This window comes from Podarcis liolepis (assembly GCF_965112155.1).
Source record: "Podarcis liolepis genome assembly, chromosome: 8".
In the NCBI taxonomy this organism is placed as follows: domain Eukaryota; kingdom Metazoa; phylum Chordata; class Lepidosauria; order Squamata; family Lacertidae; genus Podarcis; species Podarcis liolepis.
This window is the reverse complement of record NC_139560.1, coordinates 17,209,762-17,353,940: the sequence shown is the minus strand read 5'-3', so window position 1 is coordinate 17,353,940 and position 144,179 is coordinate 17,209,762. Positions and strand designations below refer to the sequence as shown.

Genomic DNA, 144,179 nt, shown 5'->3' with positions numbered 1-144,179 from the left:
CTAGCCCCAGCTGGGCCGTCTCCTTCCAGCTGTCCCGCTGCATAGACCTATCGGCCTCTGCTCCAACGTAAATCAGCGACCCGGACTTCAAAGCCAGGGCACACTATCAGCAGATCGAACTGTGCACACAGAATAGGCGTGAGGCTTGTGAAAGCATACTACAACTACAGATTTATCAATCATAAATCAGGACAAAGAAACATGTCGTCTTTCTCTCTTCGTCTTCTCAGAGAGACAGGGAAAAGCAAAAGCAATACACACAACGGAAGTTCCCAGCAAGCTGTGCTGGAATGTAAACAGACATGTGACACGCAACAGTTCCACACGTCTGCTCCTTAAGATGGAATGGAAATCAACAGTGTCTAACTTAGGTTCATTAATTAAAATGGGTCTGCTCTGAGGAAGACTTAGCTGAATACAACCCAATGAGTCAAGGTCCAGGGAAGCTTGGGTATATATATGTGTGTGTGTTTTTGAGAGATGTTTAAAGGTTATTACCACCTTGGTCTCATGAACTGTCCAAGGAAGGACATTCAAGAGATTGGGTGCTCTCACTGAGAAGGCCTTCTTCCATGATGTCACTAAATGACAATCCACTGGCTGTAAACTGACCAGCAGAGTCTCCTTGGAAGATTTTAAAGACCAGCTTGGTCTGTACCTGCTAGGTATCCTGGACGCAAGTTGCTTTGGGCTTTAAACTCTGACTTGCCATCCTATTCCACAGTTGTTTTAATTGGGGCCTGAGGGCTTACGATTGCATTTTAAGAATCACGGCCCTAGAGAAATCAAAGCCAAACCTAGATCTCGTTATGGCAATGCAAAGAGTTCAGAATGACATGAAGAATAAGTAAGAGGAAGCAGGGTTCACTTAGAACATCAGTCAGAGAAGGTCCAGGAAAGTTCATAATTGGCATAAAATGAAATAGTTAATGAGCATATTAGATTTAAACGTTGGACCGAGGTTAGCCATGGATGATGGCTTAGCTGATTATAATGGCTTCATTGATGCTAATACCTGAGCCTCTAACAAAGACCTATTGCCTTTTTGATTTACCCAATTTTATTGACTGAGGTTAAGAAAGCATTACTTCAAATGAGAATTAAATAAAAGCATAGTAGCAGGCAACCTTGACCTCCAACTATTTAAAATAATTGCTTTGTCCATAGAAAAATTAGTTGCTGATTAATGTTACCTATCTTTCTGGGCTGGTGGATTTTATTAATCACTTTGCCATAAAAATCAGATCGTTCGACTAGGGCTGGGTGTTGAGAAAAAGTCTGTTTTCTGATTCCCACCAGAGAAGAGATTCTTCCACAGGCCAGATTCCCATGGCTGTAACCTGGCACAACAGCAGAAAGATGCTTTTAAGCTTATTGTACTTCCCACTGAACGCTGGAGATAGTGTATCTACAGGATATGCATCTGTTATTTTCCCAGTCATGGAACCTAATTCTAAAGAAGCGCTAGAAATAAAAAGAACTCAGAATGCACATTACCCAGAATGAGGTGATGGGCTGCAATGTAGGATGTTGGTAGAGCATAAGACTCTTAATCTTAGGTCATGGGTTCGAACCCCACGTTGGGTAAAAGACTCCTGTATTGCAGGGGGTTAGAATAGATGACTCTTGTGGTCCCTTCTAACTCAGTGTTCCCCAACCTTGGGCCTCCAGCTGTTTTTGGACTACAACTCCCATAATCCCTAGCTAGCAAGACCAGTGGTCAGGGATGATGGGAACTGTAGTCCAAAAACAGCTGGAGGCCCAAGGTTGGGGAACACTGTTCTAACTCTATGATTCCATGTATGAGAAAAGGGCCGGCCGCCATGTTGAAGGAGAAACTGAAGTGCCTTTCCCTGAGGAAATGGGCCTTCCTTTATTGCAGTCCCCCCTCTGCTTTCTGTTCTGTCTTTAGGTCCTAACGGGCCACGTTGTCTCTTCAGCGCTGTCTGAAGTCCTTCCTCTTTCAACAAGCCATTTTAAAATGTGTGTCTATCTCAGTCTGCACTTGTATTAAAATAGCTATTTATGGGGTTTTTTGGGAATTATTTTTAAATGTTTGCATTGTTTTATAGGCAGAAACGTTTTTCATTGTGTTTGCACTTTCCTGGTCTTATGTTGTAACCGTTGTATTTATATTATAACAACAACAACAACAATTTATTATTTATACCCCACCCATCTGGCTGGGTTTCCCCAGCCACTCTGGGCAGCTTCCAACCAAAGATTAAAAATACATGAAAACATCAGTCATTAAAAACTTCCCTAAACAGGACTGCCTTCAGATATCGTCAGATAAACATCAGATAGTTGTTTATTTCTTTGACATCTGATGGGAGGGCACCGCTACTGAGAAGGCCCTCTGCCTGGTTCCTTGTAACCTCACTTCTTGCAGTGAGGGAACTGCCAGAAGGCCCTCGGAGCTGGACCTCCATGTCCGGGTTGAACAATGGGGGTGAAGACGCTCCTTCAGGTATACTGGGCCTAGGCTGTTTATAATTGCAGAGTTTATTGTTATAACCCAGCCTGAAGAAATCTAAAATATAATAATAATAATAATAATAATAATAATAATAATAATAATAACAACAACAACAACAACAACAACAACAACAACAACAACATCATACCACGTCTTCCTTTCTTTGCTACATTAACATAGTTACAAGTTATTGCTTTAAATCATTTTATTCACGTTGTATAATTAATACATGGTTACAACATAGTTGTAGCATAATGTTAACTCCCGCTTAAGCAGCTATGACTGAAATAAGGACCCTTTCTTGCCAAATTATTAACCAAGTTAATTTTAAAGGTCAACTCTCACCACCTGAACAAACTACAGTTCCCAGGATTCTTTGGGGGAAGTCATGGCTGTTTAAAGTGGCATGATACTACTTCATTGTGTGGATGTGGCCTACAGCTCCCATCACACCTTACCACTGGCCATGTTGGCAGGGGCTGAGAGAAGCAGCAGTTCAACAATTTCTGGAGGGCACCATGTTGACAATCCCTGTGGCAATCTACACATAACAGAAAACAATTGCCGTACACTCCTAACAACCAATAAATTGTGTTGTCCAGAATGGTCTTGGCTTCCTTCTTTTAATGATATGAGTGCATATATTGTCCCATATATCCTAATTCCCAGAATGCTAATATGACTGCCATCTGTGCTCCCTTCAGTAAGCTATTTCCCATAAAGAGACAGGGATTATCAGAAGTAAACACATGAATCTGCTAGGTAGCATGGAAGACCCTTCATAAAAGCTACAAGTGCCTATTCCTTTGGAAAAGCTTCTTTCCGGAAGGTGGGATGACTCTCACAAGACAACTTTGTAGGCCAGGAATGGCTCATGGGGGCCATCTTGTGCCTTTGAAGCATAGCATTCAGAACCAGCCTCAAGTCTTGTTTGCTTTAAAGACCACTGAAGAGCTACCCATGAATAAAAATTAATGATGTGAAGCTAGGAAAGCAGACATTGTCCCTCTGTCACCAGAAAGATAGGAATGGGATTGGAGAGATATCAGCTTCCCTCCCTCCCTCTCCCACTTTTTATCTCCCTCAAATAAGTGCTGGTACCATAGACCACACTAAAAGTACTTGATAGTTTATGGGAAATAATAAAAAGGGTGGGCATCTACATAATTCTTCCAGGGATGTTTTCAAAAGCGAGTGTGGGAATCATTCTCCGAGGCTATTTTTGCATTATACTGCACAGCTAAGGATGAGGCATTTAACGTCATCGCTTAATGTGCATTCCTGTGGACCTTCAGAACCTTGTGCATGAGATAGCGACTCTTCTAAACTCCCCCAAACAAAACAGATCATCCCATATCACTCGGCGCAACAGTATGAAAAGCAGCACGTGCTGATAGTGTGTTTTCATAACTACTCGGTTTCCCTTGGGAAGAAGCTCTGAAGGAATCTCATTCCATTGAACGGAACTACAAGCATGCTAGAAACTAATCTCCATTGATAGTGCAATATTTTGTGTGTAAGGGGGCAGGAAGGGACATCTTTTCCTCAGGACTGTTTTGAAGAATGCTTCCCTGCTCTCTGCAAGGAGAGAGAGAGAGAGAGAGAAGGAAGGAAGGAAGGAAGGAAGGAAGGAAGGAAGGAAGGAAGGAAGGAAGGAAGGAATACCCTGCAGTGTTTCTTCCAACTATAATAAAGTCTCCAGCTATAATAAAGTCTTCTACTCTACCAGAATGGAAATAAAAAAGAATCAGGTATCAAAAAGACATGTTGGTAATAAGAGAAATGCTGATTGCTTACGTTTGACCGTAAGCCCAGAAGCGCACTTTGACTTGTGTTTGAAGGCATGAGACCAACCACTGTGTTTATGGGGCTGGGGTGGAATACAGACACACACAATTAGGGATGGATGGATCAGCCTCCTTCCAGTCTGTGTCAGTTTTGCACATGTTTCTTCACATCTCTGTTCCATCCCCTTTCTGCGTCCATCTGTGGTTTCTTCTAATCCATAATAAAATCCCTAATTAAATACTTTTGTTTTGTTTTTACTTTATTATTATTGCATTTCCACCCCACCTTTCCTTCAAGGTTGTGCAGATTCTTCTCCCCCTTCTGCAGGCTCTGGAACATCAGAAGATCTTCAGAAGAATCCTGCTGGTTCAGGCCAGTCATCCAGCTGTCACTTTGCCTAACTAGATGCCCATGGGAACCCAGCAAGCAGAACATGAACACAAGGGTACTCTCCCTACTTGCGATTCAAACACATACTGCCTCTGACAATGAAGGTGGAGCATAGCCATTGAGGCTAGTGGCACTGGAGAACCTCTACGATGGCCTTGGCAAGTGTTCAGTGGTACCCAGATGCTCATCATTGCAGATTCAGTATCCTGCATAGCTCCCTTTCCCAGACCAGCAAACCAGTCCTGGGATTTATTTGTTCATTTATTTCAGCCTTTCTCAACCTGTGGGTCCACAGATGTTGTTGAACTACAACTCCCATCACCCCTAGCTAGCAAGGCCAGAGCTCAGGGATGATGGGAGTTGTAGTCCAACAACATCTGGGGACCCACAGGTTGAGAACCGCTGATTTATTCTGAGCATCCCCCCCCCCCCACTCTTCAGCCAAAATATCTCCCAGAGTGGCATGCGTACAAGCAATGAAAGTAAGACTGTCCCTGTCTGCAGGGGACAGGGAGGGAAGAGGACAGGAATTAAAATCAGGCACCAGTACTTAAGTCAGGCATGTCCAAAGTCCATTCCGGGGGGCCTAATCTGGCCCACTGGTTGATTTAATCTGGCCCCCGTGGCAGTAAAAATCCTTAAGCCAGTGTGGTGTAGTGGTTAAGAGCGGTAGTCACGTAATCTGGGGAACCGGGTTTGCGTCTCCGCTCCTCCACATGCAGCTGCTGGGTGACCTTGGGCCAGTCACACTTCTTTGAAGTCTCTCAGCCCCACTCACCTCACAGAGTGTTTGTTGTGGGGGAGGAAGGGAAAGGAGAATGTTAGCCGCTTTGAGACTCCTTAAAGGGAGTGAAAGGCGGGATATCAAATCCAAACTCTTCTTCTTCTTCTTCTTAAAAAAGCTCAGCAACTCCAATCATTAAAAAGGTCAACTTTGGGGTAAAATTGTAAAAAAAAAAAGGTCAACAACTTTGGTCGGCCCTCATCTTCATCTAATCTGGCCCTCTTTGAAAAAAGTTTGGGCACCCCTGACTTAAGTAAACGCTCTGCTTCTTTCTCTCCATCCCTGGTGGAACTGTTACTGCCTGGTGACAGTTGAATGAGAGGCACATCTCAGTTACATCGTGCAAAAGAAGAATAAAAAGCAGCATATGATATGATAAAGTAACATTGTGCAAATTTTCCAAACGCACATAATTTATGCAGGTTGCAGGATTTTGCTTTCCTTGGTGCAGAATCTGGATTGCCTAATTAAAGGGCGTTAATTTTGATTTCCCTTTGCAGGGAAGACATAGTTGTCATGCATATCCCCCATCAGTGTCTCTCATATACTCTTTTTTTTTTACTGGAATGCTGTTTTATACCACTTTACATAGGCTGGCGTTTGAAAAAAGGATTTTCAGCTTCCACAAAGGAGAGCGCATGCTTCTACGTGCTCACTTAGCTTCTCGTCACATCTTACATAAGCTGTTGGGAAGAATTTGCAAGAGAATCTGCTTCAAAATGATTTCTCAGCTGCCCCGAGTTCAAAGCTTTCGTTATCTCTTGTAGTAAAAAAATGTCTGGCTTGTCCCTTAGGATGATTTCTCTCCCCCCCCCCCCCCACCGCCAACTCCTGATAGGCTTCTTGTCAAATAGGAATTGCCTCTAAAGAGTAGCCTTTGAAAGATGATATGTTTTATGCATTCCTTATTTTCCACGTAGCGTTTCCAAAGGAAATCAAAGGGAAGAATAGCTTAGTTATAAGGAAAGTGTGAGGTGGCTGCTGTACATTCAAAGTTTTATTTTTAATAATAATAATAACCAATACAGTACATTTTGTTTGCTTTAACAACCCGATTTTAATGAGGAGAGAATGGCTTTAAATAGTATGCTGTAATAGCCTGGCCCATGGGACGCGGGTGGCGCTGTGGGTTAAACGACAGGGCCTAGGACTTGCTGATCAGAAGGTCGGCGGTTCGAATGCCCACGAGGGGGTGAGCTCCTGTTGCTCGGTCCCTGCTCCTGCCAACCTAGCAGTTCGAAAGCACGTCAAAGTGCAAGTAGATAAATAGGTACCGCTCCGGCGGAAAGGTAAACTGCCTTTTCTGTGACCTGCTCTGGTTCGCCAGAAGCGGCTTAGTCATGCTGGCCACATGACCCGGAAGCTGTACGCCAGATCCCTCGGCCAATAAAGCGAGATGAGCGCCGCAACCCCAGAGTCGGCCACGACTGGACCTAATGGTGAGGGGTCCCTTTACCCTTTACTAATAGCCTGGTCCAGATCTCTTGGTATCTCCTCACCATGAATGGCAGTAATACTGAACTATATGGCTCAGGATCACAGTGAGACACAAACATACACACATTTTTTACATATGTACGTTTCAAAAGACGTTCCACCTCCTGCCTGCCTCTGAGGATGCTCCACAGCTGCCAACTCAGTAGACTGAAAGCAAAGGCACCCCAAGGCAAGGAATGTTTATTCACTGTACAAATATCTACAGATATACTGCTTCCCATAGGAAAATACCATTGCAGGGAACAACGTTTCTAAAAAGCAAAATAAGAGCTAAAGCAAAATGAAAGGTCCAAGTCACATTGATCAATGGTAGACGTAGCTGGGGTCAGACTTCAGAAAAAAGGCTTGCGAGAACAAACAGGTACTGAGCAAGTGGCTAAAGAGGACGATGGTTGGCACTTGCCTGGTGTAAACAAGGAGGGAATTCCTCAAGGCAGGTGCTTCAACACTTAATACCTTGTTCCCGATGATCAGAGAGAGATGTCAGGAACACTGGAAGTAACTTTATACTGAGTCAGACACATTGGGGCATCCAGCTTAGTATTGTCTCCGTCAGGTGGGGTGGGTGGCAGTTTCTGGAAGTTGATGAATTACAGCTCCTGTCAGGCCCAGTAAGCATGGCCAATGGCCAGGGAAGTTGGCAGTTGCAGTTCAGCAACTTCTGAAGGGCCAAAGATTCTCCAAGCTTGGTATCTACATTGATTGGGAGTGGCTCTCCAGGATTTCAGTCAGGTTTCTGTCCCAGCCTTATCTGGTGATTATATAATTATAAAAATAATTAATAATAATAATTTATTATTTGTACCCCGCTAATCTGGCTGAGTTTCCCCAGCCACTCTGGGTGGCTCCCAATCAAATGTTAAAAACAGTACAGCGTTAAATATTAAAAACTTCCCTGAACAGGGCTGCCTTCAGATGTCTTTTAAAGATAGGATAGCTGCTTATTTCCTTCACATTTGAAGGGAGGGTGTTCCACAGGGTGGGAGCTGTTAGGATATTTCCGTTCCACCTTAAAAGGGAGCAGGCTTTGTGAGTCACAGAGTCTGTGCATGTCCTGTTCACAGGATGTTTATGTTTCCTATTGCTTTCGTTTTCTCTCTCTGTCGGAGACACTGACGCAGGCAGTCATGTCTTTCTTTGTTCTGATCAACGCTGAATAAAGCTTGTAAATAATGCTCTCCTGTGTGCGACTTCTGCTGTAAATTATCTGCTGATAGAGTGTGCATGAGCTCTAGAAACTCATGTCGCTAATTGCTGATACTGCGTGCCTACGGGAGATCGATGGATCGTCCCGCAGACGGCTTGGGGCCATGATGGACTTTATCTCCCTAGCAGTATCCCAACAGGAGCCACCACTGAGAAGGCCCTCTGTCTGGTTCCCTGCAACCTCACTTCTCGCAATGAGGGAACCGCCAGAAGGCCCTCGGTGCTGGATCTCAGTGTCCGGGCTGAACGATGGGGGTGGAGACGCTCCTTCAGATATATAGGACTGAGGCCGTTTAAGGCTTTAAAGGTCAGCACCAACACTTTGAATTGTGCTCGGAAACGTACTGGGAGCCAATGCAGATCTATCAGGACTGGTGTTATGTGGTCCCAGCGGCCAGTCACAGTCACCAATCTAGCTGCCGCATTCTGGATTAATTGCAGTTTCCGGGTCACCTTCAAAGGTAGCCCCACGTAGAGCGCATTGCAGTAGTCCAAGTGGGAGATAACTAGAGCATGCACCACTCTGGCGAGACAGTCCGCAGGCAGGTAGGGTCTTAGCCTGCATACCAGATGGAGCTGGTAGACAGCCGCCCTGCACCTCCATGAACAGCTGTGAGTCCAAAATGACTCCCAGGCTGCGCACCTGGTCCTTCAGGGGCACAGTTACCCCATTCAGGACCAGGGAATCCCCCACACCCGCCCGCCCCGTCCCCCAAAAACAGTACTTCTGTCTTGTCAGGATTCAGCCTCAATCTGTTAGCCGCCATCCATACTCCAACTGCCTCCAGGCACTCACACAGGACCTTCACCACCTTCGCTGGTTCTGATTTAAAGGAGAGGTAGAGCTGGGTGTCATCTGTATACTGATGAACACCCAGCCCTGATGATCTCTCCCAGCAGCTTCATATAGATATTAAACAGCATGGGGGAGAGGACGGAACCCTGAGGCACCCCACAAGTGAGAGCCCAGGGGTCTGAACACTCATCCCCCTTTCTGGGAAAAGGATTCTGGGAATGGTATGCAAAGCTGATGCTCTACTATTGAGCATCTCACAATGACTGCAGTGTCTGAGGGGGATGCATAAACTGTGGTCTCTAAGGTGACCTGGCCACAAGTTTTTAAGGGCTTTGTATATTAACAAGGAAACCTGAAACTGAACTGTGTAGCATACTGGCATGTTTCGTTTATTGTGCAATGAAGACTAACGTGTTTCCTCATATTTTGAACTTGTCTTGTGGCACGCTTACTAAAGAGGGGTTGGCCGGCAAAGCTACACAATCTGAAGCAGAATAGCATTTTAAACCTACAGCTCCTAGGTGCATGGGCAGCTTGCTATGTTTCCCAGAAGGCCTCACTCTTGTGATATTGACAACCTAGTGGCAAAGTATACCTACCACAGAACCAGCTGTCTAGCTGCTGAGCTCATCTGTTTGTCGTACACCTGATAAGACCCACAGCTTAGATAATTTCAGTATTCAAGTGCTAAATTATAAAAACTCACTCAGTATTTTGAACATAAGCTGGCCGCTTTTATTTATTTACTTGTCTGTTTGTTTTAAAACATTTCTATGCCACTCTTCAATTAATAAAAAAACAACCTCAGATCAGCAAACGATAAAATAATCAAAAGGGTGCTTTTTGTAATTTACAAAAATAAAAGAGCAGAGGCATCAATCCCTACAATTCAGTAGAATGGATAAATCCATAATCAAGGCTATGAAGAACAGCAAAGAACTTCTTTGTGATCTCCCTGGCTTTGAAGCTCAAGGCAGCTCAGAGCTATGGGGTTTCTTGAGAGCAGGGAAGGAATGCTTTGGAAGCCCATCTGTCACCAGCCAAACAGACTCTGTTTTGTTATTTCCTAACAAAATCTATGGCATTGACCCAAACAAGTTAGACAAATCCTAAGCTAACACCAAATCAATCAGCCTCAGGCTTTTTTTATTTCAAGATACTTAATGGGGAAATGGGTGAGGGGAAACCAGAGGTTGTGTAAAAATAAAACTCAGTTTAGCATTAAAACCAAATCAGGGGTGGCCTTCTAGATGTTGTTGGACTCCACCTCCCATCAGCCCCATTCAGCAAGGCCAACAGTCAGGGAAGATGGGAGTTGTAGTCTTGCAACATCAGGAGGGCTACAGCTTCCCCATCTCTGACGTAGACTATTGCAACATAAATTGTTCCACTTACCTTTATAATTTATATAATCCAGTCATGGCTATATTTCAGTCCTTTCAAATAAGAGAGTATGAGTATTCCATTTCTACAGCTCAAGCAAATGTTTAAAAAAAGAGACTATTTTGTCCAAGGGTACCTACACATCTATGAGGTAAGATACCAGGACTTCCCAGGGACGTGGGTGGTGCTGTGGTCTAAACCACTGAGCCTAGGGCTTGCCAATCGGAAGGTCGGCGGTTCGAATCCCCGCGATGGGGTGAGCTCCCGTTGCTTGGTCCCTGCTCCTGCCAACTTAGCAGTTCAAAAGCACATCAAAGTGCAAGTAGATAAATAGGTACCACTCCAGCGGGAAGATAAACGGCGTTTCTGTGTGCTGCTCTGATTCGCTAGAAATGGCTTAGTCATGCTGGCCACATGACCCGGAAGCTGTATGCCGGCTCCCTCGGCCAGTAAAGCAAGATGAGTGCTGCAACCCAGAGTCGTCCACGACTGGACCTAATGGTCAGGGGTCCCCTTTACCTTTTACCAGGACTTTTTACCAGCTCATAAGAACATAAGGAGAGCCTGCTGGATCAAACCAGCATCCCATCTGATCCCTGTTCTCACAGTGGCCAGCCAGAGACTCAGGGGAAAGCAAACAAGCAGGACTTGACCACCAGAACAATCTCTTCCCTGTAGTTTCCAGGAACTGGTATTCAGAGGGATCGCTGCCTCCAACTGTGGAGCCAGAGCATAGCCATCATGACTAGTAACTATTGATAGCCTTCACCTCTATGAATCTGTCTAACAGACTTTTAAAGCCATCCAAGTTGGCGAGTATTGCTGCATCCTGTGGAGTTCCATAGTTAGGCCTGTCCTGAATCTTCCAACATTCCACTTCTTTGGATGTTCATGAACTCTAATATTAAGAGACAGGGAGAAAAAAACTTTCTCTATCCACTTTCTCCAACCTATGTGTCATATTGCCTCTTATTCACCTTTCCTCATTGCGGAGTTCCTGCATCTCCTTAATCATGTTGGTTGCCCTTTCCTGAACCTTTTCCGATTGCACAATATCCTTTTTGAAGTGAGGTGATCAGAACTGCACACAGCATTCCAAATTCAGTTGCACCATAGATTTGTATAACAGCATTATGATACTGGCAGTTTTATTTTCAATCCTTTGCATGGGATTTGCTTCTTTCGCAGCCACCTCACACTGAGTCAACATCTTCATAAAGCTATCCACTACAATGCCAAAGTGTCACTCCTGGTCAAGTCACCATTGCCATTTCAGACCCCATGAACATATATGTGAAATTAAGATTTCTTGACCTGACATGCATCACTTTGCACTCATTTACATTGAATTACATTTGCCATTTTAGGGTCCATTCAGGCAGTTTGGAGAGGTCCTTTTAGAGCTCTTCACAATCCATTTTTTATTTTAGCAAACCTGAACAACTTAGTTTCATCAGCAAACTTGGCCACTTCTGCTCACTCCTAACTCTATATCTTTTATAAACAAGTTATAAAGCAAAGGTATCAATACTGATCTTTGGAGAAGTCTGCTTTCTGCCTCCCTCCATTGGAAGAATTGTCCATTTATTCTCATGCTCTTTGCCTCTGTGCTAAACTAGCTCACATTTCCCTAAAAACCTCTCTTTGGGTATCTGTGTATCTTCATTGAAGTGTGTCATGAATCTCTGTCTGTGTAGTGATACGTTCCCCAGAATTCCCCTCACAAGCAACTTAAACATCATTTGTCATTTACATATGTTTTCACTTGATTGAAAAGTTTTTAAAGTCCCCACATTTCATTTCATTTCATTCCAGAAATAAACAATAAACAGAGTCACATATATCTCCCGGGTCTGGTTGAAGAAAAAGAAAAAAAGCCTTTGCCGCAAGATCTCTGGGCCTCAAGAAAGTGATATGTTTTTAATGTTGAAGGGTTAAAAGAGGACACTCTGGGATCATCTGGAAATCATTAACGTTACAAAGCCCCAAGAAGATAAAAGTTTCCATTTTCTAAAATGTAAATCAAAAACATATTCATTAGTATTGCAAAACAAACATGCAAATCTTTGCCACTTCAAGAGCCTGGCTAAATATGTACAAGGGCAAAACCCAAAAATACATCTGCTCCTCGGTTAGGAAACTTGCCTATTCGGTTTTATCTAAAGAGCTTGTCTGCCTTCCACGGTCGGCTTCTTGGAATATAACAGTTCGTAATAAGCATTTGAACTAAAGGATGGAATAAACAAAGATAAAGCCTGTGTCCTGGTGGTGTGGGTGTCTGTGTGTCTATGTGCGTGTGTGTTTATGAACAGTCCTGATGAGATTATTCTTCCATAAGCCTTCATGCATACCAAATGTTTAGGAATCATTTATTACAGGGCTTAGCGGAGATTAGAAGAGCTGTATAATGGTGTCCAAGGACTAAGACGTATGGTTTGTATATAATTGCCGCACACCTTTTTAATCTCCCATTATTCCAGTCTTCTTCTCATTCACTTGCGTCCGTGTGTTATAAGACAGAGGAGTTCCATTCAGCAAGCTGATCAAGGCAAAGGGCTTGTTGTGCCCAAATTTGGATACAGCGTTGGGCACAGGCAGTGCCTGACATCATAGCAATGACAATGAGGGGAATGGTTGGCAACGCTTGACTCATTCCCCTTTATGATGATTTACTTACTGTCTGGCAATCTTCTCCTCACATGATGTTTGTTTCCCGTAAACAGTTTCAACATGAGGGAGCGCGGCGTCAAGATAACAAGGGGATCATCCATCATGGCAGAATACCAACCAGGGCTGGCAAGAGAACAGGACTATTGGTGGCTTCTCAGAGAGTGTCTGTGAGAGCAACCGTTCCTCAACGTCTCACACTGTTTTGCTTGAAGTCCGACAGTCACTTTCTGAGCTGTAGCCCTAATTGACACAAATTAATTGAAAGCAGGCTAAGGTTGAAGACACACATGGAAAAGTGTCTGCTTCCATGTGGGGAAATGTTCCTCTGAGCACAACAGGAGTACTTGTGGGACGTCACCAGGGTTAAGGCTCCCAATTGTATAAAAACAACCATGCTGTTCTCTGTCACAAAGTAGAAAGATAGTCACCTCTTTAGGCTTCATAGCTCAAGATTCTTGCTAGACAGGCACTGGTGGTTAGCTGATAGTTCCTAGAACAGAGGACAGGAGGGTGACCACCAGTACTTTTTTTCTAGAAAAATAAGTGCCAGTACTCACCAGTAAGTGCCACACTTTTTAACAACAAAAAAGAGGTGCTGGTACTGTGTATCCTTGAGTACCTCCTGGGGGAGAAAACCCACCACTGTTGATCTATATTATAAACTACAGCCACTGTCTAAAATAGAGGTGGAGAACCTTTGGCTTATAGACCACTCCTCTGCATTTGACCCACCAGGCCATTTTGGGGAAGCCATACCACTTGCTTAACATGACATGAGGTTTCAAGGGGGTAAGAATAGGACTTCAGTGGAATAATCAGGAACTTAAAGTGGACTCTCAGTTGTTCCATTGCTGTAGCAAGGCATGCTCAAAAGGAAACAGAACGCACCAAAGAGTTCACTGGAAACAGGCAGCATGAAATAGTATGTTAGGCACGTAGCAGCCACCCTTCCCCATCCTGCTTGCTTCTTTAAGACTGGCTCCTTTTGTAAGTTTTTCCAGTCTCCCTTGCCAACTGTTCCATTGCCACCTGACTCTTCCCCTCAACTCATTGTCAATTGATGAAATCTTCCCCATCATCTATGGAAGACTGCAAGCCCTAAAATGCAAGAAACAGATTGTTTCTGTATTCTGAACCATGTCTGGCACACACATGTTCTGAGATAAGCATTAGATAGGAATACTAGTTGTGGGACCTCCAAAGAAAATCAGCTATCAAGAGCTGGAAGGAGCCACCAAGAGTCCCCTGTGGAGGCGATGTTCTCGCTGTTCATATCTGACACTTAGAGAGGACTATGAGAGATCAACTCTGCGTCAAGGCTAACCTGGGGCTGAGGGCATAAGAAGGTGAGAATAGCCTGCTGGTTTAGGCCAATGGTCCATCTAGTCCAGCCGACTGGTCACTGTGGGAAACCTGCAAGAAGTATTCAAGTACAAGAACACTCTCCCCTCCTGTGGTTTCCAGGAACTGGTATTCATAAGCATTGCTGCCTCCAACTGTGGTGGCAGAGTATAGCCATCATGGTTAATAACCATTAATAGACCTCTCTGCAATGAATTTGTCAAATCCTCTTTTAAAGCCATCCAAATTGGTGGCCATCACTGCCTCCTGGGGGACTGAGTTCCATAGTTTGTCTATGCTCAGTGTCAAGAACTACTTTATATTATCTGTCGTAAATCTTCCAACATTCAGCTTCATTGGATGTTTATGAGTTCCATTGTTATGAGAGAGGGATAAAAGCGTTTCTCTCTCCAATTTCCCCATGTCGTGCATACTTTTCTAAATTATGATGCTTTCCCATACACATCTAGGTTGTATCCAGGGCTGGTCCTACTCAGAGGAGACCCATTGAAACTAATGAACCTAATGTAGTCCTGTTCATTAACACTGATGGTTCCGTTCGTAGTAGAGATAGCATGTTCTCCAACCAGAATCCCTGTGGTGGGTTCCTTGATGCTTGAAATATAGGCTGCGGAAATTACAGCTCTGTTGGCCACACACACAGATGTAGGCATTTCTATACTAGCCCTGCCAATTGGGAGGTTTCATACTGCCAACCAATCAGAGACGCTGATGTTGCACACTACTATCCCCTTCTGTGCCTGAGCATCTACTGTCCATGGGAGATTAGCAATTTTAAGCCCAGACTCAGAGCATGACAATCTGTTTTAGTCAATACCCCACTATTGTCTACTGTGACTTGCTTTGGCTCTCCAGAGTGTTTGGCAGAAGTATTTGCCATCGCCTGCTACCTCAGGGGTAGGGGCCTGAGATCCTCTGGGTGTTGCTGTATTCTCCCATTGGGCCAGACCACCATGGTCAATGGTCGGGGTGATGGGAGTTGTCATTCAGGCCTGTATGGTGGGCCACATGTTCCCTACCCCTATGCTGACCCTATCATTTCAGCTGGGGATTGGAAATGTCCTCTGGCAGTGGCAGCGGGTGCCATTGGGATTTCTAGGACAGAAGGCTGGGAACCCAACAGTAGGTAGCACCAGAACCAATGAGAAGCAGAGCCAACTAATCCTAGTTTTGCTGGCAACACGCTCTCTGTTGAGTCCTATAATGGCAACACTGAGACTAAAGAATAGAAAGCAAGGCTGGTAGAACCCTAATGGACCAGTCTCTACTGCATACCCTCCAACACCTTGAAGGCAAAAACCAGGAGGCCAAGGAGTGTGGTGGAGTCTCCTTCTTTGGAGGTCTTTAAGCAGAGGCTTGACAACCATATGTCAGGAGTGCTCTGATGGTGTTTCCTGCTTGGCAGGGGGTTGGACTCGATGGCCCTTGTGGTCTCTTCCAACTCTATGATTCTATGATTCTATGATCTTCTTTGGCGGCATCTTCCTGCTTTTTTTCTCACAAGAGAACGGGACTATTTTGGTGCCACAATGTTGTGTGATTTTGCACTGCGACACACACACACACACCAGGAAAAAAACACTTTTTCTGGCACGGCACCCAAAAATGCACGTTGTGGGAAGCCGCACAAGATTGTAACCCTGTAAAAAAAGCACTTTTTTCATCTGGGAATCGCAGAGTGAAATCACACAAGAGCACAGTGCCCAAACTGGCCGCCGTTCTCTTATAAGAAGAAAGCAGGATATCTCCGTTTTCACTTGCAGGGTATGCTACTGGGCTACAGCCTCTCTTCAGAAGTGTGACCTCTCCCAGCAATTCCAAGTGACCTGAAGCAAGAGACACACACAGAACTAAAGAACAGAAAGGTCCTACCCCATATCCCCCCAGATGATGATGATGCCCAGGCGTCACTCCAGAGACAACCTAAGGAAAAAGGCAGAAACAAAGGTATACATGAGGATTAACATACAACTTTTAAGCAAGAGCCATGGGAAATTTGCGGCTTAAAAACTGAGTTATCTGTGTGAGTCCTGGGTGGTCCCGCTACACTCGAGTGCCCTGCTCAGCCCTGAAGAGAACTGTTGATGTTCCCTGCTGGTTGAGGCTTTGGAAGGGAAAAGATGTGGAATGGATTCGTTCACGTATATACCATGCAAAGAGTCTCGGCCATGACTTACGACAAAGCACCCACAGAGGACCATATGTGCACGCAGTTTTAATTTAATTTAATCTAATCAAGAAAATGCAAAAAAAAAAAAGTTTTTAAAGGAACAGGCTGCCCAATCATTTGGGGACTTTTGACATTTCTCCTAAAGATTCCTTGGCAACAGCATGCCATCGCAATTATTTGTTAAGTCCTCATAATCTTTCCCAGAGACTCAATAATATCCAAGCTCCCTGCAGCACATGGGAAGGCTATAAGTAGAGCAGCCAAGCAGTCCTTTCTGGAAAGGGGTGGGAGGGAAATGGGGTCTCTCACACCTGGGTCGGAAGGAGAAGGTGGGCCACTAGCTTAAAACATTTACCGGCATATCCCACCCTTCTTCATTAAACCAGAACAGCCACTGCAGTGACGGTTAGAAATCACGGCATTTTAGAAAGCACTTCCATAAAATGCACAGAAGCCCCATTGGGGCTGTGCTGAAGTTTCAGAGATCGAGAAAAAGCAGTTCCTGTGTTCGGTGCCATGTAAGCAGGAACTAAAGTGATTTGGAAATGGTTGCATGGAGGGAATCAGTTCTGGGTGACACCGTCGGGTAAAGGAAGCTAAGAAGACCTGACTAGTTTCGATTTTGTATGAAGTTTGATAGCAGCACACTGCTAAACTAGTTCCCAGGATTCTCCATGTCTGTTAAAGTGGTATAAGGGTGCTTTTAATGTGCAGCGTGGATTTGGCCACAGATTGTGAGAATCTCCTTGTAGGAGAATACATGCTAGCCAACAGAGAGCTATGGGAGGACCAATGTTTACTTCTTCATCATCAATTGCCAAATCAATGCATGCAGCTGATGCATGCTATTTCATTTACCTCCCCTTTACTGGGACATACATACATATACAGTGGTACCTCGGGTTACATATGCTTCAGGTTACAGACTCCGCTAACCCAGAAATAGTACCTCGGGTTAAGAATTTTGCTTCAGGATGAGAACAGAAATCGTGCTCCGGCAGTGCAGCCCCATTAGCTAAAGTGGTGCTTCAGGTTAAGAACAGTTTCAGGTTAAGAACGGACCTCCGGAACGAATTAAATACTTAACCTGAGGTACCACTGTATATTGCCCCTATGTAGGGAAATTGCAACAGGCAAAACAGGTCTCGGGCAACATGGGTGAGATAATTCATCGTCAAAGCTGTAGAGAGATTTCACTGTGGATTTGTTTTCTAGATCTATTCCTTGCACGTAAGGCACCCAGTAGAATATGGCCAGTCATTCATCAATGCATTCAGTAGGAATGGTGCAGATCCCAACCTTGAGAAGCTTTTGATCTAAAAATTGACACAAGGGAAGCAACAGATAAAGAGGAAGGAAAGGGGAGGCAGGAATAAACAGTTGAGCAGTATGTGCACAGATGTGCTCTTCAACCCCTTCAAGGAACAGGAACCTCAGGCACTTTCCGTAATCTCATTTCTGCAGTTTTGCATGATGTTACTTAATCTGCACGTGTACTAGATGAGACTGTGAATGTGCTGCAGAATGTTACGTTCTGGTCCCCCACCCCAGTTAGAGGCCAGGAACAAGGCATTGGCTACTCATAGGAAAATGCAGAGCATGGGGGGGGGCACATATCTTCATAAATGTCTGCTCCTTTTTTTGTTTGCAATTGTTTTAGGTCTTTTTTATGCATTTTCAAGTATTTTTATTGTTGGTTTTTGGCAGATTTCATGCTGTTTGATAGTCACCATGGGAACTTCAAATCCGGGAAAAGAAAAGGCAGCATAAGAGGACAGTTTAGGATGCAGCAGAACTCCAGCTCAGCTGGCTTTAAGTCCACAATTCAATCTCCAGATACACTGGTGTACAGGGGATTCCCCTTTTACGCGGGGGTTACGTTCCAGCACCCCATGGGCATAAGTGAAAATCACGTAAGTGGGGAGCACCCTCTAAACGCCCCCTAAATGCCCTCTCTGCCACTCTCTCTCCAATCCATATCAAAGACACTGTATCAAAAATATCCACAACTGGAATTAAAGTTCTGAAGCTGGCAGGAGGCTGGAAGAAGCGCGGAAAAGGGATGTGGCTGCTGCTGCTGCTGTACTACCCCACATATCACCAGTTAGGTGGGGAGGCTGGGCAGTATAAACAAAGTCCTGCTGCACCTTCGGTTTCTTCTCTGCCCTCACTGAAGTCCTCTTTAGGCTCTGGGCATGCCACGAGGACTTTCCAGCTCTCTCCCTCCATTTCCCAGTATGAATTAATGGGCATTTCAGGGGTGTGGCAGGACTAGGGAGGGGGAACTTAGGTTGGATCCTAAGCCCATTCAGCTCAGTCATGTGACCTGGCGACCTGGCATAAAACACTACTTTGAGGCTTGTATTCACTTTGCGGGCCTTAGGCAGAGCAGCAGCAGCAACCCTGCTGCTGAACAGAGATGGGATCTGCTGTAACTTTATGCCGGCGTAACTTACATCGGCTTGCTTTCCAACAGTTTGTTGTGCAAAGGATTGTGTGAATGAATAAATAACAGCAGACTGGCAGGGACTGAGGAATGGTTTATTTTATAGCTGTTGCTCATGTGTCTTTTTCTCTAGGTTTTCAGCAGAAAAAAAAACATATTTTCTGCATCATCTCTCTCTCTCTCCCTCTCTCTCTCTGGAAAGCTGATATTCCCAGGATTCCAGTTATAGGTCATGTGGAACCTAATTTCCAGGTCCTTCTGCAACCAGTACAAATCATGGGAACTCGCATTCTAACTTGCAATCTGAAAATCTGAAATTTAGCACCAGCCCTGTGATGCTTTCCTTTAGGCATGAGTGCCTTTTATCTTTTATTTTAATGCATCTTGCCTTGTTCATCCTTTCCTGCCAATAAGATCTCTAATTTAAAAGTGCATATTTGATTGCTATCAGGCGTTATTATCTGTTTGGCTCCTTGAAAAGAAATCTGGACTCGCACCACAGCGTCTAAGAAACAGCAGGGTCCCTCTGGGCATCCTGAGATTGGCAATTAGCTGAAGAGGTACGATCTTTTCTCAGATGGAGAATCCAGCAATCTGATAAAGCTTCCTTGGAGGTCACGTGTCTCCCCCATCCTTGCTCTTTCCCAGATGCAGACTCTGCAGGTCATGACACTGACTGAGGACGTAGCTCGAGGCTCTAGGAGCAAATCCCATCAAACTTTCTCTTAAGCAACATACATGGGGTTTAGCTGCACATTTGACCCATCATTCCTTCTCCCCAGGAAACTCAGAACCAGGGCCAGTCCTATCATTAGGCAGTGTGAGGCAGCTGTTAGGGATGCAAAGGTGTGGCAAGGTATTGGAGGACCCAGCTATGGGTACCTGCATTCCATAAGGTTGTCTGCTGTCCTGAGGTGCAGTGGAGGTTTCTGTCTTGTCCCCAGTGTTAAAAGAAGGTGTGGTCTGGTCTGTTTTTGTGCATAGAATCGGAAGGGAGGAGCTCAATCTCTTCCTTTGCCTCAGGCAGCAAAATGTCTTGGACCAGAGGCAATTAATACTACATCCAGCAGAGCTTTACTGCTACTGAAGGCAAATGAGCATAATGGTCACAAATCCAATACCTTCAGGATTGGCACTGTCCATAAGAAATCCAGTTGCAGCAGACTTAACGTAAACTTACAATAACTTATAATACTACTTCTTCTTTGGCAATCACTCGTAGCCAAGTAAGATGGTCTTCCATAAACACAGTTTTAACAATGAGTCCGTAAGTGACTGTGGAGGCCAATTCTGGATCCACACGTCCTTCCACAGTGGGGACATTGGTTTCCAGATGAGAGTTGATCACGGTGTGGATTTGCCAAGCGTGCCTTCCTCTTAGCACGTTTCTCCCTTGCATCCTGTGTTTGAGTGTCTTCAAAGCCCATGACACCTTTCGTAAAGGAACCTTAACACTATATACAGAACACCACACCAGATGAAAAAAGAGACAGAAAAAGGAAGTGTGAAACTCAATCTCCTTCTGGCCTATTATTATAGTGTGCATGACCTTGACTGAAAGAGATAACAGAACCAGTTTAAACCAGCTGTACTCAGCTTCTCTGAAGGAATAACCCAAACATCATAAACCTTCTGCTTGCTTCTTTCATACGGAGAAGCTTCCAGAACCCTCCTGAATTAAGTAGAATAGGAAAGATCTCTACATATCAATACTTTCTATACTAAGAAATGCAAACTGAAAGGAAGAACTCTCATAACTTTGTTGGAGTCAAAGCAAGTGGTCAGTGTCTGAATGGGATATTACCAGGGGAACCCTTGGTATAGTGCTCAGAGCTCTGTTAAGGAAAGCCAATATCAAAATGAAATAAATGAAATGTTGAGAAAACCTGGGGCCGCTGCAGAGATTTTAAGAGGATGAGGGCACTACACAGCACTTGTCTGTATCTTCTGAAGCATTCTGTCTGCTTTTTCTTCCCAGAAGTAGACTACATACTATAAGGATCTCATAGCTGTATATAGGAATGGAAGCCTACCTCCTAGGCAGTGGTTTTCCACCCCCACCCCCCATGGCCTCTCCTTCCATAGCCTTCTGGAATTTGTCCTGCCATCAATGGTCTTATGCAATCTGGGTTTAATCCTTGGCTAAATGAATGAAGCACGTGAGTTATAGTATTGCTAGTTAGGTGCTGCATGCACTTTAATTAATTTTTAAGGGGGAAATAGCTGGATTAGCTCATATAAACAAATATTAACACGATCATTGATTGGGACCTGTGAGGTTTGTGTAAAATGGCCTTTGGCAAGCCGGCAGCTATCTGAACTTTCACGACTGTGTATATTTTATGGAATATATGATCCACATGCATAAAATATGCAGGTAAAATGTAAAATTTGAGTCTAGACTCATTATGGACATTATAGAACCCCTGGAACTTCACACTTATTATAGGCTTTGCACAGGTCTCTGACTCTTGGCCTGAATCCATGCAATGCACCTGAATTCCATTTCACTTTAAGGAGGCAGGCTAAGGTTTACTTGAATTGTTCTTTAGCTTTAGCATCTAGGCTTGGATCCTTCAGGCTAAAGGCAGGCTGTGCCCTCAGATTTAATGGGGAACCATAGGAGGAACAAGCCTTCCACTCATCCTCTCCCATCTCTCTTACCCACTTCATGCATGAGGGAAGATTAGAAGCCTCGGGTGCTGGTTTGTGGCAAGCCAGAGTTTGCCCTTCTGTCTGAAGCCACTAAGTGATGGTTTGCACAAACCATAGTTTGCTGGGTTTGGACTCAACAGAAAAAATATGGTTTGAAGGAAACCAGCCTCAGAGGCTTATCTTTCCTCATCTTCTTGTGTGCAGGGAAAGGGAGGAAGGAGCAAAAGCAAATTACCATAGATCTATCTCAAAGCTCTTGGAGAAAACTTGTTCATCATCATGCACTTAAGAAACAAGGAGAATGGAAATAGAATTTGGGGTTCACACCACTATGAGTACGACCACCATGGAAGAATGAGCTGCACTGTGTGGCAATATTAGAAGCAGAAGTAACAAGTGTTTTAGAATGCAGTCCCTTAGGAACACCTGTTTCCAGGAAGGAACAGTTGAGCTTCTGTCCAACTCTTGACCATGGACCTTGTGCAGGAGATGTTCCTGATGGACTGAGCCCATATATTCACAACCCGATCAAGTCCTTATGTGGGCAAAAGCAAATTTTCATATGCATGTATCTGTTGTATGGAGCAAGAGGAAGAAAGAACTACACCCAAATAGGAAATAGGTAAAAAATGACTACAACTTTGACCGGTGGTATTTGACTCCTAGTAAGTTAACAAAAATGTATAGAACAAGTACAAATACCTGCTGGAAATGTAAAGAGGAAAGAAAGTACCTTTTATCATATGCAGTGGTCGTGTAAGGTAACAAAATCTTTCTGGGAGATGATATATAATGAACTGAAAAAATGTTAAAAAAAACCTTTTGTTTAAAAACCAGAAGCGTTTTTATTAGGAATTATAGGTACCGACATTCCAAAGGAGCAGAAAGGACTTTTTATGTATTCAACAACAGCCACACAGATGCTTCTAGCCCAGAGACAGAAAGAAGAAAGAGTCCCTACCAGAAAGGAATGGTAAACTAAGCTGATGGACTACACCGAAATGGCAAAGCTGACCGGAAAGCTGAAGAACCAAGAAGACAAAAACTTCAAGAAAGAATGGGGAAAAAATAGAATTTATTTAGGAGACCACTGTAAGCAAATGAGAACATTAGCAGGATTATTGTAACACTTGTAGTGTAACAAATACGATGGATAATATGGATAGATATAAAATAGATTACAATACAATACGCAGTTGAAAAAGTTGACATTAGGACCCACTGAGGGGATGGGGGGGGGGGGAGTCATGAGATTCAGAGAAATCTCTCTACATGGAAATGTATTTGGTTTTGTTATAAGTTTACATTTGAAAAATCAAATGAAAAATATTACAAAAAATATATGCCTACAACTTTTTATTGGTTGCATCTTATGCAGACTCCCCATTTGAGCATTCAGCCTGCACAACTCTAATCACATGAGGCAGGAGAGATGGGCCACACATCTGCCCATAGCTGTCAACATTTCCCTTTTTTTAAGGGAAACTTCCCTTAAAACCGAATAGGATTCCTCGCAAGAAAAGGGGAAAGTTGACAGCTATGTAACTGCCCTGAACACACCCTGCCCTGGCTTCTACTCAATGTTACCCACACATTGGGGGCATGACTGCAGGGGGCAGGCCATGCAAGTTCCCCCAATGCCTTTGCAGGGTGCAGGAGCATGCATCATCCTGCTCTCTTTACACAATTAGCCGTGTGTGGCTGAATGCCCAAATAGGGCAGGCGTTTGGCGTGGCATAGGGCAAAGATAAACAGTTCTGATGGTCTGGCTTCTGAGCAAGACCATCACCCAGCCTGTATGTTGGATGGAAGGCAACCAATTCTGCAGGTTGTCACTGCTGAATCAGGCATGCGGCAAGTATACTAGGCCCCCAAGCTAAGCCAGGTCTTGAATCAGCACCCCAAGAAACTAGCCATCACAGCAAGATAGTAGCAAGGTTCCGGCTATGTTCTACCTCCACTGTCAGAGGCAATATGAACAACACTTGCTGGGAATCACAAGTAGGGAGAGTGCTCAGGTGCTTTTTGCAGGCTTCCCATAGGCATCTTGCTGGCCACTGTGAGAGCAGGATGTGGGACTCTGGTGGGCCTTTGATCTGGTGCTGCTGGGCCATCATCCTGCAAGAAGGTCTCTCAGGGGAAGCCCGCTGTGCATCGTGCCCAGTAAGAACCATTGTAATGAAATCATAGAGCAAATTACAGTGGTACCTCGGGTGAAGAACTTAATTCGTTCTGGAGGTCCGTTCTTAACCTGAAACTGTTCTTAACCTGAGGTGCCACTTTAGCTAATGGGGCCTCCCACTGCCGCCACACAATTTTTGTTCTCATCCTGAGGTAAAGTTCTTAACCCGAGGTACTATTTCTGGGTTAGCAGAGTCTGTAACCTGAAGTGTCTATAACCTGAAAGGTCTGTAACCTGAGGTACCACTGTATTAGAACCCCTTGACTAGGGCTACTCCCAAAATGTCAAACAGATAAGACCCTCCGGCCTTAGAATTTGCCTGCTTAGGAGCTCATTGCTTGCTGGGTGAGGGTTATACGCTGCTGCCTTCCTCTCATATACACAGGTGTAAATCGTATGAAAGGCAACAGGGAACTGGGTACGATATCATACCGCTGTAAAAGGATTTTAGGTTCCCTAGTGTCGAGGGGCTGGGTGAGGACAGAATAGAGGTCGGGACAAATAACATTGACTCTGATGCAGACCATATGATCTGCCTGTGGAAAAAGGGGTTTCCTTCAAGGAGGTACAGCAATAATGCAAAACATCTTGCTCCCTATTCTGACGTTTCATGAACTAACCACAAAAATACTGGGATTTTCCCCTCCTTCCACCACCCCTTCATTAATATTCTATTAGTTAAATGTACACCAGAGACAGGCTGCTCCGGAACATTCCTCTCCCTGCCCTCCCACAACCGCTCCCCACTGCCTCTTGAGAAAACACAGCCAAACAGATACCACAGCTCAGGGGCAGAGCACATGTGTAAAGCGTGTATAAAGGCCTCAAGGTTTACTGTCTCCAGTTAAAGGATCTCAGGTGGCAGCAGAGCTGGGCCCTTCAAAGGCTTCAGCCACATTCACACCACACATTTAAAGCACTTGTTGCTGGCATCCCTCTGTCTCGAGAGACAACGGAGTACGACTCTGGGGGTGAAGCCAAACCTCTGTATTAGCAGCAACAAAATAACCTCCCCAGGGCACAAGCCTGGGCAATGTGTACGGAGGTCCTGGGCTTCCCAGAGGACAAGACCTCACTGATGTGGTCCAAAGGAAAGTGGAGCAATACATTTGGCACCAGCTTGGCTGCAGGAGACGTAGAAGGCACCATCCAACTACCCTAGGGACCCCACTATATTTGTGTAGGGTTTTACTCTTGCGGAGGTTTAGGATCAGCGTTTTCCTTTTTCTAGATGGGTTACCTTCCCAGCTTGACAAGCCACATCTGACCCTTACTTCCCTCCTCAGCAGAAACCACCTACTTAACCATTGAACCCACGATTGGTCTCATCCACTCAATTTGCCGGAGCCTGCCTCCACATGCAGCGGAAGTCCCTAACTCACTGAGGGTTTGAGACCCATCGGCTACCCTCACCTGGTTTAGCTGGCCACTCAAAGCCGTTTCCTAGAGTCTGACTGCTATTGAATGCTAGCAGCTTCTAGGAGCTACAGGTGAGAACTGAAAGCACTATTGTTGTTGTTACCATTATTACAAATAAATTTATACCCCACTTTTTTTCTGCTGGCAGGACTCAAAGTGGCACTTTAAAGAGCCATGGCTCAGCCTCAGAACTTATGCCAGGCTGAGAAGACAAGACTGGGCTCTCGCATGCACTACTGCAATGCGCTCTATGTGGGGCTACCTCTGAAGGTGTCCCGGAAACTACAACTAATCCAGAATGCGGCAGCTAGACTGGTGACTGGGAGCGGCCGCCGAGACCACACAACACCAGTCTTGAAAGAAGAAGAAGAAGAAGAAGAAGAAGAAGAAGAAGAAGAAGAAGAAGAGGAGGAGGAGGAGGAGGAGGAGGAGGAGGAGGAGTTGTTTGGATTTGATATCCCGCCTTTCACTCACCTTCAGGAGTCTCAAAGCGGCTAACATTCTCCTTTCCCTTCCTCCCCCACAACAAACACTCTGTGAGTTGAGTGGGGCTGAGAGACTTCAAAGAAGTGTGACTAGCCCAAGGTCACCCAGCAGCTACATGTGGAGGAGCGGAGACGCGAACCTGGTTCTCCAGATTACGAGTCCACCGCTCTTAACCACTACACCACACTGGCTCTCCTACACCTACATTGCCTCCCAGTATGTTTCTGAGCACAATTCAAAGTGGTGGTGCTGACCTTTAAAGCCCTAAACGGCATCGGTCCAGTATATCTGAAGGAGCGTCTCCACCCCCATCATTCTACCCAGATACTGAGGTTCTGCGCTGAGGGCCTTCTAGCGGTTGCCTCACTGCGAAGCCAAGTTACAGGGGACCAGGCAGAGGGCCTTCTTGGTAGTAGCGCCAGCCCTGTGGAACGCCCTCCCACCAGATGTCAAAGAGAACAACAACTACCAGACTTTTAGAAGACATCTGAAGGCAGCCCTGTTTAGGGAAGTTTTTAATGTTTGATGCATTACTGTATTTTAATATTTTGTTGGAAGCTGCCCAGAGTGGCTGGGGAAGCCCAGCCAGATGGACAAGGTATAAATAAATTATTATTATTATTATTATTATTATTATTATTATTATTATTATTATTATTATTATTTGGACCTTTGGGCCAATGCTATGTGGCAGCTTTGTAGGTTCAGACAGTAAGAATTCAGTGTTGCTATTTACTTAATGCAGCACGTTGTTGACCCTGGGTGAGGTTTGCACACCTGAACCTCATCATGCTGGATTGGCTTCTGTGCCATGTGTTCAGGAATCACACAAAAGCACTTAACAAGATAGCCTGCCCCCTTTACCAACCAGCTGTTTTGGACTACTGGTCTAGACCATGGACAGCTCCAAGTGAGCCTTGTCGTCCAACAAAGGTTGGAACCAGGCTGAGGCCTTGTAAATCTCTGTCCCCAGATTATATCCTCTAGGCTCCGCCCACTTGCAGAGAACTTCAGAGCCTTAAAGGGCAAACACCTTGGCCTGAAACTGGGCACCCTTCCTGTGTTCCATAGCTTCCCTCCCAGCACACTCCTTGCACTCTCAGACTAATTATGTATGGCAGGAAGCATTTGGTTCCTCAGGGGAAGGCGCTCGTGAAGGTCCAGGCTTTAACCCCACAAAGTCTTGTGGACAGTAGCATGTCCAACAGCCTCAGGCGCAATGGTCTCCACATCTTCAGCAATCAGCTGTGAACCCTGAACCTGACTTGGCTCCCCTTCTGGTGTCCCTGCAGCCTCCAACTCTGTGTCCAGATCGCTACTAGATTCAGGGGTCATGACACTACTCCTTTCCAGTGTTGCTTTTAGTTATTAAAGATTTTCTTGTGTAACAAACAAACAAGTTAACAAAGAAGAGTACATATAGTATATCCACTTTCAATTCGTAGAGTCTTTTTAACAGTTTGTTTATATTTGGCATGAGGCACTGGGAAAAGAGAGGGGGAGAGATGGGGGATAATGATCTTTTGTTTCATTGAGTAGTGTTTGTGCAGGGGTTTTGTGTCAGCACCATGCGGGTAGGTTCTTTCTTTCTTTCTTTCTTTCTTTCTTTCTTTCTTTCTTTCTTTCTTTCTTTCTTTCTTTCTTTCTTTCTTTCTTTCTTTGTGCTGGCATTGCAAGAGATTGGGAGGCCCATTCCAGCGTTGAGGTAAGATATAGCTGTCAATCTGGTTGACTTCTGTATGTGGAATTGTGCAAGGGGAGGGACGCCATCTTGTTTTTCCTCTCAGCCAGCAAAATGTCTTGGGCTGGCCTTGCCAGGTGGCATGGAAAGAGCCGTGGTTGGTTTTCCTTTATTTCTTTTGTTCCATCATCTTCTTCTCCAGTCAAACAGCTTCTGCATGTTGTTATTGATGTTTTCTAAACCTGAACTGAGCAGGTCTCTCTGAACATGATTTATTGAGCCTTAGGAACATAGCAGCAAAGGAAGCTGCCTTATAACATGCCAGACCATTGGTCCATCTAGCTCAATATTATCCACACTGATTGGCCACAGCTCCCCAGGGTTTCAAGCAATGAGTTTTGCCCAGACCTAGCAAGAGATGCCAGGAATTGTACCTGGGACATTTTGCATGCAAAGCTCCACCTTTTCCTCAGACTCATTGTAGTGGCAGAACATATTCTTTTTTGAACTTTTTGAAGTGAGGGAATAAAATGTGCTTTGAGCAATTGCACTGACAATGTGGGGCGGGGGGGTACTACATCTAATCTCATCATAAAAACTGGATGGTGGATATTTCCATTTGAAATGGATCCATTTTTATGAGAAGAATACATTTCAACACGCTCCTCTACGGTTCTCATGCTGGCACCAAAAGCACAGATCGTATTTTAGCAAATCATTGTGAAATATTTTTTAATGAAACCTGCATGCAGTTCCTCCCTCTAAGGAAGCCCGATGTACCAGACTAATATATCAACAGGAGAGGAAAATGAAATGTAGAAACAAATACTTGGTTAGGACAGTGGTGGGAAATGTCAGCCAGCCGACGGGGGGGGAGGCAGATTTTTAGAACGCAACTCTCAATTTTAGCGTTAATACAACTCTTGATCATTATTTGAGCTCTCCAAAGGCAGCCACTCAGGATGAAGTGACACGCATTAATTACCTCTTAGCACATTTTAACCAGCACAAAGCCACACTGTCAATCACATGGCCTACATTGCTACAGGTGATGATTCACCAAACACACAAACGGCCATAGAATTGTAGAGCTGGAAGGGACCGGAAGGATCATCCAGCCCAACCCCCTGCAGGAATCACAGAAAAGTCAAGTAGGTGGCGATGGGAGCCTTGGTGTCTATTTGACCCCACTAATCTGCTAAGGGACGCGGGTGGCACTGTGGGTTAAACCACAGAGCCTAGGGCTTGCCAATCAGAAGGTTGGCGGTTTGAATCCCCACGACAGGGTGAGCTCCCGTTGCTCGGTCCCTGCTCCTGCCAACCTAGCAGTTCGAAAGCACGCCAAAGTGCAAGTAGATAAATAGGTACCTCTCCGACGGGAAGGTAAACGGCGTTTCCGTGCGCTGCTCTGGTTTGCCAGAAGTGGCTTAGTCATGCTGGCCACATGACCCGGAAGCTGTACGCCGGCTCCCTCGGCCAATAAAGCGAGATGAGCGCTGCAATCCCAGAGTCAGCCACGACTGGACCTAATGGTCAGGGGTCCCTTTACCTTTTAATCTGCTACTGGGGTGAGAAGAAAGGCAACATCAGGAATGCAGTAATCTAAGCTGGATGTTGCCAGGTCAAGAATTACCATTCTTCAGCTACAGATAGGTAGCCGTGTTGGTCTGCCATAGTCAAAATAAAAAAATTCCTTCCAGTAGCACCTTAAAGACCAACTAAGTGTGCATGCACACGAAAGCTCATACCAAGAACTAACTTAGTTGGTCTTTAAGGTGCTACTGGAAGGAATTTTTTTATTCATTCTTCAGCTATTGTTGTTGTTGTTCATTGAATTTATACACCACCCTATACCCAGGGGTCTCAGAGCAGTTCACAGAATAAAATCAAGATATAAAACCACAAAATACCTAATAAAAATTAAAACAACAACCCAATAGCCCCCCCCAAAAAAAAACACATTTTAAAAGAGCATAGGATGCAAATCGGATCAACCAAAGGCCTGGTTAAAGAGGAACGTTTTTGCCTGGTGCCTAAAGGTGTATAATGAAGGTGCCAGGCAAACTTCCCTTGGGAGAGCATTCCACAGACGGGGAGCCACTGCAGAGAAGGCCCGTTCTCATGTTGCCACCCTCCGAACCTTTCAAGGAGGGGGCACATGAAGGCCTGGAAGGGTCACAGCTGCCACACAAACATTTCTGGTAATGATTGCTTTGCTGCAGCTTAATCACATAGATTTAAAAAACATATTTGTTATCAGTGCTCCTAACCCGAGATCTGTGCGAGTGCCACTGTAACGCAGAGCCTCCTGGCTGAGCAAGGTAACTCGTTCACTTCAATAGAGGGAAAAGGCTCACCTGCTTGTTCTGTTATGTGTATGAAATTTATTGTGTATGTTATGTGTATGAAGTTTACTGAAGTTAGAGGGATGCATGGTCTTTATGGACAAGGACAGCCCATGCAGGTACCACTTGTTAATGTCTTTGTTCAAAGGGAGCCTGTAGCGCTGCAGACGATAGACACTTGTCTCTGACTATTGGCTATGCTGCTGGGAATTGGAGTCCAACAACAGCCACAGAGCCACAGGCTCCCCATCCCGCTTCTGTGGGTAGAGGTTGCAGTGTAGACCAAATAGCCACAATGCACAAGAATCCTCTGATAAGGGCCTCCATGGAACTACCCCAGTCAATAGGACTGGGGTGGGGGGAATTCAATTCAGTTTGCCTTTAATTTATTTATAAAAAAATATTTATAAACCACTAAGTCATAAATATATATAATGGGACGCAGGTGGTGCTGGTCTAAACCACTGAGCCTCTTGGGCTTGCTGATCAGAAGGTTGGCGGTTCGAATCCCCACGATGGGGTGAGCTCCCGTTGCTCTGTCCCAGCTCCTGCCAACCTAGCAGTTCAAAAGCACACCAGTGCAAGTAGATAAATAGGTACCGCTGTGGCAGGAAGGTAAAGCATGTTTCAATGCACTCTGGTTTCCATCACGGTGTTCCGCTGCGCCAGAAGCGGTTTAGTCATGCTGGCCACATGACCTGGAAAGCTATCTGTGGACAAATGCTGGCTCCCTCGGCCTGAAAAGCAAGACGAGCGCCGCAACCCCAAAGTCACCTTTGACTGGACTTAACTGTCCAGGGGTCCTTTACCTTTACAAACATACATACATACGTGTGTGTGTGTGTGTGTGTGTGTGTGTGGTTTACAGCAATAATATTTTTATTATTTGTTAAATTTATATTAAATTTCAAGAGCGGTAGTCTTGTAATCTGGGGAACCGGATTCGCGTCTCTGCTTCTCCACATGCAGCTGCTGGGTGACCTTGGGCCAGTCACACTTCTTTAAAGTCTCTCAGCCCCACTCACCTCACAGAGTGTTTGTTGTGGGGGAGGAAGGGAAAGAAGAATGTTAGCCGCTTTGAGACTCCTGAAGGGGAGTGAAAGGCGGGATATCAAATCCAAACTCTTCTTCTTCTTCCTCTATATACTGCCCTTCACTCGAAGATGTCAGAGCAGGTAAAACATAAAAGGGACGAGGCACATCTGCCTCTTGAAAAGAAGGTGTTAAATGCGTAAAGACCTGCTAACATTGGATTGTTAGCAATGAAACAGGAGAAAGCCCTTTGTGTATGAGTGCACATCAGGATTGAAACTGACAAATATACCTACAACACGCACACAAATATGAATATTTGCAAATGTCATGCAAATTTGCACCATGGCCCTGTGCCTTAAGTCCTTTAAGTACTTAGCCACATCCCTGGCTGCTGGGGTCACTCAATTTGACCTTGGTCCGACCTGCAAGCCAGCCAAGGGCAGGGCAGGCTTCCTTGGACTTGCAACAGATGCAACTTCTAGATGCAGCTGAACAGATGCTCGCCCCAGGAGGACCATAGCTAGAAGGCTCTTCCTTGGAAGAAAACATGCAGCAAGTTAGAAGGATGGTTGTGATCAAATGCTGCGGAGAACCTGGAGGCTATTTATGCCAAATAGAAAAACAAAGGCGATTGCCCCTGAAGAATACTCAAGCAGTATCTCTTACATCCTCCCCACCAGGCTGCAACTGATGGTAATTATTCGCTGTTTTCTATTACAACGGTTTCAGTACTCTCTCTCCTGTTTTCTTCTTCTCACCACCCCATGCCTCTTCCTAGGAGAGGGAAAGAAAGTTAGCAGGCAGCAATTTTCCATCCCTGGCTAACACATCTCTGCATGTCGAGAACGCTATGAATATATCAAGGCTGATGGAGCCTTTGATGGATGGAAAGAGAAGATCATTCTGTACACGCGGCCACTGAAACATTAGCTTCTGAGAGCAAAGGTTATTTTATCAGGAAATAAATCAAAGCTCCCTTTCACGGCGAGGGTTGTTGTGTTTCTTTCCAGCTCATCTCAGTGATGATGAGTAGGGTGTGTGTTTAGACCACAGGAATTTGAAAAGCCACCAGCTTCTTGCCCATGCTCAAGTACTCGTGGACTCTTCTGAAAGGCCCTTTTTTCCTTTTCCTTTTCTGTTTTTGCCCATCTTACTTATTTGGTCTCTTGGCAGTGTGCTTGTTTGGATGTTCTCTCATTTTTATAACCTGGGTGATTACAGCTTGCTTTGAAGACTCGGAGCCAAGGAATCCCTGGTTTTCTTCATGCCACTCGCTGGTGCTAAACTGGGCACAGTCAGCAAGCAATGTAAGGTGCTCCTCGTTCCTTTCTGGATTGTTTACTGGAGCCCAGCACTGAGCTAACACCCTTTTCTCTCACTTTTAAAAACGACTTGCCATTGTCGTTGTACTACTTTAATGGTAATGGTAAAGGACACCTGGAGGGTTAAGTCCAGTCAAATTCGACTATGGGGTGTGGTGCTCATCTCCGCTTTCAGGCCAAAGGAGTCAGTGTTTGTCTGCAGACAGCTTTTCTGGGTCATGTGGTGAGCATGACTAACCCGATTCTGGGACACTGGGACAAGTGCCAGGGAGCACAGAAATGCTGTTTACCTTCCCACCGCACTGGCATGTTTTCAAAATGCTAGGTTGGCAGGAGCTGGGACAGAGCAATGGGAGATCACCCCGTCATGGGGATTCAAACTTCCAATCTTCCGATTGGCAAGCCCAAGAGGTTTAGTGGTTTAGACCACAGCGCCACCCGCGTCCTTATTCTACTACGTCTTCACTGCAAGACAACTATGCATAACATAGTTTCAAGTGCAATAGGCACTAAGGGACGCAGGTGGCACTGTGGGTTAAACCACAGAGCCTAGGGCTTGCCGATCAGAAGGTCGGCAGTTTGAATCCCCGAGATGGGGTGAGCTTCCATTGTTCGGTCCCAGCTCCTGCCCACCTAGCAATTCAAAAGCACGTCAAAGTGCAAGTAGATAAATAGGTACTGCTCCGGTGGGAAGGTAAACGGCGTTTCCGTGCGCTGCTCTGGTTTCTCCAGAAGCGGCTTAGTGGCTTGGCCAGTAAAGCAAGATGAGCACCGCAACCCCAGAGTTGTCCACGACTGGACTTAACAGTCAGGGGTCTCTTTACGTTTACCTTTACAATAGGCACTAGGCATCAGTACATTCCATGAACATGATGCCTTTGAAACACTTGCTCTTTCCAGATGTCCAGCCTGCACACATGAGGGCCAGAGTGGGTGGGCGCCCATGTGCCACCTCTATCACCAGTGTCTCCATGCATTTCAGACATGTCCACCTGATCTTCCCACACTAAGCAGGAAGACCTTCTAAGAATATCCAGTTGGACATGCACAGAAGTGTCCTTGTCCTATCAAGTTTCTTTATTTCAGGGAGACTTCAGACTTTCATACTAAACATGCAAAGGTCAGGAGTTGAGATAATAGGATGGGGAAGTGCACATGGAGAAATTGGTCTAGGGATGGTGCACACATACACGCTCATTTTCCCTGCACATGTTAAGAATATAAGTAGAGCCTTGCTGGGTCAGACCAAAGGTCCACCCAGTCCAGCATTCTGCTCTCTCAGTGGCCAGCCAGGTGTCTGCAGGCAGGACCAGATCCCCTCACAGCACTCTGCCCACTTTTGAGTCCCAACAACTGGTATTCAGAAGCATACGGCCTCTGACAATGGAGATGGAACAACTTCAGCTGGACTGCCTGAAGATGCGCCCTGTGCAGCTATTATTTGTGTTCCTAGCGTTCGTGTTTCTTCAATAAATAGCTAAAAAGAAAAGAGGCAGAAGAGCCAAAGAAGCCGGAGGAAATGGGGATTTTGAAGAATGTTTGGGAATTGCAAAGGGGCTGGGAAATCAGGAAAAGGACTGCAGGGCTTGGCCCTTGGAGCTTCCACAGCGCTGTGGCCAGAAGCACCACACTCCTTCGAAACCTGAAATAAACATGGACACCACACCTTCAAGAGAAGATACAGTTATTTAGGGACATTCCAGCATTTGCTTTGATGCTATTTCAAACCTGTAAGATATCATTTAGCTTTTGGGGGATGAAATGGGAAAACATGGCCTAAAAAACAAATCTAAGGACATATTATTATGTTTGGTTCCTGTAGCAGAGGCCTGTAGCCAGACCTATTAAATGCTTTTCTGTCTTTATTAAGTTACCTTTTCCATGTTCTGTTTTCTAATGAAGGTTTCAGATGCTAAGAGTTATTGTTTTGTTTTGTTTTGTTTTGTTTTGTTTTGTTTTGTTTTGTTTTGTTTTGTTTTTAATTTAAAGAGAATGTCCTTGATTTTTAAAAACAAACAAGCAAGGAGCTTGGACTTTATTAAGCACTGAACGATGGAACAATAGCCTTGTGTGATTAGCAGGCTGTTCAACAGTGGAACAGTCTCCCTCAGAAGGTGGTGGACTCTGCTTCCTTTATTCACATTAGCCAATGGCCATAGCAACAGTAAAACATTACAGTATACGCAGAAAAGGAAGTTTGATATAAGAGCACAATTTAAAGTCCTGAATCAGCCGTCAGTTAGTGGCCCTTATTCTGATTATCCCTGCTATGAACCTAGCCACCTTTGCTGTTATCTGCTCATTTTGATCTGATAGAAGAAAGGACATTGTGGCAGTGGTTGACCACCCTGGGATGGTTAGTACAAGTGGGATGATGATCTCGTTCCTCAGGTCTTTGTAGAGAGTATAAGACAGGAGGACGTGGGCCGCTGTTTCGGTGCTACCATCTCCACAGGGGCAAAGACATTTCTCAGGTGGGATCTTTTGGAATCAACCCTCAAGTACCACAGATGGCAAAACATCCAGTCTTGCAAGTGTAAAAGCACGTCTGTATTTTGGGATAATAAGTTTATGCAGATATCGGGCCAGAGAATCAAAATAGAGAGGTGGAAAATGAACATACCAAGGGCAGAATTTCCTTATAGTGGCCAGGTTGTTCTGATGCTCAATATCTTTTAGGTGTTGACCAATTAGACTGTTTGTTTTAGTAGGGCCCATAGTGAGTAGGTGTTGTGGGGATAGGCCACAAGAGTGAAGTTTTTGATAGACAGTTTTAAGCCAGGCACTTTTATGGGAGTCTTGAAGTACTAGGGAAAGTAAACCGGGAGGATTTGAGTTTAGGCAGAACCAGAAGTTAAGAGTTCTTTCTGCTTCCTTGAGGGTTTTTAAGAAGAGGTTGGGTGGCCATCTGTCTTGGATGCTTTAGTTGAGATTCCTGCATTGCAGAGGGTTGGACTAGATAGCCATTGGGGTCCTTTCCAACTCTACAATTCTATGATTCTATCTCTATACATACATACATATCAATTAGTATACAGGTGATGCGTAAGTATACAGATGATGCATTAGTATACAGGTGATGCGTAAATGATCACTCCACGTAAGGCAGTTTCATCTGTTCACAATAAGTGGATTTTAGCAACAGTCTTATCAGTGTGTAGAAATTGTCTTGACCAGAAATACAGCTGCTGTCTGTGATGGAGAACTTGCGATTCTCCAGATGTTTTGGACTCCAACCCCCATCATCCCTGATCATTGGCCATGCTGGCTGGGTTTGATTTAAGAAGGATGTTGACAAACTGGAACTCTGCAAAGAAGGGCAGTCAAGATGATTGAGGGTCTGGAAACCAAGCCGTATAAGGAAAGGTTGAAGGAACTGGGTATGTTTAACCTGCAAAAGAGGAGACTGAGAGGAGATATGTTAGCCATCTTCAAATATCTCAAGGGCTGTCACATGGAAGAGGGAATAACCTTGTTTTCTCCTGCTTCAGAGTTTTTTAAGCAGAGGTTGGGTGACCATCTGTCGTGGATGCTTTAGCTGAGATTCCTGCATTGCAGGAGGTTGGATTAGATAACCCTTGGGGTCCCTTCCAACTATAAAAGGTAAAGGTAAAAGGTAAAGGTACCCGTGACCATTAGGTCCAGTCACAGACGACTCTGGGATTGCGCACTCATCTTGCTCTATAGGCCAAGGGAGCCGGCGTTTGTCCACAGACAGCTTCTGGGTCATGTGGTCAGCATATCTAAGCCACTTCTGGTGAACCACAGCAGCACACGGAAATCTGTTTACCTTCCCGCCGGAGCGGTACCTATTTATCTACTTGCACTTGACGTGCTTTCGAACTGCTAGGTTGGCAGAAGCTGGGACCGAACAAGAGGAGCTCACCCCGTCACGGGGATATGAACCGCCAACCTTCTAATCGGCAAGCCCTAGGCTCTGTGGTTTAGACCACAGCACATTTCTATTATTCTGTGACTGTATGGTGCGAGTTGAAATCCAATAACTTCTGGGGACCACAGTGCAGACGTAGATTTAGGGGAGTGTGACTGGTTCACCCACACTGGGTGCCGAGCCAAGAGGGCTCCACTGTTAGGATTTTCAAGCCTTCAGGAGAAACTGGCCACTCTCCAGGCACCCGGCTTGATCTCCTGTTGACCTCCCTGTCTGCATTCTCCGGCAGAATCCAGGCTAGGTCACGATCGGCGATCCTCCCCAGCGTGAGAAGAACACACCACTCTTTCCTGCCCCCCCCCCCAGGGAGGGGAAAGAGATAGGCAGAAATGTATTTACATGCCTTTATTTCTGTCTTTGCAGTGTTACAGAAAAACACGTCTGCTCTCTTCAAACTCCAACAGCAGAGAGACACAAACTCCTCCTCCTGTACATCCTGTACAGCTCATATTACACTCTGAGCTAATTCCGGTGCTTTGCACTGTGAATAGACTGTCCCTCTGTTTCCCACGGAACAGTCCCAACATCCCCATTATGTTTTGCTTTCAAGCTAGCAGCTCGCGGCTGCATTGCTTCTATATCGTAACATCCACAAAGGGTGCCACAACATTGACTCAGAATGCAAGGCAAGAGTGGGGCACCAAATGTTGGTGTCACACAGGGCACTGCTGAAGTTCGAAAGCCCCAAGTCCACCACTGCTCACTGGGAACATAAGAATATGGGTAGAGCCTGCTGGATCAGGCCAATGGCCCCTCTAGTCCAGCATCCGGTTCTTACAGTGGCCAACCAGATGCCAGTGGCAAGCCTGCAAGGAGGACCCAACCGCAAGAACACTCCTGTGACTTCCAGCAACTGGTATTCAAAAGCCTACTTCCTCTGACAGCGAAAGTAGAACATAGCCATTGTAAAAATAAAAAAAAATCCTTCCAGTAGCACCTTAAAGACCAACTAAGTTAGTTCTTGGTATGAGCTTTCGTGTGCATGCACACTTCTTCAGATACCACTTCTTCAGATTCTTCGTATCTGAAGAAGTGTGCATGCACACGAAAGCTCATACCAAGAACTAACTTAGTTGGTCTTTAAGGTGCTACTGGAAGGAATTTTTTTATTTTGACTATGGCAGACCAACACGGCTACCTATCTGTAACCATAGCCATTGTAGCTATTGATACATGGCATTCCTCACATACGGCGTATAGAAATATTTATTAATACTTTTCCCCCAAGAAGTCATCACTCTGTGGTTCGAGCTTCAGTTTTATAGTTCGCAAAAGGTGAGCAGAGGAACTGCTGGGCACTTTTAAAAAGAGAGAGATGAAAACATGCATTCTGTACGGCAATAAATGCAGTCAAGGTATTTAACCACAGAGCCACCACACCTTATACTTTACAGGGGGGGAAACACATTTAGCTAAACTTCCAAATATGACACATTAAGAAAAGCTGAGATGGTGTCTCTGCTCTCTAATCTTTAATAATGTCTTTCTTCCCTATGGCTGGCAGAGCTATTAGGCGAATTCCAGCCTTAACTTGAATTCTGTGTCAAGAGCTGCATTTAGAGAATAATTTGTGGGTGGGTGAGCACATTATATTTTCATTCAAAAGACTTCTGAGGACTTGTAGATCATACAGTGTTTGGGGTAGTAAGCACCCATTTGTCTAAACATTGTTTTGGGTGGGACAGGACAACAGAAGCGATATCTTTCCAGGACCAGGTAATGATAAAACCTATGAACAGCAATTTATAAGTAATGGCAAAATTCATTAGCAGTGCGGGAGGTAAACATCAATAAAAACATCTTTGAAAATGTAGTATAAACACCAACAACTGGGAATCACTGGCCTGCAAGTGCTCAAATTGGAGAACAGCCTTTACCAAAGGTGTCATGGGCTTTGAAAACGCTCGAACTCAGGACGAAAGGGAAAAATGTGCCAAGAGGAAGGCACACTTGGCAAACCCTCACTGTGATCAACTCCAGCCCAGAAACCTATGTCCCCACTGTGGAAGGACGTGTGGATCCAGAATTGGCCTCCACAGTCACTTGTGGACTCACTGTTCAAACAGTGTTAATGGAAGCCAGTCTTACTCGGCTACGAGTGATTGCCAAAGAAGAAGAAGAAACATCAATATCTTACTAACGATTTCTCCTGTAGTCCAGAAAGGCAGCTTCCACTCAAAACATTTTAGACCTTATATGCATTACAAACTTATATAGAAGCTTTGTAGCACTCACTCTAGAATGACTTTCCCAATTCCCAAATAATCTTGGGGACTGCAGATAAGGTTCATTCGCTTTTACAGGACTGCGGTTTCCAGAGATCTCTGGGCTAAAGGGGTGCCTGGTAAACTGGTGTGAAGCCTGCAGTACAGATATAGCATTTGAACTGCAGTGAATCCCACAATCTAGGAATTACTGGGATCAATACAAAGCTTCGGCCTCCAGAACAGAGTGAGATTTCCGTTTTCTTAGTGCAGTTTAGGGTGGCCCAGGGTATCTAACTAATGCATCTCATCAGGGCAAGATTTACCTGTACACAGAGAAACTTTCCTCCCTCAGAACCAAGTGTCTCCTAGATCTGTTCTAGGGGTTCCCCCAACCTTCGGGAATGGATTTTGGGAGATTGCAAGGTGTGCACATGGAGAGGAGGAAGAAAGTTCCACTGCAGGAGCATAAATCCCTGCAAGGACAGGATATGTTAGTGCCAATGTGATATAGTGCCTAGAGAGTTGGACTGAGACCAGGGAGAGCAGGATTCTAGTTCGCACTCACCCATGAAGTTCAATGGGTGACCTTGGTCCAGCCACTGTCTCTCAGCCTATCCTACCTCAAAGGGTTGTTGTGAGATTAGAACAGAGAGGACTGTGAGTGCCACCTTGAGTTCATTGGAGGAAAGGTGGGACATCAATGTGATAAATATTAAATAAATAAAATTAGATACTGCTCCGTAGGTCATATTGTCCTTGGTGGGCTGTCAGAGGACAGTGAAGAGCCACAAACATATTTCGGAGGTTCATGGTGAGCGTGAGGACTAGTAACTTGGCCATTTTATAAAAGAAACCTCAGATCCAAAAGCAATGCCGTATTCTTTCTGCACAGAGCTGCCAATATTTAAGAACGCTAAATGCCACATTTCACTTCCGTTGTCCAGAAGCGGAGAATGCGAGCATGTATGTCACTTCGAAAGTCATTGATGTGTAGACTAAATGATCTCTATTGCATAGTACACGTTGGCTGGTGAGCAAGAGGATTAAAATGCTACATGCTGAGAGGAATTAGGAAGTGCAAGTTTTCATAACTCCTATAATTTGTAAAGACCAAAGGGGGTGGGGGGGACCCTGGTGGAATTAATCTATTTCTTATGCTCATTCCAGCTGTGTTTAATTTACCCTTGGCTATTCCTCTCCTCTGATCAAGGAATGCTGTGCCTTACATTGATTCCCCCCACCCCGTAATACTCACACTGAGCTTAGGTTTTTGTTTTTTTTAAAAAAATAATTGTTTAAATATGCAATGTTCCAGAGCTGGAGTAACTACGACAGCATGACAGCTATATTCTCCCATCCTCTTTGTTGTCTTAGGGGCCCAGTTGGTACATATTATAACCTCTCTAGGGAAGAAATGGATCTTATTTTGTTTCATTCTGTGGAAGGGGCATAGCTCAGTGGTAGAACATCTGCTTCGCATGCAGAAGGTTCCAGGTTCAATCACTGGCATCTCTAGGTAGGGCTGGAAGAGACTCCCGGCCTAAAACCCTGGAGAGCGGTTGTGAGTCTGTGTCAACAATGCCGAGTTTGATGAGCCAGCGAATTGACTCAGTAGAAGGCAGCTTCCTATGATCTGATTTGTGTTCGAAGGAGGACTGGTGGGCAGTTGATGTTTCAAGAATCAGCTGGTGACCCATGCTTGGTGGCTTTTGATGACCAGGAGATGTATCATTTTATTCATATACAGTGGTACCTCAGGTTACATACGCTTCAGGTTACATATGCTTCAGGTTACAGACTCTGCTAACCCAGAAATATTACCTCAGGTTAAGAACTTTGCTTCAGGATGAGAAGCAGTGGTGTGGCGGCAGCGGGAGGCCCCATTAGCTAAAGTGGTCTTCAGGTTAATAACAGTTTCAGGTTAAGAACGGACCTCCGGAATGAATTAAGTACTTAACCTGAGGTACCACTGTACCGCCTTTCCATTGTTTAAACCAGGCACCCCCAAACTCGGCCCTCCAGATGTTTTGGGACTACAGTTCCCACCATCCCTGATCACTGGTCCTGTTAGCTAGGGATGATGGGAGTTGTAGTCCCAAAACATCTGGAGAAGGGCTGAATTTGGGGATGCCTGGTTTAAACCATGCTCTCCCGATAATAAATGTTGGAAATGTAAAGAAACTGAAGGTACATTCTTTCACCTTTGGTGGACGTGCCCAAGGATTAAGGCTTTCTGGGAGACGATATATAATGAATTGAAAAAGGTATTTAAATATACCTTCTTGAAGAAACCAGAGGCCTTTCTCCTGGGCATAGTCGGCCAATTGGTGCCAAAGAAGGACAGGACAGAACTTTTTTATGTATGCCACAACAGCAGCAAGAATACTCATTGCAAAGTATTGGAAGACACAAGATCTACCCACCCTGGAAGAATGGCAGATGAAGGTGATGGACTACATGGAACTGGCAGAAATAACTGGCAGAATCCAAGACCAGGGAGAAGAGTCGGTGGACGAAGATTGGAAAAAGTTCAAAGATTATCTACAGAAATACTGTAAAATTAATGAATGTTAGAATGATGTTGGATAGAAACTAAGTGGTCTTTTGCTGTAATGCTATAAGGGAATATGAGAAAATGGTTATTAACAGGTAAAAATTTAATGATATAATATTTAAAAATTGAAGATTAAGATGAATGAAGAGGGGAGGGATTTGCTGAATTAACAATTTGAACTGGAATACAGAAAAGGAAGGCGTGAGGAGGTCCGGGAAATAAGCAAATGAAAAATATGTGATGGAAAGACTGAATTGTTTTTTAACTGTTTTTATTTTGTATTTTGTATTTTTTTGTTTTTCCTTTTGTAATTTCTTGAAAATTTTAATAAATATCTTATAAAAAAATAAACCATGGTCAAGGCGGCTTGCAACATGAAAAGATTTACATAACTGCAAACGTAATAAAACTAGTCATAAATAAAACACATCAAAAAGTACGCATTCCAACCTGAACCATTTCCACATGGAGGAGTTTCACAGGAAAGAGGCAAAGACTTATGAGTCTGCTGCCTCAGAAGGGAGGAATAAAGCCAAAAGGACTTACCTCAGAGGAGAGGTGGTTTTGGTTCAAGGTTAGGTTCAACACCCTGATGGTAAGAGTGATTTGGCGATGGCTTTGGAAGAGATACTTAGGTGTTCAAACGCTCCATCAAAGAAGAGAGGCAGGATATAAAAATATTTTAAGGATCCAGGGCAGGTCAGCAAACTTTTTCAGCAGGGGGCCGGTCCACTGTCCCTCAGACCTTGCGGGGGGCCAGACTATATTTTGGAGAGAAAAAAATGAACGAATTCCTATGCCCCACAAATAACCCAGAGATGCATTTTAAATAAAAGCACACATTCTACTCATGTAAAACACGCTGATTCCCGGACCATACGCGCGCCGGATTTAGAAGGCGATTGGGCCGGATCCAGCCCCCGGGTCTTAGTTTGCCTACCTATGATCCAGGGGGTTGAAGGGGCTCAGCATACAGCCTACTTCCTCCCTCCCTCCCACAAACGCATCACAATACTTTAGAAAAACCCACACCATCTCAATAACAAAAGTGATAAAAGTCACAGTAGCTTCAGTTTAAAGAAAGAGCACCCTTAGGTGTGAGAGTGAGGAGGGGCATTGAAATTTTAACCATTAATGTCTGGAGAGCAGACTGAGTGGCACATAGCTCACCTGGTCACAGTCTTCTCCACCCAGGTGAGCCCATCTCATGGAGAATAAGGCCATCACTAGCCACTATCTATGATGGCTATGTTCTACCACCACTGTCAGAGGGAGTGTGACTCTGAATGCCAGCTGTTGGCATTCACAGGTATGTGTGTCCCATAGGCATCTGGTTGGCCACCTTGAGAACATGATGGGCTGATCTTAGTGTCTTTGTTGTTGTTTAGCTGTTTAGTCGTGTCCGACTCTTCGTGACCCCATGGACCAGAGCACGCCAGGCACTCCTGTCTTCCACTGCCTCCCGCAGTTTGGTCAAACTAATGCTGGTAGCTTTGAGAACACTATCCAACCATCTTGTCCTCTGTCGTCCCCTTCTCCTTGTGCCCTCCATCTTTCCCAACATCAGGGTCTTTTCCAGGGAGTCTTCTCTTCTCATGAGGTGGCCAAAGTATTGGAGCCTCAGCTTCAGGATCTGTCCTTCCAGTGAGCACTCAGGGCTGATTTCCTTAAGAATGGATAGGCTGGATCTTCTTGCAGTCCATGGGACTCTCAAGAGTCTCCTCCAGCACCAGAATTCAAAAGCGATTCTTTGGTGATCAGCCTTCTTTATGGTCCAGTTCTCACTTCCATACATCACTACTGGGAAAACCATAGCTGTAACTATACGGACCTTTGTTAGCAAGGTGAGGGTTTTATATTTCCGTAATTATGACTAAATTTGCATCTAAAGCAGCATGTGCACGTTTCATGCAAATCTGTCCCTCTTCTGACCTCCTTCTGGTGCACGGAAATTATTAGTTGCTTGCAGTGCTATTTTTTTTCTAGAAAAAGAGGTGCTGGAGCTTACTGCGAACTTCTCCCCCTCTTCTTTCTTAGAATGGCAACAGCGCCTACCTAAGAGGTACTGCAGCTGAGCTCCGGTGAGCTCTAGCTGAAAAAAAAGACCTGGTTGCTTGGTTGCCCACAATTTTTTTTTATTTATTAGTCATTTGTGCCCTTCAAAGGAGGGGGGGCGGGATCTCTTTTGTCATGGCAACTTGTCTCTGGAGTACACTATCTGTTGAGAGAGACGTGTTATTCTTTATTGCCTTCTTTTGTGTGTCTGGACCCTTGCAGTATCCAATGCAATTGTGTGCTGCCATTGTTCTGTTATTTTATTGCAACAGTGTTCCTTGTTTTGCTGCGATGTTTATGATCTGTTGCTTTCATTGTGGGCTTTACCAAGAGTAAGGCTTGAAGAGCAGCGTTTAAACATCCTAAGTAAAGAAATAAAAGACACGGCGCTTTGAGAGAGAGAATGGACAAGCTTTTGCAAAGCCTTTGCCTCGTCCACCTGGAAGCGATTTCTTCCTTGCAGTTGGTGACCATCCAAGGTCCTACTTACAAAACCACACTAGCGCCCAGTGTGAAGTGTTGGAAGCCTTCAGCAGAGACAGCCTCTCATTATCAGATTTTAAGTTGCTTTGTGCAATATCCTTTTGCTTGCTTTAAAAAAACGACAACAGCAGCCCTGTCCCATCATTTCCCCTTCCAAATTGGTGCTTTCGCTTCGAATTGACAAACAAGAAGAAACCATGGCTGTGTTGCTTGATTCTCCTCCCAGATGCCCATCAACACCACGGTGCTCCTGGTAAGCCAAGCACAGGATTCCAGTCTCCCTTGGCCACAGGTATGTTTCACCACTGTCTGGGCGGCTGCTTCTATTTATTCCACGGCGTTCTAAAAATTGTGCCTTCCAGGTTGGAAGCCAAAACCACTGCCAGAGTCCTTTCTTTATTAAAAGTAACAACTCGAAGGTATTGAAAAATCACAAGCCTTTTGGAAACATACTGAATCCTTTATGGGAGGGGAAATAATCGAATAGACAAGCTGTTGTTAATTTAGGGCCTTAATTTTCAGACACACTTCTTGAGTCAAGAGTACTTCCTGCTCTAGAATTCCTGCAGGGATACAGGTGGTCCCCGTTCACCATCTCTGTCTACTGTACATTTAAAAAAAAAACCCGTTTCTGACTACACTTAAAACAGTTCTGAAATCTCAAGTTTATGTCTAGACTATTTTAATCAGCTAAATGTCATAATAAGCCATACGCGACTCTTGATGGCTTACATATACCAGCCCTGCTCGTAAAGCGTAAGAGGTGTTTTTAAAAAGGAGCTTGTGTTTGTTTTGCCATGGAAATGGTGCTTTTAGCCTATCGTATCGAATGCCCTGGCAGGATTGGAAAGGTTCTTACGTAACGCCTGGATCAAAGCCCTGCTCAGGAGGCTGGAGATGAATCGGCCTGCCCTGCTCTTTCCGCATTTGGGCAAATTCCCCACAATTTATGCCACTATCCATGTAGAACAGGGATGGGGAAGCTCTGGAGGGTCTGTGTGTGTGTGAACATAACCCTACAGTCCTGTCTATCTGGCCCTCAAGATGCTCACCAGACAGTGCTCTCTCCCAAGCCAAATGTCTTCTCTCCAGGCCACACCCCTTACTTTCCTGCTTGATGCCCTCCTTCATTGAGAACGGATCATTAAACAGGGATAACGCTTCATCTCACCCTGTCCACCTGTCATCTGTAGAATGAACGATTATTGAGTTAGTGTGTAGGGTGGTGAATGTAATTACGTTTAGCCTGCATTTTAGGGTCTTTTTATGTCAGCATTGTTTTATAGGCTGCCATTATTTATAATAGTTTTAAAGATGATTTGTTAATTCTGTTGCATAACGCTATAATGATTATGTTCTGTTATGCGGCTGCTGCTGCTTATTGTTTGTAAGCTGCTTTGGGAGTCATTGAATGGGAAAAGCTGTAGAAACTAGAATCTATCTTTTGGTTCCTCTCTCCTTTTCTGATTTGCTTATCTGCATCTCATCTTCTGATGTCTGGGATGCACCCAGTCTTCTTCGTTGCCCTGAATATATTTTCCCCTAGTTCTGGTTGTTTTGGAAAAATTAGCTCCCTTCAACACGGACACTGTTTTAGCTACCATCACGTGGAGCTGAAGAGGGTTCAGAAAGGACAACCGGAATGATCCAGGGGATGGAGCAAGTCCATGTGAGGAAAAGTTGCATCATTTGGGGCTACAAGAGGTGACATGATGGAAAATGCAAGAGGTGACAAAGAAGAGTTTTTCTCCTTCTCTCAGAACATTAGAACTTTCACATCAAAATGAAGCTGAATGTTGGAAGATTCGGGACAGGAGAAAAAAGTGTTGACATTTCCATTCCACTTTAAGGAGCAGACGTGTGGAATTGTTGCGTGTCACATGTCTGTTTACATTCCAGCACAGCTTGCAGGGAACTTCCATTGTGTATAGCTTTTGTTATTTCCTGTTCTCTCTGAGACGACAAGAGAGACAACATGTTTCTTTGTCCTGATTTATGATTAATAAATCTGTAGTTGTAGTATGCTTCCACAAGCCTCACGCCTACTCTGTGTGCACAGTTCGATCTTCTGATCGTGTGCCCTGGCTGTGAAGCCCAGGTCCCTGATTTACGTCGGAGCAGAGGTGATGGTCTTCGCAGCGGGACGGGACAGCTGGAAGGAGATGGCCCAGCTGGGGCTAGCCAGCTGGCCTCCCGGTCCTCTGCATGCCAACAGAAAGTAGTTCTTCACACAATGCAGTGATGGCTTTAAAAGAGGATTAGACAAATCCATCTAGTTAATAGCTATCAGTGGCTACCAGTTGTGATGGCTGTGCTCTGCCTCCAATCAGAGGCAGAAATATTTCTGAATACCAGCTTCTGGGAACCACAGGAGGGGAGAGAGCTCTTCTGCTTGGGTCCTGCATGCAAGAAGCGCTCTCTCCCCCTCCCTCTCTCTCTCTCTCTCTCCTTAAAGGTAAAGGTAAAGGACCCCTGACAGTTAAGTCCAGTCGCAGATGACTCTGGGGTTGCGGCGCTCATCTTGCCTTACAGGCCAAGGGAGCCAGCGTTTGTCCACAGACAGTTTTTCCGGGTCATGCGGCCAGCAAGACTAAACTGCTTCTGATGCAACGGAACACCGAAACTAGAGCAGCACACGAAATCTCCGTTTACCTTCCCGCCAGAGCAGTACCTATTTATCTACTTGCATTTTTTGGCATGCTTTCGAACTGCTAGGTTGGCAGGAGCTGGGACTGAGCAACGGGAGCTCATCATGCTGAGAATATCTCCTGTATTTTTCCTTCGCTAGTAATGAATGAGAAAAGGAATTGCCTCTTAAAATTAGCAAAGAGGAGATAAAATATTGGTGAGAATCTCATGGATAGAGTGTAGGCTATCTGACACGTGAGGTGGCCAAGAGGCGTTTGTGAGTCTCTTTTCCTTCATTCTGCAAATCATCTCAAAATGGTCTGCACTCTCCAGACTTGCCCTGGGAGTGCAGGCGTCTGGGTTTTCCTTTCTTTCCAGATCAGGCAATGAAGGTAGTCAGGCAGGCTATTTTACAACGATAAAGTAGCTTCAGAATCCAGTACCCATTAAAGGACCGCCAGAGAGTCCTGAGAATGAGAGAGAAGAATGGACGCCTCTTTGCAAAGGAAGAAATTGAAGGACAGAACTTGACGCATCACTAACTTAGGCCTATGCCACTTCCATGGCCCTCCTACTTTTCTTGTGTCTCCCCCGCCAAAAATAAAATAAAATCATTGACTAATAATGCATACAATACAATAGCACTTAAGATTAATATATGTAGGTTTATAATATGTTGAAGGCAACATACTGTTGTACATCATCCTTGTAATTCCAAAACATTAGGAACAGGTTTGTGTCTCTGTTTGTGATAGGGAAAGTCTATTTTTTGCCTTTGTAAAGCACTAAGGCTCTTTTTAAAGGTGCTTAATATATAATCTCCCATAAACAGAGAGGTAGATTTAGACATTCATTAGTTTCTTGTCTGGATCACTATTTTTATATTTGGCCCATTGTTTTCAGCACTTTAGGCAACACCTAAAGGCATTCCACTGCTTTCCCCTTTTTTATTTTAAAACAGGGATGGGGGACCAGCGGCCTCCAGGTGTTCTTGGACTCTAGCTCCCATCAGCCTCAGTTAGCACAGCCCACAGTCAGGGATGATGGGAGATAGAGTCCAACAACTTATGGACTACAGGTTCCCATCCTTGTTTTAAAACAAATGCAAAAGGTGGAGAATGTAACAGATGAAAATTCTCATTCGACTGTGAAATTAGAATCTCTAAATACATATATATTTAAACATTTAAAGCACCCATGGCTTCCTATTTCATAAGAATTATATTTCTAATATTGCTGAAAGCAGTGGATTTTTGTACAGCGGAGACCTCGTTTTTCTCCTTAGTCATCTCTCTATCCGAAGAGTTACAATTCTTCAGAGATCATAATGTAATATCTAAATTTATATTAATGTTTTATCACTGTCTGTCCTCTTGCAGTCGCGACATTTTCTTTGCCAGGGTGGCTGCTGTGCAGGGATGAAGGTAGAAAAGGTAGGAAAGTTTTAACTCTGAAAGTTAGGACGTTTTAAGGAGGTAATAGAAGGGTCTTGCCAGGTAGAGTTCCTCTGCTACACTAGCCTCCTGCCAGGTGGGGCGCTGTTGCTTATAGAGAGGGGTGCAAATGGATTAGCAGAGCCAGTCGGACATCCCCATTGCCTCACGTCTCCCCTTCTTAGTAAATAACAATGGCCCACTTTCTGGGAAGTTGCTGTAGCAGCTCTGTTCCACCTGCCCAGCCGCTTCTGGCATGAAACACACTAGTTAGTCCAGCTTTCTCATGTAACATTTGGAATAGAAGGCTCTCCAGCAAGTGACTCTGACCACATTGGAGCCATACCTTTAAAGCTGTGATACCACTTTAAACAGTCAAGGAGCGCACACACCCGGAGAATTATGGGAGCTGTAGTTTGTTAAGCGATCGCTAGTCCCATCACAGAGCAGAACACTGACCATGCTAATGGGAGCTAGGAGTACAACATCTAGAGGGCCACAGGTTAGCGCCCCCTGGTGAAGTGGAGGTTCAAGCCATGGTTCCTCCTTGGAAAGAACAGTGGTGTCAGCTCTCCTGTTGAGACCCTAGCTCGGCCTTTGCAAAGTTGTTTTGCAAAGCTCCAGGTGTTTGGGGCTACGACTTTCATCAGACTCCAGCCAACACAGGAAATTTGAGGGGCATCCAAAACAACTTGGGGCATGAGATCGAACAAGGCTGTGCCACAAGATCTTCCATCATAAACGTTAACACCAAGAGGAAAGCAAACGATCCCCGTAAGATCTTTCTGTCCAGCAACTGCTGGGGGCATTCAGCTGAGCTGGACTTTTGAGCCTTTTGAGGTTCAGCTACTTCCAAGTCCTGAGGGATAAATTCTCATCTCTCTCCCTGCGTGTGGGGCTTTAATTGTGCACGTCCTATTAGTGCTAATGGGACTTGTGCACCTAAAGTCCTCTGTGTGAAATGAGTCCAATAAATCCAAGGTTACAACCTCATTAAAGGCAGAGTTGCTTATTTCATGTGTAATGGGCCTTCAGCCTCCATGATCTGGCAATTCGTGACTTTTACGCGTCTCCTTTGAGAGAATTCTTCAAGGTTCCTTGCTAATAAATATTTTTCACCATTCTTCCTAGGGTGACCGGCCCCCTCGTGACTCTAGCCTGGCTTCACAATGCTTGCACCAGCTAATGAAACAAGCTGCTATCAGGTCAGCCAGAAATGTGTAGGAGCATTCCTGAGGGAGAGCTGGGCTTCACCAGCTTCTAATTTCCCATTTGAAATGGCTGGCAAGTCAGCCACCCGCCTCCTCTACTTTTCTGTGGTGCTATTAGCTTTTGAAAATCCAGCAGCATTCAGCATTTTGTTGTTGACTGCACATGCCTTGAGGGAAAACTTTCTTTCCGCACCCGGAGATCTAGAGTTAAGAAGGAAAGGTGTCTCTCTGCAGATGGAAAAGCAGTAGTAACCTTGGCTTTTAAAAAAAAATAGCCCAAGAAGAGAAATTGTTTTAAAAAAATGTGACAGCTAGACTGGTGACTGGGAGTGGCCACCAGGACCGTATAACACCAGTCCTGAAAGACCTACACTGACTCCCAGTACGTTTCTGAGCACAATTCAAAGTGTTGGTGCTGACCTTGAAAGCCCCAAAGGCCTTGGGCCCAGTATATCTGAAGGAGCATCTCCACCCCCATCGTTCAACCCGGACACTGAGGTCCAGTTCTGAGGGCCTTCTGGTGGTTCCTTCACTGCGAGAACTGAAGTTAACAGGGAACCAGGCAGAGGGCCTTGTCGGTAGTGGTGCCCACCCAACTGAATGACCTTCCATAGACATTTGAAGGCAGTCCTATATCAGGAAGCTTTTAATGCCTGGTGCTCTGTTGTGTTTCTTTATATTATGTTGGAAGCCACCTAGAGTGGCTGGGGCAAGCCAGTCAGATGGGTGGGGTACAAGAAATATTTTTTTTAAAAAAAATATTATTATTATTATTATTATTATTATTATTATTATTATTATTATTTATAACAACTACTACCACCACTACTACCACCCCCAAATCATTGATGTCTGGAGAGGCTTTATTACAAATAAATCAGGACCAAAACCCAGAACATTTGTAGTCTGAAAAGTTACAGGACTTCAGCAGGACCTCAACTTACAGGATGTGCACTGATTGGAAGAGAAGCAGTATGACCACCCCAAAAAGGTGGGATCATATATGACAACCCTGACAGCACCATGAATGAGCAAGAAAAATGGCATCTGCAGGGTTCCTAGGAGTCTGCGTTTACATCCAGCTATCCAAACAGCTGCTGCAGGGACAACTTGAGAATGTGAAGGAAATAGTGAAATACAATCAAAGATGGAAGACAGCTCCATCATTTAATTGCATTCCACTCCTGTACTTTCCATTAGGAGTTATGGTTCTTAGACGAGGGTGGGGTTTTCTTCGCTAACTGCCTGGGTTACTAGCACTCAAGGTAAGGGGAAGAGCTGGGTGTTAACATGCTTTGGTATAAGATTATTAACAATGAAGTAAATTCTTCGGTGCTGGCCAAAGTAGTTACAAGAGGGCTTTAAATGTGGAAAAAATGACCAAATTTCTTCTTTACAACAGTATTAAAGACACATCAGTGTGTCAAGTAAAACAAACAAGGATTAAACATACACTTGTCTATTAAATACAAAGTGAAAAAGGCCCACCGTTCGCGTTTCACAACCTAGAAAGCAAATTCTTGCCACAAGAATTTAGATTTTGACTTGTTTCCCTTCAAGTGGGCTCCTTTTCCCAGGTCCCTTAGTTTGCAAATCCATTCACATGATGCATTATGCTTTCAAATGAACGTTTCCCCCATTAATATAAGTAATACCCTGTGAACATTATACCAAAGTACCCAGTATTTCCAGGAGTCGATGGATGGGATTTCATCTTCAGAGCATCAATAAAGCTGACAAGAATGAATTTAAGTTCTCTAGTGCTGAAAAGCGAACTAGGACTTTGCGGGGGTTGGGGGGGTTGGTTTTTTTAAGACTCTCCTGGGTTGGTGTGTCTGGGCCTATCACACCAAGCCAACAGCATAGGCCAGGCCATCCAGTGGTCCTGCTACACTGGAGGCCTTGTGTATTTTGGATACGGTGATCTCCCAGAAGCGAAGTCATTAGCAAAACAATACTGGCTTTGAACAAATGATTGCAGCATCTTGGAAAACTCTGCTGCCACCCAGCAGTTGCATGGCTGCATACAGACCAACTAGCTCCCGATTCAGCGCAGCCGTAGAAGCAAACAAGTGTAAGACACACACACAATCCGGCCTTCGCAATCTCCCATGGTCCAAGCCTACAGACCCAACCTTATAGATCAAGAAGTGGAAGGTGCTTCTTATATAACTGTAGCTTCATGGAGCAGTCTTTGGTGTGCAGGAGCTATTTGGTTCAAATGTCGATGTGGCCTCCTAGACTATTTTCAGAAACCCTGAAGACTACCCCCTCTTGTCTACGAAGCCTTGGTTTTCTATTATAAAAAGCTTTAATTCCTTGCCAAATATATATAAGAATTTCGCTCAAGGTTCCTGGACGTGATTTCTGTAGAATGGCGGCACTCAAGAGCGGGGCACTGTGCAGAGTAACAGGATATTTAATCAGATTCAACAGTTTAGATAAGCAAGGCTGTAGAAACAGTCCACACTGAACTTTGAAATACCACGACCCGCTCTGACACTTTGCCAAGCGCCTGAGGTTTGCAAACAATTTGCATATACATTTACATAATGCGAACAATCTCTACAAAGTTAAAGGCTTGGGAGTTTCTGAGGGCGGAGGTGGGGGGGGGACGACGACACAAAAAGTTTCCATTCTGACAACTGGATTTAACACTCTCACAGCTTTATCTCTCTCAAACCACTCCCTGCCTCCCTTTATTCCATGCGCTTGTCCCCTTTCAGAGTTAATTTGAATTAATCCCCTTTTGACATTTTTGGCTGAGAGCAAAAGCACCCTTAATTTCCCCAATGCAAAATAAATATATCCCCATCCAAAATAACCCGATAATGAATTAACACTGAAACACACCGAGTAATTCTACTTCTCGCCAATTATCCCCCTCTCCTTTTGAATACACAGGCTTGGGGGGGGGGGGGGAATCACTGAATATAGCCTTTGCAATCTTGCTATTTTCTTCCCCCCTTTTTTTTTTTTTTTTTGCCTTAACCACTGGGAAGAAAGGTGTTTGCTTAAGTGAGAATTCTCCAGTGTTAAAAGCCACTTATGACATTTAGTCTATTCACATTTTAAAAACATGGTCATGGCAACAGCTAGGAAACAGCCAAAGGTGTGAGTCACTGTATCTACCAGAAGTGCCTGTTGTGAGTCCCACATTTTGGACCATATGATCTGCTATCCCATGATTTTTGCAAACAGTAAATGTAGCTGGGCAGTGCTGCAGGGCAAGACGACAAATTTAGATTTGGGGCTATGTCATTAGCATTTTGTTCCAGCACCATTTCCTGACTGCTATTTGTCCCACGGAAGAAAACTTTCAGATAACCAACTGGCATCTGTATATTTCTTTTCACAGGGGCAAAGAGAAACCTTCCCTCCTTCAATGCTGTGGTCCTAATCTGAACTGGGGTTCTCACTCGTGGCTGCAGGCAGTGCTTTTTTTCTTAAAAAAATGTTTAGGGGTACTCTCATTTTGACTCAAGAAAACCACCATGTTGTAGTTCAAATCGGGAAAAATCAATACAGGAGATGGACAAAAGTACAGAGATTCACAAAATGTTTAGGGGTATGCGTACCCCTGCGTACCCCCAGAAAAAAAGCATTGGCTGCAGGTACTATTTTTTTTTAAAACCTCACAGGAGATCCAGTTCACAGATCTCTCCCAGCATTACATCCAAGCAGGCCCCTGAACTTTGGGTTTCAGTCTAGAAGTTTTCTTAACTTTTTTTTTTTAATGCAAAATGGGAAATCCAGTACAAAGTAGCCTCGGCTAACTCTGTTGAGAAAGGGTATTTCTTCTGTCATTGTGCAGAGGAAGGATTTTTTCCCTACTGCAAACGGCAAGTTTAAGTGATCGGTTAGATCAAACACTCATGTGCGAGTTACAGTACGTGGCATGTAAAAAATCCTGGAGATAGCCGCCCAACAGTCAATAAGAGCACATGCTACAAAGTTTAAAATTGGTCGTTTATTTATTTATTTTAGAAGAGGGATAACTCTACTCAAAACACACGAGGGAGTCTAGTTCTTGGTTCATTTTGCAACGAACAATGGAAAATGTCTTAAGCAAAAATGAGCTGAGATTCAGAGCATCTCCTCCCTTGGGCAAGAGACTGCTAAACACTTCGTCTTCCTCCCTAGTTGTTGTGCTCTTGAAGTGCCTGGGCCATGAAGAGTTTGCCCAGGTTCTGCGCAGTGAACTCCTTGATGTTCTGGCTGTAAGTATTAATTTGACCTGCAAATGAACAAAAAGTGGGAAGTGGGGAAGAGAAAGAGAGAGCGAGAGAAAGAAAAAAAATTTAAAACTGTGAATTCATGGCCCTAGAGAATGTCCTAATATTCCATCCCATCCCACAAACATTCTCTCGCACTTTATAGCATGACCAAGAAACAGAACTCGAGAAACACATTTGCAGGCGGGAGCTAATATATGTCAAAGACCTGTCAAGTTGGATGGGAGGCAGAAGTTAAGAGACTGGGAGAGCCCCCAAATTTTCTCCATCCTCTTCCAAATATTTGGCCTCCCCACAAATATTTTGCCAGACACCAAGAAACAGAATGCCAGCATATAGACAGGAGCACCACTGAGTTTTAGAGGGTGAAATAAAAAGGGGTTGCCATGAGGTAACCCAGGGATCCGCAACCTTTTTCAGCTGTGGGCTGGTTCACTGTCCCTCAGACCATGTGGTGGGCCGGACTATATTTTTTTTGGGGGGGGGGATGAATGAATTCCGATGCCCACAAATACCCCAGAGATGCATTTAAAATAAAAGGACACATTCTACTCATGTAAAAACATGCAGATTGCCGGACTGTCTGCGGGCCAGATTGAGAAGGCGATTGGGCTGCATCCGGCCCCTGGGCCTTAGGTTGCCTACCCCTGAGGTAACCTGTCCCTTGGGCTGAAAAAGGGCCCCCGGTGTGGGTGGTTGTGTGACATGTGATGTTTTCTGCTGGCCTATGTGGCTCACATTTGTTTGGTTAATTGCTCAACATGAATTGGAGGTTTGCTGTTAAAAATGCAAGGTTGTGTTTGTATCGAGGCAGCAATACTGTATGTAACATGCTCCCAGGACTATACAGGATCCCACATTATTTGATACGCTACAGGGATTTCTGGGAAGGCTATGAAGAGAAAAATTCAGACTGTTTCTCTTCGACTGTGGGCCTGGAAACTATGCTTGCCTCATCCACCTGACATTTTGTGGGTCATGTTTTTGTTAGTTCCCTCACATTATTAGTAATTTCTCGAGCCGGCAGGCTGTGAAGGCTTTGTCTGAAGTGCTGTACAAATCAAAAAAAGTGTCTCCACCACCCCATTTTATTATTATTTTTGTACGCACTCTGCCTCTACAGTTCATTTCTCTAGCTTGTCAGGAAGAGCAAAAGAAAGAGAAAGAGAGAAAGACAAAGCCGGATTATCAAAATTAGAATTGCTTAGCAGACTAACACACTTCCAATTTAATGCTCTACTTTAAAAAGTTTCTAAATGCCTTAGAAGCAAAACCACCCAAGTCTCAGCTTTGATCCCCAACTTAATTCCGCGTGCATTAAAATAGCGAACGTTTTCAGGTCTTTTCCTGACTCTGCTAAAAAGAAAAGCATTTTGGCTGAAGGCTGTTAGAGCGTCAATTGGCTGCTGCTTGCTTAACTCTAGAAGATGGTCGAGGTACAACCCACCAGAAAACAGACATAAACCGAAGCGTAATTTTTTAAAAGTAAGAGCTGGGGTGTGCTTTATCTTTAACAAGCACTGGGTTGCTGGGAGAATTCATTACCAGAATTTAAACCATACCCATTTGCAAACAACAACAAAAGGGGGGGGGGTTGCACTACATGGTTGCACTATAAAATTGTTCACTGTGTGCTATTTGTGAAAAAAAGGGGAGCTGCAGCATTTTTTGTGCGCATTAAATTTCACTCCAAATTTTGTTATCAATGTGCCATCCTCAGCCCTTGCTTTTGAACCAACCTGGGTGTCAGGACTGGTCGTTGTCCTCTTCAGATCACCACACAAACGCTTCTTGTTCTTTTATAAAACTTTTTATTGCGTATTAACAAAACATTCTTATAAACAGTTCTTAACTATTATTCCTCAGAGTCACTTCTTTCAGATACCTTCTGAGCTCTGCTTCTCCATGACCAGCCACTCTCAAAATGGCGAAGGCGCCTTTCCCTTCGCTTTCCCGCTCTTTTTTCTAACCTCCTGGCTAGAGCTGGCCTGTATCTCCCCTCCTCCGAATCTGAGCTAGAACTTAACCCTTGCCTTTCCTGTGAACAACCGGTCCCTCCCTGTTGTTCCTCTTGCTCCCTTCTATTAGATTCACTGCTCTCCTCCCCCCCTTGGGGAATGCTTTCTCCCTCTGATAAACTGAAAACCTCTAATTCTCCCCTGACATCACCCCCTCCCCTAAGCCCCCCTTCCTCCTCCTCGCTCTCCTCTGTTTCTGGAGGACCGAACCCTATGAACTCCTCTTCCTCGCTATCTGTCTCTTCAAAAATTTCTTGAAGATGCCAGTTCTGGGGTTTTGGCTTGTGGGGATATTTTCTATGAAATTCTCGCTGCAATTCCGGAACGTTAATTTTTTCTGCTGGTTCCCATGAGTTCTCAGACTCATCTAACCCTTTCCATGCAACCAAATACTGTAATTTCCTCCTACTTATTCTCGAGTCTAATATCTCTTCCACTTCGGTCTCTTCTTCCCCCATCATGGTGGGGAAAGGAGGTGGTTCCCTTGAGATTTGATACTTATGTGCTGGTACAAACACTGACAATAAAGATCTATGAAATACAGGGTGTATTCTCATATTTTCAGGCAAATGAAGCTTGAAAGCGACTGGGTTAATTTGAGCCTTTACTTGGAAAGGTCCCAATCTCCTTGGTTCTAGCTTTTTACACTTCCCTCGTATTGGTAGTCCCTTGGTAGACAGCCATACCCAGCTCCCTACTTGGATTTCTTCCCCAACTCGCCGGTGCCTATCTGCAGCTTTTTTGTAAGCCTCTTTAGCTTCTTCCAAATCCTCTTTCAATATCTCATGCATGCACCTCAACTCCTCTATCATTTGTTCTGCTGCTGGTACTGCTAACTGCTCCTCTTGACCTGGGAATGCCCTTGGGTGCAAGCCATAGTTTGCCACAAATGGGGCTCTGCCCGTAGACACATGCATTGCATTATTATACGCAAACTCTGCTAGACTCAACTTCTCTAACCACCCGCTCTGCTGATAACCAGCATAACACCTCAGATATTGTTGTAGTGTTGCATTCGTTCTTTCAGCTTCCCCATTGGTTTGCGGGTGTCTCGCTGACGTGAGGCTTAGCTCCACATCTAGTAACTGCATTAACCTCTTCCAAAATTGTGATGTAAATTGGGCCCCTCTATCTGAAATGATTTGTGATGGCATACCATGCAACCTAAAAATATTATCTAAAAACATCTTTGCAGTTTCCTGTGCGGTCGGAATTTTGGTACATGGTATGAAATGTGCCATCTTGGTTAGCATGTCAACCACTACAAAGATCACTGTTTGCCTGTGCGATGACGGTAGATCCGTTATAAAATCCATAGACACCACATCCCAAGGCCTTCCCGGCGTGGGCATAGGTTGCAACAACCCTGCGGGAGCTGCTCTGGGTGCCTTGGCTCGTTGACATACTTCACAACCTCTTACATATTGTGTTACTTCCTCCCTCAACTTTGGCCACCAGAACTGCCGTGTGATCTGATACAGGGTCTTTTCTCTACCAAAATGTCCTGCAGTCGGGTTATCATGATGTTGCCTCAACACTTTACCTCTTAATTCACCTGCAGGTACATACAGCACCCCTCTCCTGTACAACAATCCATCTTTTTCTTTGAAACCTTCCTCTTCCCCTTTACCTTTTCTCAGTTCCTCCATTTTCTTTTGTGCAAACTCATCTGTTACTGTCAATTGCTGGAATTCCCTGCCGTCCACTACTACGGCTGCACACCCCCACTGATCCGATCTCAGCATTTCTCGCAACTTGGGAGGTGCTTCCCCTTCCATATACTCAGGTTTGCGCGATAGCGCGTCTGCACGAATGTTTTGATGCCCAGGTATGTACTCAATCCTAAAATTAAACCCAGCAAAAAACTCTGCCCACCTAATTTGCCTTTGGTTTAGCTGTCTAGCAGTTCTCCAATACTCTAAATTCTTATGATCTGTTTGTACCACCACCTGATGTGATGCCCCTTCCAAAAAATGTCTCCACACTTTAAAGGCAGCGTGCACAGCTAAAAGTTCCTTATCAAATATGGTGTAGTTTTGTTCTGATTGATTTAATTTTCTAGAGTAGAATGCACAGGGTCTCCAGTCCCCTTCCTTGTCCTGTTGCAGCAGAATGGCCCCAATAGCCCTGTCAGAGGCATCAGTTTCTACCTTTATACGCTTACTTGGATCTAGGTGCATAAGATATTTTTCTGAAGCAAACACCACCTTTAATTTATCAAAGGCCTTCTGTGCTTCCTCAGTCCATCTGAATGGCCCCTTGCCTCTTAGACAATCAGTTAGTGGCGCTGTGATTTTGGAGTAATTACCTATGAATTTACGATAGAAATTAGCAAATCCTAAAAACCTCTGTAGATCTTTCTTAGTTTTAGGTGCCTCCCATTCCACCACTGCCTGAACTTTACTGGGGTCCATGTGCACCCCTTTGTGGGAAATGCAATATCCCAGGAACTCCACCTTTTGTGTGTGGAATTTACACTTCTCTAACTTCACATATAACCTGTTGGTCCTCAATCTCTCTAACACCTGTGTGACATGTTTTACGTGTTCCTCCATACTTTCACTATATATTAAGAGGTCATCTAAATAAGAGACACAGAACTGATCCAGTATACCTGCTAAGACGTGATTGATGAAGGTTTGAAATACCCCTGAGCCATTTTGCAAGCCAAAAGGCATTACCAAGAATTCAAATGCACCATACTTAGTACAAAAACTGGTTTTCCACTCATCCCCTTCTCTGACCCTTATCAGATTATATGCTCCTCGTAGATCAAGCTTGGTAAAGACTTTGGCTGACCTTACTCTCTCTAAGAGGTCATCTATACGTGGCAGTGGGCACACACGGGGCTTCATTTGACTGTTAAGGATTCTGAAGTCACATACTAATCTTGGTGCCCCTTCCTCACCTTTCTTTTTGACAAAAAAGACAGGAGCACCCCCAGAGGCCGTAGACTCTCTAATAAAACCTCTCTGCAAATTCTTTTGCAGGAACTCCCTCAATGCTGCAGATTCTACTTCCGACATGGCATATATCTTGCTTGGTGGCAACTGTGCCCCAGGGACTAGATCTATCTTGCAATCATAGGGCCTATGTGGTGGAAGTTTATCTGCTTCTTTTTCACAAAAAACATCCTGATAAGCCATATATTGTGATGGAATCTCACTTTCATTCCCCATCAACTTCCCTTCTACCTCTGTTCCCATTACTTCCACCGAGATTTTTCCCTTTTGCCCCAAACAATGTGTCATACAATATATCGAACCAAAACCCAAAGATCTTTGATGCCAGGCAATTACCGGATTATGACGATTGAGCCAACTCATGCCCAGCACCATTGGGTGCCCAGCTAGTTTGGTCACATGAAATGCCCTGGTCTCTGAGTGATGACCCATATCCATTCTCATTGGTGGAGTCTCATAAGTCACTTCTCCTGAAAGTAGCGGTCTGCCGTCGATTGTTTTCACTCGCAGTGGGGAACTCAAAGGTAACAAAGCGATTTTGTGTTCCTGTACCAATTTCTGGTCTATGAAATCTGCTGACGCTCCTGAGTCTAACAACGCCTCTACCTGGACGCTGTGTCCATTGGGTAGTTGTAGTTGCACCTTCACCGTTAGCCCTGGGATAGGTGGTTCCGCGTGAGAGCCTTCTATTGCTTCTCCACCCGGCTGCAAGCTCCCATTTCCAGCCGGGGACATTCGTTTCCCTGATGCAGTTCCTCTGGGCAATTGTCGTGTCTCATGTCTGCTCCAGATAGAGACTCCCATCCTTTACGATTGTGACATTGTCGTGCTAGATGCCCTGGTTTTCCACAGACAAAGCAACGCCTTGCATCTCTTCCTTTCCCTGCATTTCCTCTTACCATGGAAGAGGTAGTAACTGGGAGGGGTCTGGCTGCTCCTAATTCCATGGGCTCTGGCCGCTCTCGTCCTGTCACGTTGCCCGCTCTGCTCTCTGTACTTTCGATATTATTTTCCCGCCACCGTGGTCTCCATTGTTCCTTCTTTTCACTAGCCCTCCGTTCCACGCGTAGGCTCAATTGCAGGCACGTTCGGACCAGAGAGTCCAAGGAACTAGGTTCTGGCATTTGGGCCAATTGGTCTAAAATCTCATTATTCAGTCCTTCCCTAAAAAGGGCTGCAACTGTTGGGGAATTCAGATCCCATTTTAATTTCTGCACCAGCAAACTAAAGTTGGACCAATAAACTCCCACAGTGTCTTTTCCTTGTCTCATTCTCAACAGCTGCCTAGCTGTGGTTGTTTCATGCGCAGGGTCTAAGAAAATTGTGTCTAGATACTGCAGAAAAATTTGTAGATTTCCTAGGGCGACATCCCTCCGAGATATGAGGGGTATAACACAGTCCTTAGCCCTCCCTTCCAAGAAATTAATCACATAAGCAACCTTCTCTTGCTCAGATTGAAATTCTTTATCCTTTATCTCAATTATGTAAGAAATTTCTGTCTTGAAAGCCATGTATTCAGAGCTTTCTCCCTTGAAGCTACGTGGACGTACAGTAAATGTTTTACTCACTCTATCTCCACACGTCGATTGCAGCATGGCTCTATGTTCTCCCAGTGCTGCCGATAGTACGTCGACTTGACTTTTCAACTGTAAGTTCTGTTGCCATAAGTCCTGTAATGTTAGCTGGAGCGCGGGGGTTTCTCCTTGCCCAACTGGCGCCACAGCTCCATCCATTTTGGTTTCTCCTTCTTTACTTATAGTGAAGAGGCGCAGAGCAGAAGGTATTCTGTCAGGACTGGTCGTTGTCCTCTTCAGATCACCACACAAACGCTTCTTGTTCTTTTATAAAACTTTTTATTGCGTATTAACAAAACATTCTTATAAACAGTTCTTAACTATTATTCCTCAGAGTCACTTCTTTCAGATACCTTCTGAGCTCTGCTTCTCCATGACCAGCCACTCTCAAAATGGCGAAGGCGCCTTTCCCTTCGCTTTCCCGCTCTTTTTTCTAACCTCCTGGCTAGAGCTGGCCTGTATCTCCCCTCCTCCGAATCTGAGCTAGAACTTAACCCTTGCCTTTCCTGTGAACAACCGGTCCCTCCCTGTTGTTCCTCTTGCTCCCTTCTATTAGATTCACTGCTCTCCTCCCCCCCTTGGGGAATGCTTTCTCCCTCTGATAAACTGAAAACCTCTAATTCTCCCCTGACACTGGGATAGGGGATAGACCTGAAAACATAGCATCATAGGAATGTAGAGTTGGAAGGAATTGTCAAAGTCCAACCCCCTGGAATGCAGAAAACATTTGCCCAATGTGGGGCTCAAACCCACAACCCTGAGATTTAAGAGTCTTGTGCTCTACTGACCAAACTACCAAGGTGGATAAAAATCTGGGTGCTTGGTGGGTAGCTTTCAAACCGCTGATGCAATTAATAGAAAAAGGTTCATGTTTCTGCAGCATGAAAAATTGTTCTCTCGCCTTGCCTGTTCACCCCCTGTCCATTTCACAGTGTACTGTCCACCCTTCTGCCTTGAGCTGGGATTTGTCTGCCTCTTTTTTCCAAAGGCAAAATATCAAAGAGAGAAAAACCACGCACTACCTGTTGCATCTCACTTCGGCCACCTTGGATGAACAGGGAACAATGTGAAAATGCTTTTAATCCCAAACACTACAGGCTCAGCTAAACCAGGGAGGGCAGCCCAAGGAACTACTATTAAAACAACTTTGCATCCTTCTGGAAAGAAGGTCGGCAGGGCGGCGGGGCGGGCTAGATCTGAAAATCTTGCTGGGATCACCAGCCTGACGTTAAAGCTCAGTTGTGTAGTTCCAGGACATGGTATGAAAGCACAGGATAAAACCACCTTGCTAGATGGGGAACATGATGCCTGGAGCTCAATGGAAGAAAGGCGGGGATATAATGAAACAGAGACACACACACACACACACACACACACACACACACACACACGTTATTATGGTTCCCATTTGGATGTAAAATCAGGACTCACTGCCCAATGCTGCATCTACTTTGCAGCATTTTGTTGATTCTCATGAAAGCATTACTCAAAGAACTGCAGGGCCGTTGAAGAGTCACAAAGAAAGAAGAAGGCTGCAAGTGTTACCTGCAATCAACAGCGAGTCCATCCTGGGAGGTGGCTGTGGCGGCTTGAACAATTTGTTCATGTCCTCCTCCGGAAGGGGGGGCTCTCCCCTACTTTGACGCTGCAAATTCTCTTGCTGACGTCTCTGCTGGTACTGGAAAAGGAAAAGAGAAAACATGGTGGTAAGACTCTCTCATCCAAAGGATTTCTCTGAAGAATGCAGAGGAGCTGCCTTTCCATATATTGAGCTTACTTCACGCAGCTTAAGCCGGCTTCAAAATGTTCCATTTTGCTGGCACAAAAATGCTGTTAATTGTTGTTGAGCTTTAAAATGAAGTGGTTCCCATCTTGTTTCCACCCAGGCTAAGGAACATGGCACCCTAACCCCTCTCTCACTGGGTGATCCATCTACCCCACCTAAATCAGCAATGTGGTCTACAAAAGAAATTGGATTAGGTTTGCGGGGTGGGGTGGGGTGGAGGGAGAGGCCATTGCCTAAATTTGCATCACTGGAGATGCTGCTGGACTGGGGGCCTAATTACCATTTGGTCTGGCCCCAGAAGCTTCTGAAGCAAAACAGGCTTCACTGTGTATGCTGCAAAAAGGACTACAGTGGTACCTTGGTTTATGAACAACTTGGACGAAGAACGCTGCAAACCCGGAAGTAGGTGTTTTGGTTTGTGAACTTTGCCTTGGAAGCAGAACATGTTCCGCTTCCTGTTGAGTGTGTTCCATTTGTAAATTGAGTCCCCCGCTGCTATGGGAAAGCACACCTTGGTTTAAGAACGCTTTGGTTTAAGAGTGGACTTCTGGAACAGATTAAGTTCGTAAACCAAGGTACCACTGTACTGAGACTCAGAAGCCACCCAAACTTGTGCCCAACTCTCTGGATTCCGAGAAGTTCAAAAGCAGAACGCAGAATGGGTCCAAGAAGTAGACATTTATGTGAAAATCTTAAGTCCATCTATTTTTTTCTGAACTGGGTTTTCTACTGCCAATTTTGCAAGTCAGTAACTTTTACCATGGGATCAAGAGGCGGAACATTACGATTAGCAGAGGAGGGGGTGGGTATTGGGTGGGAATACATAAAACTCTGCAAAATCCTTTGCATCCCAGCGCATGTAACAACTCAATAAGGTTGGAGGAAGGAGGGGAAAGTGGTACAGTTTGCCGTCTGTTTGAGAAAGACTGAACAACTGTTCTGGCTTTAGTTATGTAAAGCATGAATCTAGTAGCACTTCCAGAGCAGCATTTTCAATACACCTTAACCTACTTATTTAGATGCAAAAATGGAGCAACTGGAAGCAAGGGAGAAAAGGCAGTTAGCACAACATTTATTCTCAATCGTCTCTAATCTTTAAAGGAACAATGGTGTATTATTATGAGCTACCTAGGAGAGCAAAAGGTACAAAAACCTCTGGTTTGTGAAGCATTCATAATTTGCTGGTTTTTGCTGCTCAAATGGCATTTTTATTTATTTATATTTTAAAGCTGGGTTTCTTAAAGCTTCTGACTGTGGAGCAAAGAAATGTGTGGTGACATTTTATTGCTGGATAGCAGAACCAAAATACATCCAGATTTAGAAAATGTTAGCAAATAAGAGCTTAAAGGTCTGTATCTCAGACAGCACGAAAGCCGAAAGAAATCGGGGAGAGGAGAGGAAGAAGAAGATGGATATCAGATACATTTGTTTTTTATACTTTGCACTGAGTAGGTGCATTATGTACCAAAATTGCTTGCTCTTGCACAGAACTGTTCTATATCTCAGTAATGAACAGACTTGAGCATGGTGCAATGAGCCACATTTACAGCAATTACTGTATAAGTTAAGCAAGAACTGGTGGGGTAACAGTCCTGGATTTCTACCACCACCCCTCCTTCAAATCACTTTTTCCATCTCCAAAATCTTCTCATAAATTTGCCCCTGCAGATTTATGTTGGCAAGCGAAGGAGCTGGAAGGAGCCATAGCTCAGCCCATGCTCTGCATGTAATGAGCGTCTAGGATACAGAGATTAGATTTCCGAACAGGGTTGTGTATTTAGGGGATGCAATTCAAAGATCCTTCAATTTGCATCTATTACAGAAGCCACATAATGTGTCATTTCACCCCCAAACAGATGTGATTCAGCCCCCCCCCCAAAAAAAACCAACCTGGTGTTTCTGCTGCTGCTGCTTGCTGGTGTTCCTTAGATAGGTGTTGTATTTGACAATATCCTGGCTCATCTCATCCACTCTGTCCATCAACAGCTGCAGGCTCTTTCCAAGGTGATTACTGAAATGCACAAAGAGAAATGGCATGGTAAAGGTTTGCAGCAGTGACGACTGGACACAGTACAGTGGTGCCTCGCAAGACGAAAAGAATCCGTTCTGTGATTCTCTTCGTCTAGCGGTTTTTTCGTCTTGCGAAGCAAGCCCATTTACGGATTAGCGGATTAGCGCTATTAGCGGCTTTTCGGCTTATCAGATCAGCTGATAAGCGGCTTAGCGGCTTAGAAAAGGGGGGGAGGGGGAAAAACCCGCAGGAACTCGAAAGACATTTTCGTCTTGTGAAGCAAGCCCATAGGAAATTCGTTTTGCGAAGCACCTCCAAAACGGAAAACTCTTTCGTCTAGCGGGTTTTTCGTCTTGCGAGGCACCACTGTATTTTGCTTCTGCGGGAATATTAATTGATGCTTCTCTGTGAACTCACAGCAAGTTTAAGCCCACTTAAAGATCATTTAGGAGAACAGCTCCGGTAATTTAGCTCATGCACTAAATAAGAAATAGTTGAGTACGACCAACTGGGCTTGATGCATCTCTCCCAATGCACCCTGAGCACCATCAAGTTAACACCGTGCGCCACCTCTGTCAGGCCCAGAGGTCATCAGAAACCCTAAGTCAGTGTTGGCCAGACTTGGGTCTCCAGCTGTTTTGGGACTACAATTCCCATCATCCCTGACCACTGGTCCTGTTAGCTAGGGATGATGGGAGTTGTAGTCCAAAAACAGCTGGAGACCCAAGTCTGGCCAACACTGCCCTAAGTGGTCAGTGGTTACTTCAAGGCCACAGCTAAATGATAAAGCTCCTGATTCGATCCTTGGCATCTTCCGGTAGGACAGAGAGATCCCATCTGAAATCTTGGAGAGCGGCTACCAGTCAGTGTAGACAATATTGAGCTAGGGGGGGGCAATGATCTGGTTCGGTATAAGACAACTTCCCATGTTCCTGGCTTTGTTACACAGCTCACCAATATCCTATCTCTCCTATGTCCGCTCTCCAATTACACTCTTATTATGCTCAAATACATTATTTCATGTAGCCCAAGGCAGGATCAAGAAAGTGACATCACCAGATTCTTGCTCCTAGATTGGCTGAACTCACAACCTGCCCCCAATCACAGCAGCCTTATAAGATCAACTGTCCCATGCTGAGAAAGTATGGTTTTTTTGTTGCTGCTGTACCGTATTTTAATTGCTTGGTTTTCTAACTGTTCTCTTCCCCCTCCCACTGCACACGGGTTTATTTATTTCATGCTTTTTATTCTTTGACTGTAAGGGATTTAATTAAATTATAGCTCATGAATACTGTGATCCAATAAGGGGGCTCCAGCCACTTAGTAAAAGGAGAGTGAAAAGCTAAAATTAAACTAAATTAACTGGGATTCAAAACAGAACCAGGTATGCCTCGAGAAGGAAGCTAAGGCTGCTCCGCATTGTCTCCTATTCACAGGATATTTCCCTTTAAAAACCAATTTCCTGCTCAACCACCTGAGAATCTGTGACATTGCTTGCTTAAGCCAACAACTGATTTTCTAGTAACAGTTCATCTCCCCAAGAGAGGGCCTCAAACAAACAGCAAAACATTCCCAGGACTCAAGAATATGTAGTAGTATTCCACATTTAGTGTTCTTTTCTTATTGTACCTCTTTCCCCGTCCCAAACTGCCTTTTTAAAAAAGAAAAGAAGGTAGGCTTGTGGGCAGGGTTTTAACCTGATGCAACTAAGGCAGAGGCACAATGACAACAAGTGTCTGTCCACAAGTAGAATAGACTTCCATTTGCACAACACAACTTTTCCTTCCTCTTGTACCTGCCATGCCCCCCCCCCATTCTGCTCCAGAGTAGATGGGGGGAGCAAGAGGAAGAGGACATCTTGGTACTTAAGCATCATTGGGTGTGCATGTATGTCAAGCTAAGCCTTGTGCACACCACCCAGTTTTGTAAAGGCCTCACTGTAAAATATTCCTGAATCCCATTCCCAATAAAAACACAAAAAACCAAGGGGGCTCGTTGAAAGTTCCTCCTGAATTAGGAAGTTGTTTCTAGCATAAAGGGAAACTTTCTTCTTCTCCTCTGAAGGAAGGAAGGGGTTGCACAACTAAATCCTGGCTACACATCAATATAGTGCATGCCGCTAACTCAACTAGCAGGGCATGGAAAACTAAGGAGCAGCTCCCCACAGATGGCAGGGATAAATAAAAGCATTTTGGTCAGCCTGTGTTACTGGAGTGGGTGGGATAGAGACACTGAAATAATTAATACCAGCCTGAAGGGGGAGATATGTTGAGAAGGAAAGAGATAAATGGGGGACTCTTTTTTTGGAAGAGAGTGCTTAGGGACAGGGGTGGGTGGTTTTGCTATGAACCCTGTGCCACAAAACTACTAACAAGGATATTCTGCACCAGGAAATACGAAGTGTGATGCCTAGCAAACTATTAAATAATATTCAGTATGTAAGCTGGTCAGGGTGTGTGTGTGCTGGGATGGGGATTTTGGTTTCTCATTTGCTTTCTCAAATTACAACTGTGCGGTCTTTTTTTTGTACTTTTCTTCCAAAACAATAAATATACAGTCGTACTTTAGAAGCCAAATGCCTTGGAACTCCTACGTTTTGGCTCCCAAACGCCACAAACCTGAAAGTGATTGTTCCGGTTTGCAAACGTTCTTTGGAACCTGAACGTCCAGTGCAGCTTAAGAATGTTTTGGAAGTCAAATGGACTTCCAGAACGGATTCCGTTCGACTTCCAAGGTACGACTGTATACAAAAAATAATAATAATTAATGGGTTAGGCTTTCCTTTCCCACCTTTCCCCAACCTCTCCTTCCCACACCTCCCGGTTAAGTGATGAGGCACATGGATCCTGAAGTATACAAGATGCTGTTCAACAAAAAGAGCAAAGAGGTTTGGAAATGACGCACTGCATTTTCCTTTCAAAGGAGCACTTACTTGCTTGCAAGACTGAGCAGCTCGTGTCTATCTGCCACTCCCGACTTCTTTTCCAGCTCCCAAAGAAGAACGTTGATGAGGTAGGAATTCTTGATAATGATTGGCACCTCTTCAAACATGTTTTCAAAGGCGATGTTTGCTTTTTTCAACCTGCAGAGAGAGAGGTCCCCATAACAAACTTGGCATGCTTGTGCATTGTTGACGGGTTCACCTGGATTGAGGAAAAATACTCCGCAGGTGACTAAGGAGCGTCCCAGCTTTTTTTTTTTTACCCTTCCAATTCAGCAAACAGTCAAACTTTTATAGCAAACTTGGGAAAGCGTGTGGAAAACCCTTTTCAAAAATTATTCTGGGAGCTTGTGAAATACTTGCGGGAAACAGAGAGAAGCAAATTGGCTTGGATTCTAAATACTGTACAGTACAGCAGTAGCTTTCAAAGCAAGAGTACCTTTTAAGCTCACTAGAGGTCCCTTAATGAGGAAATGGTGGAATAAATGGCTCTGTCCCAATACTGATCATTTCCAACTGTATGCAGTTGCCTGAGTGTATTGGGAGTGTTCTAGGGCCATAGTCTTTAGCAGACCTGGTTAGTATTCTGTACAAACTAAAGAGGATATGCCCCCAAATCCTCTGCAACAGGACCTTTTCAGTGGTGGCACCACAGCTTTCCCAGAGAGGTTTGCCTGGTATCAAGTTTGTTGCCTTTTATGGTTCAAGAAGAAAACACTACCTTCTCCAGGCTATTTAGACCTCTAATTTGAATTCAGATCTTACCTGGACAGGTCTGCTCTTGCTTTTGTTCATTTTCACTTATTGTATTTGTTAAGTTGCACAACAACCTGATGTTGAAGTTTTATACGCTTAAAGTCAAGATGCTATAATAAGGTCCAGTAAAATCTGGGTAAAGGTGCTGGACTGGAAAAAGTTTCTAGCAGGTGCCCCCCAAAAATATATAGCAAGGGTGCCTGTCTAATATCAATAGGTGGAGAGTTCTAAAACAGAGGTTCCGCCACATTAAAAGACCAACAGCTTGTAGTTAGTGAATGAACATTATGTGGCACCTGTAAAAGATCCAAGTGATCAAGCAGAACACACACAGAGCAAAGCAATCCTTCAGGTAAGCTGATCCAAATCTGGCTTTACGTGCCAATTTATGAACTTGGTCTGGTAGCAAATTAACATCCAGTGCACATCTCGGAGCATGGGGTGTGAGGTGCTGCCAGGATCTAACCCTGCCAGTAATTGAGCTGCAGATTTCTGCAATAGCCGCAGTTTCTGAACCAACCACAAAGGGACCCCCACCTAGAGTACAATGCACTGACAATCTTGACTACTGCGGTCAAGGTATTATGGCCAAGGAACAGGTGGTGGAAGGAGTGTCAGCTTGGCCCTGCTACTGTGGGTGCCCGGGTCTGTGGGTGCCATGCAGCGTGCATGGCTCTGGCACTGAAATTTGAAGGTGCCAAGCCCCTTCATGGGGAATTTTGTGTGTGCTCGTGTCCACTTGGAATCTACTTGGAAGTCTACCCAATTACAAATCAGAGAGGCACCATCTCTGTTGTCTTTTTGCAGCCTAGTGAACACCTTTCTTTTTCCATAAGACCTTCAAAGTGGAGATTTTTATCCTAGCCCGTACCTGTATACAGTGGTACCTCTGGATGTGAACGCGATCTGTTCTGGAGACCCGTTCGCATCCCGAAGCGAACGCAACCCGCATCCCTGGATCTGCGCGGGTCGCAATTTGCCGCTTCTGCACATGCACGTGACGTCGACCGTCTGCGCATGCGCAATCGGTGAAACCCGGATTTAACGCACTCCGTTACTTCCGGGTCGCCGCGGAGCGCAACCAAAAATACTCATTCCAAAGGTACTTCAACCTGAGGTATGACTGTATTTGTTTTTATATATGAATTGGTTTTACATACATTCTTATTGTTAAATTGCTCGGGATGCTTCACAGGAAATGGCTCACAACTGGAATGAACTAAAATAAGATTAGCCAATATCTGAAAATGTTTTGTGGGAGGGTGGTGGTTTCTTTTGCAAAATTTTAAGGTAAAGGGTAAAATGATTATTTCTCCCCATTCTTTGCCATTTTGCTTATATTATCTTCCCAACTTTTCTATTTAATTTTTAACTCAAACAATTCTTGAGACTAGGAAAGAAAAGGACAATCTGTTGGGTTTGAAGGTGGACAGAGTGCTGTGTAAATATTTGTTTCACAAATTGGAGAATGAAGTGTTGGTTCCATCCTTTTAGAGACTGCAAAAACCACCAGTGTGTATTTGAAGATGGGGGAAAAAATGTGGCAGAATAGTAATTGGGTTTCCTTTTGAGAGAAAAAAAGATCCCTTTGGACGTTTTGAACAACTTAAAAACAACGAAGAAAATGCAGCATTCTTCTTAATCTAATACATAATAAAAAGCAGTATCATAAGAAGAACGTGTTCTGTAATGCCCATTAAAACACCATCTCTCAACGAGAAAATGTTTTGGAAAGCACATTTACAAATATATATGAATAGTTTATTTTTCAACGTTTTTCTTTAAAGTGGGGAAATCTGTTTCAAGTTCTCAAAATGGGTTGACATGCAGGAGGAGGACAGCTGTTTGGGCAGGGGGTTGTGAGAGAGAATGCTGAGATAGAATTAAATCTCTCTCTTAAAAACAAGGCAATCTTTTACCCTTTCTGTCCAATATATTTTTACATTTATTTATATTATATTTTTTTATTTATTTATTGCATTTATATCCCACCTTTCCCCCAAGGAGGTCATGTCCATTGTTCTCCCCATCTCCATTTTAACCTCACAATAACCCTGCCTAATGGGCCAGGGTGTGAGAGAGTGACTAGCCTAAGGTCACCCAGTGAGCCTCATAGCTGAGTGAGGATTTGATGTCTGGCCCTGATCCAACACTCTAACCATCGCACCACAGCAGCTCTCAATAGCTTTCGTGTGGTTGAGATCTGGCAGAATGTCCCAACGTAAACCTTCTCCCACTCCGTCTTGAGGCTCAAGATCCTCCTGATGGGAGCTGGAACCCAACATCCGAAAGTCACTGATTCTGCACCCATGTTATAGACCCCAACATCAGGCCCCTTTTTCTACTTGAATAACAAAAGGCAACCATCAAAAACACACTGCCCTTGGCTTTCTGCACAGATGGCTGAAGGTCTACGAGGTGGGCGATTCTTTGGGGTTTGAGCCATTCAGAAAAAGCTCCGCGTCCATTTCTGGCACAGGGCTAGTATTCAATTCAGATTTATTAATAATCCAAAAGCATCTAATAATCACTCTCTCACACATGCACCAGCCACATGTACAGAAAATACAACAGAAGAACCCATTTCTAATCAAACAGATTTACTGACCTGGGGCTCTAAAATGAGCCTGATTCCCTAGTCCTAATTGTCATTAAGTTCCTAATCAGACCACTAAAATGCTTTGTGTTTTGTAGGGCAAATGAGGCTCCACATCTGGAAATTGCTGGTAAATTGTTGCTATTTAAAAGATACGTGATGTGGGCTATTTGCAGTCATGGAACCATTCTGGTCCAAAATGGAAAACAGCCATATCATCCTAATGACTGGATAAAGAAGATATCAGTATATGAGATAATGGGAGCATACACTCAGTATTTCCAGAACTGGAGATACAGAGAGAACGCTCAAGACTAATTGTCTGGAGAAGGACCTATGTAGACCAGTTCATGATCTTCTAACTTGGAACAGTCACAAGAGAAGACACTGCTGCCACAAAGATTTCATAACTCGGCACTCAGGCTCAGAACCCTGAGCATCTCATTTCCTCTCTTCCCTGCTCAATTTCGTTTGCCTTTAACGCTCATCTTCTGTTTGGGATGACAGAGTGCAGCACATCTTTCTGCGGCGAAGTAAATGCTGCATTCTTTAACCCTATTCACCTGCGGAGGCCTCGACTATTTGCAGCTACTGAGAGAGTACATGCATCATCCGAGGCTGCTACAGGGCTTTGCTGCGAGGGATTTCATCTCCTCGCTCCCTTTTTCCGCCACCCACATTCCAAAACATCCCCTCACACTTACGCTTCTGGAGAGAAATCCTTCTCTTTGCAAACCTCCATCAATTTAGGTGTCAGCCTGTACGCTTTTAAGGAAAGGTATCCGTGGGCAGTTTTTATAGGATCTGAGAAAGAACAAGAGGAAAGCACAAAAGATACCAAATATTCATCAACAGCACTTTTATCTGAGCACTTTCCCCCGGGCAGGTTTCATTTCATTTTTAGACATGTTTCTAAAGTTTTGCTAAAGAGGATTTTTTTTTAAGCCAACTTTGAGGAACATTGTAATGCAAACTGCATACAAACACACCATGCAAAGTCTTTTCCAAAGACTCAAAGCAGCAGACCAATCAATAAAAACGTTTAACAGTGGAAACAGATCCCTCCAAATGAACAATTGCAAAATCCGCAAATCTTTAATAAGGTAATCAGCAAAATAAAATGAAATAAAGATCCAGATTAAGAGGATGATGAAAAAAGAAGATTTCCTGTAGACTTCCTTCAGGGAAGAATCTTAATAGTGGAATTGGTGCACAATAGGGGTGGGGTGGGGGGTGGAGAATCAGCTCTAAGCCTTAACCTCTCATGGTGGCTGGACAGGAGAAATCTGTTACTGGGAAATGTTACTGAGCTCAGTTTCCTGGGCTCAGAATGCCAAGTTCTGCACCTCCATACAGCTGTAGCTAAGACTATGCTGCAATTCTGTTATGAGGTGCACAGACTATACCGCGGGGATTCCAGTCTTTAGAGTTGCAAAGACAGGCCTGTCAACTGTATGGGCAATGCTGGGTGACAATTCATCTGTTTTGCACCCAGATGGGCCCAGGTTTGGCCCAAGTTATCTCCAGCTAAAAAGAACAGGTAGCAGAGGATGGGAAAGAGAGATGTGTATGGCGAGAGGTTGATTAGACTGGGCTAGATGCACACATAGCCTGTCACTGTGTAAGGCAGCGTCTTATGGTTTCTTGGTGATAGCAGAATAGGGTCTTTTCTTCCCCAGTGGCCAGAAAGCAAAGACATCTGTGGTTTGCATAACTACTGCCTCTTCCATATTCCTCACATGCTGCTACTAAAATGCCACAACAGTTTTGAGTTTGTTTGTTTTTTTAAAAAAAATAACTAATGCCAAAAGCACCGTATCAATCCATGGATATTTACGATTTCCCCCCACAATTTATGCTCTTTCTCTACATAAGAGACTTCTTCCTTGGAATGGCTCCTACATGGTATTCAGCCCAAGATTACTGAATGTATGGCCTACCAGGTGATAAAGCTGTGTCTTAACCTGGGCTAGTTTGGACAAGGTGTGTGTTAAGTGTGCTACATGACCAAATGCTCTTCTGTCATAAACTAGTCCATGCATGTAGAAACTTAGCACTGTCAGGGAGAAACCTGGGCCAGAACATTTATCCCTGACATCTAGTTTCCAACATGCGAGCTGGGGGAAATTGCATGGGAGGAACTCTTAACCGTGAAAGTCTCCTACTGCAGTTTGAAGTGGTACAAGCCAGGTACCAGTTTATTGCCTCTGTAAAAACTAGACTTACTTTACAGTGACAATGGAATAGACCTCCTGGGTCCTGGCCTCAGACCTGCACCTGGTCTGGCAAGCTCCTGGTATTCTATTAGGAAAATATTTATTTAGGTAACTGTTTCCAGTTGCATTCATTTTTTTTTTTTAATGTGTACATAGTTTTCATGCTCACATGCTATCGCGAAGAGTGGAAAAACTGTATGAATAAAAAAAACCTATTTAATCTCTGGACAAGGAGCTTAACATCTGTAGCAAGATAGCAGCCGAGGCAGGCTTGCCAAATAGTAAACTCACTTTTTTTGGGAAAAAAAGTTAACATTTGTGTTGTCTGAAACGGAACATAGTAAAACCTTTAGCAATCAGTGATAAAACGAAAACCAAAATAGACTGAAACAAGTGGAAAATTCATCAAGATCTGATGATGCAAAGTTTCCAGCCAGTATAAGTATACTTTAACAACTTGTTCTTTACTGTAATCCAATTGTTAACATACTGAAACAATTTTGGGGCAGCTCATAAGATTGATCGTATTCATTAGTATTTTTTCTGACAGATACTCAGGACGTTACATTCGCTTCTCAGCTGGAAACTATATGCGAGCCTGCCAGATATGGCAAAACTGTGAGTGTTTGGGGAGGGGAAGGCTATAAAGCTGTTAAATTGCCTACGGTTCTGATACAGCGCAGAACATCTGGTCTGGAGAGCTTGAGGAAACGCCATTAAAAAAAAAAAACCCCGGCAGAAAAGAAAAAAATCTTTGTGCTACGGAACAGGCCAGGTTTTGTACGCTTCTGTCAGATGCATAAAAAGGAGGGGAAGAAAGGGGGGGGAGGAATACTTGGCAAGCTGCAGGATGATTGGTCAGTCACGTACGGAGCCAGACGCTCTAGCAAGCAGGGTTTGTTAAGACATCTGGTCGAGTTCCACCAGCCGCTTCCACGACGGAGGGGAGAGGCGGAGGGATAAAAATGAAGCAGCTACCCCAGCATTCCAAAACGTACACATCAGGGCTCTGATAGCAAGAAAAATAAACAGAGAGAAGGAAACCCTGTCTAGACTTCGCTGCTGCTGAGGCTGCTGCAGACACAGGGTTGGTATTTACTTGCAGAAAGCCTGCCAGGGCCGCTCTTGCAGGCGAGGAGGTGGGGGAAGGCAAAAATAGCCGTAATAATATTGGTGCGCGCGTGTAAAATAATACAGGAAGCGGCACACTGACCGTAAATGAGAACGACAGATTCCTCAATGGCGTGCTGGTAGCTGAACTGGGAGTCCAGGAGGGCACGGGTGACAAAGGAACCATAGTAGGTGGACTGGTACCAGCCGACGTGAAGATGGTCGATGTTGACGTGGCGGAGGCTCCTCATCATCTCCATCTGATACTGAACTGAAGGGAGAGAGAGAAAATCAAGCACTTTAAAGGAGAAGCTCAGATTTGCATTACCCAATGTTGGTGAACAATGCACCGCATAAAGGCGATTTGCTACTGGTGGTAGAATGGGCAGGAACTTGAACCAGGAGCATCTCCAGACTGCACAATTGAGAAGGAAGGAAGAGAGTCGTTCTATTCATTCCTGGCGTGTTTTTAAGACGAACATCTCTCTCTCTCTTTTTGAATTAGGCTTGGGCAGGTCTGCTGCCTTGACATGAGAGATCTAGCAAAAGAAGTGGGGGTTTTTGCTCTCAATATTGAGGGATAAACTGCAACTCAGTGGTAGAGGACACGTTTTGCTCGCAGGAGATCTCAGCTTCTGCCCCTGTCGTCTCCGGTCATTGGCCTAGCCTGTTAAAAGGTTCAAGAAGAAAGTGGGAGGGACGGACCTTTGCTAAGAGTCTTGTGAGCTGCTGTCTGTCAGAATGCAGACAATACTGCAGCGATGGGAAGCAGGCAATCTCCCTAGGCTCTGCTGAAGGACCAAACCCTGAAGGTTCAAACCCCTCAGGCTCCTTCAACTGCCACCTAGCAGAAACCGTTTCATCTGGCTGCAGCACAGGGAGGCACTGTTTAGACGAGGATGGCTTCCATTTAAGGAGGTCGTTACCAAAACCCTGTCAGAGTGTGCTCCTTTCCTCTTTCCCTCTCATCCTTTTTCCCTTTTGCGCCACATCTCTTAGATTATAAGCCCGAAGGCAGGGAATGTCTCGCCTCACTTGTTATTTATGTTATATTAAGCTGCTCTGGGAACCTTTTCCACCCAAAAAGCAGGTTAAAAACGCTTTAAAACGGGGCTGGAGAACCTGTGGCACCTCCCAACATCATTGGACTACAGCTCCCATAGTCCCTGACTACTGGTCTCACCGGCTGAAGATGATGGGAGTTTTAGCCCAACAGCATTAGAAAACCAAAGATTCTCCATCTCTGCTTTAGACAAGTTCCTATTGTGAGAGTGTGCCGATCGAACGGCCTTCCCCATCTGTTAAAAATGACAGCTTCCCTCAAGTACGCATTCCCGAACATGTCAGAAATATAGGATATTGCCTTTTCTTACATGGCTGCTGCTGTTTTTAACCACTGCAATTTTTGGCAGCTTCTTAGTCCCTCTCGCTCCTTTAGTTTTCTCCCAGCTCTATGCTTAGTTCCAGCCAGCATCCTAGACAGTCCACTGCTGCCTCCTGATCTGACCTAGTAATTATATATGCCCCCAGGTCAGGCCTGTGTTTTCACCCCAGCATCACCCTGACTGTTGTGTAGCTTGGTGTCCTTGCCCGTCCAATGCAACTCTCTTTCAAGTCCAGCAGCTTCCCCTCTCTGCTTCTATTCTCATTCCAGCCCAGCTTGGATCTGAACTGACCTCGCTACAATCCGCCCTTGTGCTCCATCCCATTCTAGTCCAAACCCTGGTCAGGATTCCCATTTCAATTCCGCCGTAAGCTCCATTTCCTACTGCCCAGTCTTTCCCTCCCCTCAAAGAAACCCTATGAAGCCAGTTTTGTTTTATTCACAGTAGATACTTGTTTAAGATGTACCTGTAAAGTATATGTGCAGGGCGCATACATTTGTGCTAATCTGATCTAACCCGGGTATATTGCTACCTTGGTTCTCGAACTTAATCCATTCTGGAAGTCCGTTCGACTCCCGAAACATTCGAAAACCAAGGCGCGGCTTCCGATTGGCTGCAGGAGCTTCCTGCACTCAAGCGGAAGCTGCATCGTAAGTTCGGCTTCCGAAAAACATTCGAAAACCGTAACAATTACTTCCAAGGTTTTGGCGTTCGGGAGCCAATCTGTTCATCAACGAAGCCGTTTGAGAACCAAAGTTCCACTGTAGAAGCACAGGAATGGGCAGGCAGTCACATCAACAGAAAACCAATGTTCTCATGGCCAGGTGGGTGGAACTTGTGGAAGACGCTGGGAAAACAGTGACACTACTGGCCGTGTGTTGAAAGTGCAGGACAGTGGTTTTCATTGAGTAGCGTGTGTCTACTAAAAAATACTTAAGTTCAGAGGGCCCTCGTGCAAATTAGTACTGGACACAGATATTCGGCAGGGAAATCTTTATTAGAGTATAGAGTTAGAGCAAGTGTGGGGGAACTACCACATTGGCTGTCCTGTCTGGGTCTGATGGGAATTGGGAGTACGGGCATACAATTTGGGACCGTTTACATGCTTAGATACACTTGGGCGGTGCTTTTCTCACTGGTATATTCCCAAGCTGACCCTTAGCTGTGTTCACAACAGAAAATAAATAATGAAATCAAATAATGAAAATAAATAATGAAATCAAGCCCTCTACAACAGGGGTGGGTGGGTGGTAGGTAGGTAGACAGACCTCTGGTTGAGCTGTAGGATATCAGCAAGGGGCCCCTTCCAAAACCCCACTGTTTAAGGATGGCAATGCGACAACCTTTTCCACCTCAAGTAGCCTGCTGGCATGAAGAAAACCAACCAGGGGCATACTTTTGAAAGAAAGGACTGTGAGTTCAGATTGGATCAGATTCAGGGGGGGGGGGGTGTCTCAGAATAGGCTCAGAGGCATCCTGCTATTTTATTCTGTGTACTATGGGCAGACCCACACAATACGTTTAAAGTACAGGATTCCCCCCCCCCCCAAATTCAAATGAACTGTAGCTTTGTGAGAGGTTATGTGCTTTAAAATTAAATTCCCATTGAATATGCTGTTGGTGTGACCTATGTCTTTTGCACCTGACTCCGGTTGGAAGGTCATGGGATTGGGGGGGGGGGGCGGCACACTTCAAAATATCTCCCACAAGCCTGAAGCCTACACAAACCTGTTCTACAAAACTTAGGAGGCCTAACGGCTACAAGGAACTTGGAAAGAAGAAATCAAGGTGCGCGTGAATAACTCAATTTAAAACAGGCAGTTAATATTTTGCGGGAAAATGAAAGAGGTAACAGAGACCTAGGGACACACATACACACTCAGGAAAGGTCAAGATACAGAGAGCAGCACCGTCTGTATCACACATTGAAAGCAGTATTGTCCCACTTTCTCTCCCTCCCACCCACCCAATAACTCTGGAAACCGTGGTTTGTTAAGGGTGCTGAGAATTGTTAGATGACCCCTACTTCCCTCACAAAGCTATGATTTCTAAAACTGGCATGTCTAAGCAACAATTTGGACCTTTCTCGCCTCCAGTCCCAGCATTCGACCCACTGATCAGCGGCATGCTTTTTAAAAGATGGGGGGGGCATGCTGTCCTCTTATTTATGACTGGCTTTTAAGTGCAACAACATGTCTGTGAAGAAATGGTGCTAATTTCATTGTTTCAAGGTGGTGACAATAAAATCAGTTCTCTCAGTGGCCAAGTCTTCCCTCAAACTGGAATTTACTTTGCAGTGTTAATAATTAAGTCAACAACAGAAGCTAAAATGTGTGGTAAAGGCCTTCAGCTTCTTCCTCACACAAGCAGGCTCCAGTTGGAGAATGGAGACAATTAATATACTTTCATATAATATTCACACATGCACACACACATTTCCAAAAGGCTAAATTACATTTTTAAACTATTTGCAGAGGAATATGAAGGCTGAGTATGTGTGCGCTAGATCAGTACCATTTTCCCCTTTGTTAAATATGTAAAATATTAACCTATGTTAAATGTAGACCTGTAATTGAGAAAATGTTTTTAAAATAAAAAATCTGCAATACATCAAAAACAGAGCTTGTTCATCTTTAATTCTGCTTTCATTTCAAATTTTCATTTTTAAGTAAAGGCACTTAGAAAAGAATGGCAAGGACTGTGTGTGTTTTCAATTGTTAGCCCTTTAATTTTGAAACTAGCATGCAAATATTTCCCACTGTTTCCAAACGTTGGTTTGGATGAAACATTAACTTTAGTAAACAAGTCTTGCCGGCTCTCAGGCTTTCAGATTCCCCCTTCCTTTTTCTGCTGTGGCCTCAGAGAAGAGTTTGGACAGTTCTGGTTAATCAAAACCATAGCCTGAGCCCAGATAAACTGTGGTTCATCATAACTAGTGTTAAACTAACTTAATGCCACAGTTTATAAAACTGGCTTGTCTCCACTTACTATAGCTAATATTCACCACAACTTGAGCTCAAACAACATGCTATACTGTGGTTTACCTATAATGGGGAAACGTGCATGCCCAGGAAAAAGAAACTAGCCTCATTCTCAATTTTCTAAACAATGGTTTAACATTATGTCTGAATACAGCCAAAGCCTGGGCGAGAAAGATGCTTTCCACCAACAATTTAATCCTTTTGATTTTCACTGTTTACTGATTTGAGAAAACACAGGGATGTCCAGTTTGGATATAGCAATGAAGCCAAGGTTTGGGATCACCAAATCATGCATACCGTCCCTCAACCCACATCAAAATTCCTGATGTCCCCATTTACATGGATTAAGAATAAAGTCTCAATCAGTGTATATGATCATAGCTAGGCTAGTTTTTAATAGTCACATGTAACACTGGAAGATGGGAAGGAGAAATCACACGAGAAGATGTACGCAATCAACCTACTAGCTTCTATCTAGCCCCTAAATTCTAGTCCCAGTTATGTTTGGACTGCTCCAGAGAACTAAAATCCACAGGTGTAGCTTCTCTACAGATGCATTCAGTCCTAAGTAGATTCCTAGAAACATGCTTCAGTAAAAATGAATAGGATTTACTTCCAAATAAATGCATTTAGGATTAGGATGGGTGTATTCAGAAGGTTATTCAGAAAGTAATGAATCAGGGCCATATGGGCTCAAGAGTTTGAAGGAAAGGCCTTATAAGAAGCTTCAAGATAACTGGAGGTCTGAAGGATCAGGTACAATTGATTTCAGTGTGTGTTTCGTTTGCCTCCTTTTAGGTGAAAGATGCGGAAATCTCCTATTTCTAGACTTTGCTAGTAATAATCCATCTGTCTAGACCTGTGTGTGGCACCAGACATGTACACAGTCACCTATGGGAAGGAGTGTGTCTAAGCAACCAAACCAGCAAGTTTTATAGAACTGGTTTCCTTGGCTTTTTATTTTAGGCCATCAGCATACGTGACGTCAGAGGGGGAGATCTGATGCATACTACAGACCCTGGAACACTGTCCCCAGAACTGCAGCCCTCAACTCTCTGTAACTCTGTTACAACTCTCTGTAAAAAGGGTAAGTTTTAAAAGCTTCTTGAATGCCAGGACGGAAGACGCCACGCAAATGTTAACTAGAAGAGAGTGCCACAATTGTGCTGCTTATTATTCTTTGCTTTGAGCTTTTCTGAAAACGAAGGAGGTCATAAAGCAAGGCCCGTGATATATTTTGTAATATAAAAGGATGAATGTGTCAACAGTATGGGTAAACCTATGTATTATACAGTTGTCAGTGAACTGATATTGGTTGCAGCTTCCCATGTGTACATTTGGTGATAAAAGATGAATTTGCTGTTGTTAATCTGTGAGCTTCGTTTCTTAAGAATGTCAGTATGTGTAAAAATAACCCGTATGGTAATTTTCTCAAAAGAATATCTCTTCTGCTTTGTAAGTTAAATAATGTGCTAAACTGCAATCCAACTCAAGTTACGGTAAGTACTCGGAGGCCTATTGATATCAATGGGACAGTGTAAAGCACATAGTTAACTCTCTGACTGAAAATGGTGGTTGCCCCACTTTGGCTAGACATTTCATCGCGCCCTTGAAAGAACTTTTTAAAGTAGTTAATTACACAGAACCCCCAACAAGGAAGCAAATGGGGGTAGAGGAACTGAGCAAGATTTTACTCAAATGAAAAATATTTTCTTTATTTTAGTTTTAAAGGAAAGCTAGGATTGGCTTGCCAATTCTGTTCTCAGCTCCAGGGGGATGTAGATTCTTTCCAGATTACAGACTATCACCTTTTTACCAAAAAAAAAAAGGGGGTGTAAATGCGGCATCATGGCAAGGCATGCAAAATTTCCACAAGGTGGGGAATAACCATACAGTACTAAGATCTATTAAGAGGGTTACTTTCATTTCTGCTACTCTCTTCCTAGAAACAAAAATCCAAAATGTGTAAAAGACGGCTTCTTTTTTTAAGGATGGGGAGTTAAATAGTATACTGTCCTGAGAGTATATAGAAATTGTCTGCCAGATTCTAAGCTGCAGTTCAGTAGTGGTTAAGGAATGGCAACTGAGACTGAGTACCTGAAGTGCTGATTGCACATATTCCACTGGATAGATTCCAAAAGCCATCAAGACTTCTATCCAGCAAAAACATACAATTTCAATGCATGTCCACCCATGGCAAGATTTATCTGCCTTGATCTAATTCGCCAAATATTGACAAAATTGCATGCTTTGCCACATACTGCCAACTCACCTTTGATCCTTAATACTGTACAACATACTTTTACTATAGCCTACTGACAGCAATGTCCATTCTCTAAGTTTAAGCCTTTGTTTCTGCTTTTCTAATGAACAAACAGATAAATCAGTGCTTTACTAAAACACACCGAACAGTTAAAAATAAGATTGAAGACCAGCGCAGATGTCAACACAAAAGTTGCAAGGGTGCGAAATAGCAATATTTTGTCTTTTTTCCTGTTCAAGCATAGGTGTTCAGAGCAAAATTAAAAAGAGCCATTGCATGTCCAGACATAGCAGTCACCTGGACCATGAGATCAAAGGCAATGCCACGCCAAGTTGTAGTGTAGACTCAGGTACATTCCATGGTCCAAAGAGAAAGGCTGGAATTTTGACTCCAAATACCAGGTTTTATAATAGCTGGCAAAGAGATCATCACATGGATAGGTTTGATCTTCTTGCAGCCCATGGGACTCTCAAGAGTCTCCTCCAGCACCATAATCCAAAAGCATCAATTCTTTGGCGATCAGCCTTCTTTATGGTCCAGTTCTCACTTCCATATCACTACTGGGAAAACCATAGCTTTAACTATATGGACCTTTGTTGGCAAGGTGATGCATTACCCACACAAAAATCTGCAGCACTGGACCTTGGGAGAACTGGGTTCATATGCCTGTTCAATCATGAGACTCTCCTTAGTCATGTTTAAGGGTTACTGTGAGAATAGTAGGGGATAAACCTTATTCAAAATATGTTGCCCTCCTTGGAGGAGGGTGGGATTTAAACATTGGGGGGGGGGGGGACACACACATTCCAACATGCTATCTCAGCTTAAGATGAGAAATATACAAGACCTGTGTCCATGCTGGTGTTGTGATGTCTCTCCCTCCCTTTCTACTTGCTAGACAGAAAGCCATCCAATAAGCTTTTGTTAACCACAGTTTACTGTATAGACAAATCAGGAAACTGTGGTTATGTGGTTGAACAAGTCAACTTTGCATCATGGCTTAAAATCCTGGCTTGTTTTTTTAAAAAAGAAACATAACCATAGTTTCCTCTACACCCAAACTTGGAAACTATGGCTCCTAAAAACTTCCAGGGTTGACTGCTGTATGCCAAAGACTGGAAAGAAGGTGATGAGAGAACATCTTAATCAAGCCTAAAATGACATACAACAGGGAAAATTGGTGACCTTGCTCATCCGTTAAATGTAGAACCTGACACTAATAACTCACATATGTGACTTCAGCTGACTAAGGAGAGAAACCTAGTATTAAGTGTCACAATAATGAATTGAAAGGCTTAGCTTGATCTATGGGATAACTCATTTCTGTGTCTGCATTTAAGCAGTCTCAGAGATGATTTGTCAGAAAGCATCTAGAATTTATAAATGTGCCATTACAATAGCAGGAAATGCAGACACTTAAAATTCTGTGTAAAGTAATGGCTGTTCACAGGGGGAAAAATTGAACTGCACTAGTCTAATACAAATATAGCTTTTGTTCAAATGCTATTTTATTCAACAGATGGTGACGCACGACAGGAAGGAAACTCGTTGTTCATGCTTAGGAGATGGCTCACCACCAAAATGGTGTCATCTTTACTAATACAACAATTGGGAAGAACGAAATCTTAACGTATCTTAGAAGTGCAAAGTCACAAGAATAGCGAGAGCTGCCTTATACCTAGTCAGGTCACTGGTCCATCAAGCCTAGTGTTGTCTAGCCAGACTGGTAGCAGTTCTACAGCGTCGCCAAAGAGGTTCTTTCCTGGAGATGGCAAGGATTGAACCTGGATCTGCGCCACAGCTCTGTGGGTCAGCATCTGCTTTACATGCAGGAAGACCCGGGCTTAATCTCTGGAATCTTCAGTTAGGGCTGGGAACATCTCACCTTGGACAGCTGCTGCCAGTCAGTGCAGACAGTACTGAGATAGATGGACCAATGGTCTGTCAGTATAATGCAGAATCCTGTGTATGCAAAGCACATATTCTGCCACTGAGCTAAAGCCCTTTCCCAAACGTGCTTCACAGATTTGCAGGTCATGCTTGCACAGGGTCTCTGTTTCATTCCAATTTTAGTATAAATTAGGGTTGAGGAACCTTTGGCCCACATGCCAGCAACTTTGGGCAAGCCACGCCCAGCTGTCCCATACCTGCCATCATACAGCTTTCTAAATAATACATTTTTATTTATACTCCGCCCTTCCCGGTTCAAAATCTGAGCTCAGGGCGGCCAACAACAAATCCGAAAAACCTAATTGTAAAAGCAGCACAAAATACAGTATAAAAACATGAATAACAATAAAAATCAAAAATCAAAAATCAATTTAGGGGAAATAAGCATTAGATAATCCCCAGGGCTAGCTGGCTGAATTGGTCCTACTTGGGCCAGCTAAAGCGCAGAACTGGAGCTGACAATGTTCCTCGCAGTATGGTCCCCTAGTTAGAACTTCAGACAATGGATCTGTACAGGTGGGCTGGAAAACACACCCTTCAATCATATGGTGCCATGTGATTGACGTTCGAGTGGGCCTGCCAACTTTGGTCTGTGAAACCGATCCTAAATAAGGATCTGGTCCACAGCGCTGAAAGGGCTCCCCACCCTTGATAGACAACAAAGCGAGCAACTCTATTGGAAAAATTGCATTACGGTTCAAAATACAGATTTCCCCCCTACTTTCCAGAACCCCCCAGCCCCATGTCATGTACTATACAGGAATAAAACTGGAATGGAGACTCCAGATTTTGGATCCCAATTCCAAACAGGCTCAGCCACCATGGCCAATGATCAGGGGTGACAGGACCTGCAAGAAAGCACCCCAGTTTGTGGCAAGAAGCCAGACCCGAGCCCTTTTGAGCTGTAAAAACAGGTGGTGGGGAGGGAAAATGCCTTCCTTCCTACAAGTCTCAAAAAGCACTGCAAGGGAGGTTTTCAAGAGGCTGGGAAACTGCTGAAAAAGAAAGGGATCACGTTTAATTCGACCATGACAGTTACACAAAGGCAGAGAAAACTTTTACAGGATCTGTATTTGCACAGCAGGGTTTTAAACTGTGCAACTTTTGAAACATCACAAGGAGGAGATTGGAGACATCTAAGAAAAGATTTCAAAAAAAGAGAGCAACTGCTATTCATAATATTATCGCTGCTCAAGAGCAAAAGAAGTTTTCTAACTTAATATCTAATTTTATTTTCAATGTTCTTTACGAGCAGCACCTAATTTTAGCACAGCAGGGAGTTTTTGCTTTTAGCAGGGTACAACCAAATTTCCTCGCACTGCCATGCCTGTAAACAGCCTTTTCTATGGGTTTAAGAAACAACAGCCATTACCCCTCGCGCACACATGTACACACAATTTAACACTAGGATGCTACCTAAAGAAAAACGAACATCTGGCAAAACATGTCATAAGCTCGGGGTTCCCAGCTGCTACTATATTTAATTTCTATGCTCTACAGCTGTAAGATTTGTTCATAATTCTGAAGAACAAGAAGAATAAAAAGACGACCCCAGATTTAAAGTGTCCTCCCATCATTGAAACAATCAACCATTTTCCCCTTCAGATGAAATATATTAACAGGGCCCTTCATCTTAGGTTTTTTGTTTTTTTGACATTCAAAGTAACTAAAAGAGGAGGAAGGTGCTTTGTGTAATGTCGATGAGCAATTTAACAAATGTTTCTTAATATGCTCTTTTGAATATAGTTAAGAGCCACATTTTTAAATTTAGATTGTTAGGTCCAAGGCACCAACTTTCATAAACTAAACAAAGGGAACCCAAAAACAAACCACCCACCACTTAATGTTTTGAACTTGACAGCATTGCCAAGCCAATACAAAATAAGCCAAGCTATTCCTCAAGATCTTTTGAGAGAATGCTTAAGTATTAACAATGCATTGCTGAATTTTTAATATTCCTTGCTATAAACTGAAGAAAGTGGTTACAGGCAACAAACTGCTGTGAATCTTGTAGCTGGAAAAAAGGCCCTGTAGTGCTACAAGGAGAGATATATATATTCCTAATTTGGAGTCCCCCAAAATAGGGGTGTCATATACATGGGGGTGTCCAATGCATGGAAAAATGCAGTATATATTTTAAAAAGCAAGCAAAGATTTGCAGAAGAAGGGAACGCACACTTGCATTTTCAAACAGCTGTGAAAGATCACTTCTCTGATGGAGCGGAAATCAATAGGAAGTTCAAAAACATATATAGGATATAAAATATTCCATCTTCTCACATGCTCAGCCACTTGGACAGTATTGAGCATGGGGGCGGGAGGAGAGTAGCCTTGTAAGAATACAGGCTAATTGGAAAATGAGTACTAAATTAGCCTATTGAAAGGCGGAGGAAAGCAAGAAATAAATGTTAGTGGAGTTGTTGCAGCTGTGAGTTTATTGTTTTACGACTGTTAAAACCAGTGTTTATAGCCAATTGTGTGATTACTAAATGCGAGATATTTATCCCAGTTGTTATCTGCATTGCAAGGCTGGGGGACCTTTGGTCTTCCAGATGTTGTTGGACTACAACTACCATCAGCCTCAGCCAGCCAAGTCAACCAATGGGGATGATGGGAGCAGTGGTTCGGCAACATCCAGAGACGTCACAGGTTCCCTAGCCCTGCTGTGTTGGAATTGAATTGATGCTATACATGTGCTATCATATTAAACTGTGTTTATACATCATTATTTTTAAGAACGGCGTATAGATGCAATTGTTTTAAAGGTGTTGTATGCTTTCACTGTAGTGCAAATTGCATCAGGATGCTTCATGGGACGCGATTCATAAATGAAGTAATACTCAGAAGCAAGCCCCACTCAGTTCAATGGGCCTTAAAGGTAAAGGGGCCCCTGACCATTAGGTCCAGTCGTGACCAACTCTGGGGTTGCGGCGCTCATCTTGCTTTATTGGCCGAGGGAGCCGGCGTACAGCTTCTGGGTCATGTGGCCAGCATGACTAAGCCGCTTCTGGTGAAACCAGAGCAGCACACGGAAACGCCATTTACCTTCCCGCCGGAGTGGTACCTATTTATCTACTTTCACTTTGATGTGCTTTCGAACTGCTATGTTGGCAGGAGCTGGGACCGAGCAACGGGAGCTCACCGCGTCGCGGGGATTCGAACCACCGACCTTCTGATCGGCAAGTCCTAGGCTCTGTGGTTTAACCCACAGCGCCACCCGCGTCCCTTGGACCTTACTCCCAGGTAAATGTGTATAGGGTTACAGGCTTAACCTAGGAACTGCTACACTTTGCTGTGGGGCCTGCCCCGAATTTTCCTGCGAGCAGTTCTTATTTCAGAAAGCGCGTATGCATTTTAAAAAGATCTGCACTGTTACTCAACATGACTGATACACCCGTCCATTAAAGACCACAGATCCAATGAGCAGAGTGGTACAGCCTTCCTTAGCTTTGAAATGCCAATCTGGCAACGCAGCTCCTCTACCCACTTAGCATCTGTATTTGTATCTCTTTGGCAGCGACAACTGCTAACAGCAGCGCACCGGGAAGCATCAGTTTCACCGCCAATGCAAAATAGCAGGTGGAAGCAGAGGGAGCTCCCATGCGCGCACGTTGGCATCAGGTATCATTGTGCCACCTTGCAAACATGTTCCCAGGGGGACTGCGATTAAATTCATTTACAATTAAAATGCAGAATACAAACAAAACGTACTCAAAATAAAGGGCAACAAGCTGGCAAAAGGAACAGGACTAAGACTGTATCTAAAAAAAAGACAAACACTAGCATGGTCTTTTCCGAGTGCTGCAAGACAAAGTCTCCAGGCAAACCTTTCTAGGGACAGTCTTCTGCAAGTTGGGGGCCACCAAGGAGAAGGCCCTCTTTTTGGAAGACAAGCTCAGCTCAGATGGTAGAAGCACCCACAGTTGTCCCTGCACGGAACATCTTGATGCTTGAGTAGGTGCAGATTGAGACAAGTGGTCCGTCCAGTTGTTGTTGTTGTTTAGTCGTTTAGTCGTGTCCGACTCTTCGTGACCCCATGGACCAGGCACTCCTGTCTTCCACTGCCTCCCTTTGACCAAACTGTGGGAGGCAGTGGAAGTCCTTCGAGTGATCTGTTCTAAAATGTAAGTACAAAGCTTTACCACTAAGTTTCTGTTCCTAAATGGCTCTGCCAAGTCGCCCTTACTCTTTAGGATTGCATGCTGCCTCCACACGTATTACCTGGGCGACTGATGTGCACGATTCCAACCAACCTCTTACTACCTAAAAGGAAACAGCAGATTCAAAGGGGCCGGGTAGCGTGAACACTGCTGAGCTCAGCCCTAACTATATATATATGTGTGGGTGGAAAAGTCACAAGTCCACCACCCCATTGCATGTTGGGAAGCATGTGAACAGTCCCACAGTGATCTGTGATGTTACAGTTTACTCAACGATGCACATGTGATTGATTCCACCTAAAGGCACAAATGAAATTATAAAGCAACCCCCAACCTTTCCTGTTTGCCCACTGGGAACCCAACTGACCAGGATTTCCAGTTTCTCTTCTCCCCCCCCCCCCCTGGTCCCCTACAAAATCAACTCCAGAGGGTCCCCCAACCAGTGTTTGAAATTCCCCAGGTGCGAACATAACAAACAACAAGCATAATATACAACAATACAAACCACCAAATAAAAGACTTCTTTTATCCTGTTTCTGGATTATGTTTGTGTCTGATGGGGGTGGATTTCTGTGTTGGGTGGTGGTGGTTGTGCTATGTTGTAAATAAAATTTCCAATAAAAAATTATTTTAAAAAAGAAAAGAAAGAAATTCCCCATGCGCATTTTGCTACTGGCGCAGGTTCAATTGCAACTACGTGGAGATGTCTGGGTGCTAGGCTGGCGACTGACATCTCTCCACTGAGCCAAGTGACTCACACGCAGGAGAGGAACGCATGTCTTGTGCTTCTGCGCTGCCACGCGAACCATAGACCCCTAGCTGGGCATCTTAAGGCTCCATCATCACATCAAGGAAAGCAAGTGCAGGGCTGAGATTGGATAAACAGTAGTACCTCAGGTTACGAACTTAATTCGTTCCGGAGGCCTGTTCTTAACCCAAAACTGTTCTTAACCTGAGGCGTGCTTTCGCTAATGGGGCCTCCCGCTGCCGCTGTGCGGCCAGCGCACGATTTCTGTTCTCATCCTGGGGCAAAGTTCACAACCCGAGGTACTACTTCCAGGTTAGCAGAGTTTGTAACCCTAAGTGTTTGTAGCCCAAAGGTTTGTAACCTGAGGTACCACTGTATTTGATTGTGCTGCAGCCTTTCCACAGGACTCCCAAATGGAACTCACAGACCACAGTACAGTGGTGCCTCGCAAGACGAAATTAATTCGTTCCGCAAGTTTTTTCTTCTTGCGAGTTTTTCGTCTTGCGCAGCACGGTTTCCCATAGGAATGCATTGAAAATCAATTAATGCGTTCCTATGGAAACCGCCTTCAGACCAGGTCCGGGGACAGTCTGTCCCCCGACCTCTTCTGAAGGCTGGGGGGGGGGACAAGGGCTTTTCTTCCCACCGCCAGCCTTCAGAAGGCTGTTCTGAAGGCTGGCGGTGGGAAGAAAAGCCCTTCTCCCCACCTCCCGCCCCGCAAGCTCCGGGGACAGGAGGGCTTCGCTGCTGACCCCCAGCATTTTAAAAGCCCCCGGGGCAGCGGAGACTTCTCTGCTGTCCCGGGCGATCTTAAAATGCTGGCGGGCGGCAGCGAAGCCATTTTAAAAGCCCCCGGGGCAGCGGAGAAACCCCCCTGGCACATGCTACATTGGATCTCATTCTCCCTTTTGAAATTATTCACCCACCCACCCCCGTGATAATTTGTTTTAATTCTTTTTAATATCGAATTGTAAATTGCTGCAACCCACCTTGGGACATGCTGGTGAATGGCGGGTGATAAGTTCAATAATAAAAACAATTAATTATAGTTAACCTTTGTTGTGGCTTTCCTCCCAGATGATTCTGGGATTAGTAGTTTAGCAAAAGTGCTGGGAATCCCCAGTGAGCGATCCCGAGGACTGCCTGGGTAAATGGAATGTTGGTAGTTTAGAAACGCCATGAATATCGGCAACCAAGAGGAAAGGTGCATGGGAGTTAAATTCCTTTTAGCTAGACATGAAGAACACTGTACAAGTGCCGTTTCTTGGTTTGTATTGTTCCTAGAGGGGTGATGGGTATATTGGCTTTACAAGACATCTGTTTCAAAGATTTGCTTTCCTTTTTAACATTACCGATCCATTCTGCTTCTTTAGCACTACACCGAGAAAGACATAAATTCTAAGTTGCAAGAAAGTACCCTCAATGGTTCCCTAATCCACTTGCTGGTAATCCAACCAAACTGTAAACCTGTTTCGTTGGATCCGGTCTCGTTCCAGAATGCCCTGTAGTTTGCAAATCTCTTAAAACCTCAAATGGGGTCTTTTAAAAATATTTCTCACACTCGCCTATATAGGGAACATATTTCGGTTTTGTAAAATTATCTGTGTTTTCCCTCAAGTCAAATTAAGGGCTACCAGCCTATTTTTCTTAGCACATTTCTTCTCAAGAGATTACAGTACAAGCTACCATTTTTCAAGGCTCTGGCACAGTGGTGCTCTCAGTAATAAATTACACATTGTTAGCAATTCAGCTGCTTTTATTTCTTTTGTTCCTTATTAACTTGGATCAATGCCATCTGGTTCTCCTGATTTATTACTAGTTACCTTCGTTTCCACCTGTACGTCTCCAGTATCAACCACACAGCTGAGCTTCTGCGCACATTCCTACAAAAGCCGCACACTAACCACCTGGGGATAGAATCCAAATTGCGGGGCCATTACCTCAAACTCAGGCCTCATTCCCACAGACATGAACACCCTCAAACAACAAGCCCTTCTAGCCCACCCTAAAATAAAGAGATTTACTGGATGCTAATGCTGACGAACATTCCTAAATTATTGCTGCAGACTGCCCCCAAACTACTGAAACATTAGCATGAAGAACCCTATATCCCCCCAAGGGGAGGGGAGATATTTCAATTATTCATTTCAAGGAATCGTTATGGGTGAAGCAGGAATGCTAATTGACATTAGCAATTGTGCAGAAAGAGTTATTCTAAGTTAATAAATTCCCAGACAAGAGCATAAAAATGCAGTCATTAAAATCTATGCATATTGAATTATTTGGGACTAAAGAAAAGTTCATCTCCAGTCCAGTACCATGTGAAACACATACACCCACCTTTTTTAGAGATTTCTCTTTGTAGTTAAAAGCCTTCTATGAGGAGAGAACAGTGTTATGGATTTACTGCTCCTGAGCTCGTCCACCTTCTCAAAACAGGAGCAGGGTATAGCTTCACCTTCAAAATTATCATTCCGAACTTTCTGAGCTAACAACAAAGTATTCTGAACTTTGTGCGTGTGCGTGTGAGCACACACTGTGTTAAATGCACAAAACTTAACAATAGCTGCTACCCTGAGACAATCAGGGTTTGCAAGAAAAAGCAACATATGGTATCTTGCAGAGCTTTCTGCACCTTGATTTCCTAGCAAGGCAACGACTGGTGAAGGCTCAAACCAGAATAAGAACGGCAGGGCTTCAGGTATCCCGTTTTGCTCCTTGTGTGCTTTCCAAGGCAGCCACTATACATCTTCCTCTGCTGCTCATTACTTATCCCAATTCAACACCCATTCCCTGTGTGCCCGAAAGTTTAGAATTACTTCTGAATTTTGGAGGCATAATACATTGGAGGTAAATATAATCGTATTTCATTTTACATCAGGCATGTGGCTGGGATCCAAAGGAGGCTTATGTCTGAAGCACCCGTGGGGAGGTGGACAAGCTGTCTATGGTTATTTGTGCAGTGTAATATAATGTTCTGGAAGGTGCCTGAGTTTTCAGAAGAAACTTTTTGTGAGAAGGGGGGGTGGGAGAATAGCAGGGGTCTCCCAAGTGCAAGACCACATACAGCGGTACCTTGGTTTTCAAACGTAATCTGTTCCGGAAGACTGTTCGAGTTCTGAAATGTTTGAAAACCAAAAACTCAATAGCCAACAGCTAGGGCTCAGGATCTTGCACTCGGCGGAAGCTGCGTGGCATATTCAACTTCCAAGGCATGTTCAAAAACCAAAGCATTTACTTCTGGGTTTGTGGCGTTCGAAAACCAAAATGTTTGTCAATGGAGACGTTTGAAAACCGAGGTGCCACTGTATGCCTGTTTGAGAACTGCCAAAAGATCATCACCGTTTCCTACGGCAAAGCAAAAAGTCTGGATCATGCCATGCAAACAGTGTTCCAGAAGCAGTGGGAACGTGCTTATGGACTCAGCTGAAAAGAAGCCTAGCCAATGTCCCTAGAGGTTTATTTCTCACAACACCCAACACGAGGACCATGTGTGGTATGAAACATTGGGCTACCCTGAGCTAGGCTATCAATGACTTAAGTTCTGCCACCACTTTTGTAGGTTGAATGCCTCTTGAATACATGTTACTGAGAATCTCGGGTGCAGAGAGCGCTCTTCACTCAGGTTCTGCTCGCAAGGTTTCTCATGGGCAAATGGCTAACCACTGTGAGAACAGGATGCTGGACTAATGGGTCACTGGCCTAATCCAGCAAACTCTTCTTATGTTCTTAGTTAAGTACCATTTCCTGATTTCTTAAGTGCATCATTGTCCTCTACGCTAAATAGCTTATCAGTGCTGCTACACTTCTCTCTCTGGGCAGAATTTGAGCTTCTCTGATGCACTTGCACCAGCACATAACCCCAGCTACTACTGGCTGCAATTTGCAGTAATAATGTCTCAATTTTCCATTTTTACGAGTATATCCCATCACACAGTCCAAAAGGTCCTCATTATCCCTTTACCCAAGTTTCCTTTCAACACAGTACTTTTATTTAAGTAGCAAACTACAGTCTCCCCCTCTTGCAACTCCTACATGCGATTTCAAACACACAGATCACCAGGATCATCCCCCTAGATAGGCATTTAATATGCTTGTGGAAATCAAAAACAGCTAATTCTCTATTCAGAATGGTATTTGGAGGCATTGAATTTAATAAAATGACCCCAATAAAAGTTAATCAGAAGTGTTTAAATGTATCGGCAATAAAACAAATTTTATGGCTAGCAGAGTCAGTTATCTTCTGTGACAAATTAACTGAGCACTCAAAATGAGATGCATCAGTACCATTTTAATAATGAAAAATGAATGCAAATCAAACACAGTCCGAAAAGGACCTGGGTGCCACTTTGCAAATGGAAATCCTCGCATAAGAGGATTTGCCCATTATCGCGAAAATAAGGGTCAACAAATTCTGGCTGGCCTTGACGGACAACTGAAAATAGATAATTACCAAGACCTTGTCCCTATGCAAGAATAGGGGCCTTCTTCTCGACCTCACACATCTAAAATGGGCTGTGGGGTCAGGAACACCCCCCCCCTGCCTTCCCTCCCACCCCTGTGCTTTGAGGGAGGTGGGAATTTGCCTCCAAAGTTGCAGCACATTTCCAAGGGCCTCAAAAGCCCAGCTCAATTGCATAACGGATTGCTCTACTTTTGTGATTTTTTAAGTCACAGCTTGTACACTGCACTGTTAAACATCAGTGGTTGCCAACATGGTGTCCTGCACATTTTGCCGGACCATAATGGTCAGAGATTATGGGAGTTGTAGTCCAACACCACTTTGGAAGGCACCTGCTCTACATCACATTAGTGAAAACAGAGAACTCGCAGAGCTTTCATGAGTAACTGCTATTAGCAAAACAGATGTAAGAAATGAGGTTTGGGGAGGAGAATGTATGTAGTTTTGTATTCCTTGGTTATCTCCCTGAAAAGGGGCAGGACCTTTTAGCCATCTAAGGATCAGTTCACCTTTGGCTTGCAATTCTTCCTTCCTGACCCAATGCCTGAACTACTTATTCCAGGGTTAAAGGTAAAGGTAAAGGTAAAGGTAAAGGTACCCCTGCCTGTATGGGCCAGTCGTGTCCGACTCTGGGGTTGCGTGCTCATCTTGCTTAAGAGGCCGGGAGCCAGCGCTGTCCGTAGACACTTCCAGGTCACGTGGCCAGCGTGACAAAGCTGCTCTGGCGAGCCTGCAGCAGCGCAGCACATGGAAACGCCGTTTACCTTCCCGCTATAAAGCGGTACCTATTTATCTACTTGCACTTAAGAGTGCTTTCGAACTGCTAGGTGGGCAGGAGCTGGGACCAAACGACGGGAGCTCACCCCGCCGCGGGGATTCGAACCGCCGACCATACGATCGGCAAGTCCTAGGTGCTGAGGTTTTACCCACAGCGCCACCCGCATCCCTAGGGTTAAGGCTCCATTAATGAAAGGCGAGCTTTGTATCTCCTTTAAGAAGTCCTTCCTTTAAGAAGCAGCTGCATTTAAAACACATCTTGCATCCTTATTAAGAGAGAAGGTGGATGAGGCGATAACGAGAGTAGGGCAGGGCAGCCTCACACTGAAAGTGTGTGCAAAATTAGAGCCGCTTGAATATGCAACCTGATGGTTATGCTTGGCGGCCTGATCTGCATCATTGCTTATTAAGAAACAAGGAGAACATTCTCCTGGGAGGATGCAGCAATGGCCAAATGGAACGATTAACACCAATTATCAGTCTTGTCAAGTCTGCAGGATCTAGAGGGAAAGTTCCGTTCATTTCCCTCCTCTCCAACTCCTACAGTTTAGCAAGCTGAAGGTCAACACCGGATTTTGGCAGGCTCCATCTATTAATTGCAGATTCTGTCTTCCGCTCATCTCTTCCTATAAGGATAAACCCAAAGGGAAAGGCTGGCATGTATACTGAAGGCAACACATTTTTAAAAAGACTTGGGGATTTTAGAGAGGTAGTTGATATTCAGATTGAACTGTTCCAATATCTTAACTGCATTGTGATTAACATATATTTGTCATACTTTCTCCATTACAAATGCCCCCCCCCCAATTCTGTCACCCCCACTGAAGATAGCAGAGCCATTATCAGGAACACAGATCCACAAAAATAGAATGCCCAAACGCATATGATGGGCAAATCTTATTCACAGAATTAGGAAATTACTTTCTCCCCTGCTTTTTAAAAACATCATAAAACCAGCCACATTTTGTCTCATGTACTGTGGTCAAAGGTAAAGGTAAAGGGACCCCTGACCATTAGGTCCAGTCGTGGCTGACTCTGGGGTTGCGGCGCTCATCTCGCTTTACTGGCCGAGGGAGCCAGCGTAGAGCTTCCGGGTCATGTGGCCAGCATGACTAAGCCGCTTCTGGTGAACCAGAGCAGTGCACGGAAACACCGTTTACCTTCCCGCCGGAGCGGTACCTATTTATCTACTTGTACTTTGACGTGCTTTCGAACTGCTAGGTTGGCAGGAGCTCACCCCGTCGCGGGGATTCGAACCGCCGACCTTCTGATCAGCAAGTCCTAGGCACTGTGGTTTAACCCACAGCGCCACACGCGTCCCGCACCATGGTCAAAATATCAACATAAATAATTCCTTAATAGAATTCCTTAACAGAATGGTCTGAGGGCATCACAATCCTGTACCAAGAGAAACTGTGACTTTATTCAAACCAAGTGAGATCTGCACATTCGTACTCATTTTGCATAATCTCTTTTTCCCCTGCTAGTCATGTGGAAGGGCAAGGCGCCATGGCGGGCCCTAGGGCTATTTCTAAGAGCTCCTTCCATGCACGCATGGGAAAGAGGGCCTGCACCCAACAGCTTCGCCTCCAATATCCATGTATCTCCAGCTTCTGATGTTCTGCCCAATGCACAGCTATTGGGAGCAGCATGGAACTAGGAAGTGCATCCTTGTTTCACTTACCATGCGTTGGGGAAAGACCGTAGCTAAGTGGTAAGGAATCTCCTTTGCATGCAGAGGGCCCTAGATTCAATCCCTGGTACCTCTGGGTAAGGCTGGGAGAGATCTCAGTCTGAAATCTTGGGCAGCTGCTGCCAGTCAGTGTTAATAGTTCCGAGCTAGATTGACCGATCATCTGATTCAACGCAAGTCAGTTCCCTATGTTCCTATGCATTGACTATAGGCCTGGAGGTGTGTTCTGATGAATAGACCTATGAGGTCTTATCCTACTAAATACAGTGGTACTTAGGGTTAAATACTTAATTCGTTCCAGAGGTCTGTACTTAACCTGAAACTGTTCTTAACCTGAAGCACCACTTTAGCTAATGGGGCCTCCTGCTTCTGCCGCGCCACCAGAACACAATTTCTGTTCTCAACCTGAAGCAAAGTTCTTAACCTGAAGCACTATTTCTGGGTTAGCAAAGTATGTAACCTGAAGCGTATGTAACCTGAAGCATATGTAACCTGAGGTACCATTGGACAGGGACACACACACACACACACAATCATGTAGAAGCTTCTGGGATTTTTCTGATTAGATGCCACCCATTCCCTAGAAGCGGCTTTTGTGCGATAAAAGTCGTTCTAAATCAAAGCAGCAATGGGCCAGAAGACAAACAGCTTGGGGTTGCAAGAAGCAGACCCTCGACCTAGCAAAGGGATGTCTGCCACACACAAGCAGCTTCTACTGAGAGTGGAGCTTCGGCTTAGAAACGCCACACCTTTCCAACCTCAACTCCACAGCCAAAGCCGGCGCAAAAGTTTTCATGTGCTAACAAGTTTCCCCTTTGTTCTGGGGTCAGCGCCCGTGTCTGAACTTGCACCTCCTCAGAATGTACACTGGGCTTAGCGTGACACCTTCCCTTTCACAAGCCTCAGTTGAGTTATATCAACCTGAGGTCTAAATCACAAAAGGAATTGTAGCCGTTTAACACAGACAAGTCTTGAAATAATATTGTGATCAAAGTAGAAGGCAGCCTAATAAAACCCAGGTGGCTCGGGCTTATCATACATGGTACTCATTACTCCAATTGCTCTGTTTAATAGATTGCCTGGTGTCAGCAGAAGGAGGTTTCTGGTATTAATTCCTCCAGTTATAATCGTACATGTGTTTTCTGGAGCTCTCTGATAAATCAGCTTTGTCCAGGAAAAACTTAGGGGGGGGAATCTATTTTAGAAGTTCAGACCTTTTGCCACTGCTGGCAAAACCACAGAAACCACTGTGAATTTGCTTTATTCACTATTAACACAAGGCTAAACGAGGTTCTTGGGAGGTTCCAGATGACTCAAATCTGCCGAAGTTCTGTGTGGGTTGATGTGTTTTTTTCTGCCCCACCCCACCCCACCAACCCACATAAAAATGCTAGCTTTGTTGCAGGAAATGTTCTATAAATTCCAGATAAAGGTGGCCTGTTATTTTCAAATCTGTCATTTCATTGGGTTTGCCATTTGAGCTGGGTTCGAAATTAGCAGGGCGCCAGGCACCTTTTGCGCCTAAAGATTCTCCATTTGCAAGCACCTCCAAAAATCTGGGTGCCATTTTTTGCATCTGGCTGACACTCAAGGATAACTGGAATGTGTGTGCTTTGAAACCTCAAAGTGTATGTTAAAGATAGACAATGTGTTAAGAAGTTTAACCATAAAGAGTAGAGTGTTTTGAAAACTGAACTACGGTACCAATATTTTTATTGTAAACAACCAAATGAAACATGTATTATCAATTTCTGTTAAAAATGTGTTATTTACAATGTGTCACTTATGTGAATTGCATATTAATTCATGCTTATCAAAATAAAATAATAAGTGTTGCCAATTACCCCTCGCCCCCCAGTGGAGGCTAGACATTCTACTTTGGTACCCACAATCCAGGTCCCAGAAGCCAATCGGAAGCCGCACTGGAAATTTGGGTTCCAAAAGAATGTTTGTAAACTGGAACAATCACTTCCAGGTTTGCGGTGTTTGGGAGCCAAAACGTACAAGTGCCAAGGCATTCGGCATCCAAGGTATGTCTCTAAACACAATGCCATTTACACCAACAAAATATACAATGAAGAACTCACACCTTATAATGATCTGATCCCACACAGAAAGTCATAATAAAACATAACTTTAAAATGGAACAACTTACATCAAATAAAGTAACATTCAATAGCCTATTAGAATATAATAGTACACAATAAAATTAACTCTCAAGACATCAGATAATAATAACACCAGCCTATATTAAGCCATGTGGATTGGCATGAGATCAGCATGTCTAAAGCCCAGCAGCACACATAGTCCAGGTTCTGGGCTCTATAATTTACAGTGATGAAAGTGAGGAGCTTTGGAGCAAACTAGCATCGCGATCCTGTTCCTGCTGACTGTGCAAGCTCCTTACGATCAGAGCATATCGAAATGGCCCCTTGGTGCTTCTTCCAACGAGGGAAAGAGTTCTGCAGCAGGCAGAAACCTAGAGAGGGTCAGCTCAAATGCCTTAATCACTTATTTCTGTTCTGCGCAAGTAAACCTGGATGCAGTATTTCTGGTGAGAGGCTACTGGGATCCAAGGCTCTGGGGGGGTACAACCATAACTGCCAACACCCCCTGTAAGCTATTCTCCTGAAGGTTCCCCCCCCCCCCTTACCTTCTTCACCATCTTAGCAGAGCTTCCCAATTCCCCAAGTGGTGCTGCTTTGAAACAAAAAAAGGGGGGCTCTTTATAAGTCTGAACTGCTCCCCACACAGTGCTGGCAATATATATGCAGTAAGATAAAGTGCAGAGACAAAGTGAAAAGCCAAAGAAAAGACTGCCAAGCAGTACCAGGATGACCGATTCAGTTTATCCCTTCTGGGATTTTGTGGTGTTGTGTTTTAAACCCCCCAGCCACGCAACGCGCTACTCCCAAGGATGAACCGTTTTCAAAGCCTCCCAAATAACAAGACTTCTATTTTCAAGGCTGTTTCTTGTTACATTTGTTTTTTTAAAAAAAATATTTTATATCTATATAAAGGTGCTCTTTAAACTGGCTCCAAGTGTTTCAGGAGTGGCACCCAGTGTCCAAACAGATTACTTACACCAGATTCCTTACTTGGCTCCCAACAATTGTTCCGTTCTATTTCAGCATCTCTCACTTCACCACCTACTGGAAACAATACTGCACGACTCTGTGTGTTCGGAAACTCTTTAATATTAGTTTTCATGCATGATACTCAATCAGTAGCATAGGGCTCTTTTTAAAAAATAAAATAAAATCCAGCTCCTGAAGATAAAGAACTCCAGGCTATTCTGGTTAACGTAATAAGATATGCAATTTCACCTACAGTTTGTGCTAAATTCAGAAATAAGGCATAAAATAAGATTACAGACCTTATTTCCATATTTGAGTTAAGACAACGCTGGCAAGGTAAACAACACACTGATCTGATGCTAAACCTGAGTATAGTTTCCTAGTACAGCTAAGACCCCTACCTGCCTTGAATGAGAAACTACTTCTGCCAAGCATATCGCTGGCCAGACCCACAACAGACGCTTGCTAACATACAGATGATTTGACTCTACAAAATTGGCAATGAATCATTTAGAGAAGACGTGACTTTAGACGGCTATTTTTATTCTGTTCTTACTGCTGCTTTAACCCTAAAAATCGGTCCTTCTTAATTTATAACATTGACTTGGTCCAAGGCACTTTCTGCACAATAGCCCCCAATTCCAGACACTATTATGCCCATTTTTCTGATAGGGAACTTGCGCTGAATATCTCTTTCTCCACAAACGATGAAGCGTCTGGGGTAGTTCTAACACTCTTCCCAGCACAGCAAACTAAACTGGTCACATTGAGCCTAACTTTCTGGGAGAGAATCCTCTTGAGAGCCACAGGCATCTTTTCAAGCTACACATAAGCATCTCAGAGGCAACACACTGCCCTCTCCTGTATCAATGCAATTTTCTTTACAATCAGTTTATTCACAGAAGGGCTTTTTTCTGTTGCTTTATTTTGTTTTAAGAAAACAGGACAGCTATTCTAAGAATTGCAAAGCATTCATAAATTCACCAAAGTGCTCGTGTTGGACATCCCAGGCACGCTTACACAACTGTGTTCCATACATTGACACCTTCTGCTGTAAAATAATAATAATAATTGAGGTGTCGGGAACAGCTGGCATCAGAGTCAGGAGACCCAAACCCTTTGTGGTGAGTTTGGGTTCCACAACGTAATAGTCTCAGCTTGAATGGCCATAAACACTAATAAATGTTAAATCCATTCTACAACTGAACGCCGAGGACTTCAAATGAAAGTCGCAAACAGCACTGGGTTTTCTTTTTCTTTCTTGTAGGGATGCGAGCGTCTGTACGCGGCAGGCTTTTGAAAACGACAAAAACCTTACTAAAATCTCAAACTTCTCTATAGACTCTGAAGTTTTACTATCAATTCCCAAAACCGGAGTGGGTGGGCGGGATTGAATATATCACTTCTGATACTTCTGTCAAAATACTATTTTCAAGCTGCACATCACAGATTGGGTCATGTTCCAAGTACTATTGCAGTTTAAGGAATTAAACTAAACATTCCTTTAATGTAACTCCGAAACAGATTTTTCAATTCTTTGACTTTTTAATGTGACCCAGGGGCTTTCTTGTTCTTAACCTGCCTACTAAAGTGCACCTACTAAAGAGAAGGTGAAGTTACCCTAAACAGCAAACCCTCGCAGGATAAGAAACTGAAAAGGAAGTGTCCTGAATTCAGTTTCGGAAACTAAGGACTGAACTCGTGCTTCCAGGGCTAAATATCCTATACTCAAGGATTCCTTCAGCCGGTAGAGCATAAGACTCTTAATCTCAGGATTGTGGATTCGAGTCTCATGTTGGGCAAAAGATTCCTGCATTGAAGGGGGGTGGATTAGATGATCCTTGTGGTCCCCTTCCAACCCTATGATTCTAAAGGATTCTATGTGCAGGTTTTTACATGGCATCACAGGCAGCAGATGAGGCTCTCCTAACTTTGGGGTGTAGTTTCACTGGTGGTGTGGTCAACATGTAGTAGTCTAAGTCATATCCTCCAGTATTTTTTATTCTTCGAGTACAAGAGATGTAGTAACTAAAGCTTCAAAATTGTGATGTTGTCAGAAACGCCTTCATCATCCACCTTTTATTTCTATTACAGTGGTACCGCGGGTTACATACGCTTCAGGTTACATACGCTTCAGGTTACAGACTCTGCTAACCAAGAAATAGTGCTTCAGGTTAAGAGCTTTGCTTCAGGATAAGAACAGAAATCGTGCTCCGGCAGCGCGGCAGCAGCAGGAGGCCCCATTAGCTAAAGTGGTACTTCAGGTTAAGAACAGTTTCAGGTTAAGAACGGACCTCCAGAACGAATTAAGTACTTAACCCGTGGTACCACTGTATCTCTAAATTTCACTCCCTAGGATGCATGGTAGCCAAAAACGGGAAAAGGTGTCAATTGCCATTTCCCCTTGACTTAGCCAAAGCAAATTATACCCTATGGTTCTTACAGAGGTTTACAGCACAATCCTGTTTACTCCTAAATGTCCTATGAAGCTTACTTGCAGGCAATTGGGGTTAGTACTACAGCCCTAGAAGTTGAAAAGTATGGTAAACGTATAGAAGCAAAGGATGGTGGTGACACACACTACAGGGGGGGGGGGGAAATTCCCTGTCTTTAGCTAACAAAAATCAGCCTGCATTAGGTAGTTGTAACCAGAAATTTGATTCTGGTACTCAAGAGTTACGTCTTCCTACCACCATTCCCCAAGTACTGGATCACAGCCTATTTTCATATTTATCTATAATAATATAATTACAACATGTGCACATGTTACTGTATCTGGGCAAAGTGAGTGACTTGTTTAATTTAATTTGATAACATCCAAAATTATGTGCTGAAAACTATTAGTGGACATCTGAACCTTTATCGGCAAGTTGCCAGGTTAACGGTTGTGCTAACAATTTTGCATGATCCAGGCAGATAGCATTTGCTGGTGTTTGATTCGCCTCCAACATCCTATTAACCAGATTAAATACTGGCATTTACCTGTTGTCCATAATCTGATTGTGTGCATTTTCAGAATACCCTCAACTACTGTGTCATTCGCTTACATCAGATATATTTGTTTGTTGCTCTCGCTTTAAATAGTAATGACTGACTTATCACAGTGAGTGTTAGATGGAGCAATACAAAGTTTTGTGCAGAGGCTTCTCATTCTTCACAACTATTAAAAGGCACAAGGTCTCTGTATCGTATTGAATTAAGCAAGTCTAGCCGAGGGAAGATTTTTCTAAACAAGTCCCAATCTCAATCTGCTGCACAGAACTGTAGCTGAACAAGGGCTAATATTCTGCAATATTACAGCTCCTTGGATATACTAAAATGAAGGTATAATCTGGTTTGGCAAGAAGGAAAATTACCTTTGGCCATTTTATTTTATTAAAAAAGATAGAGAGCACTGAATTCCCTTGTCCCTCCCCCTCCCCCCAAAAATGTTCAAAAAAGGTAGTTGCGCTAAAACTCGAGTCTTTGAAGCAAAGCTAACATTTCCCAAACGATATTTGCACTTTAATTAATTTTCTCTCTATCCCACTATTCCCCCCCCCCCTTTCTAAGTGGATTAATCACATTTCCTTCTACCTCTAATTGGTTAACCATGTCATAAATATTTACTCCTGATATATCCTCAGCTTTTATTTTACTTTACTTTTGCAGAGAACAAGTTCATTATGTTCCACTTGCCACAAAGGTCCCGACACTTATTGGAGGATTCTTATTGCTTCTCATAACGAAGGTCTTGTCATTATTAAAGTCTATAAGAACCCTGGTCTCTTCAGAAGTAGCCTTGAAGATGGATGTGGCAATGGACATAGGCTTTTTTTTAAAAAAAAAAAAATTATGCTCAGAGAACTTTGGCTTTCCCCCCTGGTCAGGGTTTGCAGTTTTAACATAATGGAAGTTCCCGGTTAATTCATTTGAGTAATTAAATCTCAAGTGGAAGTGGATTCCAAAGGTGTGAAAGGAGGGGGGGGCAGGACAAAGGTGTTGAAGCTAGAGTTGGAGGGTGTACATAAATCACAAACAAAATATTCACAAAAACCTGAAAAAATCATATTTTAAGAGACAGCCTGCGAAGTGTGGTGCATGAAAGAATAAGGGAAAGCATGTTCGTAAGTCAGCTTTAATTTCTTCATATATAAAACTGCCAGACATCCCAAATATATAAAGATAAGTAAAATATATATTTATATTTTAATTAAAAGCAACTGCTGGGGAGGAGAGCTTTTTCAACAACAAAAAAGGGGGAGAAAACTAAGACAACAGCTTGATTTAGGCAAAATCTAGCTGGTCCTTACAGAATGTATTGTTTCATATTAAAACTAGTATAAATTGAAATTAGATGTCCCTCAACTGACAATTCTGAAATTCACTTGTATGCGCCCTGTTTCTCTGATCTCAAATTTGCTCTAGAAAGGTTATCGTTAAATCCTAACAGCCACACCTTATGGTTTCTGGGGGGAAAAGAATTTTTGAATTTCAGCTTTGGCATTTTAACTGAATGTTAGCAATGCCAAATCTGAAAGTATTTTAGATCAACCTAACAGCTGGACACTTCATAAATCTCAACCCTGTAAAATATTTTAAGTTTGAAAAACCAAGTACATTTTTTTAAATAAAAAAAGCCTTACCTTATGCAGCCATGTATTAAATATCAGAATACACTTACACTTTGTTTTACTATGAAAGTGATATTTTAATGTTCCTAACTTTTAAATAAATACAACCATATAAAAATGTACAATCCTTTCCTTTTAACATATTCACAGCTCAAGTATGAACGGATGCAAGAGAAAAGCCATTAATATTACTCTTGATACGTCATATTTTAGTTTCAACCCTCATATTTCAACTTTAAGTTATCTCAGCTGCTGGAGACTAAAAAGGTTTATATATTTTAAATTTCAGTTAAACGGTGCCAAGGTCTTTCCACAACTTATCAGAATAACCTACAAATGGAACATTCAACACATTTCTTACCAGGAACGTTCAACCGTAAGCCAATAAGCCATAATAAGTTAACATTTTCAAAATATTGCCATACGAAGCAGATGCCCACACAGGACCGAAAAATATTAATATTACATATATATTGATTATCTCTAGTTACACACCTGCACCATTTCCTATGCTTTTTCTCCAGAGATTCATTCTATCAATTTAGGAAAAATGTGGGGTTTTAAAAATAATTTAGAAGATTAATAGAACATTGGAGTTTTTCCCCCATAGAAGCGCAGCCACAGAAAGGTGATGAAGTTTTGTGTTAGCGTTTTAGACCACAGGAAAAACTTTTTTTTTAATTAAAAAAAAAAGGTTCTTAAACAGCTGTTTGTCTTGTAAGCTATAAAATGCAAACAAAAATTCATAGAGTACACCGCAGGCTTGTATGTCATATAATTATGACTAATGGGAAGGAATTTAACTTAGTTGAGACAAGCATGCTACAGAGGCAAGACCTGCAGGCTGTTAATTTGATGAGAACATGCATATACTGCAATGGAATCAAATGAAAGATACCAACTCTGCGAGGCAGAGTGAGTGGATAATTCTTCCGGAGGGGTGACCATTTTCAGCTTCTCTCCTTTAAATAGACAAGGCAAGGGCATGGTCCTTTATGCCTAAAACAAATGATAAGGATGGTGTACCCCTTTCAAAACAGGCTCCCAATCCGGCCATTTTGTGTCATCTTCCATCCTCTCTCCCTTGCCACTTGGACAAAGGAGGACTCAACTGGCGGCAACAATACAGGGAATTATTTTAAGCACACCTAATGGCTTATGTGGGGACGTGGCACAGAGCCTATGACTTGCCGATCAGAAGGTTGGCGGTTCGAATCCCCACGACGGGGTGAGCTCCCGTTGCTCGGTCCCTGCCCCTGCCCAATTAGCAGTTCAAAAGCACGTCAAAGTGGAAGTAGATAAATAGGTACCACTCCGGCGGGAAGGTAAACGGCGTTTCCGTGCGCTGCTCTTGTTCGCCAGAAGCGGCTTAGTCATGTTGGCCACATGACCCGGAAGCTGTACACCGGCTCCCTCGGCCAATAAAGCGAGATGAGCGCCGCAACCCCAGAGTTGGCCACGACTGGACCTAATGGGGTCCCTTTACCTTTGCCTTTAATGGCTTATGTGTGCCCCCACAGCGAACTGCCTTTGCTGTGTCAAATTGCTTATCTTACATCTCAAAAGATATAGCCTGTGGATCAGGAGCTCCCATTCAAAACACACGCAACTGCAAGTGTCCGCCAGCCTAGCTGCACACTAGGGCTGTGGCCCCCCAGTCTGTATTAGCCCCAGATAGCACAGCCAATTAGTCGAGGATGATGGGAATCGCAGTCCAACAACATCTGAAGGGCACCAGGTTGGCATTTGCTGATCTCTGTGTTACGAAATCATACGCCAGCTGTCAACTGGCATTTCTTCCGCATCATGTGAAAATGGCTACATGCTTTTTATTCTTCATTTTAAATGTCTTAGGAATATTCCTGTTCACATCCTTATGGCGATGCTTATTAGCTTTAAGCACTCATCACATATTCCTGCACGATGCAGACTGAAATTTTGTAAAATGAGGACGGGCTGAGAAAGGAAAATCTGATGCTCGCTCAGACAAGTTCCGCGCGCCGTCTAAAAATACCAGCAAGCGGTTTATGGAACCTAAGGAAGAATAGTGGAGATTAAACATTAAAGGATGACGTTAATGTTATTCTGGTGCTAGGATTCTGCAGTAAAACCTAACACACGTCTAGTTAACGTCCGGAAAGAGAATCACCTGGTAATCTGCAAAAGGCCTGTTCCTCTATTTTTCTATAATGCGAGTAGGATTTGACCACTTTTGGAGGCAGTATGCCTTTGAACAGCAGCTGCAGGGAACCACAGACAAGATGAAGGCTGATGCACTGGGGTTGCTTGTGGACCTCCTATGGGGATCTGGATGGACTAGAGGGGTCTCTGACCTAAAGCAGCAGGGCCTGGATAGCTCAGCTGGTTAGAGCAGGCTTCCTCAACCTCAGCCCTCCAGAGGTTTTGAGACTACAATTTCCAGCATCTCTGTCCACCGGTCCTGCTAGCTAAGGATCATGGGAGTTGTAGGCCAAAAACATCTGGAGGGCCAAGGTTGAGGAAGCCTGGGTTAGAGTGTGGTGCTGATCACGCCAAGGTTGCCGGTTCAATCCCCATATGGGATAGCTGCCTATTCCTGCTTTGCAGGGGAGCTGGACTAGATGATCCTCAGCGTCCCTTCCAATGCTATAATTCTAAGATCATATTATTCTTACGTTCTTATGAATGCTACACAGCCAGTTACAGATGAAATGCAAAAGCAGCGTTATAATGCATCATCTGAAATAGGCTACTTATCAAAGGAAAAATAATAATAATATGGACGTCACTTAAGGACCAAAAGAGATGTTATAAAAAGGATATTGGCTTCTCCCTAGTAATGCCTATGAAAGCCAATGCCTGCTGTGATATCACCATGCTCAGAATTTCCAAGCCTCCACAAGCAGCAGCCAGTAAGGGACAGAGAAAGCTGAGTGTGATGACTTCACGCTTTTTAAAAGCAAACGCTACTAAGAATAGGTTGGGCTGCTGCTCTCAGTTGCAGTTAATGTGTACCTTGCAACACCAAGTTTGAAATGGTCACAGGTCAGTGGAAGAGTGCATGAAAAATGGCCCCAGCTTTAATCCCTGGCATCTCTAGGCAAGGCTGAAAGAGACTCTTGCCTGAAAACCTCAAGAGCTCCTCCCAGTCAGTACAGATTATAGACAGTTCTGAGCTAGAAGGACCAATGCTCAGGGTTAGAAACTCAGATATATAAGCTAATCACCAAATGGCACCTTTAACCTAGGCTATGGTCACCAAAACGGAATGTCTAGGCGCCTTTCCCCCTCCAATGAGATTTATTATTATTATTTATTTCATTTCTGTACCACTTTATATGTTAAAGAAAAAAATTCAAAGCAGTTTACAACACATTGAAACATCAAATAAAACAATCCAGAATAAATCAAATTCAAGCTTTAAGGAAAATATTTCAGATCCTTCTCTAAGTGACATTCTTCTTTACCCATATTCATTTACCTACTTAATTCATAGACCTGTCCCATAGAAGAAGTACTCCAGGAAGCCAGTGTGGTGTAGGTGCTTAGAGTGTCCGACTAGGACCTGGGAGATCAGGGTTCAAATCCCCACTCAGGAAGTTCAATGGGTGACCTTGGGACACTCAGAGCCTCTTAACCTGCCTCACAGGGCCGTTGTGGGGATTAACTGAGGAGTAAGGTAAACCATGTACTCCCAGGAGAAAAAGGTGGGATATACCATATTTTTCGCCCCAGACCATAAGACGCACCTAGTTTTTGGAGGAGGAAAACAAAAAAAATATATATTCTAAATCCCAGAAGCCAGAACAGCAAGAGGGATCTGGCTTCTGGGATAGCCTCTTGCTGTTCTGGCTTATGGGATAGCCGCGCGCAGCCTCTCCTGGGCAGGGGGAGCCTTCATCCCCCTGCCCGGGAGAGGCTGCACGCGGCTAAGGCAGAAGCCAGGACAGCAAGCTGGCCATCCCGCTTGCTGTCCTGGCTTATGGGATAGCCCCGCAAAGCCTCTTGAGGGCAATGGAAGGCTCCCCCAAGAGCCACACTCCCTTTAAAGAGCTCGCGGTGCGTGTGTGCGGCTCTTTAAAGGGAGCACTGAGCAGAGCCGGCCGCCTGCATTCGCTCTGTAAGATGCACACACATTTCCCCTTCCTTTTTAGGAGAGGAAAAGTGCGTCTTATAGAGCGAAAAATGCGGTAAATGAAATTAAATAATCTCTCCTACTTACCTGCTTAAGAAAGCTAGAGGGGCCAGGCGGATGGAGATGTCAGTCGCCAATCTAGTGCCTGGCGCCTGGCTAATTTTGAACACTGCCAATGATTTCATGCAGTAAAAGGCAGAGTCCTGTGTTTCTACTATCCTCTGACAGAATCGTCGGCGTTGGAAGGGATCCCAAGGGTCATCCAGTCCAACCTCCTGAAGTGCAGGAATCCTGCCCACAAACATCCTTGGTGTGCTTGAGCCACTAACCTTCTGGTTAGCAGCCAGGCGCACTTATCCATTGCGCCACCGGCCCTACAGCCCTTCCCCAGCCACTAGGTTTCGTTCAGCTTGTGATGATACGGTACAACTGTAAGGCAAGGTAATGCTAAGGTAAGATCTTGAGATGGAAGCAAGATGGAAATTACAGTGGTTATTCCTTTGCGGAGGAACAGGTGGCGTCTGATGGACCCATGGTCTGTCCCTAAAGGGGTTTATTAGAGCAGAGTGGAAGAACTGTGTTGGGTTCTACACAGAGTTCTGAGATAAATGCATACAGGTTTGCAGAGATTACCTTAAGCACCTGCGCTTTCTAAGCTAGCAGAGTTTGCCTGAAAGGACAGCCAGCAAATTTATCGGACAGGTATTTAAATCAATGCGCTGTGTATCATGCTTACGGAACCTGGTTGTATAAAATAGTAGTCAAACCTTAGCAAATGAAAATAGCTCTCCCTTTTCCCGCCCCGTTCCGCCGGCACCCGTTTGCGAGCCTCACTCCTAACACAGCCAGCATACACAAATGAGATGTGACTGGTTTTTAAGCTGGGTAACAGTGCCCCCTAATGGGATTTTCAATAAACAGCCCATTTTAAAAAACAACCCCACCTTGTCTCAATTTTCCTTTCAGTTCTTATAACAGCCTTGCTTAATTGCCCGAAATAGATTTATTTTGTAGCTTGTCAAGTAAAAGGAATTGTAGCAGATGAGCCTTCATCTTGGGGGAAAAGATCCCAATGGAGGCATGTGAGAAAATAATTCAAAGTAATATGCTTTTGAAGCCCCACAGAAAAGCCTTTCCGTTAACAACATAAAAGATAAAAGTTTAAATGAAGAATTATATTGTTTGTTCTAGATTTATTGTCTGCTCTGTCTGAGGAAATTCACAGAGCTGATAAATCTCTTTCCCGCTCTCTTTGGCAAGTTCACAGTGAGAGGTGGCTCCTTATCCCCCCAAAGGGTTCACAATCAGCAGATGAAAAGCTGCAGAATACCTGCTCAGCATCAGGTTCTTTGGAAAGCCACAATGAAAGCCTCCATGGGGTAGCCTAGTACAGTGGTACCTCGGGTTAAGAACTTCATTCGTTCTGGAGGTCCGTTCTTAACCTGAAACTGCTCTTAACCTGAAGCACCACTTTAGCTAATGGGGCCTCCCGCTGCCGCTGCCGCTGTGCCGCCACCACGCGATTTCTCTTCTCATCCTGAAGCAAAGTTCTTAACCCAAGGTACTATTACTGGGTTAGCGGAGTCTGTAACCTGAAGCGTCTGTAACCTGAAGCATCTGTAACCCGAGGTACCACTGTATATGCCATGCATGTGCAGCAGGCTCTCTCCCAAACCACAGAGCCACACCAAGAATGGACAGACATCACTAAGAAACAGACCCCAAGTACCTGAGAAACCACCTCCTTCATTATAGACTACTATAGTGGTACCTCGGGTTACAGACGCTTCAGGTTACAGATGCTTCAGGTTACAGACTCTGCTAACCCAGAAATAGTGCCTTGGGTTAAGAACTTTGCTTCAGGATGAGAACAGAAATCATGCAGCGGTGGCAGGCCCCATTAGCTAAAGTGGTGTCTCAGGTTAAGAACAGTTTCAGGTTAAGAACGGACCTCCAGAACGAATTAAGTTCTTAACCCGAGGTACCACTGTACACAACCTTTCCAATCTGAGAGTAGCCATTTACAGGTACAAGCCACAATTGCCAGCACAGTGTTAATTTAAGACTGCAGGATAAAGAGGACAACACCACACCATTGAGTGGTGGCCTTTACTGCATTGAGTGCAGTGTGCTTTTAACGCAGGAATAGACAACATGGGCTAACCCTCTCCGTAAGCTACTGTTGGGACTCCATCCAGAATTGGCCAAGGGTCAGGGATGGCAGAGTTGCAGCCTGACCAAATCCAGGTGTCGCACACTGACTGCTACCCCTGTTTTACGGTTACAAAAGCTTTAGATCTAGTTCCTTGTAGGAGTTTTCTACAGTTTTGGAGAGACAAGTGCTGACTTAACAATCAGGCCAATGTGGGTTTGGGGTCTTGGGAGAGCAGTGTCGGAGGAGATGATTCATCTGAATAGACGATTCATTTGTCAGAGATGATAGTTTTGACAGTACAGTTCCTAAGATCACCATCAAATGGAGTAGAAGGGTTTTTCTTGCAAAGTCTAATCTCAGTTTATATAAAAGACTCGCTGCTCAAGAGCTCTAAAAGGCAGTGTGAACAGAAGAGACACAAAACTGCATTACAAAGTTAGCACCTCATAAGCATTTGTGCTCCTGAGGACTTCAGCATCCTTCACATTCATCTCTGCCCACTTCCCATCAGGCAAGTTAGCAGTCCTCGGGTTATGCGGAGAATTTAAAAACCAGCAAAGCTTGCCTACAGACATTTCTGGATTCAAAAAGTGGAGCCATGGTGTTCCACATGACCTCCTCTCCCCCTAATAACCCCCCCCCCTTTTAATGTACCCATTTCTCTTTTCCAACTTCTACCTCTACATGGTGAGGCCTATAGATCTGCTTCTGTATGAAATTTCTGATTTAGTTCTGTACCTGATATTTCATGCCCCAAGATGAAGCTACGTATGGCTCTGTGGCCGAGAAACATGTTCCACTTACATGTCTGATGCAACCTTAACAATTCAGATTGCACCGAGAAGATTGAAACGGGATGGTTTGCACACTCACATCAAACCATAATTAAAACGAAACAGTGGCTCAATGTGAACATGCAGGCTTTTGCCACGTGAACAATTTTACTATAAATGTATGGAATGTTTGCTTTGATTTTTCCCAGCGTTCTGAAGTTGCTCAGGCTACTTTCGTAAGGGCCAGGATCAAAAGTGATGCGTGCATACAGCAGGGACCGAGAGCCCAGAGTCAACAAATGCTGTGGCTCCATCATCCCTGATCACTGAGCATGCTGGCCATTGCTGATGGGAGTTGGAATATAGCAACATCAACCAGGAAGACACAGATTTGCCACCCCCAGTGTACAGCTGGAGCTTTGCTAACGCTTTCTGCCTCACAGCATTTCTATTTTCTGCATCACATGCAGATATCCCCCCCTTCCCCATTGCCAAGGGAGTTTGTCTTCTCCAAGTGTGAGCATGCACACAGATATTGCCAGGTGCTACAAGTTCTCTTCACTGTCTTCCTCTCTTCTCAACATATATAAATAAATACACAATCTACCGAGATTCAGATCCCGCTTAATAAAACAAAACCCAAGTGGTTTACAAAAATGATACATAACACTCCTAAGAGAGTGCCAGTAAAATCAATGCTTTGGAAACAAGTAGACAAAACAAAATTATCAAAATAAAGATAAAACCAACAGTTATATACATGCGACAGGTAGGCTTGCCTAAAGAGAGAGGTTTTTAGCAGGCCTTGTAAACTGTACACCCAAGGCGACTGCCTAGGCAGAGAGTTCAAGAAGGTTAAGCTACTTGGGCGCTATTCAGAGAAATCATTCCAACAGCACAAGGATTTTTGGCTGTGCAATGGAGCTTCCCCTCTCCTTCCTCTTCCCACAAGCCTCCAAAATCTGTCCTCCCAGATTTCTCCAAGCCCTTCAGAGCAGATTTGGGGAAGACGCAGCGCATCTGTGTAGAAAATGGGGGGGGGGGGAGAATAGTGGTGCAATTGACTTCCGACAGGCACACAGAGTGCGAACAAAACTGAGTGTATGGGAGGGGGAGGGCTCGTTTCACTGCACACAGGTGGTGTAGTGACAATAAAGGTTATTTATTTATTTTATTTAAAAGTGGAGGGAGTTATGTTGAGTATGCAGAAATCTTTATGCTAACAGAGCATGTGCATCGGCTACCAGCCTTAGTCCTTCCTTTCAAACGTCTCAATTATTCCAATCTACCCTCTCTTCCCCATCCCCCATATGCTGCTCCTCACAATATTTGCTCTAAGCAGGTACAACCTTCTGCTTACACCTAAGGTTGCCCTCTGTACTCCTCTCTCCCAAATCCCTTCTCCCTAGCAGAGTCCTTCCTACATTACAATTGCTCCTCCACCTAACACTGAATGTTATTATTACACTGAAGTGCCTCTCTGAGACACATCTGGCCACTTCATTTTGCTCTGCTTTCCTCCCAAACATGCCCCATTTCTACCTTGAGCCTGCAAGCCTGGGGGCAGGCCGCTTGACTTGCAATTTTCGTCCCTAGTGATTTCAGGGATCGTCATCATCTATCTTTGGAACGCGGGTGGCGCTGTGGGTTAAACCACAGAGGCAAGGACTTGCCGATCAGAAGGTTGGTGGTTCGAATCCCCGCAACGGGGTGAACTCGCGTTGCTCGGTCCTTGCTCCTGCCAACCTAGCAGTTCAAAAGCACATCAAAGTGCAAGTAGATAAATAGGTACCGCTCTGGTGGGAAGGTAAATGGCGTTTCCGTGCGCTGCTCTGGTTCGCCAGAAGCGGCTTAGTCATGCTGGCCACATGACCCGGAAGCTGTACGCCAGCTCCCTTGGCCAATAAAGCGAGATGAGCGCCGCAACCCCAGAGTCGTCCGCAACTGGACCTAATGGTCAGGGGTCCCTTTACCTTTACCATCATCTATCTTATTCTTAACCATTTGCTAATAGGAAGAAAGAGCAATCCAAAGTGTCTGCACAGATCTGAAATCTGAATAGGAGATGCTTAGATTTTACATAAAGCTGCAGGTTAGGGGCCCAGGGCTAAGACTGCAAGAATCACAGTACTGTGGTGCATGCCTACCCGGCTGAAATGGGATTGGTTACCCTGCTGCTACTTTTCTAGGGCCTTCAAGGCCAAGACAGAATCTGAAAACATGCAGGTTTCTTTTTTTTTTTAAGAAGTCACAAATCCTCTTGACTGCAGAGGCATATTTTAATAGGCAATGGCACATTTGGAATGTATTTCTCGGTGTCAAACAAGATACCCACTCCTAATTTTTACAGTATTTATGTATGCGATTTTCTCAGCTTATGCTAGAAAACCTTGAGTTAAGAATTTATCAGAACCCAGGAGATAAATTTAGATACAAGACACAACACAGCAGAGCAACTGATTGTGTTGGAGTAACAATAATTTTCAGCAAAGAAGAACAATGGTCCATAGAGATACTAAGAAAGACCCAAATGCTTTCTGATTTAGGAACAAGATATAAAATGCTAGCTTTTTTTAAATCAACAGGTATAAGCAAAGTTAACCAGATCTTTAGAACAGCAATATGATTTTTCTTTGTAAATGCCACCTATATTTATCGTTTGGCACTTCAAAGCTCAAAATGTACAAAATTTATAAGGAATAATAGCATTTATAACCCAAAGCACCATACCTTCTTTATTTCAGTGACAATTATAGCAGTTAAGTAAAGTAGAACAGTATTAACCCCATAGGTTGGGGCAGCAACTAGGGTTGAGACTTACCTAAGACCATCTTGTGAATTCATGAAGAGGGATTCTAAACTGAGGTGCTTATGGTAGAAACTGAAGCAGAACACTTCTGGCTCTGCCCACCACTTGTCCCCCTAGGGCAGGCATGCCCAACAGGTAGAGCTTAACAACACTGCCCTGCTGAACCCCTAAAAAGGGGCCTTTCCTCCTCCCTAAAAAAAGCTTAATAACTTACCCCAAGAAAGGGGGCAGATCACTACCAGTTTTTAACTCTGTGAGTAGATCGCAGTCTCTTGGGAGTTGACCACCCCTGACCTAGGGTATCCAACATCTGGAGGGCTCCAGATGTTGGATTTGTTCATCCAACGATAAGCAAATATTCTTGTTGTGCTTCCACAGATAACTCTGATCTCATGGCAATACTACCATACGGATCCAGACATTGCTGGGGCTAAGAAACTGAGATCATCCTCTGAGGCTCTTCTTCTTGTGCCTTCCCCACGAGAGGTCTGGAGGGAAGCAACATCAGAGCAGGCCTTTTCTGCAGTGGCTCCCCATTTGTAGAATGCGCTCCCCAGGGAGGTTTGGCTGGTGCCTTCATTATACACCTTTAGGAGCCAGGCAAAAATGTTCCTCTTCAACCAGGTCTTTGGCTGATAGACATCGGATGCCCTTTTAAATGTGGTGTGTGTGTGTTATTGGTTTGTTTTTGTTCTTATTTTTATTACTTTTTTATATATATTGTAATTTTATGTTGTTGTTTTTTATGTTGTGAACCGCCCTGAAATCTACAGATAAAGGGTAATATACCAATTTAATGAAGAAGAAACAACTGAACTGTTCATACAGCTTCTGATGAAGGAGACTTCTCCAAAACGCATTGGGCTAAATAAACAGTGCATTACCAGAAGAGCTGGAGATTGCCTTCTTCTTGTTGCCATTTCTTTGATGCTTGCTCCCTCTTCCTGCCCCCCAACCCTGCTTAAAAACAAAAGAATTCCTTCTGGACCAAGCTTCACCCAATCCAACATGCTTTTCAAGTGGCCCAGTAACCAGGAGGCAGCACAACAGAATGGGCCAGCGATCCACCAGAGGACTTTGGTGTGATTTCTACCTGTCCCTGCCTTACATTACATATACCTCTCAAACAGAGCAGGGGCAGCCAATGGAGTGTTCCCTCGATGCTGCAGGACTACATCTCCCATCATTCCAGACCACTGGTCGGGCAGGCTGGGCCTTATGGGAGTTAGAGTCCCAGCTCCACTTTGGCGGCCACCACATTGGCTACCCCTGTACTAAAGACACTTATTTCCCCAAGGAGAACCTATCTAATAGAACATATTAGTGGTAGGTTCCTTCTCCCATATGGTCTCCAATTTACAGTGTTTTCAGCAGGCATGATAGCCCCAGAACGAGACTTTAAACATGATTATTGTGAATTGTTACCTTCATCAAAGTCGGCGTCATCCTCTGTATGCTGGGGAAACGGAAAGCAGTTGGTGATTTCGAGCCTGTCTTCCACCACTAGCCCCAGCAGCACACCCTGGACCACTTCATTGCCCTGGCCTTCTTCCTGGTAATGCTTGATGATCTTCAGCACTACCTGAAAATACAGATCCGAAGAGCCTCATTTAGAACAGATCATTCGGTTCAACTAGCAGGTAGTTTCCCAAGAAATACAGGGGACAGAGCCAAACATGAATAATTGAAGCATTCCACTGCCCAAAGTTTGACACCACGTCCAGACAATCTAAATATACTAATAAAATTAAGAAGAATAAGAGCAGGTCCAGGAGATATGAATCAAAGAGATGTCAAGAAATCCCGTGTACTTTGTCCTGCATACTTGCTCAAAACAAGAATAAAGTAGAGGATTTGAAATTTCATTTTTACCTTAACTATAGGGTTAGGAAATGGACTTGCTTTAATGGAAAAGCAACACAGAAATATAACATGTCAACTACATGGAGATCAGCCCTCATGAGGGTCGAAGAATCTAGCAAAGGTAATCATAGCGAGAGCAGATTTTCTTTTCTGGAAAGCCAACTCAAGAGTCACATATTCTGCTCAAGCTGAAATAATTGCCAAGCGGAAGAGCAGGTTTCATTAAGTATTTTTTTGATGAGGATTAACCTTCTGCTCAAATACCCTGTTAAATGAAACAGGCAATTGGTATGCAACCCTGTCATAGGATGCGCTTGTGCATTCCCATAGAAGCGATGTCACTTTCCCAGTCATGGCCACCAATCACTGAAGTAGTCTCAACATTAAGCATTTTGTGCCTGGCTATCGGCCACTTGCAACCAAGTGAAGATGTCCAGGTGCCAGGATGACACCTGAAGTCTCCACCACCTGGAGGGGCATGCCTGCTGATCCTTGGATCCTGGCTGTTTTCACACACTGGCAACAAATCCTGTAGAATTCTATCCATTATATTTTATCTGCACGATCAGAATGAATTTCATTTTTTTTTTAATAATTTTTATTGGGTTTTCACATTTTATATAGACAAAAACAAAACACATAACACCAAGACAAACATAAAAGACAACAAACATGAATAGTTCCAGAAAATCTTATTTTCTAACCCTAGTCCTTGACTTCCCCCCACCCCCTCCCTTGCATCCCTATTCCCAGGTTTATGTCAGCAAGTTGGCATTTCTTCCGTCTTAATATTAGTCCTTTTATAAAAACAAAAATAAATTTTCCCTAAGTTGGACCCCAATTCTCTTCCTTCGATTTCTCATTTTTTCTTGAGTAATTTCCTTATTACTAAACCCCCTGGTCTTGAGTGTTGTTTAAATTTATACTTCCCTCCCTCCCATCCCCGCTTTGCGTCCTTTCCCAAGACATGTCCAAAGTAACAGTTTTTAGCCTGGGTTCCGCACATCCGAGGCTCTCAAATCTATTTCAGTCCCTCTCCGCCGGTTTTGTTGGTAGTCCTCTTTGTCTGTCATCGAGTCTCGAAAGATTTCCTTAACAATCAATCCAATCAGTCCATAGTCTCTTCCCATATTTAGAAGCAACTGCTGAAGAATTTCCACAAGGCCTGAGTCTTGATGATAGTCAAAATCAAAGTCTATGTGGAGGCCCCAATTGTACTTCTTTATTTCGAGTTCCTGAATTCCATAAACTCCCAGGGCCTCCACTTTCGTCTTCTGTATCTTTCGTAGGCTTAAAATGGATTTCATCCAATAGTCTCCTTGCATGTGTTCTCCAGATATCGGCTTCTGGTTAGTATTTTCCCACATAACTTGTTCTCTTTCTTGTTTTGTCTTCTCCTCTTCTTTGTTTATTATTTCAAATTCAGCTGTGGGTTCTTTCTCATTCAGGTCCTCATTACATTCAGCAGAACTACTTGTTTCCAAATCCAAGGCCGTCAATTGTTTACTCATAGCTGTAGTCTGCTCCTGTAAGGTTCCCACCAGTGAAAACATCCTTTCGATTTCTCTCAGTATCTTTCCACCCACAGCCATTGTAATTCCACAGAATTCCCCCTAGAGGGAATCTGGTTACTGGATGGTCTTTTCTCCAACAATCCTCTGTCCTGTTATTGTTTCTTTGTTTCCCAGAATTTTAGTTCAATTGTAACTCCTTTTTATCCGGAGAGGTCTTAAGTAGCAATTTTTTCACTATTAACAGTCCATTTGACAGCTTTGACAGCTGTCAAATTCTGCTCCTCTATACAGGCTCCAAAGCAGGTCGCTCCCGGGCTCGGGAGGGAGGGTTGTTTACCACAAAACAGAAACTCTTCCAACACTCCACTCTCCTGCTTAAATTTGCTTTTCCAAATCTTGGAAGTTACTGTCTTTTTTAAAACTCACCCTTTACAGGGTAGGCACTCCAGCTTAGCTCTTATATCGTTGCTCTGGATCGTCTGCAAGGGGGGGGGATGGGGACTTCCTTTTGGCACACCCCCCGGTCGTCTCAAATTCAGAAGGTAAAAGTTTTTAAAGTTCAGTTCCAAATTACTCACGGGTTCTTTTTTCAGTCCAAATTTCAAGGAAGGAAGTCAGCGCTCTCCAGTTATGGCTCGCGGCTTCGCTCAGCGGCGGTAGCGATCGACTCTCAGTGCCGCGCCGTCCCCCGTATCCCCTCCGTAGCCTTTAAAAAGGCTCATTGCGAATCAGGGGGGGCGCTTAAGGCACCCGCCGAGTCTTCAGTCCGCAGGCTTCCGCGCCTGCGGTTTTTAAGGGTCCCCGTGTCGCCGGCACGGCAAAGACCCATCCACCGCTGAGCCGATTCCCTCCGGAGCTCGGAGGGAATCCGCCATTTCCAGATCGCGCCAACCCGGAAGTCCCCACGATCAGAATGAATTTCAGGAACCAAAAAGTCATATTGAAAAATACGACTTTCAAGCCATCTGACCCCCAAATGGCAACTAGGCATTCTCTTTTGGCAACTGCAATCTTTGTTTAACAAGCCATTTGGCGCCTAGTTTATGTATCTGAGTTTTTAACACTGTTCACACAGCTAGCAAATACTGGAAACAGAGTTCAGCTCAACGTGAAGTAAACAGCCCTTGTAGCCTGAGAGTCAGAGGTGATGGATGCCTGCCAGAATGTTCTCCCAATCTCGAATCCCTAAAACTCTCCTATGAGGTTCATACAATTTCTTATTAATCGCCCCAGCCCCTGCACTGGTGGCATGCGTTTTAAATCAGCTAAATTACAACTTTCAACTTAAACTGGAGCCTTATGCTTGGAATTAATTTGGCAGAGCCATCTAACACCCACCCCTAAAAAACATTAGGGGCAACACAAACTGATCCTGTTACATGACATAACTGGGAATAGTGAACTTGCCTAGTGAGAAGGATGGCAGCAGGAGGCTCCAACCCATCATTTTCACTCAGATTATTTATTTATTATTTATGGAATTTCTACAACACCCTTCATCCGAGCATCGCAGGGCGATTTACAAGATAAAACCCACAAAAATGCATACCATTGTAACAAACAAAGGCAATAACCTCCCCCCACCCAACTAGACGTCTGCATAAAGCAGCAGTAGGGACCCTGTGGCCCTCTAGATGTTGCTGACTACAATGCCCATTGTCCCCACTGGTTATGCTCGCTGAGACTGATGGATCATGGGGGTCTGAGATCATCTGACAAGCCACAGGATCACCAGCCCTGGCATAAAGGACTATGTGTGAACATACTTGAATCAAATCGGGAGGCAACATGATCCTGGAAGTTAACAGTACTGTATGAATGTCATGAAGAAATGAGTTTTGCTCCCTCTCTCCTAACGCTGCAACTCACGATTTAGGACAAAAGAAAGCACTTCTCCACACAGTGCATAGATCAACAGGAATTAGCTCCCACAAGAGGCAGTCCACCAATTTGGACTGCTTGAAAAGAGGATTAAATAAATCCCTGGAAAGTAAGACTATCAATGGCTACTAGCTCCACTAGTTCGACCTCCACTTTTGGAGGCAGTCATGCTTCTGAAGAACAGTAGCTGGAAACCCCAGGAGGGGAGAGTGATGTGGCGCTCAGGTCCTGTTTGTGGGATTCCCACAGGCATTGGGTTGGCTGCTGTGAGAGCAGGATGCTGAACTAGGTGGGCCATTAGGCTGATTCATCAGGGATCTTCTTACGTTCAAGCAGCTGTCCCAGAACTGGCTCCATGTCTAGGGACCCCACCGCAGCCCCATTGTTCAAGGATGACGCTTCCTGGCTTGTGTAGTGAGACAACCAAGGCTGCTCCATGCAGCCAAACCTGGAGAAATGGCCTCTGGCTTGAGCCGTATGCATCACAGCGCCAGCCAGTGAGCTGCAGTGGTGGTCCCCACAGAGGCACGAAATGCATATGGGTGGTGGGAGGAATAGCTAAAAGGGGGAAAGCATCTCCTCTTTGCTTCGCCCCTGCCCAGAAGTTTTTTGCAAGTCCCCACTTGCAAGCTATCTAACATTGCAACATGACAGCGGCAAGACATTTTTACATTCTCCAAGCTGCATCGCTATCAATCACTTTTACGCTCCCTTTGTAAGTGCCTAGGTCTGCAGGAAATAAAGCTATTGAGCTTTGTACCTTTACAACATGTGCTATTAATCTTGTGTAAGCAGCACTGAAGGCTTATTGATCTGTCAAAGAAACCAGGTACGCAGACGGAAGGCCTGGAGCATTCTTTTTTTCTTTAAGGGCATCCGTGTCCTTAACAGGGCACCGCCATGGCCTGTGAGACCGCGAGTCAGTCTGCACTGTGACAAGCACAGGCTCTTACAATCCTTAGGGTGGTTTGACCAAAATGAAGTTTAAGGTTTTGAAAAGCAGTGCCGAAAGCGGCTGATCTAAATGTGGAGTGCCATTGTACCCGTTCCACGAGGCAAGTTTATTGCCATGGAAACTGCCGACCAATTCCACTGTAGAAACATTTCTGAAACAGGTGCCCTGAGATTCCAATTCTCCGAGCTCCAGAGAATGCAGGCGCTCAATACCGTTACACTGCAACCATCAGGGCACAGTAATAAAATCCAAGAATTTCCTAGCCGAGCTGTTGGTGGTTCTTTCTCCCCTTTCAATCTTAAACAAAACAGTTCAGAGTTTGTATTGTTTAAAAAAAACAACTTATGATGGCTTTCTTTAATCAATGGGTCGCTTTTTAAATTCCACCTTTCTTCCAAGGAACTCATGTTGACAGACATGGTTCTCCCCCTTCAACCCTCCATATTTTATCCTTTCAACAAACATGCAATGTCAATTCAGCTGGGAGATAAGCCTCCCATCCACTCCAGAATATCCCAGCACATGTTATCACTGAATATTTCAGGGTACAGTACAGTGGTGCCCCGCAAGACGAATGCCTCACAAGACGGAAAACTCGCTAGACGAAATAGTTTTCCGTTTTGGAGGTGCTTCGCAAAATGAATTTCCTATGGGCTTGCTTCGCAAGACGACAATGTCTTGCGAGTTCCTGCAGGGGTTCCCCCCCTTTTTCTAAGCCGCTAATAGCGCTAATCCGCTAATCCGTCAATGGGCTTGCTTCGCAAGACGAAAAAACCGCTAGACGAAGAGAATCACAGAACGGATTCTTTTCGTCTTGCGAGGCACCACTGTATCTAAAAAGCCAGTGTGAGCCTCTTGGCAGAACGGGGATTGCACCTGTTTTCCTTGGTCCCAGTCCAGTACTCTATCCAAGGGGTGGAGACTCTATGGTCTTCCAGATGTTGCTTGACTCCAACTCTCGTCAACCTCTGACAGCATAACCAATAATCACGGATGAGGGGAACTGGAGTCCAACACCTGGAGGTTCTTCACCCTGCATTATCCACTACACCATACTGGCTGTCCAAAACAGATGACAAAAATACAGTCTCTCTGATAACATATTCTCAAACATGAGAATACGAGGCTCCTTAAACTTGGGGGGGTCCTATTTTATTCTCCAAGACTTAAGACTCTAAATTTTAGAAACACAATAAAGAAATGAGCATATAGTAAAACCAACACTTAGTATACAGCTAAGGAAGACAAACAAGGAGGGACAGAGTCAAATGGGAAACCCAGCACAGTGGTACCTCGGGTTACATACGCTTCAGGTTACAGACTCCGCTAACCCAGAAATAGTACCTCAGGTTAAGAACTTTGCTTCAGGATGAGAACAGAAATCGTGCTCTGGTGGCGCAGCAGCAGCAGGAGGTCCCATTAGCTAAAGTGGTGCTTCAGGTTAAGAACGGACCTCGGGAACAAATTAAGTACTTAATCCGAGGTACCACTGTAAGTGTTTTTATAAAGGATAGCCAATGTTAAAGGGCTAGGGAAGGTTGAGCCTCGCAAAAATAATTATTTCTCATGTTGCTTCTTGTTTTCCTGTTTGGATCATGACTTTCCCACCAGCTGCTGGAGGAACAAGGTGAGTTGGAGCAAAAGGAGGAACAACACCTACTGTCACAATGGAAAGTACATTCACAACAGGAATTCCATAAGTGATTGGGATACAGCCTATTTCTGTACCCAGAAACTATCTCCTGGCAGGGCTACAGCTATGGAAGAGGAGAAACCATACAAACATATGATTTTAAAAAGAGGAGTCCCCAAATGCATGTTTCAGTTAAAGGTGGATCCATTGACTGAAAACATTGAAGGCTACTGGCCTAGAGGGCTTTAAGCTCTACCAAGGAGTAGGTCAATGAAGCACAAAGTTTCTTAAGAAGCAGGTGTCCATAAACTAAGAGTTCCTGGGTTAACAGCAGTGCCTAGAAATGCAATTCTAGCAGGAAAAGCTTCTACCAAATTCTGCCTGAAGCATAACAAGAAGCTGAAAAAACAGAGGCAGAGTATGTTTCTTTCAAAACAGAATCAGGCTGCATCCTTTGCCAGGACACAACAGCCGTGTCCTACAACAGGCCCATATGCTGCCTTCCTCCCAGTTGGAGGGCTTCCATCTTCCTTCACAGTCTCACCCTCAAACCAATGGATTCAAACTCTAAGAAAGGAGATTCCAAATAAATATCAGGAAGAACATTTCTGACAGGAGAACGGACTCCCTCGGGAGGTTGTGGCTTCTCCTCCATTGGAAGTTTATAAGCAGAGGTTGAATAAGCTATCTGTCATGGTTCTAGCAGGGGGTTGGACGATCACAAATGGGGAGTCATTCCACACCCACAATGCCACATTTTTGTCCTGCAAGATTAGGGGTTCCAAGGTTGAACCTGTGTCCTCCTTCAGCACTGGATGCCCAACTTTTAAAAAATATCTTTTAAAACACAGTAATATACTGCTTTCCTGAATTATTATTTTTTTACACCACTGCAGATACAGTGGTACCTCAGGTTACAAACACCTCAGGTTACAAACACTTCGGGTTACAGACTCCGCTAACCCGGAAGTAGTACCTCAGGTTAAGAACTTTACCTCAGGAGGAGAACAGAAATCACACGCCGACAGCGGGAGGCCCCATTAGCTAAAGTGGTACCTCAGGTTAAGAATGGTTTCAGGTTAAGAATAGACCTCCGGAATGAATGAGGTTCATAACCAGAGGTACCACTGTACCTCCGCTCACAGAACACGACTTCACATTCTTCTCCTTCCCCTGTGACCCTCCAGAGAATAGTTTGGAGGCACATTGTGGGGCAAGAAAGTTGCAGGGAGGAGGAGAAAGGATGAAATCCTGTTACATGAGCAGTGGTCTGCTTGCGCTACATTGGGTTCCACCCTTACCTCTAAAAACCAATACCTAATATATTGTCACTCCAGTTCTAGTCCTACCTGGCAGCCCATTCTCATCACCCACATATTTATTACATATGAGAGTAGGTTCACCTAGTGGATTTGCAGTTAAGTCAAGGCATGAACTGGAACCTTCCTAGTCCAACCCCTGAACTGCTATGCTACATCATCCAAGGGCAGGAAGTGGAAAGTTCTTTCCTACTCAGCTTATATCATCAGGCAACCCAAGCCTCTGTTTTCTGAAGCACTCAAGACACATCAAAATTAAGCTAGGGACAAGGTGACATCCCTGTCTCTGTGATGGCCTGGGAAACCGATTCAGAGGCTGAACCGGAGGAATCCCAGCCTGCACAGGAGTCCCCGCCTCCAGGGCCGGCTGAACTGGGGCAGGGCCTTGATTCTGAAGCGCCTGCACCTGTGCCGGATCCTCAGGAGCAGGCACCAGGTGAATCCACTCTGACTCCGGAGGTGGTTGAGGACTCAGTGCCTACAGGTGAGTCTCCCCCTGGGTCCAGTAACCCTTCAGCCTCTCCTGAACTGCAGAGGCTCAGGGCAGAGAGGCGAAGGGAACTGGTTTCTCCCAGGAGGAGTGCTCGCCTTAAGGCCAGGAGAGGCGGGTCTCCTGGGGGCCAGGACCGCCCCTGGCCTCAGAGAAGATAAAGGCCAGTCAGCCCGGTCCCAGGTTGCGGGGGCAACGTCATTGATGAGCTGTTTCGGCCAGTATCCTGTCCTGTTTCCCCCAGTGTTCCTGTCCCCGCCCAGCTTCCTGCTTCGGACCTCACCTCGCTCCTTGTGAACTGTTTCCAGCCCAGTGACCCAGGACCGGACTTTGACTACGCCAACGGTAACCTTCCCTCCGGGACCAGCACAGTCTCATACTGTGAGAAGCCAACACCTCACTATTTCACAGCATACATGGAATCTTAAACATACCGCATAATTTGCTTTTTGGAAACTTTAGAACTGCTATTTCGTCTTCAACAGTCTTCTGTTGAGTAACTAAGAATCAGAATTTCAGCTGACAGCTGTACACTGAGATGCGTTCTGCTACCCTACTGAAATACCAGCCTTCAGTTATTATTATTTTTTGCTGTACTCATGAGCTGCTTACTACTGCCATCTGTGCATAAAAGCACTACTCTTCAGGCTTCAGCTCCCAGCAGTCGCATGTGTGAATATTTTGAGATGACAGCCAAGTGCAGCAGCAGTTAACCTCATCATCATTCAACAAGCCATTTTTCACATGGATTTGAGCTGAATTTCTACTGTCGTTTTGAATTTAGAGGAAAGAGCCTGCAGGGAGGGGGCCGGGAAGCATTCTACATATAATCTGGCCATCAGAAATGGTTGGAGCGGAAGGCAGAAAGCAAGTGCTGCGACTAATGCCTGAATGATCTATTTTGGTTAGCCTAAATTTAAGCATGCCTTAGCCCATCTCAGGATCTCATCCGCAACACGGCAATTTAAAAAACAAACAAACCCAGAGAGAAAATACAAGTTAGCCATTGGCTATGCCAGTCTATCTTAAAACAGGATTTCAGCCTGAATTCTGAAAGAGCTGTAAAAGCATTACGATTAGATGCGCCCAGTCCTCTGAAGTTCATGGTCTGATATAACATGAATAAGCCTTGAGTTCACATGCTCCTTCCACCCCCTTCCTCTCATGCTTCAATCAGTTACTTTGGCTTTTGTGCAAACCCTCCACATCAGGATTGCAAACCATGATCAAACCATGGCTAGGAGGGATCATGCAAACCATAATTTGCCTGCTGAAATGCAATGGCAAACTGTGGTCTCTGAAAAAGAAACTTGTGAAGGGTGCATCTGGAATAAGTCCCACTGACTTCAATGGTGCTTACTTCCAAGTAGAAATATGCAGCTGAACTGTAAAATTGAATTGTAAAGAATTTCAGGGGAAAGCCCACAAGCGCAAAGTTCACCAATGCTTGGTGTGACCTAGATGTCACATAAATGAAGATGTAGTAAAGAAAATACCCATCTGGCCTAATGTTCTGGCCATTTTAAGTAAGAAGGATGGCCTGCAGAAAAAGAACAGAAAATAAAGAAGTGGATCTGTGTCCCCCACTCCCAGAAAATGAGTTCTTTTACCTTTTCAACTATCGTTCAAGAATTCTTCACAGGATTTTACAAGCTTGAATATTGCTTTTTGAGACACTGCACATCAAGGCACGCCCCCAAGAGACACTAAATGAATAGTAGAAGGGAATGATTTTTACGTCAAATCAAATGCATGTAATCTTCTAATTACAGAATGAGGGAAACTGGACTGCTGCCTTTTTTCATCACTTGTGAAAACTGCTGAAAATAAAGACCCCTATATCCTGGTCTAAACCAATCCATGTGTGAAATGAGCTACTCTGTGTTCAGCCAACTGGCTCCTCTGCCCACCTTTTGAGGAAAAACTCTATCTACACTCCAGCCCAACATCACAAAGAGGCTGAAACTTGAGACCAGAATTGGGTATGGATACAGGAAAGAGATGCCATTGGCATTACATTATATTACATTACATTACATATAGACAACGGAAATCCCTATCCATGTTAGACAATATGATGTTGTCATGCATGAAACAAGTGGCTGGTGCTACAGATGGTTCTGCACACAGCAAAGGAATTCCTCAGGAAATTGACAGCTTCAAATATTCCATAAAGTTAAAAATGTATTTTAAAAAGCTGGTCTGGGTAAGTGGCAAGAGCTATTCTGTGCCTCTGGAGTATGGAACATTTGTTCATTTTAGAAGCAGGGGTCCGTCCCCCCATTTCCCAATGAAGCGACAATTCTACCTAGCCAAGAGATAGGAATCCTCTGGCCCTCCAAATTTTGTCAGATTCCAACTCCCATCCGCCCAGTATAATCAATGATCAGGGACAATAGAGGAGTTGTAGCCCTCCAAATGTTGCTGGACTCCAGGTTCTCCATCCCTGACCTTCCTTAGTACGTCAGTTGTAGAGAGGAGACACCTCCATGTGACCTAACATCACACTATGAAACCTCTGGTAAATGGCAGTTTCGCCCCATTCTTTCTGTTCCTTGTTAGTGTTCTAATTAAGAGTACAGTGGTGCCCCGCAAGACGAATGCCTCGCAAGACGGAAAACTCGCTAGACGAAAGAGTTTTCCGTTTTGGAGGTGCTTCGCAAAACGAATCTCCTATGGGCTTGCTTTGCAAGACAAAAATGTATTGCGAGTTCCTGCGGGTTCCCCCCCCCCTTTTTCTAAGCCGCTAAGCTGCTTATCAGCTAATCCGATAAGCCGATAAAAGCCGATAAAAGCCGCTAATAGCGCTAATCCGTCAATGGGCTTGCTTCGCAAGATGAAAAAACCGCTAGACGAAGAGAATCACAGAACAGATTCTTTTCGTCTTGCGAGGCACCACTGTACTTGTATCCAAGCTTTTACTCAGAGTAGACCCTCTAGGGTTAAGGGACCTAGTTTGGTCTCCTCCATTAATTTCAATGGGTCTACTCCAAGAACAAACACCACATTCAACCCAAATGCTTGACTTTTAACCATCATTGATGGGTCAAATGACTAAAGGAAGTCAAAAAAGCCAACTCTAGAGTGACTTGTATTTTGACACGGTTTATTTAGATGATATAAATACTGCCCCTTGCATAGGGAGGTTTATAATAAAAGCAAGTAAACAAGAATACATAAAACGCCGTCCACTAAAAACGTACAACAAACCACTCAATGACAACTCCTAATTGCACTGCAGGTCACCATACCATACTTTTAGAACTGCAGACCACCGGCCACTAAAAGAAAAGCATTTGTAGACATAAAAAGAAGCCCAAAATGGCACCCCTACCCAATAGCAGGCCACTCTTGAAAGGGGGAGGGGCAGAGTGGTGAAAGAGAAAGGATGCTACCCTTTCCATAATGCCCTATAGTTGCAAGAACTATATGGTACTTCCCAATTCAGTTGTACTGCCTCCCTCCCTCCACATCTCCTACAACTATAATCAGTAAGAGAAGTGTGCAAGAGTCCTCAATTGATCTCTGCAGGGTCTCAAAAGCTCTTCCTTCAATCCTTGCAGACCCTGCAACACTCTCACCACTGAATGCTATCTCAAGGCTGATGGATTCCTATCTCAAGGCTGAACAAGCGCTAAGCAGGAGAAGACTCTGGCCTTAAGACGGCCCCAGCCTAGGACTTAATTGGGATCAGCTTCTTGTGAGCTTTGCACAAGGTTGCTTTAGCTCAGCAGAGCCTTTTTTCCCCTCCTGGAGAAAAGCAGAACATATCTGCTGGTGGCAATGAGAGGATTAGCTGCTAAGAAGAGTGCCTTTTAAGAGAAGTGCATCACCAGCATACCCCACAGTGCTTTGCGGATGTACCGTATTTTTCTCTCTATTACACGCAGATTTTTTCTTCTAAAAAGGAAGGGGAAATGTCTGTGCGTGTTATGGAGCGAATGTGGGGGGGGGGGTCCCTGGAGCCGATTAGGGGAGCGCAGGAACAAAAATCAGCAAAAATCAATCGTGCGTTGTGTCCGAGAGGGAAACCTGAAAAGAGGAAGTGGCAGTTTTCCTGCATTCTGCCTCAGGGTCTTACTGCCCACCCTTCTCTGTTTCGTTGCTGTGTTTGCTCAAACGGAACAAAGAGCAGGCAAATCCCCTCCCCTCCAGGCAAGCAGAGGGGAAAGCAGAGGTCTTTCCTTCTAGTAATTCCTCTCTGTGCTCCTCGCAGGCAGCCAGAAAGCATGCAGGAGGAGAGAGAAAGCTGGCTTCGGTTTGTGGAAACTTTTGCCTTTCTTTCCTCCCTCCCGTAAAATCCCTCTCCTGCTTTCTTAGCCAGCTGCTTCTCTGCACAACGCTCTCTTGTCCCTTCTGTGTTTTTCCTTCACTCCCCACTTAAAATGTAGTTACAAAGCATGGATCCACATGGATCCTCAGGATCTTTGCATTGGGCCACCCCAAATTCACCATCAGATCACATAGCAGCCTGCCCCCCCAAAATCACACACCCACTGTTGCCTGGGGCTGCAATGGTGCAAAAACGTGGTTAAAAAGCATGGATCCACATGGATCCTCAGGATCTTTGCATTGGGCCACCCCAAATTCACCATCAGATCACATAGCAGCCTGCCCCCCCAAAATCACACACCCACTGTTGCCTGGGGCTGCAATGGTGCAAAAATGTGGTTAAAAAGCATGGATCCACATGGATCCTCAGGATCTTTGCATTGGGCCACCCCAAATTCACCATCAGATCACATATCAGCCTGCCCCCCCAAAATCACACACCCACTGTTGCCTGGGGCTGCAATGGTGCAAAAATGTGGTTAAAAAGCATGGATCCACATGGATCCTCAGGATCTTTGCATTGAGCTACCCCAAATTCACCATCAGATCACATGTCTGTGGCCACAGCATGAAGCACAAAAATGATACATCCACTGTTTCATTCAGAATTTTTTTCCTTGTTTTCCTCCTCTAAAAACGATGTGCGTGTTATGGTCAGGTGCGTGTTATAGAGCGAAAAATACGGTAAGTGGAAACACACATTGTTCACGGCATTTGTAAGTAACAGCCCGACAAACTGGCACCAAGAGACCAAACTCCATCAGCCTTTTCAGCTATGCATATATAATCGCAACACAAGGGACCCATCCGATGAGAGAAGTAATGAGAAGCCCAACTGTTAAAACCACAGCGGCACAGACAAGACGACCAGTTGCCAATTTTCCCTCCAAACAGGAAGCGCTATTGTCAGGCAGAATTCCATCCATGAACCTTGAAGTACGACACGTAGGCCTGATGCTAGCTCACTCTTCAATGGGGCGCTAGCTTAATCATGCCAAATGGTACCAGATGTTGTTCTTTCAAGCTTTTTTGCTGCTGCATATTTACCAATGGCATCATCCTTTGAGGAGGCGCTGTGCTCTTTGGCATACAGCAATAAGGATGCGAAGACTTTAACCTCCAGATTGAAATGGAGACAAGCCAATCTAGCCTGGCAGATTTCTTCAGTGGTTTGATTGCCTTGCCTGAAATCTCCTGGATACTGTCTATCCCAAGCACAAAAAATATCCTCCAATGTGCTTGCATCAAAAGGTTAGGAGCACTTCAGCACAACTCTGATCTGTATCCCCCCCCCGCCCCCCCCAAAAAAATTGTTTCTTTGGCATTTGAGGGAGAGAAGGTTTTAGGGGATTTCACTGTATCTTGCGTTTTGTTCAGTTGTTTGGCTATTTACCCTTCACCATTTTTGTTTACCTATCGTATTTCCTGACATTCTGGAGTTGTTGTTTTATTACATTTTTTATTTGCCATTCTTTATTTGAAACAACAACAACATAAAAGGAAGTGACAACAGCAGCCTAGAGTTAAAAATGATGTTCTTATGGTAGAAATCTCACCAGCCCCTGTGGTTTGCAGAAAGCTGTGCTTTTGAAGCACTACAACCCTTCCTCAAACAAAACCAATCGGAGCAAAACGTTTGCATTCAACGGGGTGAGCTAAATGAGCACAGACTGAGAAACGAAGCTGAGAAACAAAATTCCATTCCTGCCCCTTCCCCCCAAAAAGTCTATGAAAAAGAAGAGTAAAATGTCTCAAAGTGTCCAAGAAAACCTCCCCAAGGCAAAAGGCACTGCTAGCAGTATTTGGGACTCTCAAACATTTTTATCTTACTCTTCCTCCAAGCAAATCAGGGGTGGAATACACTGTCTTTCCCCCAGCCCACTTTATCTTCACAACAACCCTGAGAGGTAGGTGAGGCTTTGAGATAGTAACTGGCTCAGGTTCACCCAGTGGGCTTTAGGGCTACAGGGATTCTAATTTAGGCCTCCCTGGTCCATAGTTACTCTCTAACTGCTACACTGAATCTGCTTTCTTGTTGTCTAAACTAAAATAAATGAATTAAGCTTGAGAATGGCTGCCCTCACTTTCATCTCAGGCTCAGGAAACTGAAAGAGTAGCAAGTACAATGTTGGCACTATCTACTAACACTGAGGAAAAACTATTGGTAGAGCCCAGGAGGATATGAAAAATCAAACAATTCAACATCTGTACACCTATACACAAAAAAGCAGCTTTTGAGAAGCAAGGATTGGCCATACTGACCTCCGAGTATGTCGCTAAACCCAGGAAGAAGCTACAGCCTGCACAACTGTTCGTCTTGTAATGATTGGGAAGGCCAATAGTGGCAAAAGGCAAGAGAGCCTGTGAAATTCCTAGACAGTAGCAGGATGTCCCAAGGTCTGCATGTGTCCTGCAGTGCAGCCCAACAAACAGCCAGTGTTGGTTAGAATATTAGACCCTGGGAGACCAGGGTTCACATTTCCATTTATCCATGAAGCTCCATTCCATTCATCCATTGGGCAAGTCACAGTGTCTCAGCCTAATTTACCTCACAGAGTTGTTGGTTTGTGGGTAAAATGAGGTGTGGAGAGAATTGTGTACTGCTCCTTTGAGGAAAGGGTGGGATATAAATGTAAAAATAAATAAGAATAAATCAAACTTTGGATCTCCTTGCCAAAAGTATTAACCACCACAGATTCACATTTACAAAGAGCCACTTAGAAGCAGCTGTAACAGGTCAGTGCATCTTTCCATCCAATGACAGGGACCTGCCCCACTATAATAGCAGTGGACATTTCACGGCACAATCCTATGTCTACTCAGAAGCAATCCCACAAAGATCAATGTGACTTATTCTCAGGTAAACTGTATTGATATCTGGATAATTAAGAATGGGCTTACTAACCTGCTAGCAACACATTAGAATAATCTATTCTGGTTTTACACTTGTAAGTTGTTCTGAGCTCATTTTTACATCCAAGACTGACTGAGACTGATATACTTATGCACATTCAAAATTGTGTGCTTATTTTTGTCTGCACAATTAATTCCTCCTCTGTTAGACACAGGAAGACCAAGAGCAATGCTGGCTACTAAAAATGCCCATGGACCACTGGCAATCGTGCCCAATCCTCCATTCACATTGTGGCTTCTGAAGTCACACACTTACCCATCTTTGCAGTCTTAGTAAAATGCTAAATTTGGCACCTGATCCTAATGTCTGTATTTGTGGTGGGGCCACTGCAAAAAACCAACAGCAATATAACTAAGAGCTGATCAACTAATAGTTCAATCCTATACAGTCGTACCTTGGCTCCCGAACGCCTTGGGAGTAGAATGTTCTTGCTCCTGAATTATCAAAAACTGGACGTGAGTGTCCCAGTTTTCAAACACTTTTTCGAAGCTGAACATCCGGCACGGCTTCCACGATTGTTTCCAGAGTGCCTGCGCAATCAGAAACCAACCAGAAGCCGCGCTTTGGTTTCCAAACAGATTCCATTTGACTTCCGAGGTACGACTGCACATATCTACACAGAAGAAAGCTCCACAGAGTTCAATTGGGCATACTTCCTGATAGGCTTATACAGGATTGCATTGAAAGGTGTTAAAACGTAATTACATTGTGGAAACTGCAGCACTTACCAACTCTAAAAGTTCTACGAGCTCAATGTAATTAAATGAGTTTTTGCTATACTATTCCCAGAGAATACAGAAAGCAATATAGGGAAAGACTTCATGCTAAATACTGTAGAACAAAGCATCTGTGTCTCTTGTAGACCTTTCTGCTGTATCTTTGTAACATTTGGGTGGTAGTGGCACCTGCCCTGTGGAACGCCCTCCCAGCAGATGTCAAGGCAATAAACAACTATTTTACTTTTAAAAGACAACTGAAGGAAGCCCTGTTTAGGGAAGTTTTTAATGTCTGATGCTGTATTGTTTTTAATATTCGGTTGGAAGCCACCCAGAGTGGCTGGGGAAACCCAACCAGATGGGTGAGGTAGAGATAATATAAAATTATTATTATTATTTATATCATTATTATTTCTGTGCTGTTTGAGCACTCATTGAGATATACCTTAACATACATATGGTTACTTACACAAAATGCCCACCTGAACTTGCAACTCACAGCATTTGCAGTACCTGAAACAATGCATCTGATAATCAAATTGGCAGCTATATGCATAACGCTGTCTATCACAATTCAAAGGAATCTGTGATATATAGAGAGAGATAGAAGTGGGATCATCTGCTTTGTACGCAGCAGGTCCCAGGTTCAATCTGGCATCTCCAGGGATGGGAGATGCTGCTGCCTGAAACACTGGGGAGTCACTGCCAGTCAGTGTAAACAAAACGGAGCAAGTTGGACCAATGATCTGACTCCATATAAGGCAGTTTCCTATGTTCCTGTTACAGATAGGTAGCCGTGTTGGTTGCCTATGTTCCTCTAACTCCGGTTAGCCGGACTTTACATACCACAAGAGTACTTCAACATGGAGCCCATGGGGCACACACTGCTTTGTCGCAGAGGGGAGAGGGAGAGAGGCCAAAAAATGACACCCCAGTCCTTGCCCGCCTTCCCAAAGTTAAGTAAGTGTGAAGCTGGGCTTTGGGAAAGAGGCATGCAGCTCTGGCAGGGTCCTAGAGCTCTCCCGCCTCTGAGAAAGCCCTAACTAGGTTTGGGAAGGAGGTGGGAGGACTCTAGGATCCTGTCAGAGCCCTCACACCTCCTTCCCAGAGCCCAGAACCTCCACACCCAGCTTTGGGAAGGCTGTGCAGAGGGAAAGGGAAGGAGGGGGGGGGCGTAAAATGTTGCCGACGGTCACCCAAAAAGACCTCAGGTCCCCATGCAGCCCTCGGGCTGCGCGTCAAACCGCACTGCTCTAGCTGAACTGAGATTGCATATTTAATAATACCTAGACTGCATCTTCGCAGTTTTGTCCAACCTATCAGACACCTGTACATCAGCCCGGCCAATATGATTTCAGTAAAATGATTAAATTGCCTTATAAGAGGTGAGCACTCTTTTGTTTCCGTGCCGGTCACAGGGAAAGAGAACCACCCTCTTCTGCCGCAAGCAGAGAAATACAGGCTATTATTACCAAATTATAGGAATGCAGAGCGTCTTCGTCAATTCCAGCTCAGGGTCTAGCAATTCTTGGCTCTTCTTTCCATTCCGTCTGGTCATTGCAATACAGTGGTACCTCGGGTTAAGTACTTAATTCGTTCCGGAGGTCTGTTCTTAACCTGAAACTGTTCTTAACCTGAAGCACCCCTTTAGCTAATGGGGCCTCCTGCTGCCGCTGTAGCACGATTTCTGTTCTCATCCTGAAGCAAAGTTATTAACCTGAAGCACTATTTCTGGGTTAGCGGAGTCTGTAACCTGAAGCATATGTAACCCGAGGTAACACTGTAATTCTTAAATTAAGGACGGTAGCTTGTCTCCTCCCGTCTTCCCCCCACCCCAATCTTTTTCCTTTTATGTCATGTATTTCAAATTATAAACCTGGGGGCTGGGGCTGTCTTTTCACTAGCATTTGTAAATCATTCTGGGTTCGGCTAGATCACTCTCGGGTCCCTCCCGATCCTGTGAAGAACACGCGGCAGCGCGCCCGGCGGCTCAGGCGCCTCTCCCGGCTCCCCTTCCCTCGCTCACCACGCCGTCGATCTGCACTTGCTTGACCGCCGAGTCTCCCGGGGCCGCCTTCGCCTTGGCTTTGACGGCAGCCGAGGAAGAAGCGCCGGCGCCGGGGGCGGGTGTCTCCTTGCGCGACGCCATCTCTGGAAGAGGAAAACGAGAGAGGGAGAACGCACACCGGCCGGAAGAGGAAGAGATCGAGGGGAACCGGAAATGGATCCCACTCAGAACACCTTCCGGGCGGAAACCGGAGGACTACCGAAACACAACCCCAAACATGGTTCCGCTTTCATATAGTTCCTATAGGACTCCTTATGTTTGCATTTTGCTTTTCCTCTGCGCCGATGCAGTTTCGTCCGATGGGAGCTCGATCCCGGATAGCTGCCATTAGCCCACCAGGAAATATAACCCGCCTAGTAAATCTATGGAGTGGTGGGTGTAATAGTTTATGGGCTGCATTTATTCCCTTTCTTCCTCAGATGAGCTCAAGGTGGCGCACGTGGTTCTTCCTCCCCCCCCATCTCAATTTCCCCCCCAACCACCCTGTGGGGGAGGCTAAGCTGAGAGAAATAAGGAAATAAGCAGCTATCTTATTTTTAAAAGTCATCTGAAGGCAGCCCTGATTAGGGAAGTTTTAAAGATTTAATGCTGTATTGTTTTTAACACTCGATTGGGAGCCGCCCAGAGTGGCTGGGGGAACTCAGCCAGGTGGGCGGGGTATAAATAATATATTATTGAAATTATTATTATTATTATTATCGTCCAGCGCCCAAGCGAGAGCTTCATGGCCGAGCGGCCTCCCCCAGAGCCCCAGCCCGATCCTCTCAACCACTACATCTAGCCCTGATCTTTTTTATCCGTGTATTATTCCTGCACGGCAGGGGGTTGTACTAGATGACCCTCAGGGGTCCCTTGTGGGTTCTATTATAACCGCATTTTCTCATCCTGCGTTCTCGCTCGCAGCAATAACGCTAGTAACTCAACAAAAAGAAAGCATCTGGGGCGAAGAGTCAGAGCGTGATCGCTCCTGGACGCGTTACACATCCCTAAACACGTGTTTGCCCCGACGGCTGCTCCACTGCGCGTGCGTCAACTTTCGTTATGGTTGATGCTTTAAAAAAAATAATAATCCGGCGTGGACTTCCGGCGGAAGTACTAGTGGGGCCCGCTTAGAATTGCGCCCGCCTTTCCATCTCTATGGTCCTCCTCCGGCCGCCGCTATGAAGATCAAGCGGCAGAAGCACGCCAAGAAGAACGTGGGCTTCTACAAGCACAACTTCGGCTTCCGCGAGCCCTTCCAGGTGCTGCTGGACGGCACCTTCTGCCAGGCCGCGCTGCGCAACAAGATCCAGATCCGAGAGCAGCTGCCGGGATACCTGGCCGGGGCCACGCAGCTCTGCACCACGCGGTGAGCGCGGGTCGAATGGGACGGGGAGGCGCGGGACGTCAAGGGGGGAGCCGTAGCTCAGCGCGTAGGGCGCCTGCCTGGCAAGCAGAAGGGGGTCCCGGGTTCGAGCCCCCAGGGAGAACCCCTGTGTTAGACCAGCCGGGATTCCTCCTGGACCACAACTCCCATCGTCCCTGACCACTGGCCCTGCCAGGTGTAGTCATAGAATCATGGAGTTGGGTCTCCACGTGTCATCTAGACTCGGGGTTCCCAGCGTGGGGAATTTGATTTTTTTTTGGGGGGGCTGCAATTCCAGAATGAGTTAGACCAAGTTAATGGAAGTGAGAGCTGGACCATAAAGAAGGCTGATCGCCGAAGAATTGATGCTTTTGAATTATGGTGCTGGAGGAAACTTTTGAGAGTCCCATGGACTGCAAGAAGATCAAACCTCTCCATTCTGAAGGAAATCAGCCCTGAGTGCTCACTGGAAGGACAGATCCTGAAGCTGAGGCTCCAATACTTTGGCCACCTCATGAGAAGAGAAGACTCCCTGGAAAAGACCCTGATGGTGGGAAAGATGGAGGGCACAAGGAGAAGGGGACAGCAGAGGACGAGATGGTTGGACAGTGTTCTTGAAGCTACCAGCATGTGTTTGACCAAACTGCGGGAGGCAGTGGAAGACAGGAGTGCCTGGCGTGCTCTGGTCCATGGGGTCACGAAGAGTCGGACACAACTAAACGACTAAACAACAATGGCCTTCTAGGCTTCCTCCACGCGAACAGGAGTTCACTTTTTGAATAATACTAATTATATGTCACAGGGGGTGGGTGGGGAGGGCATCAGGACTTTAGAGATGCTTAGGTGGGACAGGGCCAAAAAAAAGGGTTGGGAACCACTGATCTAGATCAATCCCCTGCAATGCAAACCCGGTCTTTGGGTGGGTGTTTGATTTTCGTTGTTGTGTATACTGTGTATATACGGACAATGACAATAAATTTATCTAAATCTAAATCTAAATGCAGGATATCCAGAAAACCTGTGGCTGCATATTTTGGTTTGCCTATTCAGGGATGGGGCTGAACCATAGCCACTGCTCTCTGGAGTGTACATCTGCCAGGAAAGCTTTAGCTCAACAACTTTGATGAAGGCTCCCCCAAAAAAGCTCAACAACTTTGGTCAATCCAAAGGGTTCCAGTTGGTTTGTTTGTTTTTAATAGTGGGAGTAGATTGCAGTCTCTTGGGAGTTGGACAAGCCTGCCATAAAGCAAGACTTCCATTGTGAATCAGGTGGGAAGGAGAAGCCGAGGATGGCTGCTGGCCAAGTGCTGTTCTCTATTCCTTGACTGTATTTTGGAATTTGTTCGTGTATAAGCGAATGCGCAGGGTGGATGACCTTAGAATGCCCCAAATAAATAAAGACCAACCATACCTGGGGTCCCAAGCTTGAGAAAGGCGGGTATAGCAGTGCTGAGCCAGATGGGCTGTGTACAAAGCAGCTTCCCATGTATCCTACGCAGGCAGTGCAGTGGGAGACAGTTGGCTGCTTGGTCCTCATAAAGGCGGAGGAGCTACCAGCGTGAGCAGGATGGGTCAAAGAGGCATTTAGGGCAACACCAGGGTGTGTGTAAGGACTGCAATTTGGAGATGCAAACTCATATGCATAGATGCAAATGTAGAAGTAATTTGAATTCAAATGCATCTTGCCATAGAAAACTAGGTGACTTTGTAGGTAGACACAAAATTCATAAACGGCTGGTAGAAATAGAAAATACAGTAAGGTAAAGGGTCCAGTCGTGGCCGACTCTGGGGGTTGCGGCGCTCATCTCGCTTTATTGGCCGAGGGAGGCGGCGTACAGCTTCTGGGTCATGTGGCCAGCATGACTAAGAGCAGTGCACAGAAATGCCGTTTACCTTCCTGCCAGAGCGGTACCTATTTATCTACTTGCACTTTGACGTGCTTTCGAACTGCTAGGTTGGCAGGAGCTCACCCCGTTGCGGGGATTGAAATTGCTGACCTTCTGATCGGCAAGTCCTAGGCTCTGTGGTTTAACCCATAGTGCCATCCACGTCCCAGAAAATACAGTAAATATCGCTAAAGGGGGGGGCAGAGACTACGGTGAGGTGGACTGTGGCTGCCAAGTCTGCTGTACAGGTGGCCTGTCTGCTGTACAGGCCGATAGAAAACCTCGGGGCTCCTCCTTCTCATTGTTCTTTAGTTTTAAGCCACACTTGTGCCTGAAAGCCCCTTCCACTAGAGGACTGTCCTCTGTAAAGCTAGGTCACCCTATAGAGAGACCCTCTGTATATCCTTTGTGCTCAGTAGGTGAAGCCAGGCAGCCAGCAGGCAGAGTCGCCGCATTAAGAGCTGTTTAAATCTCCAACTGAGCTGCAAACCTTGGTTGACTTCAAACCCCTCTCATTCCTTCAGCTTACTTGACCTCACGGGATGGTGTGAGGGTAAAATGGGGCCCGTAGTAGACCACGTATATTAATATCTTTGGCTCCTTTGATGAAGGCCTGCAGTTCCTGGCTTTGCAAGCTCCATATTCATGCTTTCCTCTAAGGCAGTGCTTAGCAAGCATCCTGCCAGCGTGAAAATTTCTGCCCCCTCCTCCCCCCATCAAGTCTGTTCTGGGGTTTCCCCAATCTTTGCACATGGGGTAGACTTGGATACAAGACATAATGGGGACTTTTGTTCAGAATTTGAAATGCCTTTGTTGAAAAAGAATCTCTGCTGTTATTTCTTCTTCTTCTAGATGTGTCCTGAAAGAGTTGGAATCCTTAGGGAAGGAGCTATATGGGGCAAAACTAATTGCACAGAGATTTCAAGTTCGCAATTGTTCTCACTTCAAAAATCCAGTGAGCGGCTCAGCCTGCCTCTTGTCCATGATCGAGGGTGGGAATCCACACCATTACTTCATTGCTACGCAGGTAATGTTCTTTCACTTAAGCTCATGTGAGCAGAATGCCTCATTTCCTTCATATTTTGGAATCTGGCCAGTTGTTAATGAGTTTTGAGAATTACATCCACGCTTTCTCCTTTGGCGCTGCGGTGGGAAAACTTTGGCTTATGCAAATTTGAACGGCACCTGCACGTTTCCAGCGGTATAAGAGACTGTTCGAAACACTGCCTACAGCCTTGTTTTAAAACAAGTTTACTTGGAAATGAGCCTCGTTGTGCTTGAGAGGGCTTGCATATGCCTTTGATGGCAAGCTCTCCTGCAGCAAGCAGCCCAGCATAGGATTAGAGTTGCAGAGGGAGGGCATTTGTAGATAACAGTTTTATTTCACAAAGAAAGGAATGAAGATACTTGGCAGCTTGTTTGCATGCTGTAATTAATGTCTTAGTTGCTAGATCAGGAGGCAAGGCGCGTCTAAGCATCAGCTAAAGTTCTAAGCTTCGAGTGCATCTGAGAAAGGCAAGTCTGCATAGAACCGGAACGAAGAAGTATCCATGCCCAGCTCTGTTTACAGAATAAGTAGCAGGGATGCGGGTAGTGCTGTGGTCTAAACCACTGAGCCTCTTGGGCTTGCTGATCAGGTCAGCGGTTTGAATCCCTACGACGGAGCTTCCGTTGCTCGGTCCCAGCTCCTGCCAACCTAGCAGTTCGAAAGCATGCCAGTGCAAGTAGATAAATAGGTACTGCGGTGGCGAGAAAGTAAATGGCATTTCCATGTACTCTGGTTTCCGGCACAGTGTTCCGTTGCGCCAGAAGCAGTTTAGTCATGCTGGCCTCATGACCCGGAAAGCTGCCTGTGGACAAATGCTGGCTCCCTCGGCCTCAAAGCGAGATGAGCATCGCAACCCCATAGTCACCTTTGACTGGACTTAACCATCCAGGGGTCTTTTACCTTTACCTTTTACAGAATAAGTGACTGTCTCACAATATCTCTTACCACTTCTGTCTTGCCCGAGAAGGTTGCTCAGAAAAGTGAACTGCAAAACTGCTTGAGTGTTATTTAGCAGCATTTATTTATGATGTTTGGGTTCTATTTTATAGCTCCAAAAACCTTTCATAGCACTTCAGAATAAAAGTCACATGAAAAGCACTTTACCTACATTGTCTCAGTAACGCTTACTTCATTCCATGGCATGGGACTCAATTTGCCGCACAAGGTCATTTCCCCCAAACCATTAGATGTGGTACAGTTAAAGCCATGGGTACAGAGGAACAACTGGGAGGATGTGCTCTTGATAATTCCTTGACAAAGAGGGCTCGCTCTAAGAGCCAATCAGCTGATCGGTAATGACAGGAAGCCCAGCAGTTTGTTTGTTTTTTTATAATAATATTTATTGAGAAAAGATTTTTTTTTTAATTACAAAGAAAAAAAAACCCAAGTTACAAAGAAAAAAGACAAATACAGAAAAAGAAAAGGAAAAAATAAAACCATCATTTTCAAATTCTCCACTTTCATTACCTTCTTTCCATGACCTCCTCCTCCTCCCATCTCTTGTATCTTGATTAATAATTGTCCCAGCAAATCCTTTCCATAATTCATAATATTCTGTCATTACATTACCTTACTCTATTTTCATCTTATCTTATAAAAAACCTTAAAACTTAATATTTAAATCTTATTTTTACCAACTTCTCATAACCCTTACCTTTTTACCTAATTCTTTAAACATTTTTACAAGAGCCAAGTAATTTCATTTCAACATTTTTCCAACGTTCATAAAATACTTCTGATGATAAAAAAAGAAAAGAGAATAAAAACAATCCAATCTTCTTCCAGCGTCCCCTCCCCCCCGGTCCCGGGATTGTCAGTCCTTTTTATCCCATTAGTCTGGCACATTAACCTGGTGATCTTATATCAAATCTCTTCCATGTCCCTTCCGCAGCTCTTCTTCGGAAGCCCAGCAGTTTGAACTCCATTTGCAGGTGGTTTGTATTCAAACAACTTACCAATTGACTTCATAGGTCCTAACTTTTTGCCTCAACCAGCTGTTTGGTAAAGAAAGCCTTTCCTGTGGTCCACAGCACAAAAGGGATATAATCTTGCTCAAGAAATTGCACTCTGTTTGCTGGATGAAATGAAGAAAATAGGGATTTGCATCGTTATTATGTATACAAATTTATATACCACTTGACTATTTTATTTTAAAATACATTAAATAATCCTTAAGAATACTTGGCATTTATGCCTCTAGCCTTCAATAACTTTTCCATATAGTAATTGACCACATTGCATATTTTGCATTTTTATAGAATGTTATACTAGTTTACCACTATAGCCTTCAGCAGCTTGAGCAACAGCTGGTAAAGCAAGCAACAGGGACAAGAAAATTGGGTGTTTCCTGCCACTTTGACAGTGTTCTTTTCCAGGGTGAGCAAGCTGATAGATTTTCACTGCCTTGAGCTTTCGTTTGTAAAGAGTGCATATAGATTTACTGTTTGTGTCCCCCACCCCCATTTGATAGGACCAAGATCTGGCAACAAAAGTAAAGAAAAAGGCTGGAGTTCCCCTTCTCTTCATAATTCAGAACACAATGGTTCTTGACAAACCTTCCATGAAATCTTTGGCTTCGGCACAAGCAGCACAGACTAACCGACTTATTCCGGAGCACCAGAAACTAAGGATTGAACTTCTCAAAGAGGAGCAGGGTCTGGCAAAGACCTCGGAGCCGAGAAAAAGGAAACAAAAAAGGGCCAGTGGCCCTAATCCTCTCAGCTGCCTGAAGAAAAAGAAAAAGGCACAAGAGACCTTGCAGCCTTCGGCAGCTAAGAAAAAGGGGAATAGGAAACGCAAGAAAAGGAAACTGGAAGCAGGAGGAGAGACTGTGCCGTCTGGGTCACAGAATGTGGAAGCATGAAATCATCTCAGAAAACGGGTGGGCTCGTCTGTTCCATGAACTTTGGGTAAAGCCAAGGTCTATGACTAAAGCAGTGTGATAATCCTTGCATTTAATCATTATTTTATTAAAGGTCTTGTTTTAAAGGTCTTAGAGTATTTGGGTGCTAGGTCAAAGTGAAACACACACACACACACACACACACACTTTTGATATCATTTTAAATTGGGTCTTAAAACTGCACAAGAACAGACCGTATAGCTAGGATGGCAAACTGATAATGCCCAAAGCACGACCTGTTTGTGTCATGCAGAGGTGCACATTAAACATACCAGTTACTTCTTGGTAGAGCAATCAAAGGGACACAACTCATTACCTGCTTTGAAAGGAAGCGTTTCACAAATCAATCCTGCCTTCCAACCAGGCTTTCTTTCCTGAAGTCTTGCTCACACTATCCCAGATACATGGAAGCTAAGTGCAGTTAGTTGCTGGTCAATTCAGAAATGTTCTAGTACAAAACCAGATTCAAGAGTGTGTTTTCAAAAGTGGTTAGGAGAGTGAAACCCACATTTAACTCTTTTTATATTTTCATTATATTGAGTAATAGCTACTTCTGTAATGTCTTCGTTTAAAGTAGAAGCCCTTTGAAGCATTCAATTTATTTCTGCCACTGAAGATTAATTTTCAGTGCATTATCAAATGTAACCCCAAGGAGTTAAAACGTAATCCCATTCCATATCCAGTTTGTTTAATTCCAAGATCTGAAATGGATAAAACCTTTCAATGGAAATCCTTTATCTTTCCCTATTAGCTGGCTCCAATTCAGTCAGGTTCTTGCCCACTAGGGACTGAGCAATTTCCCCGAAAGACCTATTTGTAGTGCGGAATGACAAATCCTGGAGCCATATGATAATCTTTGGAAAATTCTATACATATCACTTGGACTCTCAAAAAGAAAAGGAGGGGTGTGTGATTAATGGGCTGTCCGTGGTCTGGACATGATCCATGGTATTAATTACTACAGAAGGGTGAAAAAGGCAAATACTGAAATGATTATAAGGGTAAATGCTGAGAGAATGAGAAGTTTGGAGCAGGTAGATTTTGGGTTGGAGTGGGGAGCAGATTATGGATCAGGACCACTTCAGTTAAAACTAGTAGCCATCCTAAATCATGGTCAGCAACTAGAGCTGAGGTTGAATCCTGACAAGACACAAGTACTGGTCCTGAATGGGGTAACTGTACCCCTGAAGGACCAGGTGCTCAGCCTGGGAGTCATTTTGGACTCATAGCTGTCCATGGAGGTTCAGGTCAATTCTGTGTCCAGGGCAGCTGTCTACCAGCTCCATCTGGTACGCAGGCTGAGACCCTACCTGCCCGCAGACTGTCTCGCCAGAGTGGTGCATGCTCTATCTCATGCTTGGACTACTGCGATGCGCTCTATGTGGGGCTACCTTGGAAGGTGACCCAGAAACTGCAATTAATCCAGAATGCGGCAGCTAGACGTGACGGAGTGGCCGCCGGGACCACATAACACCGGTCCTGAGTGATCTGCCTTGGCTCCCAGTACATTTCCGAGCACAATTTAAAGTGTTGGTGCTGACCTTTATAGCCCTAAACGGCCTTGGTCCTGTATACATGAAGGAGCGTCTCCACCCCCATCGTTCAGCCCGGACACTGAGATCCAGCGCCGAGGGCCTTCTGGCGGTTCCCTCATTGCGAGAAGTGAGGTTACAGGGAACCGGACAGAGGGCCTTCTTGGTAGTGGCGCCCACCCTGTGAAACGCCCTCCCTTCAGATGTGAAGGAAATAAGCAGCGATCTTATCTTAAAATTATTATATATTATACATATTTAAAAGAAAGCCCCATTGAGTTAAAATGGACTTGTGCCCTGCTAAATAGATTGCAGAATTGCAGTCTTAGCTGCTTAAAAACTGCCTATGCTGCCTGTAGTTAAGTGAGGAGCCTTGGTAGATCTATCCAGGAGGAAGACTCTTCCAAATTTTAAGCACAAAGGGTCCTATCTTTCATAACCACCTTCCATACTTCTGTTGGCAAGCGTAGCCCGAGCAGTCTCCAAAATGGATCACAATACTTGCCCCAGTTGTTATGGGTGGAAGCAATCCTTGCTTGTAACATTACACCTGCGGGAGGGAGAAAACATTCTTGGCCCTGCTGATATAAGTTCACACTTGAAACTAGTTCTGTTGTGAACCTTCCTGGGACCTTTGGATGAAGGGCAGTATACACATTTAATAAATAATGATAATACGTCACTTATTTCTCTAATCTTTGTAGCTGTGCAATGTATGCCTGGCAGCTGACCATGTAAGCGGGCTCTGCTGTAAAGAATTCTGCCTTAAGGCAACGTGACACAAAATGAATAGGATGCAAAAACTGAGGTGGCGCCATGCTCGCCGCATAGAATCACCCCTTTGTGAAATGGATCATCTCACTATGGTTCAAAAGAGCCTGTGGGCTAGCTCAGAGCTCTGTGGCTGTGAGCGCCTTGTAATCGCGCTACGGTTTGAAGCAAGCCCTCATCGCCACCTGCACCTTAACTCTTGCAAAACACTACCCAGAGCAACTGTATGAGCCCAAGTTGCTGCACCCCTGCAACGTCGGCGAGGTGAAACGCCACATCCGTTATTTGCCGCGCTGTGCCCTTGCACCTGTTTTATATCCACATCCTGCTTTTGCTGGGTTAGGTCACAGAAGCCAGCTGTGATCTTGGAGAAGCTATTGTCACAAGGCTTAATGTAAAGGGGTTCTGCTTTTTGAACAGCCACACAATACAAAGGACTAAAGTTGATGCCCTCCATTTCTTACACTGTGTAGAAACATCAATCTTTCCCATTGTTTCAACCGCGAGCCCTTGGCAGTTGTAGCTGCAGTTGGCTCGTATATTCTTAAATCAAGTGGTCAGATCAATATGTCATTCCTTTGGACCAAAATACAGTGGTACCTCGGGTTACATACGCTTCAGGTTACAGACTCCGCTAATAGTCCCTCAGGTTAAGAATTTTGCTTCAGGATGAGAACAGAAATCGTGCTCCGGCAGTATGGCGGCAGCAGGAGGCCCCATTAGCTAAAGTGGTTCTTCAGGTTAAGAACAGTTTCAGGTTAAGAACGGACCTCCGGAACGAATTAAGTACTTAACCCGAGGTACTACTGTAACAGCTTGGAAAGATGTTCTTTTCTCGTTTCTTTTTCTGCATCTTAACAAGCGCTAAGCAACCTGGACCAAGAAAGAGCTCTTTGGAAAACTGATAAGGATTCATTTAATTCTAAGGCTGCGATCCTATACCTATGTAAAGTTAAGGTACCCCTGACCATTAGGTCCAGTCGCGGACGACTCTGGGGTTGCAACGCTCATCTCGCTCTATAGGCCGAGGGAGCCAGTGTTTGTCCGCAGACAGCTTCCGGGTCATGTGGCCAGCATGACTAAACCGCTTCTGGCAAACCAGAGCAGCGCACGGAAACACCGTTTACCTTCCCGCCGGAGTGGTACCTATTTATCTACTTGCACTTGATATGCTTTTGAACTGCTAGGTGGGCAGGAGCTGGGACTGAACAACGGGAGCTCACCCTGTCGTAGGGATTCGAACCACTGACCTTCTGAACAGCAAGCCCTAGGAGTAATCCCCTTTGAATGCAGTTAGACTTGGGAGCAGACAAATTTATTTGGATTTTCCTTGTATGTAGCTACTGACAGGGGTGCCAACTTGAATAAAATATTGGGGGGCCTAGGTAAGCACCGCCCTGAATAGCTGATCACATGACGTGGTGCACTCACACCATTTGAATGACAATGGCCATCAATGGCCGGGGTGGGGGGCTCAAAGACGCCGCAGACCCTAGGAGTTGACTACTATGGACAACACCTCTGCTCACACAAGATGGGACACCTGATTCTTGTTTATTCCCCCTACCCATCCACTATAGTCCTTTTGCCCTCTGAAAATCTTCCAGTGAGGGCTGGGGAGGCCCATTGGAGCAGTATGGAATCCACTTTGACGCTGGCTAACGCAGCCGTTTATCTTCAGCCCCAGAGGCATGCTTCATTGTCTCTTGAGACAGACGGATCACAACACACATTGCTGCCAAAATGGAAAGCTTTTGGCAAGGGGAAAGCTACACACAGCGGATGCACGTATCTTCACAGAATACAAATGTTTGCAGACAGTTTCCTAAACAGCAAATGGACAAAACCTGAATACAATTGCCGCATCCTGCCCCGATGAGACCATTTTCTCCTTTGCGTCAGGTATTTATTCAAAGTGAAATAAGGCAGATTTAAGCTTCAGCAGGTCTTGATCCCTTTAAAAAGCAAATGCTTCTCGTTTCCAAATTTTCTGTGTCGTTTCCAGTACTTCTGCAAGGCTACCCAGACACTCTATGTAGTTGCATATAACAATGGGCCACAGCTGACAGTAGCATCCCTAAACCATCACACTGCAGCTTGGCTCAGAAAGAGAAAGCTGCCTCTGCAAGCAGAGGATTGCTCCTGACAGATGCTGTAATTTAGTGCTCACAGGTTCCAAGGTTTCCTCAACTCGTTTCAAGCTCCGTAAGCCATCAAGACAACATAATCTGCCTTCTTAAATAGCTTTTAGAGAAGCATCTAAGGTTTGTTTTTTGTTTTTAAAAGGGGGCAGGTTCTACAGAGGATGCAAAGCACTTATTTCTTAACAAAATCCCTTCTGCCGTTTGGTTGACATTTAGAAAAACGAGATGCAGCAACCTAGAAACAGACTTGTGCAAACAGTTGCCTCAACTTTTGGAGTCTTAGCAGCAAGGCTGAGTGGGATCTGTTGCAAAATGTCGCAGTAAGGAGTGCTCTCTGATCCAGATTGGGGTGGTGGTGGTACAGAATAGTTCAAATAATGAGCAATCGGCATTTTATGGTCATTTTCTTGGGGGTTGCCCCTCACTCTCAGGGCTCTTTTCTGAAACCTGCCCCTCATGTGGGGATGATGACATAAAACATCAGCACTCAGAGCGTGAACATCGGAAATAGTTTGATATTCAATATGCTTTGCTCATATGGAGCCCAGGATGCATATTTTTAAGGCTCATAAATATATCTCTTAACATCCAGAAAAGGTACAAAAGGTGGGGGATGCAAAAATGATCAGGCTGCAGCATTTTCCCCTGGAAGGAAAGATGATGATGATGATGAAAATTTATATCAAAATAAAAAAATTCCTTCCAGTAGCACTTTAAAGACCAACTAAGTTAGTTCTTGTTCTAAGTTAGTTCACCTTAAAGACCAGCTAAGTTAGTTCTTGGTATGAGCTTTCGTGTGCATGCACACTTCTTCAGATATGTGCATGCACACGAAAGCTCATACCAAGAACTAACTTAGTTGGTCTTTAAGGTGCTACTGGAAGGAATTTTTTTATTTTGACTATGGCAGACCAACACGGCTACCTATCTGTAACTGAAAATTTGTATCGTTTGAACATTTGTTTAGAAAAGCCTGCAGTTAAGAGGAGGGCGATATGTATATAATTGAGATTTGTAAAATTATCCACGGCATGAGGAAAGTGGGCGATTTTTTCTTCCTGTGATGTATGTATGATGTTTCTGGGACTCCAGGGCGGGCAATTTAAAATGTCTATATAAGGGCAGACGCACCTTGGTTCTGGGTCCTCCTCCTCTCCCCTGCGGGTGGAGGAGCACCCTGTTGCAACAGTCAATAAAGATCAGACTTAGTGCTTTGCTTCTCAGTATTCTCTGGTTGGTCTCTGTTATTTTCTCCTACCAATACAGAACCTACAAAAGGACTCTATATGGGCTCTTGGGTACCCCATAAAGGAAAAAGAGCAGTTTTTTTTTACTTATAACACTCACGTCCCAATTTGTTTCTTGGGTCTGGATGCATTTCTTCTTTGCTGTTTGGCTATGGCCCCCTTCCTGGCAATGTTCCCTTTGCAATTGGCAGTTGGCAGCACGCTGGTTCAGAAAAAAATGGGACACCTCTGATGGCACAAGGGACTTTTTGTGCATGCAGAGCCTCCTCTTCCTCTCCTGTCCTCAGGGCCTTTGTGTGCCCTCGAAATCAGCTCCGGAGGTTTGAGGGGACCCTCCAAAGCAGATTTGGGAGATGTGCGCACATGGGGTGGATCCACTGAGCCAGTGAGACCCTGCTGGTGCAGACACACCCAAAGGCTCTTACATTCATTCACTGTCAATGGGCTTCACAGAGACACCTGGTTGGTCATGTGTTTTAGTCTGATGCAGCAGAGCTCTGATCTTATGCAGCCAAAATGTCATCACAACATCACACACCACAGGGAGGTATCAGCAGGTTGCAAAGGTACAAATAAACTAGTGAAGGGGGAGATGAGCGCAATAAAGAAATAAAACTTATTTAGGATGACTCGGCTCAACTCAAGATTCAGGTAGGTGGCCGTATTGGTCTGCCGTAGTCGAAACAAAATAAAAAAAAACCAGTAGCAGACCAACTAAGTTTGTTACTGGTATTTTGTGTGCATGCACACGAAAGCTCATACCAATTACAAGTTTAGTTGGTCTCTAAAGTGCTACTGGAAGGAATTTTTTTATTTTGTTTCAACTCAGATTGC

At 44.5% G+C, this 144,179-nt stretch overlaps 2 protein-coding genes across 2 annotated transcripts; one reads left to right on the top strand and one right to left on the bottom strand.

Moving 5' to 3' along the window:
• Nucleotides 1–52,570: 52,570 nt before the first annotated feature.
• EIF3H (eukaryotic translation initiation factor 3 subunit H) lies at nt 52,571–130,627 on the bottom strand. The gene is made up of 8 exons (XM_083516930.1): nt 130,429–130,627; nt 112,211–112,367; nt 72,929–73,096; nt 70,204–70,303; nt 66,139–66,288; nt 63,086–63,206; nt 60,955–61,087; nt 52,571–52,856 (listed from the first exon to the last, which is right to left on the bottom strand). Exons 1-8 carry the CDS (start codon nt 130,549–130,551, stop codon nt 52,759–52,761), a joined length of 1,050 nt encoding a protein of 349 aa, XP_083373056.1. The 5' UTR covers nt 130,552–130,627; the 3' UTR covers nt 52,571–52,758.
• A 972-nt stretch (nt 130,628–131,599) lies between these two features.
• On the top strand, nt 131,600–137,741 carry UTP23 (UTP23 small subunit processome component). Its single transcript, XM_083517041.1, has 3 exons — nt 131,600–131,818; nt 134,554–134,728; nt 137,220–137,741. Exons 1-3 carry the CDS (start codon nt 131,631–131,633, stop codon nt 137,610–137,612), a joined length of 756 nt encoding a protein of 251 aa, XP_083373167.1. The 5' UTR covers nt 131,600–131,630; the 3' UTR covers nt 137,613–137,741.
• Nucleotides 137,742–144,179: the final 6,438 nt, after the last annotated feature.

Coding starts and splice junctions, on each gene's coding strand:
- EIF3H (XM_083516930.1), bottom strand. CDS start 130,551: ATGGCGTCGCGCAAGGAGACACCCGCCCCCGGCGCCGGCGCTTCTTCC. Junction 112,368..130,428: donor AAGTGCAGATCGACGGCGTG/GTGAGCGAGGGA, acceptor CTGTATTTTCAG/GTAGTGCTGAAGATCATCAA. Junction 61,088..63,085: donor AGCAGCAGCAGAAACACCAG/GTTGGTTTTTTT, acceptor TTCCTTTTCCAG/TACCAGCAGAGACGTCAGCA.
- UTP23 (XM_083517041.1), top strand. CDS start 131,631: ATGAAGATCAAGCGGCAGAAGCACGCCAAGAAGAACGTGGGCTTCTAC. Junction 131,819..134,553: donor ACGCAGCTCTGCACCACGCG/GTGAGCGCGGGT, acceptor TTCTTCTTCTAG/ATGTGTCCTGAAAGAGTTGG. Junction 134,729..137,219: donor ATTACTTCATTGCTACGCAG/GTAATGTTCTTT, acceptor CCCATTTGATAG/GACCAAGATCTGGCAACAAA.